The sequence below is a fragment of the Argentina silus genome, assembly GCF_951799395.1.
Source record: "Argentina silus genome assembly, chromosome: 17".
Classification (NCBI taxonomy): Eukaryota; Metazoa; Chordata; class Actinopteri; order Argentiniformes; family Argentinidae; genus Argentina; species Argentina silus.
In genome coordinates this window covers 6,857,670-6,963,494 of record NC_139671.1, presented here as the reverse complement: position 1 = coordinate 6,963,494, position 105,825 = coordinate 6,857,670, and the positions used below count along the sequence as shown (strand labels likewise).

The 105,825-nt window shown below is 44.4% G+C and overlaps 9 protein-coding genes across 9 annotated transcripts; 3 read left to right on the top strand and 6 right to left on the bottom strand.

Annotated features, from left to right (window-relative positions):
• Window positions 1–7,025: 7,025 nt before the first annotated feature.
• Window positions 7,026–23,507, bottom strand: LOC310818048 (apolipoprotein B-100-like; the record flags this gene model as incomplete). The annotated part of the gene is made up of 28 exons (XM_083688806.1): window positions 7,026–7,940; window positions 8,568–8,754; window positions 8,871–8,894; window positions 9,445–9,556; window positions 10,002–15,974; window positions 16,090–16,463; window positions 16,566–16,675; window positions 16,790–16,953; window positions 17,125–17,297; window positions 17,384–17,594; window positions 17,706–17,836; window positions 17,925–18,107; window positions 18,205–18,410; window positions 18,520–18,687; window positions 18,855–19,058; window positions 19,166–19,339; window positions 19,452–19,647; window positions 19,792–20,003; window positions 20,117–20,263; window positions 20,366–20,480; window positions 20,600–21,050; window positions 21,192–21,277; window positions 21,385–21,509; window positions 21,640–21,792; window positions 21,980–22,127; window positions 22,326–22,471; window positions 22,905–23,017; window positions 23,459–23,507. 28 exons carry the CDS (start codon window positions 23,505–23,507, stop codon window positions 7,026–7,028), a joined length of 11,250 nt encoding a protein of 3,749 aa, XP_083544932.1.
• An 11,617-nt stretch (window positions 23,508–35,124) lies between these two features.
• On the top strand, window positions 35,125–41,782 carry hpcal1 (hippocalcin-like 1). Its single transcript, XM_083689410.1, has 4 exons — window positions 35,125–35,323; window positions 39,878–40,334; window positions 40,841–40,946; window positions 41,086–41,782. Exons 2-4 carry the CDS (start codon window positions 39,957–39,959, stop codon window positions 41,175–41,177), a joined length of 576 nt encoding a protein of 191 aa, XP_083545536.1. The 5' UTR covers window positions 35,125–35,323; window positions 39,878–39,956; the 3' UTR covers window positions 41,178–41,782.
• Window positions 41,783–41,923: 141 nt separating this feature from the next.
• Window positions 41,924–46,429, bottom strand: pdia6 (protein disulfide isomerase family A, member 6). The gene is made up of 13 exons (XM_083689408.1): window positions 46,367–46,429; window positions 45,696–45,837; window positions 45,383–45,440; window positions 45,072–45,198; window positions 44,750–44,856; window positions 44,460–44,617; window positions 44,169–44,283; window positions 43,912–44,052; window positions 43,683–43,767; window positions 43,463–43,535; window positions 43,184–43,342; window positions 42,782–42,878; window positions 41,924–42,588 (listed from the first exon to the last, which is right to left on the bottom strand). The coding sequence occupies exons 1-13, from the start codon at window positions 46,425–46,427 to the stop codon at window positions 42,517–42,519; spliced, it is 1,395 nt and encodes a 464-aa protein (XP_083545534.1). The 5' UTR covers window positions 46,428–46,429; the 3' UTR covers window positions 41,924–42,516.
• A 2,188-nt stretch (window positions 46,430–48,617) lies between these two features.
• On the top strand, window positions 48,618–50,130 carry LOC310818500 (voltage-gated potassium channel regulatory subunit KCNF1-like; the record flags this gene model as incomplete). Its single annotated transcript, XM_083689468.1, has 1 exon — window positions 48,618–50,130. One exon carries the CDS (start codon window positions 48,618–48,620, stop codon window positions 50,106–50,108), a length of 1,491 nt encoding a protein of 496 aa, XP_083545594.1. The 3' UTR covers window positions 50,109–50,130.
• Window positions 50,131–58,824: 8,694 nt separating this feature from the next.
• LOC310818047 (uncharacterized protein) lies at window positions 58,825–59,988 on the bottom strand (the record flags this gene model as incomplete). Its single annotated transcript, XM_083688805.1, has 2 exons — window positions 58,825–59,814; window positions 59,980–59,988. The coding sequence occupies 2 exons, from the start codon at window positions 59,986–59,988 to the stop codon at window positions 58,825–58,827; spliced, it is 999 nt and encodes a 332-aa protein (XP_083544931.1).
• Window positions 59,989–60,019: 31 nt separating this feature from the next.
• LOC310818477 (uncharacterized protein) lies at window positions 60,020–61,018 on the bottom strand (the record flags this gene model as incomplete). Its single annotated transcript, XM_083689432.1, has 1 exon — window positions 60,020–61,018. One exon carries the CDS (start codon window positions 61,016–61,018, stop codon window positions 60,020–60,022), a length of 999 nt encoding a protein of 332 aa, XP_083545558.1.
• A 1,481-nt stretch (window positions 61,019–62,499) lies between these two features.
• On the top strand, window positions 62,500–66,516 carry LOC310818046 (solute carrier family 66 member 3-like; the record flags this gene model as incomplete). The annotated part of the gene is made up of 6 exons (XM_083688804.1): window positions 62,500–62,648; window positions 63,510–63,592; window positions 64,004–64,073; window positions 64,233–64,290; window positions 64,630–64,750; window positions 66,260–66,516. 6 exons carry the CDS (start codon window positions 62,500–62,502, stop codon window positions 66,397–66,399), a joined length of 621 nt encoding a protein of 206 aa, XP_083544930.1. The 3' UTR covers window positions 66,400–66,516.
• A 758-nt stretch (window positions 66,517–67,274) lies between these two features.
• LOC310818216 (rho-associated protein kinase 2-like) lies at window positions 67,275–90,700 on the bottom strand. The gene is made up of 32 exons (XM_083689060.1): window positions 90,097–90,700; window positions 87,049–87,130; window positions 86,361–86,461; window positions 85,623–85,760; window positions 85,108–85,368; window positions 84,614–84,758; window positions 84,239–84,377; window positions 82,514–82,605; window positions 80,368–80,527; window positions 79,642–79,738; window positions 79,264–79,352; window positions 79,086–79,134; window positions 78,693–78,828; window positions 78,221–78,312; window positions 77,692–77,938; window positions 77,074–77,180; window positions 76,062–76,221; window positions 75,675–75,835; window positions 75,352–75,536; window positions 75,021–75,090; window positions 74,749–74,852; window positions 74,169–74,355; window positions 73,729–73,822; window positions 73,506–73,600; window positions 73,215–73,400; window positions 72,741–72,909; window positions 71,711–71,778; window positions 71,469–71,557; window positions 70,836–70,914; window positions 70,458–70,725; window positions 69,970–70,243; window positions 67,275–68,145 (listed from the first exon to the last, which is right to left on the bottom strand). The coding sequence occupies exons 1-32, from the start codon at window positions 90,193–90,195 to the stop codon at window positions 68,142–68,144; spliced, it is 4,227 nt and encodes a 1,408-aa protein (XP_083545186.1). The 5' UTR covers window positions 90,196–90,700; the 3' UTR covers window positions 67,275–68,141.
• A 542-nt stretch (window positions 90,701–91,242) lies between these two features.
• Window positions 91,243–104,063, bottom strand: LOC310818304 (sine oculis-binding protein homolog). Its single transcript, XM_083689187.1, has 7 exons — window positions 103,837–104,063; window positions 101,003–101,138; window positions 100,587–100,781; window positions 100,082–100,233; window positions 98,599–98,694; window positions 96,312–98,319; window positions 91,243–93,662 (listed from the first exon to the last, which is right to left on the bottom strand). The coding sequence occupies exons 1-6, from the start codon at window positions 103,927–103,929 to the stop codon at window positions 96,325–96,327; spliced, it is 2,667 nt and encodes an 888-aa protein (XP_083545313.1). The 5' UTR covers window positions 103,930–104,063; the 3' UTR covers window positions 91,243–93,662; window positions 96,312–96,324.
• Window positions 104,064–105,825: the final 1,762 nt, after the last annotated feature.

The window sequence follows — 105,825 nt, the reverse complement described above, 5'->3', positions numbered from 1 at the left end:
TCGCAGTTCGCACAGACCGTGGTCACACGAGTTTTTATAATCAACAACTTTACTAGATAGTGTACATAAAATCGAATTCAAATCAAATCAAATCAAATTGTATTTGTCACATGTATCTCATACAGTTGTAATTGACACAGTGAAATGTTTTGGGATCGTGCCCCACCCTCATCAACAGCAGTCAGCAACAATCAACAATTCAATCATAAGTAATAAAAAGTGACACAAAGTGACAATAAAGTGACAAAGTCATTAGAAATTGCCAATGTAAAAAAAGTGAAATCGATCATAATAATATAACGACTATATTAGATAGTTGTTAATTGTTAATATTAATTAAACTGCTGTCTCTTGAAGTTAGGCAACCTAAAGTACATTTTGGAGACTATTTTCATGTGTCTTTCCCTATTCAATGTTCCCAACAGAGTGCCATCTCACTTTATACCACAAGATGGCAATAAATATACAACAACAGATAGCTCCATATGTCATACAGTAGGCTGCTGTACGGTTAAACATACTTTGTGCCAACGCTGTTACTAATAAGATAAGATAAACTTTATTGTCCCTGAGGAGGAATTTGTCTTGGACATGCAGTTCTGTTGTATAACATTACGTAACTGAATAACACATCTCACATACATACATCTCATACACTATTCATTTATCCTACACACTGTGTGCATATACTGTAATTTGTGCATTTAGGTCTAGTGTACAGCATTGTGCATGTAGGTCAAGTCTACAGACTATATTCTCATTGAAGACTACATTGAGCAGTTAATTTCCTGCATTGCTTCGGACATTTGCTCCTTCAGAAAATACATAAATAGATTTAGATAGAGGTTACTATTACAATAATTTCCTTCACTCACTCAACCTAGACCTTTATTGTATTTCTTAGTCTTTCTATACAGTTCATAATTGATTTATTTACTTTATTCATGTTATATATCTTGTCTGGCCTGTTGCCATGCCACCCTGCTGCACTAATCAGTTGTGCTCCACTAACCAGTTGAATGGATATAGCGTGACCACCATAACCCCAATATAATTTGTGATTTCTTGATTGTCAATTTGAGTGTGACTATCTGGGACCCTGCATAGTCCTGGTGAATTTATCAGTTCAGCAAAAATAGATAATTTGCATATTTAAATATATGTGGATACTTGTCTAAAACCATATCATATGGCATATGAGCACACTTGTCTCCCCAAGACTTTTGAACTGTGTCTGCCAAGTTCTCTTTATTACTCACCTGCCCCTGTATATGGACTTTCTTCCTGCGAACACATCATTCACAACGATAGACTTAAAGCCAGTGATACATATTGCACTCATATGATACAGATTTACATTGAATTAACTATTATTTAAGGCAAAATGTCTAACAAACTCAACATATGGAGGATCCACAATCCTTATGACACTGTTCTGATATCAATGACTTAAGATTATCTTAGTAGACATTCTCAGAATGTCATTTGCCCCAGTTTTATTGAAACTAATTTTATTGTTGAGACAGAAAAACTGAATTTACTTTTATACTGTCTTTGAGAAAACTATTCTAAATTCAGGCCAATGCACTACCCCACATCATCTTGGACCCCAGCCACAATCCCTATGACATGTTTCTGATATCAAAGACTTCAAATTCTGTTGGAAGACATTCTCTTGATGTGATTTGACCCCAGTTGTATTGAGACAGGACTGTTTAGCTGGACATAGTCTCTGTCCCTGTAAAAACAGTTGTCATTGTCTATGCATTAACCCATGCCTTATTTGACCCACAGACAGTGTACTTATTTTCTGATATCAAAGACTTCAGATTCTCTAAGTAGAGGGGAGTATACAGTAGAAATGGTGAGGGCAGGTTTCAATCCCTGTCAGTCCAGGGGCACAATGTGGTGAAAGGTGGTGGTGCTACTGCTCCACACTCTGGCACTCACTTGTATTGTTCAGACAGAAATACTTTTATACTGCATCTGAAAAACTATTCTCATTTTAGGCCAATGCACAATCCATTTGATGTTTTTCTGATATCAAACACTTCAGATTATGTTAGTAAACATTTTCAGGATGTGATTTAACCCCAGTTTTATTGAGACAACTTTTGCTGTTTACACAGGAAAGCTGGATTTAGTATGTTACTGTCTCTGAAAATCTGATTCCCATTATAGGCCGATGCACGACCTCCCAGTCAGCAGTAAATTATGGGCGAGATCTGGTCTTGTGGTGACACATATGGCTCAGTGCCGGAAACAGCAAGTAGTATATGGGCCAGACCTGGTCTGAATGTGGTGGGCCAGCCCTGGATGAAAGTTGGCAATTTGCTATGGGCCAGCTCTGCTATGAGCAAAGTGGTCCTGATATATTCCTGTAGTTACTGGGCCATCTTTGGTCTGAGTGTGGTTGACAAGTACTTGGTGACAGTTGGAACTTTGCTCATGGGCCAGCTCTGGTAGGAGGAATGTGGCCCTGATATGTTCCTGTAGTTACTGGGCCACCTTGGTTTACTAGTACTGGGTGAGAGTTGGCATTTTGCTCATTGGCCAGCTCTGAGATATGATGTCTTGCCCTGATATCTTCCTGTAGTTACTGGACCATCTTTGGTCTAAATGTGGGGTAACAGTTGGAACTTTGCTTATGGGCCTGCTCTGGTACTGTATGTGGTCTATGGTTCTCACAAATTACCATTGTTACTAGGCCAGTGTAAGTGTGAATGTAGGGGACTGTTACGACTCCAGATGACAACTCGTCTACGTCTAGGGGCGGTAGAGGAGTCGCAACAAAAAGGTCGTGCATCGGACTTATTGTAGGAATTAAACAGGCACAATCCACAATGTAAACTATATACAATTATTTATTTCCTCAGGGAAAACACAACACAAGACACACGCCAAGGAGAAAAGGGAACTATGAGCGGTGCCAAAGCAAAGAAATCATAAACAAAAGTGATGTCCTAAACTAGTGCAATAGTAAGCTATACTACCGGGGCTATGCTAAAGTGCTATGCTACACTAGGCTAGAACATACATGGGGCGGCACCCACTCCTAACCTGGTGAATTGTAACAGAGATGAGCCTACGTGTTGGAAATGTAAACCCATGGGTCTCTTACCTATTCACCTTACCCCTATGGCGTACATTTAACAGACAGACAAATATTGAGAAAAAAACTATACGTAAACAATGACGTAAGTATACCAAAATAAAACTAAATGTAAACAAGTACGTCGGAGGTTTGGAACAACTAAGCAACAGCGAATCGGCAGCAAACATAAGCTACGGTACAACTGGGTCGACTCCCCAGGGGAAGTCCAGCGGAGCTTTTAAATGACACGGACAGCCCTCTGATTGGTCAGGAATGGTGATGACTGATGGGGACGAATGGCCAATTGCTGACGGACACCTGAATGTAGAGTGACAGGTCAAGGGAAAAACAGAAGGAAACACAAAACACAACAAGGAAACGCACATGTAGGAGTGGGAACGTAACAGGGACCAGTACTGGGTGAGAACTGGCAGTTTGCTTGTTGACCAACTCTGGCTTGAGCTTTTTAGTCCAAAAAGTTACTGTAGTTGCTTGGCCACTTTTGGGATTTGCTAACAAATGCCCAAAAAATTAAGCGACACACAGTTGAGATCTTGTCAGTTGGGCTAAAAATTTAGAATTATGGAACCATAAAAACCGGCAAGCAGAAGCGACACAATCTGAGGTTCTTAACTGAAAGCTGCAGTTTGTCCGTTTTATGCAGATTTTAACAGTTTTAGAGCTTGCCACAGTCAGACTTATTAAAAGATGATGTCAAGATGAAAATAATAGATTTACATAAATGTTCTGTGCGTTTACAAATACACAGACCATTCTGGGAAATGTGGCACACTGACAGACTGTGGCACACTGACAGAATCATCAACCATTATCTGAAGAAATCTAGACTCATCAGTGTGGCCAGGTAAAAAACCCCAAAAACAAATCTGAAATAAACAAACAAAATCTAGTTTTCAGTTATGAATATTCTGTGTTTTTTTAAAGATTTTTTAAGACGTTAACAAATTACTGGACTGATACAACAAAATCTATACATATTTATTTATGAACAAACTAGTAGCACATCCTCCATTTATAGGAGACACCCAATTAGACTCAGTTGTGGCCAATTAAGACACAACACACCTGATGCCCTTCCACTCATTAAGGCAGTATGTAAGCTATGGCCTCAGTGTAATTTGGTGGGAGTTATTTGGTAGGAGGCTGAAGGCTAGGTTGCTTATGCATTTGTTTAGATTGTTGTGATGCTGGTATGCTGGGTAGAGAAGTGACTGCCTTCAAATAAACCCAAAGCTGTAAAAAACAATACTGATAATTAATCAAATAATTACTACACATTCTGGTAACTTTTCAGTCATACATTTGAATAATTGTCACCAGTTCACACAAGGAGGGGTGCTACATCATTTGTGGGGGACAACATTTTTACTGTACACTTACTGTACACTTTTAATTTGGAAATATTTGCGGAAACATAAACACTTAATTGAGCCAGCCAGCAGAGACATTCACATTCGCTAAACCCAAAGTTTCAAACAACTCCCCTCATTCCCCAAACAAAACTAAGACAAGGCTGTAATGTCAAGCAGGACGTTTACTAGGAAAAATCATCTGAATACATGTTGAAAACGCATCTGCACACAAAGGCTTCTGTTGCTTAGGTTGGCTTCCAGCACTGAGAAGAGATAGCAGTAGATAGCTAGACAATGAGTCATACGCCCACAGCAAGAAACTTCCCAAACGTTTTGGAAAAGTAAATTCAAGCAGAAGGGCAGGGTCTTGGTAGGTGCACACACTGTCACAGACTGCCAATGCATCATAAGTAATGATTCAGCAAGGTTATTTAATAACATTTTCAAGGGGAAAAAGCAACATATTGCAACTTTAAGTTAAATAAATACCCAGCACAGCCTGGATTTGACCTGAGTCTCTATATTTTGTGTGATGAGTGTTGTCCCTGGATTGTGTCACTACTGCCCCCCTAAGTGCTCTAACTGTTTGCCTTCCCTTTAATGATACATTTCTGATATTTTTTTTAAAATCTGTTTTTAGGGCATTTCTGCTTTATTGGGATAAAGATAGTAGAGATTGACAGGAAAGATGGGTGAGAGAGAGGAAGGATGACATGCAGGATATGTCAACGGCCGGAATCGAACCAGGGACCTAGCGATGCTATGGTATGCGCCTTAGTGTGCTACGCCACTGAGTGCCCCGCATTTCTGATATTTAATGTTATAATCAGATGGATCACTTATTTGGAAAGTAGTCTTTGGGCCAGGAATGCTGATATTTCCAACTTGGAAACTCGTTGTAGAAAGACAATACCCAAGTTTCACACTTGGAGAGTATCAGAACCAACCAACAGGAAGCTATACGCAAATAACTTTAATTTTACCTCAGAGGTGTCATAAATGCAGCATTATCCATTGGTTTGGATTTGTTTGAGCAAACTACTGCTAACAAATAATTGTAGCCTCCACTAACAAAGAAATGTTCTAGAGGCATTCAACCAAGTTTTAAATTGCACAACCAAATTGCATCAAACTACTTGGTTACATCAAATTAAATACTTAAATATAAATTTTTCGAATTTGTTGTGATTTGGCCACAAATTCTACATTTCCATTGCACATTTTTTGTTAGCAGTGGCTACAACATATGTACAACATTTCAACATATGTATTTTAATGGTAACATTTCTCCTGGCCCATAGATTACTTTCAGGGTAAGGAATTATCTAACTATGATAAAAAAAAAAGTCTAAAAAGTTAAGCTGCATGTAAGAGACCTTTAATGTTTTGGTAAACAGACATCTTCATGTTGTTTGTTGATTGGCAATTGCTTGAGATTAGTTGCATCCTGTGCTAATGGTCGCATTGCAAACATTTTATACAAATTGCACTGTATGGACTTAAAGCAGATATACTGTAGTCATTTATGCTTATGTCATGTTTATGCTTTGGACTTTTTTTACACTTTACATTAAAAGCTGCCGGGTAAATATCAAGGAAAATGTACACAATTAATGTTTTGCTTTGCCTTACAGATGTATTGACTGCTGAACAAAGTACCCAAAATGCATTTATTTTCGACACCTTCTGCATTACACCTTTGCTTTGCATCAGAGCCGGGTTTTGAATAACGCATTGATTTATGTGGATGCCCAACAACTCTTGAGGGTGTCCAACATAGACAATTTTTCAAATCAATGTGTTTGTAATGCGATGAATCTCAAGCAATTGCCAATTTACAGTATGGTAACACAGGCCCTGTAAAATGTGAGGGTAGACTTCTCAACTCCATTATGTAATCATAAATCAAATACATTATATGTAAAAACATATCAATACAATGTTGTAGTATGTAGAGTAATTAGATTGTTACAACACAAATATTAGAGGCAACTTAATTATTGGTGTGTTGTCAAATTGAGTGAATAAACTCACAAATAAACTACACATTTACACCCTCTTATCAGGGTGTTTTAGAAATTGCTATGGTCTTAATGTACCTTTCCATTACTCGTGATATGCTGCTGAATTCCCATTTAAAATGTAAATGTTTAAGTGCTTGTAAGTGTTTAAACAGTACATATATTGGCAATTTTGTTTATATTTTAACCCTCCTGTCTCCTCCAGTTATTAGTGTGTTGTGACATTTTGTGTCTTTAAATAAAATTATTTGATTTGATTTTAATTTCAAAAATTCATCAAACACTGTATGGTATAAATTGTCTTTATTGATACTCTTCACTCCTTAGATCTTGTGCAGTAAAGACAAAGGGAAGTAGGACTCAATAAAGGATTGCATTTTCAATGTTGGTATACAAGTAGTCATAAATACATGCTGAAACATTTACTGAACTGTGTTTACTGAACATTTACTGAAAAGTGTACATTTTTCCTCCCCTAATTGAGCATTTATTTTAACAGATGGTACTGTTTGCTAAACTAAATTTTGTGAGGGCATCTCACTGTTGGAAGGGGAAGGGAAGGTTGATTTCAAGAACTCCTCCACTAACTTTCACGTAAGCTTTGGCCTCCTCGGAAGCCTGCTGCAGAAGACCAGAGACATTGTTGTTCAGCTGGCTCACCACAGACATGACCCCGACCATGACATATTCAATGGCGCTGTTCAGCTGCTCCATGTTGAGAGTGCTAACCTGGTCAAGCACTGCCTTGATCATGATGACAAATTCACGATAGATGAGGTTGATGTTGTTGAAGATGCTATCTAGGACGTCAGACTTTAGGGAGTCTACAAACCACTGAACATTCTCAACAGTGGCCTTCAGGGTCTCACCAAGCTGCTCCAGGCACATGTCAAGGCTCTCCAGACCATTCACCAGATCCAAAACATTGGTAAGGAGATTTTTTAGGGTGTTCCCTAACTTTTCAACAACGACATTGGTGTAGGTCTCCAGGTAGTCAGAGATCATCTGGATGGCCTGCTCTAGCATACTGGCAATACTGCTGGTCAGCTTCTTAAGGACCTCAGGCAGAGTGGTCATCTCCTCAGAGCCAGGCATCTTGAACTGGGTCTCCCTAAGGAACTTGATGGCAGCATCCAAGAAGACCTGGACAGTGTTCTGGTACTGGACAATAACATTCCTGAAGAAGTTCGAGAGCTGGCTCAACTCAAAATCATAGTTGATGCCACTGTTGTAGACCTCTTCGAAGAGGTCGATGATGGAGCTCCTTAGCCTCTCCACATGTCCAGTGATCTGGTACTTGTCAGCAAAGCTGGTCAGGCTGGAGGTGATGGCAGGGAGTCTCTCCTTCAGACCAACGAGCATGTCGTTGGGGGCCTCCATGTTGTAGGAAACCTGCAGGTCCTTGGCAGCGGCTCTGACGATGAAGATGTCAACATCATTCTCAGGGGCAGACTGTTGGAGTAAGAAGAAACACAGTAAGAGCAGTGGTACATAATCCAGAGGACCCCCGCAAGAATGTAACTCAAGCCCCCCCCCACACACAAACAGACCTATTGAGATTTCTTGTGCGCCCACAACACAAAGAGGGATCTACACAACAACCCACCACAGTCTAAAAATCATTAATCAATACCTATAATCAAGAATAAAAAGGATATTAACATTACAGATTATTTTTAAAGCAGTTACACTTTTGTTGTTGTTGTGATGGCCGCAGAGCCTGTCGGCTTGTTGACAGGCTACAATGTTGCATAGGTAGACTGGGTTTGAAAATATGGCTTCTATTCAGGAAGACTGAGGGGGAAAAAAACTGCCACTAGACCTCTGTTTGCATACACTGTAGGTGATTGTCTGGTACTGGGTAGGGACCCTAAACACCCCCCCCCAAACCCCAGATCCCCGCACCCCCTGCCCCCCCCACCTCGCAGGGGCAGCGGGGGTCTCTGGGTCTCTGGGCCAGTGATTAAGACTAAGAAAACAAAAGGTAGAACCATTTCAATATACCTTTACAACTGAAACAGATCTATTGGAATTGTGCATGAGGACATAAAGGTAATTTAAGATTTGAGGGATACTCACAGCATAACGGCTGTAGAGTCTGGCGCTCAGCTGAGATGGGATCCTGCCCTGGAGCTGGAGACCCAAGAACCCAGTGGATGGAGTAGAGATGGAAGCACTGACTCCATCTCTGCGGGCAGCATAGCGGAAGTTCACATCAGTGAAGGTTGGGCTGGTGATGTCCACATTCAGGGTGTGGCGAGAGGCACTGAAAAGTAGAAAACAAACAGTATAAGCATGATTGATATCTTGGTAAAGGTGTGGTAAAGGTTTAGGTAGACAGATGCAGAAAAGGATTTTTTTGATAATTAATAGAATATTTACCTTCCCTCATCTTGGCGCTTCTTCCTGAAATAAAAAAAGTTAAAAATACATAAATATATATATATATATATATATATATAATATATTTATAGTAATACAAATGTAATAATAAATATTATAATAAAAAATAATATACGATATATACTGTATATTAGGGCTGTATAGCTTTATAGATTAATCGAAACAGATTAATCAACTAATGTCAACAAATCAACAAATGTAGTTGACATTTTTTTAATGACAATTAATCAGATTTCTATATATCAGGCCAAGGACAAGAAGTTAAAGATAGAGTGAATGACATGTAGCAAAGTAAACAAGAGTGTTGTACCAAGGAAGCTTAGTTCAAGCAATTAACGCCATCTTGTCTTCAGCTATGGGAATGGGAATGGGAATGGCAATGGCAATTTGCACCTTTGATTTTAATCGACTGAGAGCCCTAATATAATATATATATAGTCCTCATATCAAAAAATATATATTTGATGATCAACATTATAATAATAGGTCTAAATAATGTGTTCAAATAGGTATTATGCATTGCAATAGGGCCTGTACTGTAAAAAGGTGTTACCTCATAGCCTGGGTAAGAACATGCTGAACATCCATGGTCAGGTCAGCGTGGGTCAGGATAATCTTGTCAGTCAGGCTCAGGGCTCCATTCTCAATATTTGCGGTGATGGAAGCTTTTGAAGGAAATTATGATTATTTTAGATAGATTCAATAATAGTATTCCATCAAGTTGCCCCTATATCTGTTTAATAACCCAGAGTAGTTAAATAACTGTAGTTATTTTAGCAACAACATTATATGAACATGCTGTTACTTGGTACAGTAGCATTTCTTTCTAATTTTTTTTCAATAGGGTTGAGCAGTTGGTATAATTAAACAAGTGGACCAAGGACTGTCTGTAATAACACACATTGCTTAACTTCAAATACTATTACATAACAATTACCAAATTACTATGTAACAACATGTTAATTTAATATTGTTACTCAGGTAATTACAGCATTACCAAACAGAGCAACTTTATGCTGTGTTACCAACTATTCAGTTACAGAAAGGTTTTGGTGTTCAGTTTTCTCTTTATTGATAAATAATGTCAGTTTAGAGATTTAGATGACTCACCATCCATGTCATAATCCAGGAAGACAATGACAGATGTAGCAGAAGACTTGAGTGTGACTTTGAAGACAGGGGCTTCACCCTCCACCTCAGCTGCAAGGTTTGTGGTGTACACAGGGGAGGCAATCTTGGCAGTGGCAGAGATCTTCTGCTTGGGGGCTGTCAGCTCGACAACAGTCTTCTCAAAGATGGTAAGGTCACCCAAGCTGCTTGGCTGAGACATGTCGATCTCAACATCAGCAGTCAGCAATGACATTGGTGCAAAGTCAATGGTGGCCTGGGCTACGTGCTTTCCATTGGTGGTGAAGGTCAACAAGTTGGCCTCATTGTTGCTGGTGAATTTCAGCACTGCATACACACGGCTCAGGGATGCCTCTACAGCCAGGTTCTCATCCACATCCAACTCAAGGACCTTGGTCTCATCATTGCTGAGTTTGGCATTGGCAATGATCTTGGAGGTGGAGCGGAGGCCATCAGCATTCAGGTAAATGTTGGCCTCATTGTCCAGGGCTCCCAACACAGCATTAACTTCCAGGAATGTGCTGTCAATGTTTCCCTTGGTGGTTGACTCCACAGAGATGTACTCAAGGGTTCCCTCAAGCTTCAGGCTGTGGTCAGCCTCTGCCTTGCCAACAGCTTTGAATAGGGGCAGGTTGAAATCACCCTTTAGTTTAAAGGTAGAGTCAACATTTGCCTTGGTCTTGGTGTCTGCAATCAGTTGCTGGTTAATCTCCAGGTAGAGGATAGGCAGGTCAATCTTTGCAACGGTTGCCACAGATACAACAACTTCATCAATGTTAAGGCTGATGGTGCTGTCATGGGTTCCCTCAATGTGGGGGTTCTCCAGGGACAGAGCAGTGGCCAGTTTAAGCCCTCTCTTGGTTGTCAGGCTGGTGGTGCCAGCAAGCTTGGCCTGCAGCTCTTCAAACACAGAGACTGTGGTAGCTCCCAGGCGCAATACCAGGTCATCCTCACCATAGAGACCAGCATTAGCATTCAGATTGAAGATGGCAGACTTGAAGGAGAGCTCTGTGATCAGGTTACCCAAAGAGGGAATGCCTAGCAGACCCAGATTGGAGGCATAGTTGCTCTTCTGGTACAGGATCTTGGCATCCACATCAACAGACTGCTCAGTGGTGGTCAAGAGGTTTTTCAAGCCAGTGTGCTCATACAGGTTTATCTCGCTGATGGCAGGGGTGCGCAGGTTAATGAAGGGCAGATTGATTTCAGGGATGCTAATGAGTACATTCAGGAATTCAAGATCAGCATGACCGTCCACAGCAGCATAGATGCCGGCTTCCTTATCGTTGTTGTCAATGGTGAAGTTGTACTGGTATTTGTACTGGTTGAAGCGAGCAAGAGCCACAGTGTTGATATGTTGAGCATCAGGCTTGAAGGTAGCTGAATAGTCATTCTGGAGATCAATCTTGGCAATTACAGCGTCATTAAAGGAAAGTTTTGTGTTACCCTTATTCTGGAAGTCAAACACAACCTCAATGGGACGAATCACCAGATTGATGGAGTTGGACAGGACTCCACTGACAAACTCTGTGTCATGGGTTGCCTTCAGCTCAACCTTCAAATCACCCATGTCAGCTTTTCCAGATGCCACCACAAGGCTGTTCTTAATTGTTGGACCCTCAGCCTCAGAGCGGGCATCAAATTTGAAGTGGCTGAGGATGACACCATCAGCATTCATGCTCTGCTTTATCGTCAGAAAAGGAGAGTCTGTGTCACCGGAGAATGTCAGATCGGCAGTTTGAGGACTGATGGAGAACTGCATGTCGCTCTTGTGGATCCACTGATCAGTGTTTACCTTGCCTTCATTTCCAACGATCAGAGTGATTTTGGTGCCCTCCAGACGGGTAATAACCTTCTGGGTCAGAGAGGCTTCATTGCTGAGGCCTACAATGTCTATATTGTGGTTGTAGGTGGTGTCCATAGAGGCAGACATTCCTCCCTCCATTGCCAAGAAAGCAGTGTTCACAAGTTCAGCATTGTAGGGTGAAGTGGTGGCCTTGACTGTGGTCTTAGCTGAGGCCTGGGCTGAGATGCCATAGAGGGTCACTGATGCCTGGTGTTCAACTGCAAGTGCAGAGTGGGTGAACTTCAGGGTCTCTACAACAATCACACGTTTCATCTTTGGAATAGCAACACGAGCAGTGGAGTCTAGGTTGTAGTTGAGGATCTCAAAACTGGTGGATGTGCCCTGGGACGTCAGGAAAACAGTGAACTGAGGAATCATCTTCTTTTCTGTAGAGTTCTGGAGCTCAGCGGAGGTCCTATGGCTGTAGATGGGGGTGCTGACTTTGACCTCAGCATAGAGCTTGCCAAAGCTTGGGACCATGATCTCACTGGGGATGTTGGGCAGCGTGAACTCTGGAATCTGGAGGGTTGGGATCTCCAGGAGCTTTTCAACGGCAATCTTAGGGAGGGCTGGGAAGGAGATTTCTGGAAGGGTTATCTCGGGCAGGGTAATCTCAGGCAGGGTAGGTAGGTAGTTCATGGTAAGGTCTCCAAAGAAGACCTCCAGATCAATAATCTGAACCTCAAAGCCTATGGTAATGAAATCAATGATCTCTATAATTCTCTGCTTTAGATCTTCAAAAGAAATGGTGGTGGCTGGTACACTGTGGAAACCCAGGAGGGTGAACTCAGGGATATTCAGCTCTGTAGGGATTTCAATCTCCTGAAGCTTGTCCAGGCTGATCTTCATGGCTGGAATGACCACTTCAGTGAGAGGGATGGTGAATGAAGGGAAATCTAGTTCAGCTGTCTCCAGTCCATTAAGAACTCCCTGAATGATCTGCTTAATTTCCAGGAGAATTTGATGGTCGCAGAAATCCTCAACCAAGTTACTAATGAAGGTGATGGCTTTGGTGTAGTATTCGCTCACCTGCTGTAGGTAGGAAATTATTTCACCTCTGAGGTCCATATCAGTGATTCTCTGTTTCAGGTTCTCAGAGATTACCTTAAGGTCATTGAAGATGGCATGGTCAATGACGTCCTTAAGTGTTTTGATCATGTCAGCAACCTTGACTTCCCTCAGATGTTCAATAAAGTTAACTGCTGATGACACAACAAAGTTGACAAACTCTCTTGAAGCCTCCAGCTTCTGCGGGATCTCCAGTGCCTTGATCAGCTCGTTCACATAAACGGTGTATTCACTGATCATCTGGTTGGCCTCATCCACATAGGCATTATAATCAAATGACTTAACCTTCTGGACAACAGAATCAAGATATTCATTCAAATGAACAATCACATTTTTGATCTCAGTAGCTTTCAGGTAATTGATGGCTTCTTCTAGCATATGCATGAATTTGGCTGGAATATTGATGGGTTTCAGATTGTTAGCTACCACCTGAATGGTTTCATCAATTTTGAAGAGCTTAATGAGCTCCACGACCTTTTCCAGGACTGCTTCAATTTTCTTGTCTACCTCATACTTGACAATCAGCTCTCTCAGCTTTCCGTGGAGGGCATTCAACCTTCCAATGATGTCAAATTCCTGTATCACTTCCTTAACAGACTCAACAAGCTTGCTGACCATTTCAGTTGGAATCTGAGCCATCAGCTCCTCAATAAAGGCTTCCACGTTGATGGAGGAAATATAGCTCCTCAGATCCTGAACAAATTTGGTTCTGTCAAAGCTCTCAATGAACTGCTTCAATTCAGAAACTGCCTGCTCAAGTTTAGCCTTGATCTCATACTGGGCATCAATGTCGTTCAGGATTTCAATGCTACTGTCCTTCAGTTGCTGCAAGTCAAGCTGCTTGATGAGCTCTTCGATGGCATCAATGACAGCGACGAGCATAGAACTGATGTGAAATTTTTCATTAATGGCACTCAGCTTCTCAATTACAGTTTCAGACAGGGTGCCACTCACAATGATCTCCTTCATAATATCAACAATGTCCTGGATGCGGGATGCAATTTCTGTCACCAGTTTTTCCAAAGCAGCCCTAAGGTTCACCAGGCTGGCTTCCAGGTCTTCCACAGTGATAGCATACTCTTGGGTGAGGGCAATTAGGTCCTGCTTCAGCTGGACAGCCTTGCCTTCCAGATTCAGGCTGACAACAAAGTCACTCACTTCCTGGGGCAGAGCATCAAGCTTGGCCTTGATTTCTTCACTGTTAATGTAATTCTGCACTGACTCTGCCGTGCTAACAACAGCAATTTTTATATTTTCCAGGATGACAGGAAGGGTTTCAATCAATGGCAGCTGAATCATGTGACTATCAGTGTTTTTGTCATACTTCAGGAATGCAGAAACAGTGAATTCCTGGTTTTCATTGGCAACTGTGTTCAGGAGGTCAGTGAGGAGGGTACCAGACACCTCCAGTCCAAGCCTCTCGGCATTGTTGTATGCATTCACTTCCTGATTGTGGGCATGGTTGTTCACCTTGGACTTCATCCTAAGTGTGGCCTTCTGCTCCTGGGGAGTCACAAGTGTGTCTATCTTGTTGTCAACTGTGGTCTCTAATGAGAAGCCATTATCCAGCTTCTGGGCGATGGAGGCTCTGCATTCATGTGAGCTGGCGAAAGCCAGGGGCTGTGCTTTCAGGAGGAATTTTGTGTAGACCTGAGCACTTTGCTTTCCATAGAGATTCAAATCACCATCAGCATTGACGATGGCATCAAGATTGAAGTCAAATGGAATGACGCTGGCACGGATGGTGTGGTCAAAACGGAAAGGCTGGGAGTTGAAGCGGACATCATTTTGGATCCTGGCAGCAAGACCAACAACCTCAAGCTCAGTGTTGTGGCTCATGTGAGCTCCAAAGAGTTTTCCTGTGGTGCTACACTTAGCGTTAGCGGTTAGGTCAGCATAGTTGATCTCGTATGTGTGCTTGATCTCTTCTTCACCATAGCCGGCCTTAAGGCTGCCAGTCAGGTCGACCTTGTAGAGCTCTGCTTTCAGCTGAGCTTCATTGACAAGATTGATCGCCAGAAGTTTCAGGTCATTATTCACATTTGCAGAGGCAGAGTAGGGCTCCAGGTCAATGGTGATGTCATGAGTATATGTGGTGCTCTCGGTGACAATAGCCTCAGCCTTTGAATTGAAGGCAAGAGTATAGAGAGTGATGGTCAGAGAATTTGCATTCTCAACTTTCATGTCTTGGAATGCACTCTTGGTCTCGATGGACAGTGTAGCTTTGGAGGCATCAAGTCCAGCATTGAAGGTGTTCTCCACGGTCAGGGGGCCCTGCAGGGTGGTTTTTGCGCTTGTGGCCAGGCCATCCTTGTTCATTGTCAGGGTAGCCTTGTGTGCAGCTTCATTCTCAAGCAGCTTCACACTGGCATCACTGTTCACAGCTAGGCCATTGACATCCAAAGAGGCAGTGAGCAGAGAGTAAATGCGATTCTCAGATTGGTCAGCATTGGTCTCCATCTTGAGAGTGACTGCACCAGCACCAGCTGAGGCTTCAGCCTGGTTGTGGAACTTCATGCCAAGGGCAAGAGCATTGGTTTCACATTTCAGGGACAGCTGATTTTCTTTGAAGGCAAGTTCAGCAGCCTGGGTCAGGCGGTCATCGTATGCATTGGTGTTGGACACAACAGACAGCTCACCATTGGCAAAGGATGCAGCGATGGTATTCTGGCCCTCAAGAAGGGTTGATTCAATTTTCAGGGTAGAATCAATTTTTGCCTCAGACCTGACTGGGAAGATGGCGAAAGACTGGGTAGCGAAGGTGTTGCCATAGATAAGTCCAGTGGTGGCTTTTACCTCCAAGTAGCTATCACCAGAGATTTCTTCAGGGTGGACATCAACTTGGCCAGTGTGCTCCAGAGCTGCATTCAGGCCCAGAGGGCTTATTGCCTCGATCTTGCTGCTGGATTTTACATTGATCTTGTTGGTGATAGTTCCAACTTCCATGATGCTAATGCTGGCATCAATAAGCTTGTGGCTCACAGAGGTCTTCACATGGGCCTTGATGGAATCAGCAGGAGTGCTGGCAAGCAATCCAGAGCCTATTTACAAGTGAAGAGAAAAATAATTCATTTTAACATATCTGCATAAATACCAGATTATGAATTTTATATTAATTAAAATAAAAGAATGAGATGTTTGCATGTGAGGTTGTACCTTTAATCTTGATGGAAAGGATGTCCAGAGGAGAGGTGCCAACCACTTCAAACTTGGCTGAGTAGCTTGGTGTCTCAACAGCATCTTTGCCAGCAGACACTGAGGCCTCCAAGTTGTAGAGGTTGCTGTCCACCTTAGTGGAAATCTCAGCTTTTCCGAAGAGGGGCACAGACACAGCAAGGGTCTCAGGAACAAAAAGCTCAGGGATGGGGATCTGAATGGAGGCAATCTCCAGGCCAAGCAGGGGCACAACCAGGTGTGGGGTGGTCAGGGCAGCTGGGAAGTTCAGGTCCTCAGATGATTTTCCCCCAAGAGGAAGAGGGATGGCGATGAGGAGACGTTCATTGTTGAAGTAGTAAGCAGCTGCGGCCTCACTGTTCAGGAAAATTATATTTCCGGATTAATTAATTAGAAATGCTTCTCAAATAATTGGCAATGAGGGTAACGATAATTCTTTATTGATTAAGGTTACTTACGCATTCAGGAAGAGCTTCTCAGGAAGAGTAATGTCGGGCATCTCTGGGACTCTCAGGTTCTGCACATATGGAATATCAGCAGCGTATTGCTCGAGGTAGTTGTTGGTTACCTGAAGTAAAACCAATTATTGTCATAAATTCAGTAAAAAAAGAAACAAACCAGTAATTAATTGATTCAAGTTATACAATAATAGCAAACTGATTAAATTAAAGTTGCATATTACCTCCACAGACTTGGTGAGGATATGGCGGACTTTCATGTCAGTCTGGCCCAACTGCAGATCAAGAACATCGTTGATGATCTTTTCGATTGCCTCAGCATGAGGGAGGATGTTTTGGATCTCAGAGTTGATGTCAGACTTGATCTCAGCCTCAATTTTGCTGTCATCTAGAAAATCATAGAATTTAAAAAAATATGGTGAGAACTTGTATAAGACATCCATGGATAATTGACAAACACATCTTTAGAAATGCATAGTTAAACAGTGTTGCTAAATATAAGCCAAACAATGAATCTATCTTTGCACAAAAAGTGAGAGAACATCAAAAACATCCATACCATATTTCAGGGTGATCTTTTGCACTGAGGTGGTCTCTGGGAGCTTGATGTCACTCTCAAGTTCAAGTTCCAGTTCCTCACCACGCTTCAAGTTGGCTGTGACTGTGGCGTCAGCCTTGAGTGAAGGGACGAGCAGCTGGACCTGCAGCATAGCATCCCTCATGGCTGCAATCCTATTTAACCATGAGGAAGGGTGATAAGTGTGCAGTAGAAAACTATAAAGAATAAAGAAATATGAGGAATAGCAATTTCAACTTACTTAGCACGACCAACCAGGGACAGCTGAGGGATGTTCTTGTTGATGAGGTCAATGGAGATGGAGTGGGTTCCTTTGCCCTTAGTGTTGCCATCGACAACACCCAGTCTCAGTCCGGCCTCCAGGTCATAGTCAGGGATCTGGATGTCAGCGGTGATGGTGTGCTTCCTCCTGTTGTACTTCACGGATGCTGTGGCCTCAGTGGGTTCAGCACCTGTGTCCATGTTAAAAAGAAAAAGTTTAGTCACCAAGAAAAAAGGAGAAAAAAATGATGGTAAAATAATTGTAGCACTTTATAACATGAATTTACAAATTAAGTCTTTACCTTCAGCCTTCAGGACCAACATTACCATGTCAACCTTCTGGCGGCCTTCTTCGCCCTCCCTTAAGAGTTCGTAGCCGACGGTGGCAGTATATTCAGAGACCTCACCAGTGGGATGGAGTTCCACAGCAAGCCTAAAGAAATGTTTTGTTGTCATTAGTTTAAGTATAAAGATGATTTCTCTTTGAATTAGTATATGTGCTCAGTAGCTCTACCGCTTACTTGCTGTCTCCGGTGAAGGGGAAGTAGGGGGCATCATTATGGGAGCTAGCATCAGTGTACTGCAGGGTGGTGCAGTACTTCATGCCAGCAAAGACAGGGGTGCACTCAGACACATCAACTCGGTCCTCTACCAGTGGGGGGATGGTCTTCACTTCAGCAGAAGTCACTGCTACCAGGGAGTTGCTGTATTTCAGGTAGAAGAAAGAAACGTGAACGGCTGTGAAAGGTAAATGTTGATTATTATTTAGTATTATCTGCATTTATATTCTAAAATTCTTACGTGATGCTGATGAGCTTGGTAGGGCCTTGGGGAGCAGGGATGGTCAGCTTGACCTGGTTGTCAACCATGGCGACCTTAGCACTGAGTCCGCTCTCGTGGTACAGGCTGGTGTGCATCTCCAGTCCAGACAGGACGTACTCAGGGATGTGGGAGCCAACACGGGTCACAAACTCAATTCCAGCAGAGGGCATGAAGGAGACCTCGCTCTGTAGGAAAGAGATCAGGCACAATGAGTTATACATAGAATAACATTTGTTTTCATGTAAAAGAGTATGGTAAGTAAATTGATCTTTCTAAATGAATAGAATAGTTTACCATGTCAGGTGCAATGTGAAGTCCTCCCTTGATACCAGGGGTGAAGGTACCAGACAGGGCAATCTTCAGAGGAACACCAGTGGCAGTTGGCAGGAAGAATTCGTTGTCCATGAAGATGTAATGGGCGAATACTTCATTGTCAGCCTTCGTCATCAATCCTTTCATCAGCTGTAGAACATGAAGATTTCATAAAAAAAGCATTTTAAAAAGATGGAGATGTAACACATTTCTCTAATGCATATGATTTTTGCAATGTAAAGTAGCGTCATTATAAAATAATATAATTTACAACTGTGATGATATAGTGTTGAGTTTGTGTGTGTCCTTGTACATACATCAGTGGGGAACATCTTGAGCAAGTTGTCAATCATCAAAGCAGCAGAGTAGGCCATCTCCTCCATCTCCTTGGTCTTAAGGTATCCAAGCTCATTTCCCAGCAGTCTCAGGTAAACCATGGCCTCAGGGGACTCCTGGGCCTTCAGATCCCTCACCAGTTTGTTAAATTTGCGTCCAATTTCCCTCACAATGTCCTTGGAAACCTAGAGAAATATCAGTCCAAGGGGAAGTTAGTCATGTCTAATTCAACGTTTGCAATGATTGAATATTTGGTATGAAAACAGGAACAAGAGAGCATCATTTTGAATACCTGTCTCTTCTTTCTGTCATTATTCAGAGAAGGCGCTATGTTCTTCAGGATATCGATCCGGGGCATGTTGTCATAAACAAAGAACATGGTCTGTAACACTGTATCAGGGAAGAATCCATTAACTCCGAACAAGGCGTCAACAGTTGGCTCAAATCCTTTGCCCTCCATGCCAACCTTAAAAGTGAAAATAATTTACACGGTCAAATTTACAGAAAAGTACATTTTGAAATTTGAAATTTGAAAAAAAGTTGAAATGCGTGATTTCTTAAAAAATAAGATTTTTTACCTCCACTATGTCAACATCATAGCCGAAGGCCTTCAGGGTCATCTCCAACATGACTTCTTTGGGCAGGTAGCTGGCACCCTCAAAGATCATGTTTCCTTCTACAGATCCAATCTTGTAGTTGCGGGAGAACTTGGTGGGGTCCATGACGGTTCCAACCTCATTGCCCTGCAGGGCATCAAGAATCTTCTGTTTCAGCCTGTAAGAGGAGGAAGGATTAATGCAAATGTGATTTATATGATGATGAAGGGACAATTGAAAGAGGAATTCTATTTATGTTAGCTGAGGCATTGAAAAGTTGATGTATAATTACATCAACTTTTTACATTAATGTTATACATACTCGTTGGTCTTAGGATCAGTGGAGGCCAGGATGTTGGTCAAGTGGGAGATGACAAAGCTCTTGGCCTGCTGGTTTTCCTCGATAGGCAGGGCAGCGGCCAGCTGAGCCAGTTCACTTGGCTGGGGGTCCTTCATCAGCACCAGGTAGGCAGCAACACGCTTCTGCAGGGGGCTAGCACCGTCCAAAAGGACCTGCATGAGCACCTCTCTGCCCTGTGACAAATAAAACATATTAGCCTATTAAGTATTTACAATATAGTAAACGAAATGAAAAGATGTGGTTTTCCATTGTTGTTTTCAAGCTAATAGTTTATATTTTGGCTAACCTCCTCAGGGACAGGGGTCTGTCTGTAGGCCTGGATGGCAGCCTCCTGGACAGCCAGGGAGGTTTCAGGCTGGTTCACACACTGGATCACAGCAGACTTCAGGGCAGGGCTGGCGGCTCCCATGGCTGCGGCCATGTTACCAATAACCTGGAGAACAGAAAGCAGTAAATGTTATTGCCTCTGATTCAACTATTTTGAGTACTCAGAGTTCAGAGAGTAGTTGGTAGTTGGGATTGATGGTACACTCACCCTCAGGGTCATGAAGGTCTGTTCATTGTCTCCGGTGCAGTCACCCAGCTGGGCAGCCATGAACTCAGCAACAGCATGGATCTCAGGGGTCACTTTGCCCTTAGCCTTGTAGAACCTGATGAGAAACACAATGTAAAATATCTTAAACATTACAGACAATACATTCTAATCACAAAATGAATTATATTAGAGGTCCTTAAAGAAAATAAATGGTCACTATAAGTGCTCACTCACCTCTTGACAGCATTGCTCAGGGCATACATGATGGGCCTGCTCTGCTTGTACTGAGCCATAGCCAGGATGTCTTTGATCAGGAGAGCAGAGGGGTTGGGCAGCAGTCCCATGGCGAACACTGTAGCATCAACCTCAATGGCAGAGTTGTCGAAGGTCCTGAGGATCTGCATGATAGCGCTGCTGCACTCTGGGGTGCCGCACTGGGCCAGAACCTGGTAGGTCAGGGGTCCGGACACTTCCAGGGCCTCGGGGACAGCAGGGCTCAGGGTCTCAGCCTTCATTCCACGGACCATGCTCACAAGCTTCTGGAAAAGGTGGGCCCTCTTCTCACCATTGTTGGACTGAGACAGAGTGGCCAGTTCCCTCAGGACAGCCAGAGCAGCATCCTTGTCCTGAACAACACTCTTGTCCTCAGCAGCCTCCATGGGCAGACCCACAAGGTTGGCCTCATCTGGAAACAGACAATACGCAGGGTTTGAATAATGTATGGGTTGAAACTTCATACTGTACATTTAGAAGATGTGTAATATTTTCTGTTAATGTTCAATGACAATCATCCAAATAACTATGAGACAGTTGAGGTGATGCCTACTGAAGTCGAAGACTCTCTCGTTATAGGTGGAAACCTCCAGCAGAGTCAGAGACTGCATGCCAACATTGGTAACTCCATATTCTCCCCTGTGGAAAGTCAAATATATAGTGAAGATCTATTTCACATGTCTGATCGTACAGGCATAACATGGAACATGGATGATTGGAAAAGAGCATTATAATATTTCACTCACTTGTGAGAGAAAGGCACCAGGATGTGGGTCTCAGTGCAGGCACCAGAGGTCATGTGCATGTCCTGATTGTCAAACCTGTAGTTGCAGGTCTGGGAGCTCCTGATCAGCTGGGCAAGAGGGTAGTGCTGTAGGGGTAGAGTGGGGGGATAGTTATTGTGACGGTTTTTATAGTCGGTATTGAGTGGGTGTCATATATATGCAATGTTATATCACAAGATGCGTATTCCAATCTAAGCTGCACCCTGGAACTCTTACCATGCCAGAGATGAGGGCCAGGGGGCTGGTGTGGTCTCTCTGGGGGACGAAGTGGTCACATTTGGACAGGTCCCTGGTGAGGGTGACGTCAGTGGCGATGTCCTCCCTGTTGTTGACAGAGTAACCAGTCTTGCACATGCCGTGGATGGTGGGCTGAAGGGAGGTATCATAAGAGATGTAAACAATTGTTAGCATACTCTGACCAATGTTAAATGTCATAAAAGGGTGCTACTAATAGAACCAGTAGTGTTTGCATGTTAGATATTATTCAGTAAAATGCTTTAATGGAGGAAGATACTACAGGTTAATGTGAGTGGTGTTTTTTTGCAGATTGATGTACCATTTTCTTGTTCTTATGCTCGTCCACCAGAGGCACGGCAAGGGCGGAGACGATACCCCTCTTGATGTTCAGGATGGTCATGGTCTCATCCTCCTCAGGGTACAGTTTCACATCGTACACTCCCTCAACCACAACCTTCAGAGGATATCTGATCAAGGAGAGAGAGAGACCAGAGGTTTTTTTACCAGCTCATTTCATTAATGTATTTCTAAAAATATATTAGCATGTAGCTGTACAGTAGAAGAGAGAATTATGTACTGGTATGACTGAGGAGGCCCACAGAAAGGAGAGGGAGGTTTTAAACATACAGTATGGGATAATGGGACATTGTGACAGGGATACTTACTTCTCCATGGCAGCAGCAAAGGCATCAGAGCCAGGGGCAGGTCCAAACACAGGGTTTCCCTCTGTGTCCATATCGACCACCTCACTCAGGCTACAGCCTGTGGTGCGCAGGATGTAGCTGCAAGTCTGAGGGACTTCGATCTCGACCTGCAGGGAGAAGCACAGAGTTTAGAGGACTGTTTTTTGCAGCAATGGGTCACTTCAGTCAATATTGATTGACTGAGCTGAAGTATGACACCAGGGATGTGGTTGTACAATAATTAAGCAATAATGCCAGAGAGGCCATGATTTATCATCAATATTGTCACGGGTGGGGGGAGTTGTTAGGCACTACGCACAGCAGAGTCCGGCAAATCCCTACCAAATGACAATATTTATGGTAAATCATGACAAAAAAATATCGGCGAAGGAATATCATAATAGGCGATTTAACTGTGACATTATCGTCATTAAATTATGTCTCTGAAAGCGTCTCTGCCAATCACAATGCTTGTTTTCATCAATCCGTTGTATAAAACATAAACTCTGATCATAGTCCGGCACCACTAAAAATGACAACCGTAGTTCTAATGACACCCACCTTGCAAGAGGCCTTAGGCCCATTCTTGAGTTGGGAAGCTCCTTCTATGGCATTTAGGGACTCAGCGTCATACTGGTATTCATACTTATGCAGGGTCTTGTACCTCTTGGCCACTAAGGGTAGAACAAATATATCTTTGAAGGGCGTTGAAATGAAGTGAAATAATCAACTCATTATTTTGATTTGTTTACTACAATTAGGTGGGAAACAGAACTACTGATTGTGGGAACATTTACAAACACAGCTCACTTGGAATTAGGCTTTTTAAGGATCTACAGATGGCTATTCAAATTCAAATTGATGTTACAGCTAAAACAAATGGTTTATGTTATGTAACTTACACAAGCATGTTGGTTGTTCTTCTTGAGCATCTGTGAAGAAGTAATGCATAAAGTATTTCATTTTCTGTTCAAATGTGATTGACACGTTGTCTTCCGTGTCAAAATATCATGGTATCATAAAACATGACTTTTAATCTTTCTAAAAGGATACAATTAACCCTTTCTAAAGACAAATCAACTACTGCTACAGGGAACAGTCAGAGAGGTACTTACAGACCAAGGCAAGTGTACTCAAAAGCAGCAAAAGATAGAGCTCCCCCATGATGGGTTCGTTGAAGCTCTCTCCTTAGGTTTGCGAGTACTCAATCGAGACTGATTCCTCAACCACAGCACAGGGCATTTATACCTCTCAGCAGAGCCCATAGGAAGGGGAGGTTGGAGCTTCAGACAGTACTCTCCCAGCTCCAAAGTCCATCCCTCCCACCAGTGTGGAGGGACAAAGGCAAAAGGTTTAGTAAGGCTGCTTACCTCTAACCTCACAAAGAGGTGACCAGAGATGTTTTACAAAAAAAGGCCAGGGAAATGCTAGAGAACTTTGTTGAAGATATGGATGCAACCCCCAAAATGTCCCCCTCAGAATATGAAACATCTGAGGTGTGCAGATGTTTGTGGCATGTTGCATTCAATGCTGGACATTTAATTTTTTGTCTCAATTATGTCTACTCTCCATGTCATCAAATATATATATATATATTATATATATATATATATATATATATATATATATATATATATATATATATATATACACAGTATTTCACAACTTGTTCCAAATGAGAATCTTGCTCCAAAGCAATCATAAATCATGCTATAGGAATTCACAATTTATTTGCACTGTATACATTATATGCTTTATTTGATCCAGACAATATCTGTGCCCATATAGAATTTTACTCACAGTACATATAATGGTCAAGGCCCTGCGACAGACTAGGGTCCTGTCCAGGGGGTGTACATGTACACCAAGCTGCCTCACTTACACCACAGAACCAGGAAATAGGCTACTGCCTGTGAGCCATTCTGGCTTGTGCGACATGACTTGCACAAGACAGGGTTTACTTACATACTGTACTTACTTACACTAGTAGTTCATAAGAAAAATTGACTTATGTTACGCCTTCTGATATTCTCTTTCCTGAACGTCAGTATGTCATTCACCTTCTTATAAATCATCAAATAATGCGTTGTTCTATGTTGATTGGCCTTAGCGCCAGGACAGGTGCCAACATTTGGTATCTTTGCCAAACACTAGATCAGACAATGAACCCAGGGAGATAAAGTTAATACAATGTTTGATTCACTTGTAATATTTTGTAGTATGGGCAGGAGAGAATCTGATCATGTAAATGCAATAAACTAATACGTTTGTTCACCTTTGCTGTGATTCTATTTCTCCTTTTGGTGGGATTGCCATCTACATTTTGATGTAAAATTCTGAGATTAAGATTAATGAAAGGCAAGAAAAATCCCCAAATCCCCAATCCCCAAAATGTTAAGCAGAGAATGAGTGAGGGTGTAGTAGGATAAATGTATTGAAGGAGACAAATAGATTTTGCATAATCGTTGGTTTACAAAAATGGAATATTAGTATAGTGGCTCAGATTGCAGTTCAGAACAAATTCAACCATCACTCTTATTGAACATTGATACCAAACCCATTTCATGATGGTTGGTTGAAACACATACTGTAAACCTCATGAAATAGAAAAAATGGCCCGCTGTGATATGCTAGTCTTGCCTATAGTACAGTTGTATCAACACCTCTATTGTAAAACTACTGGGCACTACTGTATATTTATTTGATAGATCATCTAAGGCTGCAAATGAACTGCATCAGCGGCTTACAAAAAAATGGCCTGTCTGCTTAAAAGAAAAAAGTCTATCCTGTCTGTCTCTATTTGCGCTAAAGATAATAACAACTTATTTAAACTGAGCCAAGTTGTTCTTGACCAAGGTACAGAGGAGATCAATGCAGGCTCACAGAGAACGGTCATTGATCTTTGAGTGCCTGATGGAAGAGAGAAAACTTCATAATCAAGGGAGTCCAACAGTTGAGGTGGTGATTAACTTATTTGGGAAGGGTCCTAAAATGGATCCTTGAATACAAAGGGTCATCACATCAGCTACCTTTTGTTAGTACTTTGTCATCATGACACAAGTTAGTTTTAATCAGCAGTGAGGTGAGGATTGCGAATCCTGGCAGGCAGGCAGGCAGGCAGGCAGGCAGGCAGGCAGGCAGGCAGGCAGGCAGGCAGGCAGGCAGGCAGGCAGGCAGGCAGGCAGGCAGGCACACGCACAGGCACACACGCACAGGCACACCATGAAGGTTATATTTGTTAATGTATTGCAACATCTATCTAGTCTCTGCCAAGGATTTATTTGCATGGTATATTCGGATGAAGAAATGTACAGCTCACAGTCCTTTTAGGCTAATGGTACATTGTACATTCATATGACATATGTAGCACGCACATTTCCCAACCCATGCAAAGAGCGAACATGTTATAGAATCTAGAATCCAGTAAGTGATTTTCTATTTTATTTTATTTTTTATTTTCTCGATTTTCTAGTTTAGGAAGTGATTTTCAAGTTTTTTGCTAGTTGTTAGTTAGCCAGCTAACTGCTGAATTTAACCATGAAAATGAAAACATTTTTGAAAAGCAAATTAGAAGCCTGACATGTATTACAAGTGTATTATAACTGTACCGACAATCTGACATTAAAAAAAAATATTTACTGTATAAACAGTAAATGCACGACAGATTTTTTAACGGCTTGGTCTAAAGGTCATTATAAAAAGTTTCTAAAGTCCTTGTTATGAGTATCATTTCCAGCTGGACGACTTGACGTCAACAATTTTGGGTTTTAGTGGGCGTTGCATATTTTGGTGTTATGTAACTAGGTGGTCAACTGGATTTTCAATTCCAGCCGTTTCTAGTTGTAGGAAACTGCTTGGGGAGACAATTGCTGGGGAAAACTACCCAATGTGATGCTATCAGCTGCCACTGTGTAAAGTCCACTATGTTATCAGGTGTAATAAAGAGATTGCTAATGACATTATGTAAGCACTGCTCAGGTAAAAGGATAAGTTTCACTTCAGATTTCTTGGACAGTGTTCCTTTGATTCATATGAACAGAAGATCGAATTAAAGTCTGTTTCCTGAATTCATTGTCAAGTCAAAATGCAATTTCTGTTCTCTTACACTGAAATTTATGTTTTTGGGCTGAAGTTACCTATCAAATAACAATTATGTTATGTTTATGCCTCAAAATGTTGAAAGACCAATATCACACATATTAGTAAGCATGGTAATGTTGTGTATTGACAGTGTTACAACATTGTAACAACAGGTTACATACAGTAGTGCTATACATGTTATGTTGTGCAATATTCAACCACTTTCCCTCCCCTGAGGCTCCATCCCTAAACCTAACCCCAGGCCTAACCCTTACTCCAACCCTAACCTTAGCTCCTCCAAACCTAACCCTACTGTAGCACCAGCCCTAACTCTAAATCTAACCCGAACCCTAGCACCAGCCTTATCCCAAAATCTAACTCAAACCCTAACCCTAACTCCAGCTTTCTTCCTACATACTGTACTATAAATGATGAACAAAAAACATTTGATTACTATGGATGATAAATGATCAATCACAGTATCACAGTAGATGGGTAGATGATTAGGCTAGATACTTAGCCAGCACATTCACGCAGGGCATAGGACTTGTTCTCAGATTAGTGCCACTGCCCCAGACACAGCAGAGTCTGAAGTTTATGAGGTTATCTGAGACAGCCTTCAACCAGAGAAGAACTATGCTTGTGTGTACGGTAAGATAAGAAGACCTTATTGTCCATTACATTTTCATAAAATGAAAATTCTCCTTTGGCACAGTGGCAAAAGAAGGGTAAAAAAATAGGTCAAAACAGACATACAAAACATAACATATTGTACAAGATATATAAAATCTCCCATTTTAGAGAGTAAACTGTATGCTATCCAGTATCTTTGATAAACTGCATGTTCATTATTGAATTACTGTGTCAGGCAGTTCTGGTCCATAAAATATTATTTGATTTTGCTGTTTGTTAATAGTTTACCCTGGACCTATGCTTTAAACCACATACTTCTTTAATATTTAGTAGGCAGAGTGAGTACTATGGTTGTGACTGAAAGATCATACTGCCTACTGATTACTAAAAGTGCATACTGTATACTACTAACCATACTACATACTGTTTAGGCCATACTGTGTAAAAATGAAAAAAAATTTCAACAGACTGTGGATGGAAATGGATGTCAAGAGAACCCTCTGGCTCCTCCTGTCTCTGTGGTACTACTCAGACCCACTGAGGCCCCTGGAAGAGAAACATTGCATTCATAGTTCATTTGTTGAATTGATAAATGATTCCTGATCATGACAGTAAAATAGCAATTTTGATCTATGGTTGAAAAGCGTAGTAGTATTATTTTTTTTAAAGCTTTTGACTAGCCAATGAATGTGGGCCTTTAACAGTATAGACACGTGTTCAGTCTTTTGAATACCACCATCAGGGAAGATCATATTGTATTGAGGTCAATGAAAAGTATACCTTCATACCTTCACTAACAGATCCTAGCCAGTGTTAGTCAATCACAGACTGACTGGTTGGGTAAGAGTTCTCTGCAGCCATAAACCTCAGAGTCACTGCAAGGCAATGTGGCTCAAGCTCTCCTAGTCTCTTATCAACCAAAGAGTTGGCAATCAGGCCTGATAAACATTCCAACTGGTAAACACAGTGCTTCTGGCTGGGACACACAAACTCAATCACATATACTGCACAGTACATGCATGTACACACATGCTCATGGACACCTAAGCAAAGGGCACCAATAATCAGAGATACACAAAGATGTATGTGTGTGCACAAGCATCTGCAATACAGAGAAATACCGCTCTACAGAGAAAAAACCCCCAATGGATTTGATAAAGTCATAATCATCATCACCACCATTATTATCATACCAATGGTCATCATTATGATATTAATCATCATCATGATCATTTTCATCATCATCATCAACATCATCATTACACCCAAAAAACTCTCTCTCTCTCTCACGCACGCACACACGTATGTACGCACACACACACACACACACACACACACACACACACACACACACACACACACACACACACACACACACACACGCACAAACAAAACACAAACACACATACTCAGACACATACATGCCCTAGCTTATCTCCCACACACATGTTGTGACAGGACAGCACAACCTTTGCTCTACTGCTGACCTCATCCTGTATCTCGCAGGTTGGCCTGATGTGCAACTCCCATAGCTGGACACAGCCATGATATAGTGCACACACAGATGCATGATAACACAACAGTGTAATGGCTTAGGGAAATCTTGTCTCAGACAGCTAATCATTAGCTATTGAGACAGTAGCAGAGACCTATGCACAGTTGGCCTTCATGTATCCCCAGCTTCAGGAAAAAGGGAATGGAAATCTCTTATAGAGTTGGATGATGTTAATACAATCCCATAACATGATGATTTGCAATAGTATGATATAATTTAAACAATTACCCGGATCATCATGTAAATTAGAGCACATCAGAGGCTGAGGACGATCAGCTGGCAAAGGTGGTTTCGGCAAACAGGTTGGGAATTTAGCCTAGGCTATCAGGGTCTACCTAGACCAGAGGGAAGACTGCCCCCTACTGGTTCTGCAGAATCTTTTGGCCCCTCCACCCTCAAGATTAAGATTAAGATCACATTATTGTCCAATAACAGTACGCTCTTTGCATACCATTACGACTGTCTGCCCTCTATGGGCCATGAGTGACTGTTTTCTGTCCACAACACTAGCAGGGAGTAAATCTGAAACTGGAAATGTTGAGACATGTCAATTTATTGTCGCACAAATTCACGAATAGATGGCTCGATAGTTAAGCGGCAAGACTAACAATGTAATTCATGTCCCAACATGTTGAAAAAAATGAATACCTTCTGAGTAAAATTGCCTGTTCAGAAATTGGCAATTGAAGAGTAACAGTGATGTTCACCCCAATACACAGTCGACACTTTATAGTGAATGTAAAGCAAGTGCAATGACAGCATGTTGGCATTGAAGTTTCAATTGCTGTATGCAATTCTATCAGCCTCGTTATCACCCATTTTCATCAGTACCCCATTGATCTTTGTCTCTTTGAATTAGGTCACAAAAGTAAAGCACATGTTTCACGTGACGCACATTTAGTAGCCCTCAGCATTCTGGTGATATTGCAAAAGGGATGTCTGCACATGTGTCAAAGCCCACACACCGTACCATGCCACATAGTCAGTTATCACATGTGTCAAAGCCCACACACCGTACCATGCCACATAGTCAGTTATCACATGTGTCAAAGCCCACACACCGTACCATGCCACATAGTCAGTTATCACATGTGTTGACTGTACAAATACATATTTAACGTTGCTTTATCAGGTAATAGCCTAAACCATGCTAAAGTACATGGGCATCGTTGGGGTGTCCTCCTTTTTGCTGCAGCAAATCCAGCATGCTGGTTCCACATAGGCTGATAGAGATAGCATAGGACAACCCCACGGTGGGGTTGACTGGGTCCACACTCAACCCTTGTTGTCAGCAGTGTCTCATTACTAGTTTTTTTCATCTGCAGGTTTGGTTTGGTTTCAATCCCTACCTTTATACCATCAATATCTGGATCCCATAGAATTTATTCAGGTTACCTCAACACATTAAAGGGATAGTTCGTTCCAAATTACAAAATGTGTTCGATGGTTCCTAATCTTGAAAGTGACCCATGGGCCAGGAGAGACTGTAATCTGCTATTTTGATTTGTTTGAATAGACCAATTTGTGTAACTTCAGACCAAGTCATAGAGCAAATTTGAATTGATTAAAACAGACATGCAATTTTGAACTTGCCTTATTCACTCCTATTGTTTTTTTGTTAGCGGTGGCTGAAGTTATCTTAAGTTAAATATACCTGTCCAAACAAATTCAAACTGTAGACTACAGACTTTGGCGAAGACTGCACAGGTCAGAGTTCTTTTCTTATCATCTATTTGTGACCTAGATGAGTTTTTATCAGAAGCAAATGTAATATCATCATCTGTTTATAAGCAAATTCATAAGCTATACTATATTGCCCTGCAATCAGTAATATAACAGTTCAGTAACAGTATACCTGTTCCCAATTATTGTTAACTCTGTCTATGCAAGATGATTACAAATATACTTGTTTATTAGTACAACTACAGTATTTTGCATGCTGTCAATTCAGTAAGATGTCAAATACCAATAACGCATATACTAATCTTGCATCCCAGACTTCACAGCTACAGCAAAGAGTATATGCAATATTCAGATGCACACCGTCTGGTTCTGCAAGAATATTCCGACATGCAGTAACAGAGAAACATAGATTCAGCACGATGGCAACACAAAACCAATGGATGAGTCGAAAAGTCTACCGAAAATCAATAGTTTCAACCCTGGACACCACAGAGCTGTTTGCATATGCCCCAAAAAGGTCAAGAGACCAAAGAACTCAGTGTAATTTGTATTAGTACAGGGGGGTATACTGTCCCATAAGGGGGAGGGGGGTAGAAACCTGAAAGGTGGCATCATAATCACATGATGATTATTGGAACAGGTCCAAGGTTAATGCTAAACACACACACACACACACACACACACACACACACACACACACACACACACACACACACACACACACATACACATACACACACACATGCACATACAGATAGAGGCACATGCATACACACTAGATACTTGGAAGCACTCTGCAGTAACACCCCCAAAACGGTAGCATCACAGTCATCTGATTTCTGTGCCTCAGTTTATAAGATGATTCCAGTAATAGTCAAATCTATGCTGCAGAACATCAACATAATCTATATTCTTCTAGAAGGCATACTCTTGCTTCACTATCAATACAGGGCGATATGATTTGCAGTAATGCAGATATGCTCTGCCAGAGTTGGTAAGTTATAACATATATATAGTATGTATGTATGTATGTATGCAATATAGTATGGCTTATGAATTTGCTTATAAACAGATGATGATATTACATTTGCTTCTGATAAAAACTCATCTAGGTCACAATATAACATGTATCAGCATATCATCATGGCACATGGTAAATAAAGGCTGACGCTACATGCTATCTTAATAACTTGATTTAAGTGCGCACAATACTTTATAATATCAAAAGAGGCCCTTAGGGCATATCAGACATTGCCCCCTCTGTCTGAAGTACAGGAGTGCAGTCAATATTTGAGTAGTAGTACAGTACGTATTATCTTTATCTTTACACTTGCAACAACTGCATGTCAGATAGCACTGTCTGTACAGCACACTAAATGTACAGGTGTGTAGGACAGAGGTCGTAGATGGGTTCAAACAGGACAATATTTCATAAAATGACATCATATTTTTCACATCTAGTTTTCTGTTGTTAATTACTGAATATGATGGCAGTGATCAAGATGAGCCCCACTGTTTTCTGTGATATGATTTTTCACTGTACATTTCAGTTACTCATGAATAAATCCTAATTTACCTTCAACCTCCCCTCACAAAATACGCTATCACAGGTTAGACAGTTACTGTAGGTCAAGAGAAGCATTCAGGCTGAAGTTGTTGATGTTTTGGTGGTGGTACTGCAGATCAATGTCTCATTGATTACTGTCTCTCTGTCAAAAAAAACAAGTCTCTTGACCGAACATAGTACTCTTGATCCACAGAAAGAAAAGTCAACTCTGAACAACTTGGCTGCTTGCCATGTGTATGTCCTTTTCATTATAGAAAACTATAAACAACATGTGGAATTAGGCATGATTTCGAAATATTACATGTCAATGGTTTGTCTACTTCCCAGATGTGCTACTCTGAAGCTTGGCTAGTCTGTTTCATATTGATGTAACAGGTGAAGCAGCAGGCTTGTGGTGCCCTCTGGTGGACGGTAATTCCTGTAAAGTGCTAATTTTCCATTTTGTCATGTAACCCTTCAGAGCAGTCTGTTTCTTTAGTGTCAGCACCAGCACACTTGATTTAACTAAAGGCTTGGTGATTGATTGAGTGCTGGCTTAGAACTAAAATATTAATCCCTTTGTTTTCGCAAAAGTGTTTTCAGGTTGTTTGCTGATAATCACTATTGATCACTATTAATTTTTGGTATACCTATACCATAATAGGTGTACTCCTGAAAGGGCATCTTAGATGATGAGCGACATAGCCTTGTCTAGTAGTCTTTTGGTCCCAGTTCAGAGTCAGACCCTATTTTTTAATGGCTCCACTTTGAACTGACATAACTTGATGGGTAAAACAATAAAGGCTATGGGTAAACTCCACATTGCTTGTCAAACGAAAAGTTGCAGCTGTTAAAGGCACAATCCATAATTCGAAAAACAACAGAACGTCAAATACAAGGTCAACCCCGCCACATAAAACTGAGTGATGTGGTTGGAGAACTGTTATCACTCTAAAACTCAGGAGAAAAAAAGAATTGGATGTAGGGACTGACAGTCTGTGACATCAACGCCGGTTTTAAACATAGTGTGAAACTATACCGCCTTTGTTAACAATTCATGTTGTTTATAAACATTGGAATAAAAGAACCTTGGAGTAAAACAGTTGTATTAAGCTCATGAGACATGTATAACTAATATTCTTCAAGAATCAGTGGGGGTATATACATTTGTATATCCAAAAATTGCTTCACGAACTACAGATTGTGGCTTTAACATATTGCAAAACCTGATTTCATCTTCTCAGATCGACAAAAGGGCACAATTACATGTCCATTTGGTTCTCACGGACTGGACAAAATATCTGAAATGATCCAACAGTGCCTCTGCTGGTGAAGAGAAAAATGGGGTAAATGAATAATAAAAAGGGGGGGAAATGCCGTTCTTACAGTTTTTCTCGATCGCTTAAGCTATGACAATCATATGTAGTCAACTCGAGCGAGACATGATTCTGACACCTACGATTCTACCCTAACCCATAGATACAGCAGGAGCTCCTAAGATAGCAAGATAATATGATACTTAAATCCTAAGTGTCAGTTAAAACCTATATCATCATGATTGTGTCCCGTTCTTTGACAAAGGTAAACACGCCACGTGTACCAGGTGTCAGGCTGCAGACGGTGATACACACAACTGTGTTAATTATTTATCAAAGCTCCAGAGTGCGGACATGCACACCACCCTACCTGCGATGTCTCATCTCAAGTAGAATGGGAAGTAATTCTGACAATGATATTCTGTGTTTGACCAACACTGAAGTTCTACTGTATATGTACTTAACTCTGCCTGTGCTGAAAAGGTGAGAAAGCAAATCACCTTAGGAGAAGAATGACATACAGTAATACATTTATTCGGTTTCTAGTCTTGCTTATCTCTTTCTATATGCTTTTTTTGCAATATCAGCCTGCCTAATCAACTATGTTCTGTGGTAGATAACACAGTATAGTGAATTTGGTTGTTGTTATGCTTGATTTGTATATATATTTTTTATTATTATTATTTAAGACTAATGTGACTAATGTGATGACTATAATGTATTGCTATGTCAAATTGTAGTGTCATCATTTCACTTCATCATGTCATCATTTCACATTCACATCATTTCACATTCACATCATTTCACATTCACAAATTCATTCCATGCCTCTAGTGTCATTGTTTGTCTCTACTGTCATGTTTTAAAAGCTTTTAACTAAGCAGGGTGATCAAATAACATTGACAATATGAAACACTGCACTTAATTACTCTCTTCTCTGGTTATTCTGGAAAACAAGCCTCTTAAATGCTTATTTTGGATTTTATTTTGGATTTTACAGGTCATGAGAAATTTAGCAAACACAATGATGTCAAAACGTTGAAATCATATTAACATGAAATGAAAACTTAAAACAACTCCCACTCTGTTGTCTTTTCGAAGACACCTTCCCTACTTTCACAGCTAAAGACAATTATTTATACACTAGAATACTGTAGGTAGCCTAATTTATCTCCATGTCAGTACATGTCTCCTAGCAACACTCAGTAGATGTGTATGTGTCTTGATTGAAAAATAGAAACTGAAGTACAATTTGAATAGATGTCAAAAGTATGCCTATTGGTTATGAAATGTAATGGAAAAGGACCTCTTGGAACATTCTGAAACAACATCTAGGCTAGTTGAGAAATGTATACGATAGTGAATGAAATGTAACATACAAGGTATAATAATCTTGTATGTGTGATAGGCCATATTTCCAGACTATGCAAGACTAACAAAAGTCAAAACAAAGGTAGTGTTTATAAGCACGTAGGCCTACAACCCCTACCATAAGATAACATTTTCTGGATAATACATATGCGCCAATATTGTTCCCATTTCCTATTACTAGTCTTGCTACTGTATCATATGGAGATCCGTTCTCGTGGGAGCGAGTGTGGATCGTTCTATATCGAAGCAAGAGGGGCCAAACATATTTGCCGTCAAGTAATTCAATAAGTGTAACGCACATACAGAATGATAACTAAAACACTATATTGGTAGAAATAATCCATGCGTTATGATATATCAAATCAAAGTGGCACATAAAGAATTCTTTTCTTAATGCTTTTCATTTGAAAAAAGTAACCCCCCACGAGAGAATTGGACGAATCCCATGAAAACCGAGCAGCTCTCTGTGTGTGTGTGCCACATCTTATGCAAAATGATGAAACTGCGCTGCTTTACGGATGATGGAGTCTACGGTGATATCTGAGTACTTTTTAGAAGAAAACTTTCTTCAGAATTGATTTTAAGTTACCATTTTAAACTAAGATACAAACGTAAAGAGTTTAGGTTGTAAATTATTAACATCTTAAGGTCTTTGTAACCTTATACTTTCACTTATGAGTTGAGTTTATAGTGTCAGAAATATAGTTAACGGTATTTGAAAAGCCGCAACTTGTATCCAACTGGATCTGCCTTCAACAGAGAACACAACATCGAAGTCAAGGTCCGAATCTAACCTGTGAGTTTGTTGGCAATGCTTAATATTTTTAACTAGCGTACTTAACTAGCGCATTATTAACTCCATCGGATGCTTTTTGGCGACGGCTTATTTACATAGGCTACCCAATTACGCGCGTATCCTTTGGACTTTGTTTCGGCAAGTTTTTTTTGCAAGGGATGTCTTATTGTCATGTATAAATTACATTTTTCCACATTGGTTTTATTGTCTACACTGCCGGCTTAAACAGAGAGCCATATGATTTAGCCTACTGGTCGGATGAGTGAAGAGAATGTTTTCTTTGCGTAATGGGTAAGGTGTGGCCAGAGTCAAAAGTCACCGTTTTTGTAACAAAAAAATTCTATATATTAAAGCGACAAATCAAAAACTTAACAGGTTTTCAAATGACCACTCAGCTCTCTAGGCCTCCTCGCTGTATAATATTCTCCATAACATTGGGTTTATTATGAGCTCTCAACTAATGTATTTTTTCCTATGATTCTCACTCTCCATAATTTATTTGAAGATAACAGATCAAACACCAGGAACATAATAGCCTAATCAGGAGGGCATTATGTTCAGAATGAGATAGAGCTGTAGGCCAGTGCATTATGATAGACAATATTTCTTAAAATATGAATTGGAGAATTGTGTTTTTATTTGCATATCAATCTCTGAATAGTGTGCCATGCTGAACTCCAGATTGATAGTTACTGCCTCCTCCCTCGCATAAGCCATGTTGCTGTGGAGACGGGTGTGTCTGGGGAGAACTCCCGATACAGTTCATCTGACACTGCCTCTGGAAAACTGACACTCGGAAGGAAAGTGAGAATTAGTGGAAATCCCATTTCCTATTTGACCATAAACTGGGCCATCTCTTGTCCCTAGATTTCAACTGAAGTCTCATTAGTAAACATTGAAAGAGACATAAGTAGCCTATAACTAACAGACCATTGTAGCCCTATCAGCAGAGCAGCATCTCACAGAACAAGGTGTTCACTGTCAGAAGACTGTTTGCATTCACTCTCCAGCCCCAGCATATCAAACTGTCATTTGCATTATTTTCAAGAAGCTATTATACATACAGACAGTTTGAATAATATTTTCTCAGTCAAATTCAATTCTGGAGCCAGTGATGGGAAATGTTCATGGTGACCCCTTGACATCATTAAATGGAGCACCAATGCTATTCTGGGAGGTTACTGGGAATTCTCTAAATAGTTACCATGCTGTTTGTTTTCACTGTAATCATCTGGTTCAGTGGAGCTGGAGAAAGATGGTGCTTTGTGTTGGGTGTCTTTTGACACCAGTCAGGGTGTCACCATCATGTCACTTAGACCATAGGGGATATGAAGCTTAATGAGCACCACCACTGTGACAGTCAGCACGGTTGCTCATGTTTTATGCATGAAATATTGGGCATGGTTTGCCTTAACTGTAGAAATCAATGCATGTATACGTACCGTACGCCTGACTTTTGTGTGGGTGGAAGGGTCGGTCTGTGGGGGAGGATACACACACACATCCTTTTGAAATGAAAGGAGGTTTACTTGATATTTGTTCTGGATGCATTGATACATGAAGACTTATGTTTGCTTGTGTGATCCTATTGTTAGTGGTGTCAAGGTGGAAAAGCAGAGGGAAGTTTGTGAGGCGGCGGCTAGTGGAACTTGCCGGGTGAGAGGTGAAACAGGACTCCCAGTAGGTCTGGGGGGGAAACACATGTTGTGTTAGTATATGGAATCTGGAGCCTGTGTGAAATATTCTCATTAGCCGTTGAGCTCACTGGAAAAAGAGGAATGTGCAGTCATGGTTATTGGGGGTGGGGGCTTGGGGGGAGGCTGTTAAGTGGCAGAGCGACAAGAGAGAGACTGTTGCCTATGAAATAAGAGTTTCAAGGGGCTGCTGTGCTGTGACTATGATCAGGAATTAATCTGTGCTCATTAGGGGTATTTCACAACCTTAAAATCATGGTGGAAGTCAGTGGTGGCAAACCACAAAGGTCATTGGGTGAATTTTGTGTTACACAAACCTGTTTCTTTTCTCAAAGACCTCACAAAGTTCATTCTATCAAGAGTACAAAAACTCACAACAGATGAAATAGAAAAATAAAGCACTGACCTGGGGGCAAAATAACACCTTGTAAGAGTCTTGAATTCAGGACCAATGAGTTTCCACAATGTCCAACAATCTGCACAGGGATGCAGGGAAGCTCCACCAGTACAGCATCTCCATAAATTATGTTTTTCAAATCATACAAACTCTCTATACAATCTATTCACTTGATTATGAGAACAATTTCCAATTGAAGGAAAACAGTATTAAATGGGCTTATTGCTATTCAAACTGCTGTTCAGTGCAACAGCATTTAAGGTGAATACGTCATTCAAATTGCTAAAGGCCCCAGCTGTGAAAACACGAGTAAAATGTAATGCTTTGTGACTTGCCAAGCACAAGACCTAGTAGATGGCTATCACTGGTGCGCTATGCGCATGAAAGGCATATTACAGAACTTTTTTTTGTAGGCTACATGGTCAACAAAGCTTCCAGTTCATCCTCACGTAGGTCTTTCTGTGCTGACACACACCGACAACCTCTTGATCTGTCTGTATTACATGTTGAACTACCTTTTTGTTACTGATTGATAGAGAAAAATACAATGGATATTCAAACAGTTTGCACAGTTAGTGTTACAGTTACAGTATATGGAAATGTTTTGGACTGTACTCAGTGTCTTTTCTATGGAACTATAAAACATCAAGCTAGCATTATCAATCCCCCAGAATGGAATCTTCTGGATTTCTTGTGGGTTCGTGTGTAGGAAATAAATAGCAACGCCCATGTTTATGTCTGTCCCACCACTGGCAGCACAGCGAGCTGTCCTGGAAAAGTGTCCATGTGACCCAGTCCAGGGGCGGCTCTGCCTGAATCCTCGTCCGGATGGGGGTGTGGTCAGGAGCAGGATGGGTGTGTGTGTCTGGGGGGAGGGGAGGGGAGGGGGGACGGTGAAGATATTGTCTCATGTCTCATTTTTAGTCTTGTACAGCCATAACCCTGGCAAGCCAAGCAAGGAGGTGGTGTGTCAGTGTGAGGGTTCTCCCAATTCACCCTTACTCCCCAAGCTCTGATCTTACATCATATTGTGAATCAGACTCATGCAACTTGCAGGAATGTACGTGAAAGACTCTGGACACATGGAAAAAGAAGACTCTGGACACATGAATCTTTGGTGGGTGAAAGGCCTGTTAGAGGCACAGTCTCTAACCCAATTAGTGGCTGTCCTCCTTTGTCCTGTGCCTGGTGAAATCATTTCGGTGCCAATAATCTTGATGCAATGGGATTTTGAAAATTGAGGCAGGGAAAGAGAGAGGTTATGAGGGAGTCACATGACCATTTCTTTCTCTCTGGCCAATAAAAGCTTTATGGGTAAAGCAGAGGGAGTGGAGTTATATAACATGTCATTAAACCTAGACCATGTGCAAGCAGTCACCTCAGCTCCCGGGGGATATTCAGAAATGATTGCTTTCATTTCATATAGTTCGACTTTTTCCAGAGCAATCTCTTTCTCTTTCTCTCTCTCTCTCTTGCTCTCTCACTCTCTTTCGCACGCATACACTCTTACAATTCTACAATGCCCTAAAAATGGTTACTTCAGAGCCCTGTTTTTCTCATTTTTGTTTTTTTCTCTCCCGATTCTGTGTTATAGATGGAAGAGCAGGACCAATTTGTTCTTCTTCACAGTCAGCCCATTATTCTGACTGTCTTTTTTTTCTTTCTATCTTTATTTCTCTCTCCGTCTCTCTCATTCTCACAAATGCAGACACGTCATACAGCTGGAAACGCCTGTCTGTGTGAAAGACTCCTGGGTGGTTTCTGGCCTCTCTCCTTGGTAACACACTCATCATGGTTCATAGTTGCCTTGGTTATTGAATGGTTGCCTCGGTTCTGAGGTAACAACCGCCTGTGCTGCCCTGACCTTTGAGATAGAGTGACTTATTGAAGCCTAGAATGCCTCAGGACATCTCTCCCTCCGCCACATGGAGAAAGCTCAATCGATTCACACTGTGTTCGCTGATTAAAACGGTATCCACAGAGACTAGGTCTCTCCCACCTGAGAAGTGCTCAGAACATCTCCAAATTGTCATCTTATCTCTCTGCTTCAGCTTATGCTCAGTTCCTGTGCCATCATCATTTCCATACAAACCAACTTTGAGTTTGTAAGGAAATTTGATCAATGATAACGTTGTGAAATAAGTATGTCTAATCACCATATGGGAACAATGGGTCAGGGGCCTCAACCACACCTCTGAAATTGCTCTTGTATAAAATGTATGTCTCTCAAACATGTAGTTACAATTGAGCTGTCTTTCATTACCCAGTATACTCTGTGTACTATACCTATTTTGCTTGGACAACAAACATCTTATCTCACAAGGGTGAAATTCCTACAAATTGTTAGAAGTGGATCTAGCTCCAGTGTTATTGCAAAGCATCAAGACAGTGTGGTTTGATTAAACCAATGAAACTGGTGCATTTCACTCCATGTTTTTAATGAAAGCTCTCTATCTCCTGCAGGAACAGAGGAAGCAGACCTGTGTCGTGGAGATAAGGGCCAGACATCAGCAGGGCTTTCTGTCTATGAGAGCACTACATCATGGGAAAACAGAACAGCAAACTGCGGCCCGAGGTCCTGAACGACCTACGTGAGAACACCGAGTTCTCTGAACACGAGCTGCAGGAGTGGTACCGCGGCTTCCTGAAGGACTGTCCCACTGGACATCTCAGCGTTGAGGAGTTCAAGAAGATCTACGCCAACTTCTTCCCTTACGGGGACGCGTCGAAGTTCGCAGAGCACGTGTTCCGTACGTTTGACACTAACGGCGACGCTACCATAGACTTCCGGGAGTTCATCATTGCCCTGAGTGTGACATCGCGCGGCGGGCTGGAGCAGAAGCTACGTTGGGCCTTCAGCATGTACGACCTGGATGGGAACGGCTACATCAGCCGTGCAGAGATGCTGGAGATCGTACAGGTGAGTTACATTTGTCCCTGTGCCAATCAGATTGTACGGATGGGTCCACTATGATCCCCTTCAACTTGATATTTTTGTTTTCATTTTGGTGATATCAAATGAGTGATATTTTTCATTTTTCACCATCTGTGACCTTCTGTGATACCACAAGTCATGGACATTGGCTGCCCGTTCTATTTTTATTCTCCTTTATCAAACATGGCTATATTTACTCTTCCACCATCGTGACCTGAGCAGCCTGCCCCATATCAGTATTGGCTCAGTGCATTGTGTGTCGTAATACAAGCTAAACCTGAATAAACAAATTGCCTTGTTAAAGTGTCCCTAAGCCATATGTTCCTGTCAGAATGGTGATTGGCTCAAAGGCTTGGTTTTACTGAAGCCAGTGAACCACCGATGACCTTTCCGTGTGATAACCTAACATAGATATGCATAGATGAGTTAGAATAGCCCTAGTGAGGATACGATTGGGTGATTTGTTCATGATGTAAGTCATACATCCCCAGGCAATCTACAAGATGGTATCTTCCGTGATGAAGATGCCAGATGATGAGTCTACGCCAGAGAAACGGACGGATAAGATCTTCAGACAGATGGACATAGACAATGATGGTGAGCCTTAAATCTCTGTTAAATCTCAAAACAAATCAAAACATATCAAAACACAGTGACAGTAAACATGTTCACAGTGACTGTTTTCAGCTATTTCCAGTGACTATATTTATGTTCCTATTTCTATCTTGCAATTCAGGCAGACTCTCTTTAGAGGAGTTCATCAAAGGTGCCAAGAGTGACCCCTCCATCGTCAGGCTCCTGCAATCTGCCCAGGGAACCTCTCGTTAGTTCTGAAGACAAGCAAATGGATGGATGGACGCTGTATCACCCTACACTACACCCAACACACACCGTCACACACACACACACGTTTTCTAGGAGGCTTGGTCATCATCACAACCCCTTCCTCAGAAAGCCATTTCATGTCCTCTTACTCCATGTCTCATTGTTTACATTATCAAAGAATTTCCCATATCTCAGTGCAGTGATTTGAAAATTAATGTAACAGTAATGAACGTTCTGTCATGTCACATCCCTACACCTACACTACCACTGGTAGGCTCTTAATGTAGTCTATGTATATTATTCTCCTTGCAAATGCTTAATGTTCTCTTTTTACTTGCCTTACCGTAGTCAAAGTGAAGTGCCATATCTAATATTTGTACTTAATGTATTACTTGTAAGTATTATGACTTCCTCCCAATGTGTATTGGCTGTTAAATTACAGTGGAGAAGAAATCAATCAAAACCAACGTTTTGCACTTCAACCACGGCTGTCTCATTGTGACCCTGACTCTACATCAGATATCAGTTTCAGTGATGTAGGCCGACCTTTTAACATACGAAACGATTGCAACCGCTGATTGTGTTTTACCAGAGTACATGTCTAAAGTGGACCATCTCTATTCCCAATGGAAAAAAAACCCCATGAGGACCCTATGAGGTTCACCACTTGTCATGGCCTTGCAGGAGACGTATGTGCTTGTAGTTTCCCCAAACCATAACACAGTTTACATGATTCATGAGGCAGTGAATTTGTTTTTATTCTCTTTTTATTTTTGTAACAAAACTGTCATTTTGTTTTCACACAATCAAAATAAAGTCGTGTAAGAAAAATCTACACAAGAAGTCCCACGGTATCCCCTGTCCTGCACAGACACAATGTAAAACCTGCAACAGAAACAGTTTAAAAAAAACAACATCTAAATCAAAACAAAATATAGGTCACATCAGGCTTGGCTTGAAAGTGAAATTGGACACAATCAGGACTTTGATAGGCTGGGTGTTTGAGGGTGGCGGAAGAGGGAGGAGAAGATGGTGGCTAAAAAGACTGTTCAACAACAGCCATATTCAGAAACACCTCCCCCTCCAATAACATAATTGTGCAGGGACAAATGTTCAGCAGGTCTGTAAGACGGAGTCCACTGCAGGCCACGCCCCCACTCCTCTCTTAACAGACGGGGATGATGCGAGTGTCTCTGCATTTTTCTCTTCTGGAGTATTTCAGTAACAGCGGACAAGTCTCTCTTTCGTCCACAGGAGAGGAGAGACGGGTCACACCGAGCTAGACCAGACAAGACAGAATCAAAACCGAATCGGTCTAGATCAGGTACCCGTTATGCAGGACTCATAACTCGTCCTTTTCAAAGTCGTCATCAAAGTTCACGTCGCTGAGGTCGTAGTCATCCTCCACGGGAAGCTGGGGATGAGAAAGAAAAGAGCGACAATTGAGTTCAGCTCAGACAGCAAAACATTAAGTGAGGCACAAAGCATCTCTTCCCACTTTCAAAAGAGAAGCTGAAGTACCAAACATTGTATTTTTTCTTTATATTATACATTTCTTTACCATTTTCACTTGCATGTGGTAAAAGAATCTAGAACCAGCCACTCACCTCGCCATCTTTACCGTCCCATGCCTCCACGGTGTGGATCTTCGGCAAGGCCCCCCCGCCAACTGTAGCAGTGGAACCGCGACCCACAGACAGATCCCTGATGAGAGGATTAGAAAACATTACAACCTCAGAAAAACAGCAATTGATAGCAGTAGCCATGTTTTGAAAAGATTGCATATATAATATATGCCATTTTGCTGACGCTTTTATCCAAAGCGACTTACATTGCAGTTGCATACATTTGCATACGTTTCAGTATATATGGTCCCAGCGGGAATCAAACCCACAACCTAAGCCTTGTTGGCGCCATGCTCTACCAACTGAGCCACAGAGGACCACTGTGGTAAAAGTTGCATAATTTTGAGTCTGTATACAAGTAAATGAGTGAACAGCACCCCCTACCTGAGGAACTCATGAATGCCAGTCTCACTGAAGGAGCCCTTGAGCAGAGCAAATTTCATCTTGCGGGCGTTGATGGCTGCCATGGCGGGGTAACCGAACCCTCCGATACCCAGAGATGACTCAAGCTCCATCTGAGCACCAGCCTCAGTCCACACCCAGCTAGAGAGAGAGAGAGAGAGATTACTTATAGTGCTAATCAAACAAAACTAATCCATCCCTGGCCCAAGATCAACATCATTCATCATGAATCATGATGACAAGTCCCTGGATCATACGTACCCCCACATCTTCTTCTTGTATTTGTCAGCCATCTTCATCATCACCTCCAGATATCCATTCCTGCCTGCTGCACCTGTTATGAGGTAAGAACAAAAAAAAAGGAGTGGTTAGCCGTTATACATATTATTACGTTATTATCAGCAGAATATTGGACGTGTTATTTTGATAGGATTGAGGTGAGCATAGTTAACTGGTCAGAACCAGGAGATTGCCATCTCACCTGTGTCCAGGATGTGGGGCAGCACAGCGATGACACAGAGCTGATAATCATCACAGGTCTTCTTCAGGACACTTTCGTTAATGATCTGAGACAAACAAACACAGATCGATATCAAAATCTGCTCCATCTCCTTATGAAAAAGACACAGTGCATTCAGATTTGTTTAGTTATAAGAACCTACTACTGGTTCTACTACCCCCTGCCCCCCCCCCCCCACACACACACACACCTCCAGCAGCTCAGGAGGGGCAGCGTTGTCAGAGAACAGATCCAAAGCTCTGGCTATGATGTCTGAGCGGGTCCTTCCTCCCTGGTAGTCCTCAGGCTCCTCTCCCTTACGGAAGACCTTGATGGTGGGGAATCCACGGACCTACAGAGACAAAACACAACAAACATCAGGCCAGCTGTTGAGTGCACACACCAGTAGTGACCTTCATTGATATCGTCTGATGAGGTGACGGTTGGATGTTTGGCGTTCCTGCTCACCCCATAGCGACTGGCCAGACCCTGGTGAATTGTGGCGTCCACAGCTCCCAAACGAACTTTGTTCTTGGTCTGCTCCTTGACTGCAGAGGCTGCGGCTGCCCATTCAGGCTCCAGGCTAAGGACATACAGGGGTTGGTGAGTAGGAGACAATAAAGGTGTATCTGTATCGGTTTGTTTCACTTGCAGCCAATGAAGGTGATAGGAGAATATATTTCAGACCTTAAAACAGACATTTAATGCGAGTAGAAAACATGATTGGTTTTAATGAAAAAGGTCAGACAGTAGACTCACCTCTTGCAGTGCCCACACCAGGGGGCAAAGAACTCCACCAACCACACCGCATCACTGCCCAACACCATCTTGTCAAAGTTATCGTCGGTGAGCTCCACTACGTCCTGTTTACTGCCGCCACCTCCACCGCCACCTCCACCTCCACCTCCACCTCCACTCTGACAAAAGAGAATGATGACACATCACCTTGGTGTTCAGTTCACTATAACTTCAGAACGTTTCTTCTTTTAGTCTCTCAAAATGTCTTGACTTCATGTTCCGACAACATCTAGGAAATCAGCCCAAGCTACCTGTCTGCTGTAGTCAGAGCCTCCAGTCTTGCCACTCAGCCTGTCCTTCACCAGAGAGCGGAGAGAATTAAGGGCCCCATCCACGATAGCCTGACTACTGCGCCCACCTGAGGGAGGGAGGAGGAGATAGCAGAGGTTAGGAGCCTGTTACGGGACTATATCTAACATGGGCCAAACTTCCCAAGAGCAATGGGTTAGCAAACCCATAACAACATATTACAACGCCTGTCTACAATTACAATAACGGCAATTCATAATGCCACCCAGCCACTAGGTCTGTCTCTTTTCAGGGGTTAGTCAGGAAAAAGATTTTAATGTATACCTTGATAATCCTCTGGCTTGTTCTTATTGGCTCCAAAGACCTTGATGGTGGGGAAGCCTCGAACGCCATACTGACTGCCAAGGGACTTGTGCTGGTCTGCATCCACTGCACCAACCTTAACAATGCCCTGAGGGATGAGCAAATAGAGAGGTCATTGTCACCGTCTTCACCACTACCATCCGGCCAGCCACAAGTAACTATTGTGTCATTCATAAGCACAGCTAACTGGAATGCAACGCAGTTCCTGAAAGATATAGGTCTGTGTCTGTGAAAAAGTATATTGCAAAGCCGCAATAAAAGATCTAGTTTACCTTTAAGGCAGTGGCTGTTTTCTTCCAGTCAGAAGTCAAGCTCTGGCAGTGGCCACACCTGTGGAGATAAACCAGTAAGTCTCTTCCTGTTTGAGTTGACCTCAAAACCATGCAACAGGTTTGAAAAACTCATTGGCCTTGTATACAAATGTCATGCAAACACTATCAAAACAATCTAAGAGGAACAGTGAGCTAATACTGGTTTTGCATAGACCTGTTAAGAGTTGTTTTGGCTTACATTTTCAGAAACAAAAACTTCCCCTATGAGCAAGTTCTCAGTGTCCCATTGGGGACCAGAGTTTCATCCACTCACCAGGGAGCATAGAACTCAATAAGCCACAGGCTGTCACTCTGAATAACCTCACGGTTAAAGTTGGAGGGGTTGAGTTCAACCACATCATCACTAGCAGAGTAGAACCCCTGGACCGTCAGGAACAGGGAACACCCCAACACACCTGACGGGAGAGAGGAGAGAAGCATATGATGAGGCATTCTGCATAGCTACATGACACACGCTAACTCTCTGTGTGTGTGTGTGTGTGTGTGTGTGTGTGTGTGTGTGTGTGTGTGTGTGTTCAAACAACAACAACAAAAAAACACAGCAAATAGCTGTGGATGATATCTGCATTTCTCACCCACATTAAAATACAACATTAATACGAGCTCCGAAATGGGGCTACAGTTGGAGCTAGCTTGAATAAAATGGCAAGGACTTGCATTTTTGCCATGAATTGGGTTTTATGAAAGGGATTATCCAGCAAAAAAAGGAGATCTAACATAAGTTTCCTAGGCCACGGACACCGGTATGAACACAAATACAATCTGATTCAATAGCTGTCCAGCTAGCGAGCTACCAAACTAGCACATGCATCTAGCAAGCTATGCATTTCCTTTTTAAAGGGTGTAAAAAATTATAATAATAATAAAAAAAAATGATAGCCAGGCATCTACTGTGTTAAAGAAGGACTGTATGGAATGTCTTACCAAGTAAAAGCGGTCTCATGGCTTCTGTTGTTCTCTGTGCACCTCCCCAAGTCCTTTTCATAAGCTCTGTTAGCGACAGGAGCAGCAAGGAGTCACACAAAACGTGAACAGCAAAATCTTACCGTGGCCCACGCTGATTGGTGCCTTGAAGGCTGTGCTGTACAATGTCCAATCGGAGTTTGCCGTGTAGTTTCCCAGCCGGTAAAGGATGGCGTGTAAAAGAAACAGAGGAAGATATGGGCAGGGACGAGGATGAAGCCTCATCATACTGTAATACTGTCAATGTGGTGACTATGCTTGAGGGGGAATGAGCGCAGAAGTTTGTCTGGATGTGAGAGGCTACTTACATTGTTGCGATTTTCCAGACAATGGTTAAAGTTAAAATGGGATCTAAAAATGTCTTATGAAATGAATAACAGCCTACGATTCTTCAAATCACACACACACACACACACACACACACACACACACACACACACACACACACACACACACACACACACACACACACACACACACACACTAATAGCCTACGATTCTTCAAATCTCTCTCTCTCTCTCTCTCTCTCTCTCTATCTCTCTCACACACACACACACACACACACACACACACACACACACACACACACACACACACACACACACACACACACATTTGTGTGCGATCGAGACGGAAGAATTAGACCCCATAGCCTACAGGTATCTTATTGTGGTACCAAAAAATATTAGTCTTAAAAACTGCAATATGAATTTATTGTCGCTAGATGGAGACACTCGACTGGACTGTGTGCGCACAGGTCACCAAACAGTGTTCCATCAACTGCACAACAAATGGATTTGTTTTTTCACTTAAACAAATTAGTTTAGGCCTACTCGTTGACAAATACTTAATTGGCAACGACAACGTCCTGCAATATATTGGAGATTTTCAAAAACGACACACTTCTACATGCTTTTTGGAAGCCCCATACGATAGCTTGTGACTTATGATGGAAATAAACCACAACACGGCAGGGAGGTGCTTTATTGGTTGGATTGTGGCTTTTTTGTTGCTGATCATAAAACAACAATCATCGAAAATTGGAAATCAAACTCGGCCACACATTTCAAACTATGGAAAATGTGATGTTGTATTATTTGAAACTAGAAAAAAATATACATTTACTTTTACATTTATGGCATTTAGCAGACGCCTTTATCCAAAGCGACTTACAACAAATACATTTGTTTAAGTAAGTGAATCATCTATCCAACAGTCATCATAAGACAAAGTAATCAATGCTCACACCAGGGGCCATTGGCAGTCGTAATGCCAGAAGCCAATTTTTTTATTTTTTTTTATTAACAGGAGAGAACTTGTACAGGGGGGAAGTGGGGGTGAAGAGGTCACAAGGGTTGGGGTTGGGGTTAGGGTTAGTACAGGGGGGGGGGGGGGGTAGTGGGAGTGAAGAGGTCTTTAGGAGAGGTCTTTAGGAATATAGCAGACGAAAACAAAACTCTGCTCAGTTTAATTTAGTATGGGGGAAAGTTATGAAAAAACTACAAGAAGAGATGGAAAACTACAAGAAGAGAGTAAAGGGAGGTGTTAATGTGTGCATAGATGTGTGTGTGTGTGTGTGTGTGTGTGTGTGTGTGTGTGTGTGTGTGTGTGTGTGTGTGTGAGAGAGAGAGTTTTGTCTGTCACCGTCTAATTGGTGTATTCGTTTTGTCTGCTTGTGTGTTGTGACTTGTTATTGTCTCGTGTTTGTTGTTGTACACAAAAATATAAGTATGTAAAATAAAATAAAATAAAGCTGGACAAGTTATTTTGCATTTACCCTTTCCAATTGACCCTTTCCATGAATGCCAGTTTCTGGTATGTTTCTATTATATCATCTCTTTAGTCTACCATAAACATAATTTATTGCAACTCTCCTCCCACGTCCGCCTCCTCCACGCATCCTCTGCTCTCGACGCCCGTGTAAGTTACTTCACATTCATCACGCCGCATGGATTTATATTTGTTGTGACGCGCACTGATGCAGTCTTATCCAACTTTCCCAGCGAGCAAATAGGCTTTCTCCAGTGTTCTGCCAACGGACAGCTGAGGAGAAGACAAGTCTTCCACAGAAATGCTGCCACATTGACGCTGAGGATAGCCTCAACATTTTTTTCTGGTGTGAGTCTACATCTCACGTATCAAGACAGAGGCATAAGGAGTTTGACACACAGCTAATTAATCTTGGAATAAGTCAACAATACGCGGACAAGTATGTGGGGAATACCTAGGACGCGATATGCTGATTGCAATGGCTCGGAAGCAAGCGATGAGACAGAGCTTGTTGTGAACATTGGTGGGGTGAAACAGGTGTTGTATGGAGATGTCCTGAACCGCTACCCAGAGACCCGATTAGCGGAACTAGTAAACAGTTCCATGGAGACCTCGGATGACCTATCCTCACTTTGCGACGATTATGACACTGGGAATGGAGAATTTTATTTTGATAGGGACCCGGACGCGTTTAAATGCATAATTGAAGTGTATTACTACGGGGAGATACACATGAAACGGGGCATTTGTCCAATTTGTTTTATGAAAGAGATGGAGTTCTGGAAAATCGACCCAGATTTCCTGGATGAGTGCTGCAAAAGCAACCTGAACGAGGTTGAGGATGAGCTTGCAGAGATTGCAGAGAAAGTTCAAACCATTCTGGTCGACCGGGAAGGGGACCCGTCAGCCAAAGGCTGGCAGAGGTTCCAAATGTTCCTGTGGAAGTTTATGGAGAAGCCAGAGTCCTCGCTGCCAGCGCGCGTAATCGCCATTCTTTCTTTCCTCTTCATCCTCATTTCCTCCGTGGTGATGTGCGTGGGCACCATTCCTGACCTGCAAGTGGAGGATGTTGAAGGCAACCGCGTAGAGCACCCGACCTTGGAGGCCATCGAGACCGTTTGCATCGGCTGGTTCACCGTTGAGTACATCTTGCGCCTGATATCTTCCCCGAACAAGGTGAAATTCGTTCTGTCCTTCATGAACATCATAGACTTCATGGCAATCATGCCCTTTTTCGTGGTGCTTACTTTGACGTCCATGGGTACAGCAATGATGGAACTGGCCAATGTGCAGCAGGCGGTGCAGGCGCTGCGCATAATGCGCATTGCGCGCATCTTCAAGCTGGCGCGCCATTCCGCCGGACTGCAGACTCTTACCTCCGCCTTGAAGAGCAGTTTTAAAGAGCTGGGTTTGCTGCTTATGTACATGGGTGTGGGAGTCTTCCTGTTCTCGGCACTTGGCTACACAATGGAGCAGAGCCACCCGGACACCATGTTCACCAGCATCCCACAGTCCTTCTGGTGGGCCGTGATCACCATGACAACAGTGGGATATGGAGACATCTACCCCAAGACCACTTTGGGTCGGTGTAACGCAGCTGTGAGCTTTCTTTGCGGCGTTATTGCCATCGCGCTGCCAATACACCCCATCATCAACAACTTTGTCATATTCTACAATAAGCAGAGGGTCCTGGAGACCGCGGCCAAGCACGAGATCGAGCTTATGGCCCTGCGCTCGAGCGAGGGCGCAGAGAAGACCGCGTCCCGGAGAGTGCGCAAGTCTGTCGGCGCGACCGGGGTGTGGGACAACGCCATGCGCGCCTCACACAGTGACACCTACATACCCTTGCTGAATGACCCCTCACCCCGATCTAGAGCTGCAGGAACACAAACCCCCAGCCTGGACACAAGCTTTGACAGTTCATACAGCTGAATTAGGAACCCTCGAGGCCTATGTCACAACCGGTCACAACTCTACAGCTATTCATAGGATCCATTGCGAAGCATATACAAGATTATTTAGAATCACTATAAAGAGATACAAATGGTGCTTGCTGATTGCTTTTTTCAAATGTCTCAAAATGCGTAGAATCGAAATAATTCCACAGCCCATCACGGGTCACGTTTCAAGAACATTATAGCAAATAACTAACAAAAGGGACGAAAACAATTTTAACTAAACTAATTACTGTATATGTTCTAACAACATTGTTCCTCATAATATAGTCAGCCTGACTGAAGGACCATCACGTGTGAATTGTCTGATATGCCATATAACGGCCCTGTGTAGGACATAGGTGCTGATTGAACAGCACCATAGCACAGTGTTGATTCCCCCGCACACATAAAAGGTACTGGTGCATCCAGTTGTCTTATGTATAGAAAACATTTATTAAATGTGAGTGAATTATTATTGTCTCTATGTTGTATTTTTCTATATTGCAGCCTCAGCAAAATATGCTTCTCACACTGAAGAAATTGATAATTAATCTAGAAAAAAAATGAGACAACATTATAGGTTTGCATGTAAGCTATGGAAATCTGCGTTTTTATCTTAAATCAAATGTTCTAAATAATTGAAGAAATGCAGGTTAAATAGCCTCACACACACGTTAGTGTGTAGCCTATTTGTTTGCAAAGCTGTGAATTTAGAAATCCACAAATGGCACTATTCACTTCACTTGAGTGCCTCTCCAGTTCATTCTCCATGTTATGTTTTATTCAGTCTTAACTCTGGCAGTGACTTCCAGGCATACGCTCTATCAGAACTCAACTGGTGAGGTGGCTTGCCTGCCAAAGACCTTTCCTTGGCTGTAGGACATGTCAGTAATGGTCTTAAATTTTGCAGCAGCCCTTGCGGCATCCCTTGAGGGTGTGGCATACTTGACCGCTGGTGAGTGAGGAAAGAGAGGACACTGGAGGAGGGAGGGAGGGCTGGAGGCAGGTTAGCAACAGCTTGTCAGGTTGTCCACCCACACACACCTCCTCTTAGGGACCTATCTCCCCTGGCAGTGGCCAGCAGACGAACACATATCAGGTCCGGCAAGAGAGCCTTTTGTATTCCCTGACAGGTGCATGAGCTAGAATGTCAAAGGCTATGATTGTGCAGCAGAACAATGTCTCTCTGTCTCTCTCATACACACATAGTAAATACACATGCACACGCGCACACACACACACACACACACACACACACACACACACACACACACACACACACACACACACACACACACACACACACACACACACACACTCTCTCTCTCTCTCTCTCTCTCTCTCTATCTCTCCCTCCCTCCCTCTCTTTCTCTCTACACACATGACCTATATCGAATGCATCATCGACATAGGTTTACTGCAGTGGATGTTGATATCCTTTTGCCTTGAGCTGCTTTTCTGAAATGTCATGATTTTTGCCTACTCCAGATCTGTATGTTATTGAGACAACTCCATGACATTAGTCACAGAACTTGGCTAAAGGAGCACATAAAGATCTAACATGCTTGATTTTTGCCCCACTGATATAGATCAAGATATGCAATGTTTCGCAAAATACATACTCTCTATAATGAATCCGTTTTGCAAAAAACCTCTGAGACAGCAGGTGTCTTGCATACAGAGATGGAATCCATGAGTCACATGCAGCTGACTCACTGGGCCGAGATGTTTCCTTTTGACTCAATTACATGGATCAGTGTTGAATTACACATCAGCCATTGTGATGACAGGATAGGCAGTCAGAAACCCCTTCCCCCCCGTTCCCCCTCTCAATTTAGGATTTGGATTGTGTACTAATGACCCTGCCTAAAAATAGGGAAATCCTCTCGTCTCCGGGTGTCCTGCATACAAATAATTCTAGGAAGCAACAACTGAAGAAAAAACAACTGAAGTATATCTTTAATCTACACACTAAGAGATGGAAACCCGAACCAATTTCAGATTTTACATTGAACTGATGACTTATCTGGAAATCATTTTTGCCGTTCCGGAACCGACTGAATCATAACAATTCAAACATACTTAAAGCAAAAACAAATAACAAGTGAAATAGCGCATGGTTGAAACAGACCACATTTAAGCCAGTCTCTTTATAACAGTGCTCTGCTATGCTATCCATGACAGCTGCTGTCTTCATTATGCCTTGCCCACATTTCATAATTTATCTGTGCCCTTATCTAGCTGAGGCAAAGCTGTCTATCTAAAGCCATAGGCTACTGAATGAGGTATGCAGGCTATGTAAGAGACGTGTGGGCGATCGACTCTTACATTAGACAGTTAGTCAGTTGCATTCATTTGAAAAGGAACGCTGGGGCATAATGTTAAGACTTAAACAGATATATCACCCTTACCCCTGTCTCGCTGGGAAAGATATTTTCAGAGGCAGGAATAGGAAAGGTTATCTTCTGCCTCATAACAGATTCAGAAGTAGTGAACACTTCCTAGCCATTATTATTTTATGAACAGAAAAGTTTAAAAGCACGTAGGTTGCACTCTGGAGAAGATTGACTCAGCCAGAGGGCTGAAGAACATTTAGAACAATAATGGTAACGATTAAATCTGACATTTTTTCAAAGCGGGAGAATGAGAAAAATATATAGCTTGTAAAAAACACCGGCACTCCATTATTTCACATAATTCCCATCCATTTTCTCCGTCTAATTCCTCTTCATTATGAGAAAAACGTTTTAAGGGACCCCATGGGCTTCTGGGGGCCAAGGTTAAAACACAGCCTACAGATGACAATATATGAAACAGGCACAGTATAATTCCAATCAAGAAGAAGAGTGAATCATCCCTGAACCTAGGCCAATACATTATTTCCATCAACATACTGAGGATGCAGAAATTAGACATTTTAATCAGATAAATCAATGCAATTAGGCATTAAACAATAATGACCACCCTATCCAATCAACATAAACAGTAAAGAAAGAATAAACCATCAAGTTGATGAGTCTCTTGCCCACCTTTGACATTGTTATTGGATCTAAATCTTAAATCTATTGATTGCTTACGCCTTCCCTGTGCACATAATACCATTTTCATGTTTTAATCAAGCGTGTGAAAAGAGTGCGTCTGAGAATCAATTTGTATATAAATGACTTGTTACTGTTGAGCTAAATCACTTTTATTAACAGTGGAGAGGGACTAATGGGAAGATGGCTTGATGCCAAGCCTTTGCCCGGGGAAAAGAGGCATGTGTCCCTGTCGAGAACTGTCTGAGCTGAGAGAGAACAGAGGTTGGTGTGAAGGAGAATATCAGCAATGAAGGTCTGAGAGGGAGATTTAGCTGCATAGCATTCAGTCAGAGCTCTCAGCAACCAAACAGTTGCAATTTTTCAATATATTTTATAAGGTAAGATGCCAACGACTTTTATGTTGCTAAATTAGCACCTGAAGGAGGTTGAGAACTGTTAATAGTAGAAGACTCCCTGTCGCGTCAACTCCAAAACAACGGCATCAGTAGGCCTAAAACAACAAAGAAATAGGATTCGGGTAATTATACGGCATGACTCAACACCCACACACAACGAGAAAAGTTCACTTGTGTGTATTCATGCATATCAAATCCTACACCCAAGCTTCTCATTATCCTGTCCATAGTGCACGTTCCTTTATGTCGTTCACAGTCAGCTCAGTTGGTGCCCTTCCCTGACAGACGGGCCCCGGTTCGAAAATGGTTTACAGAGAGCATATTTCGCCACGGCAGCCATGTGATGCTCGCACTGTCTCCATGATTAATATATGGACTTATTATCTAATTAAAGAAAATTGGCATGAAAGACCAGCCAACAGAGATTGATATGTCCTCCGCACATAGCTGATTATCTCATAGCAAGACAATGATGCTTTATGGACTGGAACATCTCTGTTCTAAAGTGGGCTGCTGCAATAATCACAAATTATTTGTGGGTGGGAGGTCATAAAAGCAGTACTGAGTGAGGGTTTCATTAAGCATATTCATCCTTTGGGATTGATTTCTCTCTCAGATTTACTCAGACATGCATTTACCATAAGTCATTGAATGACAGCTATGTCTGCATAATGGCAATGAACAACCCCGGACTAATGTACAGTGATGTAACAACCCACTTGTGGAAAAGCGATGGAAATACTGTAAAAACGATAACAATAAAACAAAGAGACAGACATACAGTAGCATCTTCATAAAACCCACCAGTTTCTATACATAAAACCAACCACTAATTAGCCAAGTGCTTCAACACAAGCACATGAAAAGCATGAATCTGTTTGTTGCGAGTGATTGTTTCAGCTCATGGTAAATTCTCAGTCAAATTCCTGTCCGGCAGAGAGCCTCAGTATGGCATGAGCTCCAAACAAGAGGAGTGAACACAGTTCCCAGGCGTCCTCAACAAATATACCGCTCAGAAACTGTCACATTGCCTTTCTTCCCTGGACCTATGTGTCATGTGTCTCTGTACTTAAAAACAGTGTTTAAAAGCGGCAGGCAAGTCAGGGGCCCCAAACCACCCACTCTAAAGCCACATCGACAACAGCTGAGAGGTCCGTTATAGACAAGGGGATAAATCCCACCAGGATAAATGGAGCCAGGAAAACCAGGGATTGACATTTCAGAGGTGGACTTTAGGACTGATCCCAGATCTGTGTGAGCTTTATCCCAAACATGACAATGACAGTCAAATGAGGTGGCGTCAGCTCATTCAGTACAGATCTGGGACCAGGTTAACTATAAGGACACCGCAAGTCAATGAGTAGATTTAGACCCCAGTCAGTGATGAAGCTGTTCCTGCAGCAGTGTCCTTGCTGTGCTATTCTGTGGTGATAATTAAAATGCCTCAGCTTTGTCCTCCCCTCCGTGTTTTTTTTTAACTCAGTGATTACAGATGGCCACCAACGTGGAAATCAATCTGCTTCTAACATCCCTGTGGAGGGAGTATAAAAAAAGTATTGATGTTCCCATTAAGGGGAAATGGGAGTTGGATACAAGCCAGAACATTGGTCACAGGAATATCTTTTAATCAGAAACTTGACTAAGATCGGTAATAGTATTCTATTGTACATGTACTCTATTTCACCTTATTTCATCAAAAGGGAGATAATAATTTGTATTTTTCTTCAGTGTTTCTTTTAGCTTGAGACTTGCCAAGTTACAGTGTAAGAAACCTATTTAGTTATATGGTATTTTAGGTAACAGGACAAAGATATGCAAACAAAATATCTAACTGGTTTAGATGGGGTTAGGGAAGAGGAAAGGGTTAGCCAGTAATTACTATTCCACTCTTTAGAGTGCCAAGGGGATAGAGAGAGCGAGGAGGACATCTGTTTTGTGTGGGTCAAAAATGTGAGACTGGATTGACTATACAGTCTTCCTCACTAGCCAAATCACGTCCCTGCCTGATAGATGCTGGCATCAAATCCTAGTTTGTCATCTCATGTCTCATCAGGTGATTGTCTTGGCTGTGTTTAGTCCTACAAGGTCAGGCTGACAGTGCCAAATGCTTGGGTGAAATAGCAGTTGAGAGATGTCGAAACAACAGAGTACTGAAAGTGATTTGCCCTACACTCAATATCCGCCTTTTATGATTTGCGTGAGCAATAGAGTTTGGATGACAGAGGGTAGATAGATAAAGATATATACATACACACATGCATACATACATACTGTACATACATGCAAGTAAACATGCAAGTACCTGTATTAGTCTTTCTCAGCAATTGTATAGATACCTGGGATGTCCTCAAGTGTAATGGTGTCCTCTCCAGACGGTACATGTCTGTCGGCCTGTGGTATTTAGAAGCCTTCCATTAAACCCTTTATTCCTGCTCTAAAACAGCCCAGATTAGTGGCACGCTGTGAAACACAGCGTACATAAAGGGACAGACTCCTAATAGTTCATTTCCCAGGGAAGCAGTGAGGCAATTTAAAGCAGGCACTACAGGGGGCTGAGCCTTAGGCCTCATCTCAACTGTCTGAATCGTACATTAATACAGTACCACACATTAACAAGACAGCAACCACACGTGAAAAATTAAACGTGACGAGGAACCACATGAAAAATTAATGTGCGACAAGCTGTAATTGTCTGCCATCAAAATATGCCGTGACTGACCACCCTTAAACCTTCACCATACTGTACAGTTAAGAATTATCATTTTAATAAACTGCAGATGAACAGGAAATGCGAGATAACATGGATTTTGTGGACTGACTGTCAAGACGCATGCAGCAATGAAAGCACAAGGCGAGGTTGGAGATATAAAAAGCACCGCCTAATGTGTCATTCTGCTCTGGAAGCACAGGAGGAGGACTGGGAGTCTGCTCAGTGTGGGAGAGTGCTGTAGTAGCCTACTGTTGTTATCTCCTTGCATGGTAATGCCCAAAAGCTCCTGGAGGCAGCTGTGACTCCTCTCACCCGGCTGCAACTCCTCTCACCCAGCTGCAGGTAGGTTTTTAATGAGCCTGACCTTCTCTCCACTCACCTTTCATTGAGCCTTTGAACATCCTCCATACAGAAAATGGCCATGAACTATATGGTTTCAAGGTCCATGGCATGACATGTAGTGTTTTTGTGCTTTTTACTGCAGTGCAGATAGAGAAGTAAAACTGCTGCGGGTTTTTTTTTTTTTTACAGTGCATTGTGGAGGACACGTGCGGGAAACAAATTGACCCTGAACTCACCTTTGACATTTTTGCAGGTGTGTTTAGTAGATGTGTATCATGATCATTTGTTTTGCACAATGGCACTACGTTATCAAAAGGGTACCGAGTATCACACAACAAGACTCAAAGGAGCACAAATTTATGTCAAACTCTATAAGGAAAATCAGTGATGGAGAGATCAAAGATCCGACAATCAATAAACCACAAGGTGTGCAGTATGCTTTTTAATGCTATAAATCATACAGCATTAGCACTGAGCCACATATGCATAGCCAACATTTTCTTGAGAAGTCACCCTATCTAGTTGATCTTGGCTGAAATGTTGAGGTGAGCAACATGTTTCCTTATTATTATATTATTGGGTAATCTGATTGAGCATTTATTCGAGTAGGTGTAAGGCCCCCCACACCAAGTGTCACATCACACACAGGACTCCGTTGTGGAGATTGATAGCAGTTTAACTAGTCTCCTGATAATGAACCATCACTGTTATTACAGCACAAAGTCAAGATGGTCAAAATAGATTTTCAAGCGCATTATAAACCTGCCAACAACCTTTTTTATCACTGTCAGTCAGTTATTACCGTGTGGCGCACTGCCACGATCCACACGCCGTTCTGTCCATGCTGATCAGAGAGAAAGGTCACTGCTGGCTGAGTGAGGCAAGGTAGGGTGCTGGACGATGGGCCGTTCCTCCTCTCCCTTCTCAGGCGTCCATTTTCCCTTCCACTCTTCAGAGAGCATTTGTGGTCACGGTTTAATTATAATAAGTAACCACCTTCAGACACAGCTCTGCTTTACAAGGGCCATCAATTACTGCCCCTCTAACTCACTGTGATCAGGGCCTCCTGAGGACAGAGAGGTTTGCGTGCATGTAGAGGACAAACACACGCGCACGTGCACGCGCACGCACACACACACACACACACACTGCCCACAACTCCCCCCCACACACAGAATTGATTCTGCCATAATTGAAATAAAGGAGAGCAAGACAGGAAGACTGCAACACATTTCTAAATGAGAGCAACAATTTAATTAGTATTGACAATACCAGAGCCAAATAGCAATCATGCAGATTATCTTCTAACATACTAGCCAGCACAATTGTGTCTATTTTTCACACACACATACACTCACTGAGAACTTTATTAGGAACACTATACTAATACTGGGTAGGGCCTCCCTTTGCTCTCAAAACAGCCTCAATTCTTTGTGGCATTGATTCCACAAGATGTTGGAAACATTCCTTTGAGATTCTGGTCCATGATGACATGATTGCATCACACAATTCCTGCAGATTTTTCAGGCCACTGAAGAACACTGAACTCATTGTCATGTTCATGAAACCAGTTTGAGATGACTTTTGCTTTGTGACATGGTGCATTATCATGCTGGAAGTAGTAGTAAATTGTGGCCATGAAGGGATGCACATGGTCAGCAACAATACTCAAATAGACTGTGGCATTCAAGCGATGATTGATTGGTATTAACAGGCCCAAAGTGTGCCAAGAAGACATTTCCCACACCATTACACCACCTCCACCATGAGAAGGTGTACAGGTGTTCCTAATAAAGTTCTCGGTGAGTGTAGATCAATGCTCTTATGACAGATTCTGTCTTTTCAATGGGCTATAGGATTTGTCCTGCAAAAACGATTCAGCATCTAATGCCATCTAGTGGGCAATATAAGAACATCTCTGGTCTTGGGAGGAGAGTTTTCTCTAAACAACAGTATACCGCTAAGAGAACCTTCCACAAACTGTAGTCATTGCTAGCTTGCTGGCAAAATGCCTGAAAGTCTGGATATGATGCCAGACAAAGGGTATATAGGTGGAAAGAGTAGCTGGCAAGAAATACAGTTGTGAGTTGTGAGTTGATTTAATTTACAGTACAATTTGCAGTACAGTGGGAACTAGTGAAGAAATTAGCAGTGCCAGGAAATGAGGGGAGAGAAGGGTAAACTGTATCCCTACCAGAGTGAGTGAGTGTATACAACTGTGCCTTAGTTGGCAAGGCCCAGCTCTCCCTCAGTCAGAGACACAATCACTCGATCCTTAAGGGATTCAGGGCTGGCACACTTCACGTCCTCAAGAAAGAACACTTTCCTCTGATTCTTAATGAGCCACCTCCACAAGTGTGCTACCTTCCCATCACACACCCAGGGGTTCTCTCCTAGGACCACCTCAAGCTGGCTGCTCATCTCCAGGGAGGACAGCTGGTCCAGCAGGCCAGAGGGGAGGTGGCTCAGCTGGTTGTGGTTGAGAAGTAAGAGTTGAAGGTGATGGAGCCCCTGGAGGAGAGCTGAAGGAAGCTTCTCCAGTTGGTTCTCCTGCAGAAACAGGTGCGTCAGGTTGCGGGTGTTTGTGAAAGTAGAGGGGTCCAGGGTGCTTAGTTTATTGCCTTCTAGGTTAAATCTCTCTAGGCTAGTTAGAGGGTCCAGTGCACTTGGCAACAGTTCCTCCAATCGATTATGGGCAAGGTCTAGATTGACTAGATGGCGTAGCCTCTGGAACAGGGCTGTGGGGACAGCTGCCAATCGGTTCCCTGATAGGTCCAGCGAGGTGAGGTTACTGTTGTGAGGAAACCACTCAGTGTCCACACTACTGATAAGGTTTGTCTTGATCACTAGATTACGCAGCCCAGCATGTCTGAAGACATTTGGAGGCAGGTTGTCCAAGTTGTTACCTGTGAGATCCAACATGCTGAGGTGAGGTACGCCCCTGAGGAGATCTGAAGGAAGGCTGCTGAGGTTCGTATGGTACAGCCGAAGCTCTTTCAGAAGGGGCACTACACTTAAGTGACTGGCTGTGATGGTGCTGAGGTTGGTCAATTGGATGGACAGAGAGGTGGTGTTGCCAGGTAGACCATTTGTGGGGAATTGTGAGAGGGAAGCTCCGCTGCAGACCACTGTAGTTTCACTGGTAGAGAAGTCACATGTACACAAGTCTGGACAGGAGAGAGCGCCATTGCTATGAGAGCAATCGCTGGTCAGCTGATAGACATGGTGTTGGATAAAGAGAACATCAAATTTGAATTATTCTTCACAGAACTTTTATTTGGAATAGACTCTCATTGGGTTATCAAAAAACAACATGCAAAAACATGGTTTTGAGAAGAAAAAGTGTATCATAGACCAAAATGTGAGACTATAGATTACAATAATCATAATCTTAAAAAGGGTAAATGATTCAGAGTGGTTAACTCACAAGGCCCAGTTCACTCTCAGTCAGTGATATAACTGACCGCTCCTTAAAAGCCTCAGGGCTGGCACACTGGATGTTCTCTGCTAGAAACACTTTCTTCTTGTTCTTCTGCATCCATCTCCAAAGGTACTCCACCTTTCCATCGCACACCAAGGGGTTCCCAGTAAGGTCTAGCCCAAGCTCGTCAATAGAGAGGAGATTGTCCAGTAGGCCAGGAGGAATGTGGCGCAGCAGGTTGTCATCAAGACTCAGGTGTTGGAGGTTAGATAGCCCATGGAAGAGGGTTGGGGGAAGCTTGTCCAGTTTGTTCTTCAGAAGGAACAGATGTGTCAGGTTATTAGTGTTTTTGAAGGTAGAAGAGTCTAGGATACTCAGTTTGTTTCCCTCCAGGGTAAGCCTCTCAAGTTTGTGCAGAGTTTCAAGTGCATTTGGGGGGAACTTCTCCAGCCGGTTGTGGGAGAGGTCTAGGTTCTCCAGTTGGCGTAGCCTCTGTAACATGGCTGTAGGGACAGCTGTCAGTTGGTTCCTTGACAGGTCCAGCCAGGTGAGGTTACTGTTGTCAGGGAACCACTCAGCATCAACACTACTGATTAGGTTGTCCTTGATCACCATACTACGCAGCTGGGCGTGGCTGAATACATTTGGAGGCAGGTGACCTAGTTTGTTACCAGTGAGATCCACTGTGTGCAGAAGAGGTACACCCCTGAATAGATCTGAAGGCAGGCTGCTAATGTTGTTGCAGTACAGATGTAGCTCTTGTAGAAGGGGTGTGGCATTGAGGTTCTGTTCAGAGATGGAAGTGATGTTGGTTAGCTGGATGGTCAGGATGGCTGTATTGTTTGGGAGATCGTCTGAGGGGAACTCTGTCAGGGGCACTTCGTTACAGACCACTTCCGCTCTCTTTGAGTAGCATTTGCAAAGGGCTGGACAAGAGAAGGTGTCATGGTAGCAGCATGCCAGGAACAGGAGAGCAAGGAGGAACCAGGTGTTCATTGCTAGGACACTTAAAGAAAGAGGGGAAAAACACCTCTGTCATCTCTGAGTTTTAACCAAGGATTTCTCCTTTCTTTAACTGTCATCTATTACCACTAGAAAAAGAAATGGTGAGGTAAACGTGAAATTACTGTCTTTCCTTCTACATTTCAGTTAAATAGTGTTGAAATGTAAACCTGTGGGCATTCAAACTAATTCTAGCAACGTACAATATATGGCATAAATTACAACATTGTGCCTGTTCTACTCCAAATAATAAGCATTGTTAATAAAATGTAGTAAGCATTTATTAAGAAAACTTACCAGTAGTATCCAGGCTTTATTAGACTGAGGTGACTCCAAAGTTATGCAAAACATAGACACTGTTGTGCAGTTGCTCCTTATATTGGGTAAAATCGTCATCAGTTGCATAATTCTGTTCAGTAAAAGAGGAAGTTCTGGAAGATAGGACTAGTTCAGTTTGGGAATGGATAGCAAATACAATGATTAGTCATTGAGTAAATATTGACCAGTACCACACAGTCACTTGGCAGGACAAGCAGTTCCGCAGGAGACTACAGTAAAGCTAGACCAAAAGTTGCAAAAGCAAACCTGTGAAAAAAATCTCTGGTTTATCTTAGATTATAGCAACTGGTAATCTTCCTTTTTGTGGTTATATGAAAAGCACTAGATTAGCTCTTGCATGCCCTGGGTTAAAACAAATAAATAATAACACACAAATGAGTCTACCTCAGGCACCTGTGTTGAAATGTAGGCTGCTTTCATTTTTGAAATATTGGAGTGACCCATTTTGGAACAACCCAATCATCCATGTGAATAATTGATTATGTATGGCAAGTGAGCTGTACTTTGTGTCTGAGGAACATGATGAGCCTGTGTGTGCACATGTGTGGATGAGAACAGGACACAAGAGAAAAGCTTTCATCATTAAACAGCTTTTATTTTGATTAGTTAATCATTAGAATGAAAATGCAATAGATCTTCATTTAGAGAAAGAAAGAAACAAGCCCACTAATTAGTTGGACTTGCTGAAGCAACTTATATGTACGACGGAACTATAGTTGGCTTGCTAGTTACTTAGCTAACTATATTTCTAGATTAGATTGAAGGGTGGCATTTTATTTTAATCTATTTGTAAAAAAAACAAAAAAAAACAGAGATATAGCTAGACACATAGCTAGCATGCTAATTTTCAAGTTTCGTTTTAAACACAATGTTAAAACTAATCAGAGTGTTTGAAGTTACAAAAAGTTGAACAGATTAAAAAATATAACAAGTATCAGAATTATTTTTAGTTGAATCATTTCGAGTTTTCTACACATTTTACAGTTGGATTGGTGTGAATAGCTTGAAAAAGCGTAGTTAATTTTATAAATACACAGTTCAATTCTCTGACGATTATGCATTCCATAGGGTCCGCAGTCAAATCGGCAACTGACACGGTGGTTTGAAGTCTGCGGGCAAGTCAGTATTTGTAGACAATGGAAGGACCTAGCTTTCTGTTAAACGTAGCTACTTACAGCAATTTTTTGCTGTGCTTGATTTTAAAACTACCGCAGATTCTCCTCCTAACAAGAGCGAAATCATCCAAGGGGGTGAGCCTGAGGGGCTTGTTGCTTGAGTTGACTGGGTAAGGGACCTCCTCGCCGGCAATCATGAATGTTCTCAGTCAGATTGCGATAGGATTATTGACAGCACAGCTCAGAAGTTTGTGTGGGATGTTGGCAAATACGTTTATGTAAAGGGGGATATGACATCCTCTCACTTTGGGGATGTTTTAGTTGATTGTTTCTGAATTAAGCTCTAATACAGCTAGCTGCTGTTATGCAATGTTGTTTTTGGTGTTTATATCAGGGAATGACTTTAGGGCCCCAAACACATATAGAATGCACCTGCATACCTATGTTGTGTATGACAAGCAACAAGCAAGAGTTTGAGTGATTCTTCCTCCAAGGGGGCATGAGTGTGATATTCCATTTTACTTTAACTCAGGTTTCTTCAACTGCATCTGAAGCATGAAAAAGTGAAAAGTGCTTCATATTATGTATTCTACTGTATTGCCACCACTTGGTACATCCAGTCTTATCTCACTTCTGGAGTTCCACCTTTGGAGTTGTTTTCTTCCTCAGTGTACATAAACCGAGAGGAGACGTGATAGGAGAGCTATGTACTGTAGGAGGGGGTAAACTATGCATTCTATAATGCTCTCAGTATAGCTCTGCAGCTGTGGAGTCCTGTAACTCTGTCACTCCCCAACACTGATAAAGGTCAACTGGAATTTGATGGAGTGGTGAGGAGGAGAAAGAGGAGGAGGGGCGAAGGGAGGCAAGATCACGGATAACATACTGTCCGGCAGACGTCTAACTCCATAATCCGGGAGAGCCTTGTGATTGCATGCGTTGGCATACAGTGCAGGCAGCCACATGTGCCATGTGTGTCTTGTCTGCTGGCACTGGTAGTCAAAGAGCTCTCTGTGTTCCTTTCATTCCAGATATATTGTGTTTGTCACCTACCAGCTGCATCATGACTACCCTCCCTCCACATACCTGGAGTACCCAATACTGATTGTGCAAGGTGCTGGTGCCTCTCTCTGGGTCGTGAGACAATAGGCCTTTCTGTTTGTGTGTGTTCTGTAAGATACTGTAGATAGATAGCCAAAGATAGAGGGTTGGGATGTGTGTTCAAGTGTCAGAGGGGATTAATGTTGGACTTGGGTGTGTGTGTGTGTGTGTGTGTGTGTGTGTGTGTGTGTGTGTCTGTCTGTCTGCCTGTCTGTCTGTCTGTCTGTCTGTCTGTCTGTCTGTGTGAGAAAGTTGGATAAGATGAACTAAGGGCCGATTTCATTCCATATATCTTGTTTCTCAAGTAACCTAATATCGGGGATTGATCGAACGTTGCCGCATGTGGGTAAACATGTTTTGATTGAGTGATTTGCTGCAATGAAATAATGGGGTGACATTGAGGCGTAATGTGTTATTGTTTCAGATACCTTCCTGCTGCTCCTCATCCTTCACTACAATGGGAACTTGAGGCAGAGCCTCATCTACTGCGTGCTGTATCCTCTTCTCTTGTCTCTTGTCTTATGTCTAACAAAAAACAAACAAATGCAAGTGTAAAAATAGTGAATCATCCCTTTAACACACTGTAATCCATTACAACAAGTGGGTCTCCTTTTCTGGTCATTATTCAGTGTAGTCTTTAACACTCAATCCAGATTTGTAGGAGGGTGGCAACTGCTAACACTGCAGGGATGGATCATTGATCTGGCTATGGTGAGTGTTGGGTGCTGCATATTTGAGTGTGTTCAAACAAGGTTTCATCTAACAAGGTCTAGTCGGAATGTTATCAGTTATTGTACTGCCCAAAAACAAATATTTCTTGTTTAGCTGCTGTCTACTTTGACTTTAAAAAAAGAAAAAAAGAAAATTGTGGTTAGGAACACCTTATACAATTGAAGGAAAGCTAACCCTTATCACCAAATGATTCCAATGGAATAACCCCACACACTACTGTATGTTAAGTGCCTTGAGACAATGCAATCAATTTAATACGCCCGCCTGTCAGGGCTAATTCATTGTTTCTGGGGTCTTGGTCTTGTTTCTCTCTCTCAGAGCCTCTCTACTATTATCAGTGCCAGCAGTAAGTTTTCACAGCTCCAGTGCCTGTGGCAGTCTCAGGACTCTGCCCAGGTTAGTGCCCTCTCCTGGAGTATGTCCACCTACACCTGCCTGGGTGAGTATGGGGCCTGGGGAGAAGGTCTGGCGCCCACCTAGAGCCCCTCTCTTATTTGTCTGTCTGTCTGTCTGTCTGTCTGTCTGTGTGTGTGTGTGTGTGTGTGTGTGTGTGTGTGTGTGTGTGTGTGTGTGTGTGTGTGTGTGTGTGTGTGTGTGTGTGTGTGTGTGTGTGTGTGTGTGTGTGTGTGTGTGTGTGTGTGTGTGTGTGTGTGTGTGTGTGTGTGTGTGTGTGTGTGTGTAAAATCTAAAACAACCAGAAGAGGCCAAAACAGACCAAAACAATGGGGTTGACATGCTTAGTGGAGGAGAAGAGTGAAAGAGAGAGAATATGTAAATAAATCTATACATGTTCACATTAATACAAGCAGGAGTGAGTGGACTCAAACACAGATACACTCTAAAGCAGAACAATTGCAACTGCATTTTTCCACAGAACAGTCAGATATGGTTCTCATTTCCTACTGATGCAGGTTCCTACAGTGTTTGGCAGCTGATGTAGCACAGTGTTACTTCCTGTCTACTGAACCTAACATAATCATACATTGTGTAGCCTTCCATCCTGGCCCGGCCCAGCCTTCTGCTGTTCTGTTGGCTGATGCACATCTCAATGACGTGTGTGTGTGTGTGTGTGTGTGTGTGTGTGTGCGAGAGAGAGAGTGAGGTACAACCAAGTGGAAAGAGGGGGTGCTAGGGTATTTTGAAGTCCAAGGGATGGACTTAATGAAATTAATGAAATTCCTTTTTATTTGCTGTGATTAGTTGGGGTTTGGTGTAATATCGAGCCCTCTGATTGGCTGTTAAAATTTTGGCGAGTTGTCCCAATTCCGCCACCCCACAGCGCGCTCACAAAGCAGAGCGTTTAACACTTTATTATTAATAAAGTGTTAATTACATTAACACTTACTCCCACTCTGCTCCAGTAGAGACTAAGAGGAATAATACAACGAGTCATAGAGTATGGGTTAGCTTTAATCAGGAGTGGGCCGCTCGATCTGTCGGTCGACCCCTCTTTTTGTGAGCATGGTTTTAATAGAAATAACACCATGCTCACAAAAACACTTATAAAAATCGTCCTGCCTAATCTTGAACGTCACTTACCGTCCCCCATAATATTCATATTCCATTCACCACTACGTTATTCTCCTGTCAAAAGTCACCAGAATTGCTTGTTTAACATGTGATATGCAACCCCCCCTTCACCCCCTTGCAACATTTTAGGCTGTAGCCCCCTCACATAAATTCATCAGATATCCAATACAGGCAAAATTGAAGATAAAGTCAAACTACTGTGTACAAGCTAGATCAACCTTTTTAGCCTACCGAGGCTATGACAAAGAGAATGGTTTGCCTTATCAGATAGGTTGGCAAAATCAAGTTTATTATAGCAGCTCATGAATTGCAGAGATGAAGAGTGGAAATGGTTTAAATATCAGGTTATTTTAACGAGGACCAAGCAATGGGACCAACTCCTGTATGTGTTTTTACACACAATTTGTCTTTGTTTCAGCGAGGATGTTCACTACAGTGATGACAACAGGAGACATGCAGGGTCAGTATCTACTGGAGTGTAGAACCCTGGTGATGATGACCAACCATCATCAATACATGTCAGGCACAGATAACTTTCCTAAACAGAAGGTTGTGTGATTTTGTACAGTAGGATGCGGGTGACTGCTCAGTTTGTGACTGTTAACTCTTGGTTCTTTGGTTCCTCCAGTTCTTGTACGGTTCGCTGTCTTGTCAACGCTCAATGGATGGGTCCTTGCTACAATACTCCACTACAGACGAGGTGGCAAAAAGCAGGACTAAGGGACTGTGGTCTGGGCCCAATATGAAAACCAGCAAACAAGCACCAAAGTCTTACTAGTCTCAAGTAGGGATGACACCATTCATCGAATAACTAGTAACTAGAGTAATTCAATTACAAAGAATCCTTGTTTTTATACAGTGCTGAAAATGCCACGTTAAAACATTTTTCTGGTTCTAAGCATAGGCATACTGTATGTCAATGGTTCTAAACTGCTATAGCCAACCTGACGTATTTTTTTAATTTTTTATCTTCAGAATACTTGAATACCAAAATACTTTATAGTAGCCCTACAGTAGTCTTAAGCATGTTTTGGTCTCTCCTCAGCCAAATTAAACTGTGTCTAACATCACAGAAGGAGTGAACATCAATCACATGTGACAAACACATTCTGTCCATGCTGCAGTTGTTCTGAACTTGTTGAACTCTGCTACTTTACAATCAGTGGATTTACTGTATATTACCGCCTACCTCAATCAAGAGACTGTGCTCAGGTATTTTCCAATATCTACAGACCTTGGAGAAGATCTATAGTCCCCTCGGGGCTCATTTTCAGTGCAGACATTATTCATGATCAAATATAATCCGAAGTGACAATGCATGTCATCAGAAAAATTGATTTGAGACCTAGATAGTATTCGTCCAAGCCAAGGGGGAACAACTTGACAGTGATCAGCTATCAAAGTATGTAAATGCACAATGAAGAAACCATCTCTGTTGTTGTCGAATAGGTTATTGTATTTATTCAGATTTGTTGTGGACAGGCGGTCATACATATGAAATATGTTTCCATTGTTCTGTCTGTAAACACAGCATACTAAAGCCAGTCACCTAACAGCCAGAATCTGGGGCAGAATATGCTCAACTAATATTGTCAAACAGTTAATTCTGATAATGTAACATTTTCTTGATTTGAATGTATGTGATGTAAGTTACAGTACATGTGTCTGTCTTGCATATACTGACTGTGACTTCATACAGACATGACTGTTAAAAATGTTGTATTTTCCTACACTTCTTGAACTAACAGGGCAATGATATGTGTGCAGTGAAATATTTTGTCTTCATAAAAATAAAACTATCACTTTGAGAAGATAAACCTTAGAAATCTCTTTGTGTTGAACCATTGACAGAACATTCACTCATTCATATATACAAACCCTCACTCATATGCCTAATACTTACAAAACCATTGTAACATTTGATGAGACACAGGTAGATAACATAGCCGGGTCTGGAACATGACATTTATAAAATAAGGCATTTTTTTTTGTGACCTGCTGTAAATACTGTAGTGTTTCATTTTCTCTATTCCCACATAACAATTACCTGCTATAACATGCATATACTGTAAGGCAAAAATAATGAACCAATTTGGGTTACAGAGAGACTAATGTTATCAGACTGCAATGCTTATGCGATAGCAAAGTTAACCTGACTATAACCCACTTCCCCTGAAATAACTGTACATGCTTGGCATTTTGCAGTCTTTGTCTCTGAACAGTCTACTGTAGTGTATATCATATACGTTGTGTCTCTTCCACATGAGAAAAGAAGCATCATACCTTGGGAGTTACCAAGGTTAGCTGTGGATAGAGAAAGAGAGAAAAAAAGGTCAGAATTTATATTTACAGACTTGGAGAAATACATGTGCACACCCACACACAGCAAATATCAAACAACTAATACCAACACCAAAACCACAAAGCGTGCAACTAAAGACAAAAAAAAAACCCACAGCAAATATGTTTACATCTCGTCTGAGTTAACGCAGATAATATTGCATAGTGTTTATTATCTTTAATCGGAGCTGTAACCGGTGTCAAGGTGAGTGACAAACCATTACTCACACTCAATACTGTCCACCCCTCCTTATCACACTCCCACAGTCAAACGTGCATGCATCTAGCTGAATGTTCTCCAGGAAACTGCATACACACACACACACACACACACACACACACACACACATTTCCCAGCAGGCACGGCTGCAGTTACCCTCGGTCCCCCTTTTTCCCCTTCCTCAGAAGTCAAACACATCATCATCATCGATATCATCCAACGACCAATTCCAGTCCTTCAGGCCAAAGTCAAGCAATCTGAAACAGTAGAGTGTTTCACTCTGGGGTCAAGCCCGCAGTCCATAGGGGACAGCAGAGCTGCATGTGCAGTCCATGCAAAGTCCACGAGGTGGCAGCACTGAGATGTCACGTTTAAATCAGCCATGACGGTAGCATAGTGAGTCGGCAGGATAGGTTTAGCCTTAAAGGGAGTTATGTTAGATGTATGTGATGAGGCAGGGTGGAGGGGATGAGATGGGTGGGAGGTTAGTGGTGTCAGTGCAGCAGACAAGACAGACAGACAGACAGACAGACAGACAGACAGACAGACAGACAGACAGGCAGGCAGGCAGGCAGGCAGACAGACAAGACAGACAGACTAAGGTCTGCTACTTACAGTCTGCCAGCATGAGAAACACAATAATGGAAGGGGTCAGAGGTGAAGAGGTCAGGGGTCAGTGCAGGATGATTCTGAGCATGGGGCCAGAGCTACAGGAGGTTGGTAGTGGAAGAGAGGGAGTTAAGTTCTGGCTGAAGCATGGGGAACAGTGTGTACAGTGAAGGCACCACAGAGTGGAAGCAGAACTAATCAAAGGATGGGCTCCTTTGAGGTACAGTTCTTCCCAACGCTTTCCTTCCTTCCCTGTTTAGTCCCCCCCCCCCCCCCCCCCCTTGACATTTGATTGACTGATCAACACTGACAAGCTAAAGCTTGCTCTGCAGGTGTGGTACAGTGAGCATGAAAGCATATCCCCTCGGGCTATTTAGGCCCTGTTGGAGATCATTATTGTCAAGCATCACCCTAAAGCACGATGCCAAGATTGCAGATCAGCCTCTGGTTAAATAAGATGGCATTGATAGCTCTGGGTCTAAAGAGACGAGAGTCAAAAGCCTGTGGAGCACAGCGGAGAGGATCTGCCCTTCATACACTACGCTGCGTGAGAGGACGTGCTGCAAAAACACTTGCATTCCTCCTACACACACATTTCAAATAGACTGAGCTAAACGTGACCCAGTGAGCACGGCGTGACACAAGAGGAGATGCTGAGTGAAACAGCGGGGGCAGTCGATACAACAGGCAACCATTGGCGTTATTATTTCTTTAATTTGGAGGTGGAACCAATGATCTCTCTCTCTCTATATATATATATATATAGAGAGAGAGATCAGTGGGTGGAACACTCAATACAATGTATTAGATCATCTCAAAACCCTGATTTATGCACATAGCAGTCAATCTAGTCTAGTCTAGTCTTTTATCTAACCTCGATTACACAGTCTGAGCATAAATCTATCCTCTACATAAATCTATCCTCCCCCCCCCATCCTATCCCCTGACCCTATGCTCACCTGGGCTTCCCTGCAGGCTGTTGTGATCGGCTGGGCTGCGCTTTTATGGCTCCGCGGTGGGGGGAGAGGAGTGGGGAGCTCCTGGGGGAGGAGCGCGGGGAGATCCGGGGGGAGGAGCGGGGGAGAGGCTCCGGGGCTTGGGCGGCCGGGGCGGGGCCACCGGCAGGGTGCTTCTTGGGGATCCGTTTGATTAGCCGGCTGACCCACCGCTGCTGCTCCTCCTGAGAGCCGGCCAATAGAAGCAGGTCTTTGGCCGTGGACATGTCGTAGTTCACTGAGGAGGGAAAGGGGGGGGGATTTAGGTGAGAGGGAGGGATTCAGGTGAGAGATCATACATTTAAACACAGGTTATCTAGAAACCCTCTAGCACTCCTATAAATAGCTAGTCATTCATCAAGGTCCAGGTGAGCTCTTGAACAACCCTTCCATATTTCCCCCCCGTAAAAATTCCAGTATGGTGACCCCTTGTGTGCCCCCCCCATACTAACCCCTGCAGGGGGCGATGACCTCCTCCTTCTTGTCCAGGTGGTCTTTGTGGCACTTGGTGTGGCAGCGGCGGCACTCAAGGGCGGGCGGGGGCTTGAACACGTTCCACAAGGGCCGGGTGCACGCCTCACAACTGGAGGGGAAGTGGTACAGCGTGGGGATGAACTCGTGACCTTTGTGTCCGATGTAGGAGGGCCGTTCGCCCACGGCCAGCGGCTCCACCGTAAACTCCTGGTCCCTCTTGCTCTCCCCTTCGTTGGCATACAGGATCTGTAGGGAGGGAGAGAGAGAGAGAGAGAGAGGACAGGGATGGGGTTCACTTGATGGGTCACATCTCAAGACCGCTGTCGTGAAATAACAGAATTTGTTTTTTTTTGTACCTGGAAAATCCTTGGGATTTCTTTGGCATCTGCACGGTATACATCTGTCTGAGTGACTGGTCTGACATGGAACAGCTTACTGTATAGAGAGAGAGGGGGGGGTGGATCAAAAAGAAAGATGAGAAGTGTGCAACCACAGAACATTATCATAATGTGTGTATGCACAACCACAGAACGTTAAGATGATGTGTGTGTGCAACCACAAAAGGTTACATGATGATGTGTGTGTGCGCAACCACAGAACGTTATGATGATATCTGTGTGTGCAACCACAAAAGGTTACATGATGATGTGTGTGTGTGCAACCACAGAACGTCATGATGATGTGTGTGTGTGTGTGTGCAACCACAGAACGTTATGATGATATCTGTGTGTGCAACCACAAAAGGTTACATGATGATGTGTGTGTGTGCAACCACAGAACGTCATGATGATGTGTGTGTGTGTGTGTGCAACCACAGAACGTTATGATGATATCTGTGTGTGCAACCACAAAAGGTTACATGATGATGTGTGTGTGTGCAACCACAGAACGTTATGATGATGTATATCCATATTTCACCAGCTGAGGTAAAAGCACAGATGGTAACAAGGCAAAGCTATGGGTGGAGGAGGGTTCTGATGATGACTCACGCGATGTCTAGGATCATGTAGGGGTTAGACTGCTCTCGGTCCGACTCACTGTTGTAGAACAGGATCTTCTTACTGCTCACCACAACATACTGCAGGGAGAGCAACGCCAGGGCCGACAATCACACAGTGAGACTTGTTTACATCAGGGGAAAAGTCAATAATCAGACGTTTCTAAAGTTTCTAAAGTTCTAAAGTTTATTATATAACACTGTAAGGTGAGAGCCAAAAAGAAGGGCAATTACCTTTCTATCCCATCCAAACCTCTTGGTGTTCTTAGCAGGAAGTGACAACCAGCCCTCCAGCCTGGTATCTGGTTTACAAAACAGGAAACAGTACATTCATAAAGAAGAGAAGCTTTGTTTCATGCTTGCAGAGAGAGAGAGAGCGCTTGTGTTAGTGGCCACTCGCAAAAACACACGATATTTTTCCCAATTCCAAACACTTATCATCCATCAATGATGATGAAAACAGCACAAGCCAGAAGCCCTTCACTGGGTCCAAGCTGACAGGGAGTGTATGCTTTGGCAGTCGACATAATGTGAGTGGACTCAAAAGTGAACAAGGGTACACAATGGTCAGGCTGTGAGTGTTCGCACAGTGCTGTCAAAACCACCAACAGTTTTATTAGTATTACAAACAAAAGTGTTAGTGCCACTGCAGAGAAAGAGACAGAGCCAAGAGGGGTGAAGAGGTGGGGAGGTGGTGCGTATTTTTGGGGCGTCTGATTTGCGTTTGAACCACCATGCTTGTCTGGGTCACCTGCGCTGTCAGGCTCTGGGGGCTGGTCATTGGTGAGGGCCAAGGGACGACGGCCGTGTTGTAACCGCCCATCCCCGCCATACCCTTCCTCCTCCTCCTCCTCCTCAGAGTCGGAGTCAAAAAGAGGGCGGGCCGGTCGGAGGGAGGGCCGGGTGTCGATGCAGACAGATTTGTGGGTGCGCTGATAGGTGAAGGACATGGACTCGGCGGTGTGGGAGTGAGTGATGCGCACTGCGTCGCCACCACAGAGACAGGGAGCGAGGGGAGGGAAAAGTGAAGGGAGAAGAGGGGAAAAGGGTGGGAAGGGAGGAATAAAAAGGTGTATTTGAAGCAGAGATTTTAGAAAATGCAAAACAAGGAGTGGGAATGATCTGAAGAACGTTTAAAGGGAAGTGTGTTGAGACACAAGGATAGTGAGGGATATAGGAAGTGACAGAGAGGAAAGAGGAAGTAAACGATGATCTGGTAAGTGTGGGTATGTGGGTGTGTGTGTGTGTGTGTGTGCGGTGTTACCTGGGTAGCCATCATCCATGTCCAGGTCATTGCCACTGCTGATGCTGGTGGAGTCCATAGAGTGGACACTCAGGGAGGTCAGCTGACAACGCAGCTGCTCTATGTCACTGTCCTTACTGTCCAGGGCCATCTGCAGCTCCAGACGCACCTGGCTGTCCTCTGATATCAGCTGGTGGCATACAACACAACACACACACACACACACAAACACACAACACACAACACACGTTTAAGAAAGGGGCTTCAGAGATAGCAGGAGTTTCTACAATACACTGTGTAAGATCATATGGAAAAGATGACGTTTTGAAGTGACGGGATTTCCAGAACTGCAATCTAATGCCTCATTTTGATGAGTTGTTCTGCATCTAGCCCACCTTCTTAGGGCACATGTTCTACAACAGGCTCTGAGACGACAGGAGATGATGTCAGAGTAAATGATGCTAGCTCGGCGGCGGGCTAGCTAGACCTACTGACCGCCGACATGTCGTTCATCTCTCTCTGGTACTTGATGATGGTGCTGTTGAGCTTCTCCTTCTCTGACCGCAGCTCCAGCTGGAGCTTCCTGTTCTCCTTCTCCTTCCTGCGCACGTCCATGTCGTTGATGCGGTGACTGCTGTGCACCTCCTTGCGGTTCATGATCTCTGCCAGTTTGTTGATCGCCTGATGGATACATAGACACACACACACACACACACACATAGTTATGATAAATGGACAACACATCCCTATGTATTCTCTGCAATACGTTCACAAACACACACTCACTTGAATTTTGAGCGTTCTCTCCGACTGCAGCTGCCTCTCAAAGGAGATCTTCACAGAGTTCATCTGTCTCTCCTCCTCCTTTGACTTCTGGACCTCTGTAAGAGCAGAAGGAACAACACACCCACATCACCACGATCAGCATTCCTGGAACATTCAAGCACTGTGATCTGGCCGAGTGTGAGGAGACAGGCGGCTGTGATATCAAAGGTGAGGGGACACTCACTTTGCTGGAACTCCTTCAGCTGGTTGTTCAGCTCCTCTTTCTCATTGGCCAGGTTGGCCACGTCCACTGTCATGGTGCGGTTGGACTCCTCCAGCTGTAGGGGGCAGCGCAGGACAGGTGAGCGTGGGAGAGACCCAGGTATGCTTGTGTACAGTCACTTAAGTCCTTCAGGCTAGCACTGACATTTAGTATAGGGAGAGTCTATTACCCTGCTCTCCAAAGCCAGCATTAAACCCATGTCTCCAACATCCCTCTGTCTCACTGAGATGCAGGGTGACATCATTTGGGAATCACTATTCCCTCTCCATCTCTCTCTCTCTCTGTCTGTCTGTCTGTCTGTCTGTCTGTGTCTGTCTGTCTGTCTGTCTGTCTGATCTCCATTTCCCCTCTCTCTCAATCTCTTTCCATCTCTTTTCTCTCTCTCTCTCCCTGTGTCTCACCGAGCCGATGGTGGCCTCCTTGTCGCTCAGCTCCTGTCTGTGTCGGGCCATCATGTCTTTGATCTCCAGCTCCTTCATGATCTTCTCCTTCTCCAGGTCCGAGTACTGCTCCTCGGCAATGGAGCGCGCCAGCTGCTCCGAGTCCGCCTTCGTGAGGCTCACCTCCAGCTGGGCTGCCAGGGAATCCCTATGGAAGACGGGACAACCAGGATCAATATCTGGGAATGTGACCCTTTGTGTACCGTACATCTGGAAAAGGTGGAGCTGACGAGACCGACTCTGGAGCCTTATTAAAATCAGGATGGCCACTCTAAGGTATCAGCGAGCTCCATATCCTCTTAAAAAACGTAGCGAGTTTATCCCACAGTCGTCAAGTCTGGCCGTGATGTGACGTGACATTGCGCCCCTCATGCCGTTAATGCCGCTAATCTCAATAGCTTGTTCGAGGTTCTTAAGAGGTCAAACTGTGGAGATGGTCAGTGCAAGCAGTCTACTCCAGCCATTCCCGCCCCGCTTGTAGTGATGGGGTCTAATTGTGATGTGTGGCAGGGCAGAATTTACTCCTATAAAAGGACAGTACCTCTCTTCCTGGAAGTCCTCCAGCCTCTGCTGGGCATCCCTGTACAGCTTATTTCTCTCATCACACTCCTCCTTCAGCTCACGGATCTGGGTCTTATACAGGGTCTGGGGACAGGGAAATAACAGAAGCTTCGATGTCAATACATGTTCAGCAGACAAAACTACCCACCCCCCCCCCCCCCATCACACACTCCAGATGGCAGGATAGACATGTCAACTGGACTTCCTACGCATTGGAGTAATGAAGGGTTGGAACAGATAGATAAAATGTACCGTGAAATACTGCTCTGCCTCCAGCTGGTCCTTCAGCTCCTTCAGCTGGCCATCAGCCTCCTGTCTCTCCCTGTGAGAAGACAAAACCCACCGTCAATCACAGCCATGAACCAAGTGTGACACAGAACAATAAAACACAATTTGAAACCCCAAAATTCCTCAGAATTACATGCAAGTCACGTCAAATTATCATCACACAACCCTCACACACACACACCCACACACACACAGCCTTCTCAGACAGCCCGTCCTCTCCTGTGTGTGAGTATGTGAGTGTGTGTGTGTGTGTGTGTGTGTGTGTGTGTGTGCGTCTATGAGTCAGCCCTCTCACCTGCGTAGCTCCTGGTTCTGTTTCTCCAGGCTGTGCTTCATGTCCAGCAGGTGGTTGAGCTCCTGCTTCAGCTGTTTCTCCGAGGAGCGCAGGGCCGTCACCTGCTGGCGCTGGGCCTTCAGGTCGTTCTGACTCAGGCTGCGCTTCTGCACCTCCTGCTCCATGCGCAGGGTCACGTTCTTCACCTGGGGAGGAGACGGGGTCAGGGAGGAGGCATCAATGGAAGGCAGACAAGCACTTACACAAGAAACACAGATTAAGACACAAAAACACATGTGTACAGACACACACACAGACACAGACACAGACACACACACACACACCTCCTCTGTGAGTTTGTCCTTGCTTGCACGCAGCTCCTCCAGTCTGTGCTGAGCCTGTTTGTAGTCACAGTCCAGCATGGAGTGGTCCTTCTCCAGCTGCAGCAGCCTGCCCTCCACCTGCAGCTTGGAGCCTCGCTCCTCCTGCAGCGTCCGCTCCAGCTCTGAGGAAAGGGCAGCACAGCAGACAACGAATGACGACACAATAACAACAAAACATCTTTATCTGCGTCAGTCTTCATGCTTTCACTCTCTACCCATATTCACTCCTTCAACTGAATCATGACTGTATCCCCCTCTGTCACCCTCTCTCTCTCTCTCTCTCTCTCTCTCCTCTTTTTCATAATTTCCACCTCCCTCCCTCCTTTCCTCCGTCCCTCTGTCTCGCACCTTTCAGGGCCTCAGACTTGGCTCCCTCGATGGACTCGTAGATCTTGTTCTTGTCGGCGAGGCCTGCCTTGGTGTTCTTGTGCTCGGCCTCCTCCTGCTCGAGGTTCTGCTGTAGGGATTTCAGCTTGAACGTCAGGTCGATCTCCTGGTTACTCTTCTCCTGTGGACCGACACAGGGAGGGGGGGGTCAAAGGTCAAAAATAAGCTCAGTCAGAAGGTTTATACAGACCTAATTATCTGTCTCACGTCACGACCGGAGACAGATCGGTGCAGACGGAGTTGCACTCTCTCTCTCACAAATGGTCATGGGATAGATTGTAAAAAAAGTAGCCCACCTAAATCGTCATATCATTACGATTAAGTTCCAAGTTTATTTCAAGGTTATTTCGTTTTAAAGTGCATTTTCACATTTCACATGAAACGAAACGGGTGCTTTACCCGCAGCTCTGCAAACTTAACAGTGCATATAAATGATTCTAAAAGTGACTTCAAACAACAATAACGATGTATATCGAGTTTTCATGGTTTTTGGAACATAAGTTGCAGTCCCACAGAAAGCAATGGGAGGTTGCATGAATCTCACAAATTAGGATCTGTGTTATCACGGATGCTTTCTAATCTTCAGATCTGGGCCCAGTAATTCCAAACTTTTAATTTGCATCAGAATGATCTGGATTATTTTTTGCTATCTATCTGGTAAATTTTGAGTAGTAAAGGGGAAATCAGCCAACTCGATCTGATCCTGGATAGCTGAAAATAATCCGGATCATTCTGATCCAGATTAAACGTTTTGAAATACTGGGCCCTGGAGATTGGTTCCACGTCCTACAAGACAGGTCGGTCAAGGCTCTGAGTGTGGTGTAGGAACTTGTCGTAACAGAATGATCCCAACCCCTCTTTAAAGGAAGCCAAACAAATAAATAAACTCAGTCTCCTGGTTAAATCTATCAGTAGGCAGCCGTAGGTTGAAGGAGGTATTAAGCTGAGGTGAAAGGTCCACCAGGGGTCTTACCTTCTCCAGGTCAGTTTGACGCTGCTGCAGTTGCCTCTTCTCTGTCTGAGTCTTGGAGAGAGACACCTTCAGCTGCTTCACCTCCTCCTCCAGGCCCGAGATACGCCCTAAGAGAAACGAGGGAGAGAGAAAGTGAGAGAAATGGAGAGAGAGAGAGAGAAAAAGCTTAGGATCACTCAGAGGAGACGTTACGTCATACACCTACATTCAAACCTCCCTCTAATGTGTCAAAATAACACACTTTAATGTTTATTTTCCCTGCCACTGACTTCACCCAAGTGGCTACTTTTTTCAAGTGCAAACAAGCAAAGTGCTTGTTTGATTCCAGTGGACAGCCAACCTTGTATGGACCCGATGCTCGATGTCCAAAAGTTTCCAAAACACACTCCCTCTTTCTCTCCATGACAAAGCTTTTCCACAGTGCTAGTCCAAATCTCAATTCTGATCCAAACCTCCAATCCACGGCGAAACCCAAGTCCTAATCTTACACCATAAAGCCTAAACCCCACACCCAGTCTAAACATCAATCCCTGTCTAAACCCCAGTCCCTGTCTAAACCCCAGTCACAGCCTAAACCCCCTGTTCAGATCCTAAACCCTAGCCCTCTCCCCAACTTACCCTGCATGTCAGAGATGGTCTCTGATCCGAGGCTACGGTCTCTCCTCTCTGCCTCCAGGGCTGCCTGCAGGCCCATCAGCTCCTTCTCCAGTTCCATCTTGCCGTTCTCCAGCAGGCTGCACTTGTCCTGCTGCTCCCTGAGGCTAAGCTCCAGCCCCTGGGCCTGCTTCTGGGCCTCCGTCTGGCTCTTCCTCAGACGCCCAGCCGCCTCCTGCTCCTCCTGAAGAACAGCCGTGGCCTCCTCCAACTAGAGACAGAGAGTGAGAAGGAGAGATAGATAGACAGAGAGAGATATAGAGATATATATAGATAGAACAGACAGAGAGAGAGAGAGAGAGAGAGAGAGAGAATGAGAGAGATAGATAGGAGAGAGAGAGAGAGAGGGTGGATCAGTGACTGATCAGGTATCACACTCACATGTAATACAATAGAGACATACATGCACTGACTGGTAGCAGCCCCCTGAGAAGGACAGTTAACACTGAAACACTTGAGCCACAGCAGCGTGCATCAGGCTGCTCTCCCCCACCTGTCTCTCCAGGTGGATGTTCTTCTCGTTGGAGATCTGAGAGCTCTGGTTCCTCCTCTTCAGCTCCTCCAGCTGGTCCCGCAGGCTGTTGACTGGACAAGCACATTCAGGTGGACAGGTGAGACCACAGTGTTTAGGTGTGCAGGAGTGTGCGAAAGCATACAGGCAAAGGCGAAATCCCAATTTAGTTAGATATATGCCATTATAGCTGACTTTCATCCAAAGTGACTTACATGGCAGTGAGTGCATACATTTTTTTTGTATATATGGTCCCAGTGGGAATCGAACCCCCAATCTTAAGCCTTGTTAGCGCCATGCTCTACCAACTGAGCCAAAGAGGACCACGACAGTTAAGTTGAATGTGTGTAACATTCTTTTGATCAATTTAACATTTGTGCAAAAGCACTGCTGTGTGTGGATCTCGAGGTGGGTTTGGTTCCTCAGATGAACGAGGGCATGGGTGTGTGCTCACCCTCGTTCTCCAGGGTGCGTTTCCTGTCCGACTCCAACTCCACCTTGCGGAGGTTCTCAGCACTCTGGTGCTGCAGCAGGGCCCTCTCTCTCTCCAGCTGCCGGAGAGAAGACTCCACTCTCTGTCTGCTACTCATCTGGAGGGGGGGGGGTGGGGGTTACTGTCAAAGCAGCACTAAGCAAGAAGCCATTTTGTTCAAAAGGCATCCATCCACCCATCCACCCATCCATCCACCCATCCATCCACCCATCCATCCACCCATCCATCCACCCATCCATCCACCCATCCATTCATTCATCCATTCATCCATCCACCCATCCATCCACCCATCCACCCATCCATCCACCCATCCATTCATTCATCCATTCATTCATCCATCCATTCATCCCTTACTTCGTCGTCGAGTTCTTTGACCAGCTTCTCTAGACGACTGGTGGCATTTCTGGGGAGAAAGAGCATGTTAAATAAACCTTTAGTAAGGGGTGTGTGTGTGTGTGTGTGTGTGTGTGTGTCTATATGTGTGTGCGTGTGCGTGTGCGCGTGTGCGTGTATTCTGTGAGTCGAGCCATACTTGCACTTGTGCTCCAGGTCTTCTTTGGCCTGCATCTCATGGTTGAGCTGTTCCTCCAGACGATGGAGCCTTTTGTCTGTCTGATCTGACTGAGGAACAGAGGGTGACAGTTAGTCAGAGTACGATAGATCGGTTCCATCGGCCTGTTTGTCCGTCTGGAAGAGCTCTGAGAGTTCTGTCTGCCTTCTGAGAGTTCTATTCTGTCTGTCCATCTGAGAATTCCATCTGTCTGTACAAAAGTTCTATTCTGTCTGTCCATCTGAGAATTCCATCTGTCCATTTCAGTCCTATTCTAACAGTTTGTCTGAGAATTCTGTCTGTGTATCTGGATGTTCTGTTGCATTGGATTGTCTTCTGCAGCTAATCCAACACACACACCTCTCTTTTGTTGTTTGTGCAATACTCGTTTTCCTCAGAGATATCCACACAGTCCTCAGTGTCCTCCACAGAGCTTCCTTTATTCACCCTCAGCAGTCTGAGAGAGAGAGAAAAGAGAGAGGGGAGAGAGAGAGAGAGAGAGAGAGGGTCTTTAAACTGGGTTTAACTGAGGTTCCCTGCCAGTGCCAGCTATGCCAACCTCCCTCACCCCCTGAGAGTTGTTACCATCCCACAACACATCCCACCCAACCCAGGTCTACAATGCCCATTCAGTGATCTTGATCAGAACACATGAGCAGACTTAGCCATGAGCCTGGAGGATTGAGGAAAAGGGCTGTCTGAACAAGGTGGCAGTGTAGAGCTGGGACAGGCTTTCACTGTCTGACTGGCTTAAAACAGTATCAGAGAGTGCAGAGAGTGTGAAACACAGAACAAACTCTACCTCCCTCCCTCCCTCCCTCGCTCTCTCTACCAGCAGGCACAAGGCTGACCGTAAGCACATTTCCTGCATGGTACAGAGAACCTTACAAACTCACATGAATTAAGATATACACCCATACACTACTATGCACACTCTCTCTCTTTTGAAAGTAGACTTAGAATCCCCCCCCAAAAGATTCACAGAAATACATGACAGGTTTTCTGAGATCCAAATATACAGCACAATAACATTTGCAACACATACACAAGTTCACGATGACTGAGGTTGAAAGCAGAGATTCTTACTGGTCTTCCTTGAAGTAAGTGAAGCCCACGAATGGCAGCTGGTTGCCCACAAAGGCCCTGGGTGGAGGAAAGGTCTCCACATCTCCTTTATCATCCTCTATCTCATCAAAGTTACTGGTGTCTATGTCACTGCTCAGCTCTGGCACGACTGGAGCCACAGCTGAGAGAGAGAGATGGAGGGAAGGAGGGAGAGGGAGGGCGCAGGAAGGGACGGAAAAAGCAAAGGTTCAGAGAAGGGAAGAGAGAGAGAGAGAGAGAGAGAGAGAGAGAGAGACGCTGGTCATAAAGAGGTCTTAGATCAACCAACCACACACAACAGCTAAAATTGGTATCAATTAAGACAATAACACTGAACCAACCATCCGCTCCTCTAGTTCTCAATCCATGTGTGACTACTTTTACAGTATTGTAGTCTGTGTGAGGGTACGTTTTTCTGTGTGTGTGTGTGTGTGTGTGTGTGTGATGGCTGAGCCAACCTGGGCACAGGGAGGTAGGCGCTAGCTGTTGCGGGGCTGACGCCACTCCTCTCTCTCCCCTCACAGTACCAGCTTTGTGCCCCACACACACAGGGCCTTTCACACACGCAGCCTAAACACACTCTTCTCCCTGCTCTGAGGAGCAGGCTCTCTTTAAAGGCCCCTGTGCAGCACGTGGGCAGCAATGTGTCAATGGGCCGGGGAGAGAAAACTGAACAGAGCTGCTCAATAACCCATAAAGAAATCAATTGCAGGCAAGAAACTAGCAGCCATGTTGGATCCTATTTCACAAACAGGATCCATTCTGGCTCCAAGCAAAGTGGATAGAGAATAATAGACCACTTTGACCAAGTGGCGACAGAACCCACGGTATAAGAGATGTAACAGGTGATGGTGGGGGGGCGAACAGGAGAGAAGAGAGGGAGCAATGGATAGAGAAGAGGAACGGCAGAGAGACCAGTCTAGAAAGAGGAAAAGGAAACAAAAAAAGAGAAATGCACAGCGTGTGGTGAGACAGAGAGAGACAGATGCCGCTCTGTGGAGGCCCTTGCGGCTCCGCTTCCCAGCATGCTCTCTGATATGGGCAGGCTAATGACAGGCAGCTGTTGCCACAGTGAGAGTGTAGAGAGAGGGAGCAGGCCTCAATCTGGGGCCTGGCTGGCTCGGGCCGGGGCGCCCCTCTCATTAGGCCAATCCACACGGGCCGCACACCCAGCCCCGCCTGCCCCTAGGGGGGTTCCCCCCCCAGCCACCCACCTCCGCCTCCTGCCATCGCAGGCCAAGGCAGGGTGCCGTCTCCCCGTCTCCCACATCCGAGGGCTTTATTTCAGGAAACAGCCAAGAATGGGCCTGGTTTAACGTCTGGTGAATGAGCGGACAGATTTAGGAGCCATCTCAGTGACGAGAGAGTTTTAGTAGGCTCCAAGAGGACAACAATGAGAAGTGTGCAGTGGGGTTTAGTGCTCTAAGGATGAGTTCAGTTAGTTTCACACACACACACACACACACACACACACACACACACACACACAACACACACAACACACACAACACACACAACACACACACAACACACACACAACACACACACACACAACACACACACACGCACATGCACACACGCACATGCACACACACACGCACATGCACACGCGGGGAGGGGGGCAGTAGCTCTCTGGTTTAGTGTTACAGACTGCCTGGGCTCTGATCAGAGGAGTTATGGCTCAGTCCTAATCAAACCCAGGTGAAACAGAGAGAGAGAAGCAAAGCAACAAAAAAAAACAAGACCAAAACCTGCATACGCAGTGCAGTGGTGGTGTTATGAATGAATAGTCATAACACATCAGCCACAGTCCTCTGTTTGAGAGGCGATTGTGCGGTGTTGTGCTGCGATGATAAGCCATATGCCCGTACTGCTGCTCGACACAGGATCATAGGGCCGTGCTGTGGAGCATATGGTACGCATAAGCACACTATTAGCATATCTGTTCTTAAAATGAACGTGAGAGATAGAGGACGATGGATAGACAGGCTTATGAGCTGGCACAGGTCATCAGAGAGTTACAGAAATGCACAGACAAAAAGATACACGCACGCACGCACACGCACACACACACAGAGAGACACACACACACTCTCTCTCTCTCTCTCACACACACACACACACTTACTCTCTCTGATCGTGTCGAAGGTCCACTGGTCGTTCCTGAAGAAGGGGTGTCGTTTGATTTCCTCCACACCGTTCCGTCCCAGACGCACCTCCCTGTACATAGCAGTGGGGATGGAGCGGTCAGAACGGTCCGAGCCCAACGTGACCGCAGCCTGAACACAAAACACCACTTTCCCCACAGCTGGAATGACCGCTACGCACTGACCACAGACCCCTCACTGACCGGGCTGGAGAGCCACATGACCGCTGCGGGATGAGTGGTGGTCAGCAGGAGCCAGTCAGTGGGCGTAGGGTTACTGAGACAATATAGATCCAGGGTGATATGGAGAGAGTAGTCACAGACAGAGCAGTAGGGCCAGACTGGACAACATCAACAACACTGACACACTTCTGCAGTTCCTCCCTCCCCCTACATCTCTCTCTCTCTCTCTCTCTCTCTCTCTCTCTCTCTCTCTCTCTCTCTCTCTCTCTCTCTCTCTCTCTCTCTCTCTCTCTCTCTCTCTCTCTCTCTCTCTCTCTCTCTCTCTCTCTCTCTCTCTCTCTCTCTCTCTCTCTCTCTCTCTCTCTCTCTCTCTCTCTCTCTCTCTCTCTCTCTCTCTCTCTCTCTCTCTCTCTCTCTCTCTCTCTCTCTCTCTCTCTCTCTCTCTCTCTCTCTGTGTGTGTGTGTGGGGTACAGAGCTGAAGGGGTGCGGCAGTTTGGGTTGCCACGTGTGGGACATTCCAGCCTCAGCCAAGAGGAAGGGAGGGCAGGGGAAGTGGAGGGGAGGGGAGGGGATGGGCGTGTTACTCAGCCCACTAGAAAACATATGAGAGACTGTGCCAGACACACAGAGCCTGTCCCAAAGCCCAGAATACTGTGGTAGGGAGGGAGAGAAAGAAAGAAAGGGGAGGGGGTGGGTAGAGAGAGAGAGAGAGAGAGAGAGAGAGAGAGAGAGAGAGAGAGAAAAAATGAGAGAAGGCGCCCTGGATGAGAATGAAAGAATGGAAAATAGAAATAGAGGACAAATCAGGAACATGGGAGTGGGTGGAATGGAGGCCTCAATGACAGAGAGAGGAGAAAGGGAAGGACTGACACAAGAGTTGTAGTAGGGAGTAGACTACAGAACTGAGGGAGGGTGTTGGTGAGTCAGTCAACAACAGTGACAGTGTGGGAGGGAGAGAGTGCGAGAGTGTGTGTGTAAATGGGTGAATGAGTGTGCATGTCTGTGTGTGTGTGTGTGTGTGGTGAGTGACAAGGGAGTGAGGGAGATAGTAAATAAACGGAGGGAAGGTGAGTAAAAGGCAGGCTTGTGCTGCAGCAGAAAGCCTGCCTGCCTGTCCCCCCCCCCCCCCCCCCCCCCCCGCCCCCTAGGGCAGGGCTAGTAATATAAACAGGAAGTGGTCTTCATCTAGGGGCTTGGGCTCCAAACCCCACCAACACCGCTCCTAGGGCCCTCTACCTTTCATTAATCTCTTCTACAAATACCACTACTACTAGTACTACTACTAGTACTACTAATAGTACTACTAATAGTGCTGTAATAAAACTGTCCCTCATTCATCTTGCCTGACTGACTTCTCCTCAACCTCTCAAACACATACCTCGCACTGTAGACCCCCCCACACACACACACACAACCTCTCTTTCAAAGTGGCCTCAACAGGAAGATGTGAATACAGAGAGGTCACCCCTTGAAGGAAGCGGAGAGGTCACAGGGGGTCAGAACGCAGTTCCTTAGTCACATACCTGTCAGACAGGAAGGCACAGATGAGGTCTTTGGCATTCTGAGACATCTGCACATCGTCAGGGAAGTTGAGGGCGTTCTTGTGATCCATGATCTTCCCATAGGTTCCCACCAGGGATTCAGCATAGAATGGGGTGTCACCTGAAGTGAAATTTCAGGATTACAGTGATGGGTTAACGGACGGAGAGTGAAGCTTCAGGAGACCTCGATAACAACTTGGCAGTACATTGAAAAACAACAACAACAACAACAATAACAAAAAGCAAATCAGATGACAACAGAGTAAGCAAATAAACTTTAGTAGGCCAATGATCACGACAGACCATTACGTCCATGCTTTCTTCAAGATGACTGATAGGGGAAGCAACCTCACTCACCAACAAGCATCTCAAAGATGAAGACCCCCACGGACCACCAGTCACACTCGCGCCCATAGTAGCCGTCGCCCCCCTGGGACTTGAGGACTTCGGGGGAGATGTAGTCAGGGGTCCCCACCGCCGTATCACAGTGGACCATGCCTGACTGCAAAACCACACACACACAAGACAGAACACACTTCAGAGTTTCAGAAGCAAACCTTTATCAGTGATCACATGATCATCTACAGTACAGGAATTCAAGCTGCCAACGCCAACACCTGTTTCCTCTCATTTCAGTGTGAGTCACTTGACATTAACCTGATGTAATTTCCCTGAGGAAGATTACACAAAAATGAGTTCAAAAACTGAACAGAGGGTGGTGCACTGGAGTAGCAGGATTCTCTTAGGAGTGAGACTTTGGTCCTGAAGGGTTTATTGCCTTAAAGAGACCTTAGTAACAGTGGGGTTTCACGGACTCTGGCCCAACCCAGTTCCACATCATCAGAACTCACCGAGTCCATTTTCATGCAGGTGCCGAAGTCAGCCAGTTTGAGGTGGCCATTTTGATCCAGCAGCATGTTGTCTGGTTTCACGTCACGGTGAATAAAGCCCATAGAGTGGATGGCATCCAGTGCCAGGACCACCTCTGCTGTGTAGAACCGAGCCCACTTTTCAGGCATGTCATAGTTCATGGTCAGGGTGACCAGGTCCCCGCCAGGCATAAACTCCATGACCATATACAGGTGCCGGTCGTCTTGGAAAGCACAGCACAGCTACAGAAATATACAAACCATACCATCACAACAATGCTAGGTCATACTTTTAAGAACAAACAAAACGGTGCTGGTGTGTGTGCAAGTATGTGTGTTTGTTATTGTCTGTTTGTGTGTGTGTGTGTGTGTGTGTGTGTGTGTGTGTTTGTGTTTGTTTATTATGTGTGTGTGTGTGTTGATTTATTAGTGTGTGTGTGTGTGTGTGTGTGTGTGTGTGTGTGTGGGTGTGGGTGTTTCGTGAGTGTGTATTTTACCTGGACGACCCAGGGGCTGTTAGAGAAGGCCATGATGTCTCGCTCCTCCCAGAAGAAGGCGGAGTCAGAGCGTTTGATCATCTCAAACTTGTTGAGCTTTTTCATGGCGTATACTTTGTGAGACGCTTTGTGGCGAACCTGGGGGAGGAGAGAACAACATGATTAAGGTATTCACACCATGATGAACACAACAGAGGACCACAGAGATCCACCACACATACCGTCAAAAGTATGATACATAGTGCATACCGTGACACAAACACACGCCCAAACACAGATGAGGTGAATGACTTAATAATAGTCCCACACCCACACCCACAGAGGGACATGTCCAAACACGGGTGGAACACAGACAGAGCCCCCAGCCCCCTCTACTTCAAACAAGACTTTAAACCGACAATAAATATCTCTCTCTCCCACACTCTGGGCCTGTCTAAACTCGCTTCCATAACAAGGAAAACAGGGAGGGAAAAACATGGGAGGAAAACCAGATGCACACAGCTTCACACACACACACACACACACACACACACACACAGCTTCACACACACACACACACACACACACACACACACACACACACACACACACACAGCTGCACATACACACACACAGCTTCACACACACACACACACACAGCTGCACATACATGTAGACAGACAGGCACCTGGTAGTCAAACGTCATTCCCCTGCTGCATAAACCTTGTTTAAAAGGACGTTTAAAACAAGAACTCTCACCAGCTGCACTTCTCCATAGGCTCCCCTGCCGATCACCTTCACTCTGTCAAAGTCCGCCAGCTTCACCTGCAGATCCCGCAGTCCACCCATAGCCTTCTCATCTGTGGGGCGGACACACAGGGTCAAGCATAGATCAAAACCCCCATCATTAAGTTCAAAGAAGCAGCTCATTAACAGATACGATCATACAGAGGTCAGTTCTTTCAAGTAGATGTTAGATACATATAGAGGTCAAAGGTCAGACCGAAGGGGATGTTTCATTTCACACTAGTAGGCAGAAGTGTATATTGCAATGCAAAGGTTTGATACAGATAAGAATGACAACAGAAGCGTTATACATACTTTATACAGCTATTACACCCTATTACAGACCTAGAACTGAGGTTGAATAGGGGTCAGATACTGAACATACAGTATAACTCAGAATGAAGCGATCCAGTGTAAACCGGATGAGGATAGACTAAATCAGTGCAGCTCACTCGTCCTAATTTAGATGCAACCTCTTAATTTACCCAAAAAAGGGCATGTTTTTCGCTAGGCGGACACCTTCGCGACAGTATGCGTTTATCAGGAGCTGACTGTATGTACTCCAGGTACATTTCTGCCTTCGATATCGAGGTAGTTATGGCTAGGCATGAACATCTAATCAAGGTCTGCTTAACAACAATTCTATCAAGAAATGTCTTACATCTGTTTAGAAAGGCATCTATGTTTTTGTTTTTCCGGAGCGCTGGGTAGTCCAAATCCAGGGCCAAGGCATTCATGGAATCCTAAAAAAGAAAAAAAAGAAAAGAAAAAGAAAGAAAGGAAATTCAAACAAATGAGGTTGTTACAACTCTGTCTGGAATGCATTTAATGCCACTGCATATGTACTGTAGATTGGCCAAACTCACTTCACCTACTGAAATTAGGTCGTTATTGGAATCCCTGTAGACAACGCTCTATCTGCTAAATGATCTTCATCTAACGATCAATGACACATATTATAACGGACATTCATAGAAGGTCATGGCCTAAATGTCTGTCAATCACCCCCTTCTGCCCTCCGTAGCAGTGCTTTCCCAAATGCAACACAGCCGGTAGAGAAGATGAGTCTGCTAATACACAGCATAACAAGCAAATGACACAATGACTGTGGAGAGATGGACTCTGGGGCCTCAAATCAAGTCACATTGACACAACGCAGACCTCTGTCCAAGCCCAGTTCACACCCAGCAGTATAGGAGGAGGACTATAAATATCCCTCGTATAGACACACACAGACACACACACTTCCAACAGTGTCTAGTCTTCAGTGTATTACAGCAAAGCAGAGAGGTTTCACAATCAGGGAGCCCAACACAGAAATCTGAATCAAGCTCTGAAGGGGAGGGAGCACTGTCTGTCTATGTCCTCCAAAACAGGGGTCAAGTGGAGTCAACTAGGGTAGTGTCCTGTCACTGCAGTGTCTGGCCCGTAGCTCTGGCCATGTGAGCAGACTGGCTCTCCCTGACATGTGGAAGCGTGGAACAATTCCAGACCTTTAAATAGAGAGTGGCAGCGGTGGTAGAGGGCCCGAGAGAGAGAGGGGTCCCTTGGTGCAGTCGGGTGGAAATAGACCTGAGGCTCACAATCTATAATGGGACAAATGGATTATCTGACAGAGTACAGACTTCACTGAGCATTCTAGGAGCTGAGGGGTTGGGGGGGGGGGTCCTTTCAGGGTCTGTGTGTGTGTGTGTGTGTGTGCATTTAGGTCAGAATCTCAACTCAAACTGTTGCAAAAATCTCCCATTGGCATCAGTGGATGAATTAAGAAAAACTGTTTCCCTCAACATTGGCCTTCCTGTACAACAATATCCCACCCACACATTCTAACTATTCAGGGGACAGGCAGACCTGTGGTAATTGTGGACACAATGTCTCACAAAAATATGAATCCTTAGTTTTCCAGAAAATTGTGTCAGTGAGTAGACAAGCAACAAGCGTAAACAAACAGGAAATAGTACTGTGAGGTCATCGTGGGTTATCTCTATGCTCAATTCCAGGATGTGATTTCAGCTTCCTGCCGGGTGGTTCCCTGCATGGATGGAACCAGTTGTGAAGCATGTTCATTGTTAGTCCCTCTACAAAGCTGTTTTGGTACAAACCAGGTCTTTCATATCACAGAGTTTACCTGACTGACACTATATTGCAGCTTTGGAGATCGAACTGAGATGGGTGGATATTGATAGATTGATCGACGTATGATTGGATAGAAATGGATCGTCATATGGAAAGAACTAGCATCTATTCATTTTGCTACGGTTAAGTAAGACTGGATTAGCATTTCAGGGATAGCAGTTCTACTGTAAAGTGCATTGCCCAGAGCAGGACTACAACATTAAAGCTCTCTGCTAAGTTCAGACTTTGATCTACTCTGAATATTTCTATGGGCCTTTCTCATTCAGTGACTCATGACAAACCAAAATAACGCTGAGAGGTATTTTTGGAGGAAGAGTCGTCTTCACAAAGGATCAGTATGCGTGAAATGCCATCTCAACCAACCACTAAAAGGTCCTCCTCTAGTAGGTCAAATATGAGTCAGATGATCTCTGTCTATGGAGTTAGCAAATCTGTTGTTTTTCCAAATCCTATAAGAAACTAATCTGACAGACAATCTGCCTAAAAAAACAAAACCTGTCAAATCCGCTCATGGGCGTTAGGGACAGATTGAGCAAGCTGAAGAGTGTCCAGATTTGACTTGAACCCAAGCCTCGTGGGACACATCCTACAACCTTTCCTCAAGAGAAAACATATCTGAACTGAAATAGACAGTGAGTGGGTACATACTGTACAGTACAGTTTGTGACGATCTAGAAAAACATGTTTATCCAGTCTAGATATCTTTTAAGTAAATTCAGGATAAGGTGTTATCGGACTTCACACTTATCACACTTCCATACTACTATATGTGCCACGAACATGGCAGACTGTAATTACAGAGACATGGTCTGTAGGCCGTAGAAATGCTTTGTGATCAAAAACAGTGCTAAATACCTCAAACTCTAGAGATAAAGGCCACTGCCTCAAGGTAGGGGAGTGGCCTGAGATTCTGTCATATGAATGCAGATAACAAGCAATGACAAAAGACAAATGCCTCCATATCACTCAGTACATCAACCAGAACCAGCCATGTTTGTTACACTGTGCATTGTTGGAGAGCTCACAACCTAAAATGGAAAACAGCCAGTTAGTCACAAGGGGTTTGTCTTTGGCCAAAAGAGAGAAATGCCAGCGAAATCAACATAAATGAATAACGTACAGTGACGTAGCCACCTCCGAATACAATACAAGTCTTGGGGGGGGTCACACCTGCTTTGCTGTGCTTCAGTCAGTGCTGGTTGAAACTTTCACTTTCTCTTAATGCAAATGATTGTCTCTTGACAACTGGTGGGGCTTTGGTCACAACTCCCCCTGATATATGTGTTAGCCAATAACAATATTAAGTGTTACCCAATAAGAGGCTGTTGCATTATTTAGTTGCTAGACCGATCAGTTCTTCAGTCATCAGGATGGATGAATGGTGAGCTAAGTCTACATCCCTGACCAGGGCTACATATTTGCATCATTTAACGAGAGGAAATAAATTCACACTGCGGCTGTGGGGAAATGATTAGAATTTAATAAACAGGACCAATGGACTCGTTTACATTATTCTCTGATAGGTAGTGTCCATCAATTCCGCTGTCCTGTTACTTACTGTATACAAACTTACCAGTAAGCTTTCCAAGTTTAACGCCGACTTTGGGTCCCTGATCATGGACTCCAGTTTTTTCAGCCGGCTTTCCAGCCTCCTCTCCGCTCCAGATGACATAATTATAATCTAATGAATCCAGGTCCGACGATGGCATGTGATGGCAACCCAAAATGTTTCGAAAACCAACCTGTCAATAAATGTCGTGGCCCTTTAAGTCGGGTGGCCTGCAGCAGCGCTCGCCACTACCGACTCGCTATTTGAGTGCGGTTGAATGAGCAATAAAACGACAACTCCGCACAACACGACTTGTTTTGACTGGATAGGTCGGATAATGATTTAGCAGTTGCCAGTGAGTTAATGTTTTCTGTGTTATGCGTAGTTTTCCGACTGTCCTCTGGGATCCCAAAAGTACAATATGCTCGCTTCCAGGTGCGCGCTGTTTAGGTATTCCAAAACATGTTCCTGGTCAAACCACGACGCCTCGAAGGTGAACTGGCCTCAATATTGCTTTGATTTTCGTAATGAAGAGTTTATCCTCTGAACCAGCTCTCTTCTTGGCAGTTTTAGTCGGTATCTCCTTCAGTCTCCCACCTTACTCCTCTGAACAACCCCATACATCGCTACCCACAAGCCCTCGCTGAAACAGGAATTCCTCTCCTCTTATCTCATTGATCTCTTTTACCGTCAGCACGCCGCAACTTTCAGTATTTTTGGAACGCTGATACATCGCCCAGTAAACTAGCCTGTAATGATCTCTCGGAATATAAATAGACGATTACATATTGGAGCAAAACAGCCTCCTTACCTAGCATATCTTATTCTCATTTTTCAATTGAGCTCATTTTAGATGGGGGATCATTTGAGTTTGATCATTCCGCAGTAGTGTCTGTGTGTGCCTGCGTGTGTGTTAAAATGGTTAGATTGTAACAACACAACTAGCCTACATAAAAAGGCGCATAATCTGCATGTTGGTATAATGTTTAATTAAATAGTTTGCTACTTGGACGTTTTCACATTGCACATATACATCAGAAAACATTTTTCATTATTGATTCCAAAATGATTGTGTTCAGTCGCCTGTGTGTAGTGTGTAGGGACACTTGTAGACTCCACTTTGCTGGGGAAAGCAAACAATATTAGACAAGAAAAACATAGTGTGTTTGCTCTCAGAATAGCTTTAATTCACTTTACAAATGGGTCTTCAACAAACAGTCCCCAGTTTACAGGTTCATTTGCATACAGACAATTATACAGTAGGCTAAATGTTCAACAAATGTCCTCAGAGGCTGCAAACTATGGGTTTCCAGGCAGCATACTGGAGCAATAATTTTGTATGACCAAGTATACTTACCAAAGCAAAACAGGCTTATGGCCAGAGAATTGCAATACACTAATTATGGCAGTTTTTCTTCACTTTTTGGCCACCAGGATAAAGTTAGAGGAACCTCCGGATGTCAATGGCATTTGTATGGAGAAACGTCATCGCTGAGTCATAGTTGTTGACACAGTCCCTTGCTCCAGACTAGGATGACAATGACACTATGGCATGACCTAAGGTGAGCATGGTGACTGGAATGAGTTGGGATAGTGAAATGTGTTGTTGCAGTGGCTACACACACACTGATTGGTGTGTGCTTTTGGAATGCGCTTCTGATATGGCAGGGGTGGGTATGGGCCAGGGTGCTATTCTAGGTCATGATTGCAGATACATGGAGACCAATGTGGAAGTAAGGAGATCCTTTCTAATGGCTGACTTTGAATTTTAGGCAATGTTGTGACAATGTTATGTTTTGGTTATGGCAATAGGTGGTGTTTTATGGCTGGATGAAGAAGGCATTGAACAAGTTATTGTCAAAGTGGCATGGAAAACAGACTTGTGTTGGCACTAAATGCAGTGTTGTTAACTGTATGTGTATCTGTAGACTGTATATCTAGGTGTTTGAGACAGCTCGTCAAAAAACAGGCAGTTGCTATGTACCAAAGGCAAACACTGCTCCCTAGTGGACATATTCTAACCAAACATTTGGACAATGGTGCAGTAAGAGTTTCGGCACTCATAAAATATAATCATCACATAAAAATCAATAAAGCACTTTTTTTTGAAGATCTACAGAGGCATCAATCATAACTTAATATAAAGTCAACGTAGTATCTATGTATACATAGCAAAACTAAAAGTAAAATCTCACAATCTGAATCTGAGTGTTGGCAATGCCTACAGATGCTGACGCTAGGTAAAATCTTATAGTTTATCCCCAGGCTAGGGGAAACTGTAATACTGATAGCTGCAAATTGCAACCTTTGATAGATCAAAAATAATACCATGATTGGTAACATGACTACCCTGTTGTCCCAAGCCCGCTGAACTGAGCTTACTGCACATATTATGTAAAGTTTGGCGACTGAATGGTGAGGTGACTCAGACCTCTACCTTGTTTCATGGTTGGGTCAGTCAGTGTCATATTCCCTCACCATCTCATCTATTCATCTATATAAGTATCTGGGGAGGAGGGAGGGGGGGGGGGCGGGGGGGGGTCAGGCCTTGCATCCTCACTCTTCAGTTATCCTATTACACTGTTACAGTTCATCATTTCCCCCCCCTTTCATTGAGATTCGAAGATATTCCTTTCAAACGGTTCAGTAACTACCCAAGGATGAAGTTTTAATCTCAGTATGATTACCCTCATCCCTTGAGGGGTGAGAGGAGGGAGAGAAGGAGGAAGTCATATGCATTCGGTTGTCAGGAGTCATACTTCACTTCTGGGCTGGAGTGTGTGTACTGTATACTGTATTAGGGTAGGAGGGGATGTGGATTGGATGTGGAGAGGAGGAGGAGGAGGAGGAGGAGAGGAGGGGTACATATATTCCTGGCCCTCGGTCAAAAAAATAAAAAAAAGAGCTCCTGAAGCTTGAGCACCCGTCGGCCAGGTAACCCAAAACCCCGAGTGGGGAGTCAGCGTGGGATATGGAGGAGAGGAACAATGTGGCTCTTTGTGTGAGCCGGGTAGAGAAAACAAACCGTTTCCCCTGGAAAGAGATCATGTTCAGGCTCCATCTGAGAAGACCACACAAGGCTGATCAGAGCCCCTGTCTACTGCACTGCACTGTGGGACAGGAGAGGAGCGCATCTGGGGCAGTCAGCTCTTTGGGACTAGTTCCACACGTGGAGTGAATCTGGCAGAGATCAAGACACTCATTGAACATACACACACACACACACACACACACACACACACACACACACACACACACACACACACACACACACACACACACACACACACACACACACACCACATTCCCACACACACACTAGACAACATGCACTTTGGTCCAAGACATGGCATGTGTGACTGATTGTGTTGTGCTGTGATTGTATTGGATGTCCACACTGGATGGTCTCCGATGATATGACCAATTAAATACTGCTTCCTTGATTGGCACTCTTGTTGTCAGAAGGAAGGCGGTGCTGAACTCTCTGGTGGCTGACTGGCTGAGTAATGGGTCGGTGGGCGTTGGTGCTGGTGTCCACAAGAGGGCGTGGCACTGGATCTGGCACCGTTATACAGTGTGAAACAGTGAGACTGTTCATCAGATGTTGAAAGAAGGGGAGAAACAGGGAGGAAGAGAGAGAGAGAGAGAGAGAGAGGGGGGGGGATAAATAAGAAATCATGTATTAGTATTACATTCCCATCCTATAGACTTTGCATCTCTACCATATCTGACCCTTCTTTCCACCCTTCCTTAATCCTCCTACTCAACATAAACACTCTTGAGAATGAGGCTTTTAGACATTTCAACACCCAGATAACTGTCGGACAGGGCACAATCAAACCAAGAACATCTGTGCTTCTCTCTCTCTCTCTCTCTCTCTCTCTCTCTCTCTCTCTTTCTCTCTCTCTCTCTCTCTCTCTCTCTCTCACACACACACACACACACACACACACACACACACACACTTACACACAGGCACACACACGCATGTAAGGGCCAAGCCGTGGTTCTGTATTCCCTCTGTCCCTCTGCGTTTTAGTTTCAAACGCTCAGCGAATACCCATGTGGAGGGATCGGGTTACACGTGGCTATAAAATATCCCAAATAAAGGCAGGGAAAACTGAGACGAAAGCGGGCTATTTCCTGAGGTGAAATCCTCCAGTTGGCCGCTGGTTCTGTCAGACCCAGAGACTTTTAGCAGCGAACACAATGGTACAGGACAGCCATATTCACCTCAGAGCAGAGAGGTGCTAAACTAAAGTCACTCAAGTATGAAAGACGGCTCCTATTACACAGAACAAGGCCATAAATCCGCCTGCACAACGCTGGCAACACACTGCGATTTCATATGTATTGGTTACTAGGGGGACGCATGAAACCACAACAAATGACAAAGGGTGAAGTGGGAGCTCGCTCAGTGTAAGAGGATCGTTTAATGCTTTGGCACGTAACGTTTGCAGTATAAGATAACAGGTTAATATGTTGCGCTCTGCCAACAGCCATCGTTCTCAAACACCATTATTGAGATGACCCCTGACCTTTAGAGGATATGGAAAGGAGGGGAGAAAAGGAGGGAAATATCAGCGACTGAAAAAAATCCAAACCTACTCTGTCAGTACCAGTACATTTACGCCGCCTAGGATATACAACTGAAACACAACCTCGTTATCGCAGACACCTTAGGTTGGCGAACGGACACTTTGAATGAACAAACGAGGCCAGGAAAACGAGGACCTGTCTGTGATTGGTCAAAATGTAAGGAGGGTTGTTATGTCTTGCAGCAACATCTGGTTGGCAGGAAGCAGCAGCAGCAGCATTGAGTGAAGGGAACCGGAGAGAGGCGAGCGCTAAACTCATACATGGGGAGTGAGACGGGGCTAGGCCAGTATAGCGTGTCATTATGACACACGTAACCGGATCGCTCCCGTTCTGCCGCTCTGTTTTCTAATGAAGCCCCAGAGCTCTATCACTGAGGGCTGGCTCTCATATTCGTAGCGCCGCAGAGTCTGTAGCCCGATTGCCTCCGTCTCCACGGCAACGCCAGAAAGAGGACTTTTCTGCTGCTGCTGCTGCTGCTGCTTCACCATTCACAGGAGGAGAAAATAATACATTTTACAATTTACACTTTTACACGTTACACGTTACACGTTTCACTCACGACTTTGGGCACCAACCTTGATCAATCGACCTCTCTCGAGAACACACAGACACACACACACACACACACACACACACTCGCGTGCCCTGACAAACCCCATGAAACAGGCCGCCATCCAAACAAAGCGTTGTCACTTTCAGGCTCGGGTGAGGTGATCTCTTTTCAAAGTCACTCTTACTGTCTCTGCCCTCCTCCTTCCTCTGCTGTAACTCTAGAGCTGTGAGGAGTGCAAGGTTACTTGGATTCTCTCTCTTTGGCGCCATTCTGTTTAGTGGCCGTGTGTGTGTGTGTGTGTGTGTGTGTGTGTGTGTGTGTGTGTGTGTGTGTGTGAGAGAGAGAGAGAGAGAGAGAGTGTTTGAGGGATAGAGAATGTGTTGATTGTAACCAATTATTGTTAGCATATCTAATCTCATGGAAATCCCTTCTACTATTCTTCATCTAAGTCTGAAGTCAATGGCAATATTTTCATCATTAAAAACTCTGTGTTTTCCATCATCACCTTCCCATCCTGGTCACCACCTCTTCCATAGACTTTTGCCATCCGGCAAAAGAGCAATCAAGACCAAAACCTCGTGCCACCTGAACAGTTTCTTCCCCATGGCAGTGGGGCTCACAAACAAGCTCCCTGCCTCTCACTGACTCTGGGACCTTCACCGCACCCCCCCCCCCACCCTGTCACACACACACACACACACACACACACACACACACACACACACACACACAATGCTCTGACAGTGTAATTTATAATTGTTTAAAATTATTCTAATTTATAGTGTACATGCCCCACACCCATTTCACAGCCTCTAGCCTCATTGCCACTTAGCCTCACACAGCCTACAAAATGTATTGTTTTGCTGTTCTTTTTTGTAAATTTGTAAATTTGTTATTGCTATTTTGTTAATATTTTTCTATTTTTTTTTATTACATTTCTGTCAATATTTGCTATTGTTCTCTATGTCCGAATGCACCAACCTCACCAAGTCAATTTCCTGTATGTGCAAATATACTTGACCAAATAAAAGAATTCTGATTCTGATTCTGATTCTGATAAAAACCTCTGTAACAAAGTGTCACTCACCTGCCACCTCCCTCTACTTGTTTTGATCTCGGATGCGTAGGCACCGTCTCTTTAGGGCAGGCTCCATGTCTCCGTCCTCGACATTGGCCATGCTAGGCGGACTCCGCAGGGCGCCCTTGTCCCTGAGTTTGGGCAGGAGCAGCGTGGTGGTGGTGGTGGTGGTGGTGGTGGTGGTGGTGCTGTTGGTGGTGGTGGTGGTGGTGGTGGCGTTGGTAGCGCTGCCTGTCCTGGGCGGGGTGGGCAGGGCATAGGCATGGTCCTCATCAGGGACATGGGGGTCCTCTCCCTCCCCTCCGGCCAAAGGCTCCTCTGATAGGCCGTCGGGACCGTCGCCCCGCCCCTGGTCTGTGGAGCAACTGTTCTCTTTGACAGCCTCCAGCTCGCCAAGGGCAGGGTCAGGGGGCGTGGCAGCTCTCTGTAGCTGGGAGGAGTCAGGGCTTGGAGGTTCAGGGGATGAGGTCGTTCGCTTAGGGCTGTCTGGGGATGTTGGGGTGGAGATGGCATCACAGGGAGGGGTGTGTCCCCTGGGTGTGTGTGAGGGTGGGGTGTGTGAGGGTGGCGTGTGAGTGCTCTCAGGGTAGACTGAGTGCTCTGAGGGAGACTGTGTCGGAGGGGTGTGTCTGATACTGTCATGGGGCCCTGTCCTGGTGCCCTGCCCTGCTCCTAGCTCCCCCGGCCCCGATAGATCCACCACTCCGTGGGGATTAGGCTCCAGCTTCACCTGGGTCCTCTGGAGCACTCTCTGGATGAGCTGTCTCTCCGGCTGCTGTTGCTGTCCCGGCTTAAAGTCTGATGCAACCTCATTTACTGGGGCTGAACAGGGAGATCCATTATAGATTATTCTTGGAGAGCACTCTCTGCTGGGGAGGGTTGATACAGGTGACAGGGGCTGCCGCTCTGACTTCACCCAATCTGTGTCCCTCCTGGAGGGTTCACATGGGGAGGGAAGTCTCGGGGTGAAGGGCCTGTCCACTCTGTTGGGCACCTGTCTGGATTCCATGCTCTCTCCTACAGGGCTCCCAGGAGAAGGCTGTCTGACCCCCCTGGACCTGCCCCTCTCTGCCCCCTCTGGTACAGGCTGGATCACCCCGCTGTGGACATGGGGCTGTGGGGAAGCCTTAGGGGGGATGAGGATGGGGATAGGGATGGGGATAGGGACAGGGATGGGGACGATGATGGGGTAAGGCACCAGCACAGTGGGCTGGGGGAAGAGGGGGCCGAAAGAGGGCATGCCAAAGTTCATCATAGAGGCCATGGGCATAGGGCCTCGGGGCATCATGTTGATGGGAGGGGAGTGCAGGCCGGGGAAGTAGGCTCCTGGGTAGGGGTGCATCAGTCCTGGGGGGTAATTGGAGGAAACAGGGGGGGGGTGGAGGTGGGGTGAGTGAGGGGGCCGGTGGATGGGGCTAGAAGTGGGGCCGGGATGCCTGGAGGGGTGAGTGAGGGGGCTTTTCAGGCCCTGTGCGTGAAGGGGGGGTCGGATGAAGGGCATGGGGATCTGGGGCATATGCTGGTGGTGCTCCATGGGGGGGCGAGGAGGGGGGGCAGGGTGATGTGTCGCTACCTCCACGGGTGGTGGTGGCGGGGGCTGGATGGGCCTCTCAAAATGCCTGAGCCCTGAGACAGGAACCTGGGATGAGGAGGAAGAGGCCTCTGAGGGGGACACAGAGGTGGACGCCCCTGCTCCATGGATCGGCGTGGGCCCTTTTGGGGATAGTGTTCTCTGACGCACGTCCCCCGCGCTGCTGTTCCAGGATTCAGGGGTGAGGAGTTTCTGGGCCCCTCCACTGCCCTCCGTCCTCCCCTCCTGGGTGGGTCGGCCTGGGCTGGGGCTGGAGCTGGTGAGGGTCGCCCTGGCCTCCCTGTAGAACACGTCCATCTTGTACTGGTTCAGACACTTGGTGCTGCAGAACTGGAGCCTCTCCTCGCCGGCGCCGAAGTCCAGGTACTCTTTGGTGTGGCGGACATGTTTGCACCAGTCGCACACCTGCGGTACAGGGGAGAGAGACTGTGGGGAGTTACTACAAATATATCAATAAGGAAAACCAAATCATTGTTAAGTAAATATATAGAGGGCAACTGTTCTACTCAGAAGCTTAATTTCTGCTATTATTGATAGAGGTGGCTGTGTTTTACTCACTGTGCACCTGAAAGAGGCTATCCAGTGTTAGTCTTTGAGCTAAGCTGTTATAGTGTGAAAGGCGGGATATACAGTATGTGTGTCATGTACATCATGCATTGGCGCATTATTGTGAGAGAGATGTAGTGGATTGCTGTCTGTCCTTACTCTGGGGTTGCTGTTCATCTTCAGCACCAGTCTGGGTGAGTCTTCAGTATGAGTGCGTTGAGGAGACCTTTTCCCGTGGAGATCTTCATCTCTGGCCTGGCGGAGTGGAGAGAGACACCTTATTATACAGTTAATACCAAACTACCTAGCGCTGTAGACAGAGCTAAAGCTTTCAATGACAAAGCCTAGATTCAGACTATAATCACAGTGGCTTTAATCATCAACTGTTGGAGCAGTTGCTTTAAATCATCATGGCCTCTGTGGTCAATTGAGGCAACGTTAGGCCTGACATAAGCAAGGTAAAAATAACTTTGTGTGCGCCTTGCCTTGACGTTGGATTTAAAAGTATAGTCGCAACATCGACCCGCAGTTTTTGAGGTCACTGAAACAAAGAGGAACGTTTGGTATTGTATCATAAGATAAAGGTTTGTTTGTAACCGAGCTCGATGATAACGTTGATGATGAAGGTTGATATTGTTAATGGTCCTGACCTGTATTCATATAGGAAATTCTTCCAGATTCATGTAAGCTGATCCTCTGTGGATCTGTAAGGGCCATCCCCCCCCCCCCTCCTTCTCTGTGACCCATTGAGTCGTGTTGAGTTACGAAACATGAGGCAGCTGCAGGTAAGGTATGCACTGAAAGTGGACACCTCGCCCCAGGCCCCCTGCCCTTCCTCTTAGACAAGCAGGGACAAGCCGATGGCAACTTTTTCATCCCCACCTCCGAAAAACTAGAGGATTTGTTGCAGGGAGGCAGACTCTTCCCCCCCCCCTCCCCTCCTTCTATCGTCTCTGTTGTCGTGTGAATAAACCTAGCGCAGCATAAACAACAGGCCCGGTGTAAAGCGATCTCCCTGCCTGTCACCCCGCGCCTCTAAGAGGGGTATCCATGTCGTAATGGAAGGTGAAAAATGGTGGTTAATGTGTATCAGAGAGTCGTCCTGTATAGGCCCTGCTTCCCTATCCTCCGGACCAAAGCTACTTGATGACTGGTCCTTCCTCCATTAACACGAAACTGATACTAAGTGTCCTCAGTGAACTTTGACCCTCCCCCCCTCCACCCACCCACCCACTCTCTCAACACTGGCCCTTCCATTATAGTACAGCATGTGTGCTTGGAAACTTTGTAAATCCTTGCTTTTGGAAATTAATACATACTTCATGACCTCACTAAGGGAACTGGGGTATTCCCTTTCTGAGGGTCTGTTTACCTGCCAGAAATCTCCTCTCACCTTCTAAGTGAGCGCTTGTGAGCATGCGTAGTGAGTACTGAGAACAAACTAATCCTCTGTGTGTCTGTCTGCCTTCCTGTGTGCCTTCCTGCCTTCCTGCCTTCCTGTCTGTCTGTCTGTCTGTCCGTCTGTCTTGTCTGTCTTGTCTGTCTGTCTGTCTGTCTGATTGTCTGTCTGATTGTCTGTCTTGTCTGTCTTGTCTGTCTTGTCTGGTCTCTCCATCTGAATTCCATCTGAACCGTCTCTCACCTTATTGCGTTTGAAGTAGGCCCGTCGGCAGGCTGCGAAGCACTTCTCACTGCAGAAGCTCTTCAACTCAGCACCCATACAGAGAGAGTAGCGCTTCACCCCCTCCTTCTGACACCACACACACACTATCTGAACGTTCTGCACATCCTCCACTGCAGAAAGAGACGGGAGAGGTAGGGATCAGAAAAGAATCAGTGTCAAAATGTGAAGCGCGTTGCGCTCGAGTGTGGGTGCGTGGCATAAAGACGTGAGGTAGATTGTGACGATGAGTGTGTGAGTGAAAGGTAGGTGTGAAGGGCAGGTGAGTGGAGAATATGTGGAGAAGAAAGGGTTTTCTTTCTCTTTCTCTTAGAAAAAAGGGCTCTTCAAAGGGTTCTCGCACAGGGAACAGTGTGTCTTACATCACCTTCATCTGCTGTATGATTTGCATACTGTATGCAAAGTAGATGTGTGTACATTATGAGTGTCGGTACACATGTGAGACACAAGAACATGCCAGTCCCACCTGCTGATGGCTTTATGAGAGGAACGATGACGGGCGCGCTCTGGTGCTCCTTGGGGCTGGTCAGGGAAGAGCTGGGGGAGGAAGAGGAGGAGGAGGAAGAGGGGACGCCGGATGATTCTCTCTCTCCACTCCTCATGGCGAGAGCTGAGGGACTGGCTTTGCTGTCCAGGCTCTGGGGTTTCGGCACAGAATTTTCTAGAGGACATAGAGAATGAGGAAATGAGGCACAAAAAAAAAAAAAAGTGGTAGGAGGACTGTACTGACAGTTGCTGAAACGTGAGGAGGGATATCTTTAGCAATATCTGACAGTGTCTAGATTGGGCAACCCGTACGGTCTGTTATTGAGTTACCTCTGTATTCTGTATGACCTCTGCTAGCTATGTTACCTGTCCTGCTGTACAGATACTTGCCCTCACCTTTTAGGACGGAGACGTGCTGGCGCCTCTCTCTGTTGGGGTAGTTACGCATCTCCGTGGCCTCGGAGTCTCTGAGCTCCACCTTGTCATAGCCGTACCAGCCTAGTAGCTCATTCATGGTGCTCTCTGCAAAAGTCTGTAGGGGAGAAATGGAAAGAAAGAAAGAATAAATCACGGATTATATATGTAACAGGGACAGGCCATCCGTACCACCCCTATGCACAATGTGAAATTGTGACCTAACATCTACGGTTTGTTAGTGGAACGTCTTATCCCCACTCTTAAATATAATCATCAGACCTTTCCTACTCGGAATCAATGTAGCGGATTCTTTTTAAGGCTCCAGCCCTTCCTGAGAAATGAATACGAGCACAGTGTAGTACAGTGTGACTCTTTTTTCCATGATGTATTCAAGTTGTTTACTCTATGCTAAATCTGAGATGGAAAAGTTGGAAAACTTAATACCAGTGTGAAATCTATGAATCATCCTTTGTTTATCTCTTTTAATTGGGAAAAAAAAATTTGATGGAGAAAAGAAAAACTGTTCTCAGCAGATGGGTTGTGAAGTCCTTTTTTTATTACGACCAGATGAAAAAAAAAAAAAAAAAAAAAAAAACAAAGGTCTCTCTCTTCATCCACCCACCTCTCTCTCTCTCTCTCTCTCTCTCTCTCTCTCTCGTCTCTCTCTCTGTGGCTTTGGGAGAGCGGGATTGGAGGAGAAATACGATCTGGAATGGGCAGAAATCAGAGCGGGACACCCTACACCGCTGCTAGGTCCCACGGTTCTCGGAAATGCCCCGCTTCTCTCCCCTCTTCTCCCGAGCGTCCAGCACTCTCTAGTCCTCTCTGTCCTCCCCTCCCCTCCCTTCCCCTCCCTCGCTCTGCCTCCCCCATCCCCCTCCCCTCCCCTCCCTCCCCTCCCCTGGCCCCCCTCCGCCCCGGCACCTTCCAGCCCTGATACCCGACACTGTTCTCCCTCTCAGGTTTCAGCCTTTTCCAGCACAGCCAGTCTGCTGTGGTGGTGTTGTAGTGCTGTAGTACCGACTGCACATTCTTTCCCCTGCTTTCCTCACTCCGACCTCTGCTCCGCACCAGGGCCTCAGAGAAATGGAGCTCTGTGTGTGTGTGTGTGTGTGTGTGGGTGTGGGTGTGTGTGTGAGAGTGTGTGAGTGTGTGTGTGTGCGCGCAGAGGTATCATATCCAGCTAAATATGCCTAACGATGATTAAAGTCAAGTATCTGGTGTCTCTGCTGTGCTACGGTCTGGCGTAGAGGGAGTGGGTCCGACTGTGGTGTTGAGACAGATCCATTACTGAGACAACACTGGGCCGCAGCGCCGCAGCACCAGAAATCACAGTGTTTGTCTGTCTGTCTCTCTGTCTGACTGACTGACTGTGTGTCTGTCTTTCTCTCTCCCTCTCTGTCATAACCTGACACTTACCCTGATCTTCAGGCACACAGCCTCAGTTCATTACTGCTGTAACCCAAGTGTTGTTTCGTAGAGCCACGTGCCTTCCAGATCATGTCTACAAATCACAAAGTAGTAGTGTGTGCTGCTGTACTGTGTGACTACATCGGCGATTACATCAGGGCAACCCTCCTATATTACATTCGATTCAGTGTAATTTTTGTCTCACTATTTTCTCATTTGGGGAAAGACGGGCGTTTTTTCTCCCTTCGCTTCCCACAATGTTGTTTTTGTTTCTTCTTGGCAGTTCAGACAAACATCTGCTTTGTGAGAGTGACAAGCCATATCCCAAACCACAGAGAGAGTCCCAGCCAAAGGCAACAAACCAGGGCCGACCCCAGATCCAGCCCAGGCAGACTTACATCAAGCACGGATAGCATTTCGCATGTTTTGATTAAAATTAGTTAAGTTGTAACTCTACACCCCCCCCCCCCCTATACAATCCAAACCACTTATACAAACCCACACTGTCTTTATATTGTGAGGGGGGGGGGCTCTGGATACCCCTTCATTCCCTTACCTTTTATTCAGACTCAAATAGCTGTCAAAACCAATGCAAGTGTCAGCAACCTAACCACATAGGCTACTTGCACTATAACTTGTGCTGTGGCCCCGTCAGATAGCATCATATTGTATGTCGTTATTTATGAGAAACACGAAATTAAACGGCAGACATAGTTTCCATTAGAGGGACAGATTCTCTGGTGAGGCCTTAAGGACACGCGCACCGAGGTTAGCTGAGATAGAGAAAGGGACCCATTCTACCCCTAGATCAACTGACCAGTGTAGGCTACTCAGTACGTTGTCTTGAAATACGTTCTATTCGTATACTTAACCATGGAAACCTGAAGCCTACAACAAGTGCGCATAGCCGAAGCGGGGAAGAAGTGATGTGATCTAGTCGTGTGGTGACGCACATCTGGAACACCGCTGGACAACTGCGCGGCCAAAGCTGGACTGACATGGCGGAGAGGGCTATCGTTCAGTGGACGCGACAAAATATTTCCACTAACAATGAAATATGACCATTTGAAATCACTTACACTCTTAAATGTATTTTGTCCCGGAACAGTTTGTTTGTTATGTTATGGCCAAAAGGAGAGGTATGTTACAAAGTATTGAATCCATTTTTATGTCGCCAAAAGCAGTAGGCCAATATAAAGGACTCATTCATTGCCTTATACACCAGGAAGAGGTGCGTTAATCGCCCTCAATGAAACAAATCCAAGTTTGTGTCTCGTCTCTCCAACTGTGATTTGTGCGCGCAGAGCTCTTTCTCTTACTCGCTGTCATAGTTGCTGACTCCCCTTTGTGCTCCTCTCAAATTAAACACTACACCAAAGAAGCACAACCAAATGATCTCTCACCTTCATCTCTTGGTTGATCTCCCTTTTGACGGGGTGCGCGGGTTTCCTGCTGCGTTTATTTTCCGGAGGTCTCCCTTTCTCCATCTCTGGCATAGTTCTGACTGGCTCCGTCTCACTGTTTGGCGGGCGAGTGAGCGCGTCACTCGGGGCTAGTCGTGGAGCAGAGAGCGAAAGCTGTCACTCTCGGTGACAGCGGCTGTCATTCCCAGACGTCTGCGTCCGTCATCTGGGGCTCCTTCCATTAACTCCACTGAACATGCGTGCGCTGTGGGCTGGTGCCGTTGCCGAACAATCCCTCTCTGAGTCCACAGAGCAGGGAGGGGCCTCAAATGTAACCCAACACCTGGCGCCCACCCCTCCCAAATCTCAACAGATACATTTCATGAGGAATGCGAGGACTGTGTTTTATCCGAGGGGACACAGTACCAACACTGTTATATTCTAGTCTTTAAATAAATAGATGAAAAGCCTTGTGAGTAATGGATACCATGGTAGAATGTTTGGGGTTTCTCAAATGACATCTGTTTGATCAAAGAGAGACAGAGGACAAATAGCAGCCTTGGCTTGACCATAAGTGTGACCGACTGAGGATGGCAGCATCCAAACACACACACACACACACACACACACACACACACACACACACACACACACACACACACACACACACACACACACAAATACAAATACAAATACAATTCATCGAGAACAGTCTTCACACCTGCAGTCCTCCAGTCCCCCTCAGAGCAAGCCTTGTTTGCCTGAGGAAAATAACTACAAGCCTGAGGGCAGGATTTGTCTTGGCAGACATGGAGGACGATGTGTGCTCCTGTGTTTGTGCATATGTCTGAGGGAGAGAGTGGACATACAGCATTTGCTTCAGAACTCTGTGTTGCTTTGACTTTGAACCTACTGATACTATAGTGGAACTGGACATACAAACCTGTTTTGATGCTGACGTAAAGGGCATGTCATAAGAACATGATATGTCTCCAAACACTGTCTCTGATCACCGATCACTCTCTCCTTTGCATCCCTCTCTCTTTCCCCTTTTCTCTCTCTCTCTCTGATCTCTGTCTGTCTGTCTGTCTGTCTGTCTGTCTGTCTGTCTGTCTGTCTGTCTGTCTGTCTGTCTGTCTGTCTGTCTCTCGCTGTCTGACTATGGAGAACCCTCAGTCCATCTCCAAACCTTAGACAGACAGAGAGATGCACAGACAGGAAGGACATAGGAGCGTTTCACAAGCCTTCTTTTCCCTCTGCCTGTTCTGTTTTGAGGAATCCAGGGACTACGCTCGTGTAAACAGAAACCTGATCTGGTGCGCTGGGCTTGGGTTTCGCCCCCTCGTAGACCCACTGGTGATACATGATCCGGCCTGGCTTTGGGAACAGGGCTTATCTGATGCTTTACAAAAGGCCCCACTCTCTCCCTCTCAATAACAGAGCACATCTGGTGCCCCTGTAGGGAGCACTGTCCCCTTGGGTTCCTCTGGGGGGGGGGGTTGTCTCAGTATTCCCCAAGAAATCCACTTACCCAAATAGCGGGGGACTAGAGACGGTATTTATGGATCTAAAGTTACAATCCCCAACATCTGGATCTCATAATAAAAAAGGGCCATTTTGTGAACCCTAATGTATCATTATTTGCATTACTGTCCAAAGACAGATGATACTAGTGTCATACACCCTGCCAATTTAGAAAATGATTGAAAACGTGGGGACAAACAGGTTTCCCTCATTAGCAATGGTTGGATTGAAGGTGAGCTCTCTATTTGAGTTTGCGTTACCCTGATTCGCCATCAGAGGGCGATATCGATCTATTTGCTGTATAGGGTACCTCACCTGTTGCACCTGTTTGCCCCACCTCTGTAGTTACCTACAGCATGACACCTTTGCAATTTATTTCTGTTGGAATGCTGTAGGGATTGGACAGCAGTTATACCTCTCTGGGTCCAAATAACTCTATATAATGGTATGAACTGCCCAAAGACT

Bases quoted from the DNA above. Each gene is read 5' to 3' on its own strand.
- LOC310818304 (XM_083689187.1), bottom strand. From the start codon at position 103,929: ATGCCAGAGATGGAGAAAGGGAGACCTCCGGAAAATAAACGCAGCAGG. The intron at 98,695-100,081 runs GTGAGAGACGGT...CCACTCCGCCAG, and splicing joins CCTACTTCAAACGCAATAAG to GCCAGAGATGAAGATCTCCA. The intron at 98,320-98,598 runs GTAAGGACAGAC...AACTCCCCACAG, and splicing joins AGATGAACAGCAACCCCAGA to TCTCTCTCCCCTGTACCGCA.
- LOC310818216 (XM_083689060.1), bottom strand. From the start codon at position 90,195: ATGTCATCTGGAGCGGAGAGGAGGCTGGAAAGCCGGCTGAAAAAACTG. The intron at 82,606-84,238 runs GTATGTGACTAA...TGCTATGTACAG, and splicing joins TGTGCCTTCCTGTCTGACAG to GGAGGTGCGTCTGGGACGGA. The intron at 76,222-77,073 runs GTAAGACCCCTG...GTCGGTCCACAG, and splicing joins GTCAAACTGACCTGGAGAAG to GAGAAGAGTAACCAGGAGAT.
- pdia6 (XM_083689408.1), bottom strand. From the start codon at position 46,427: ATGAAAAGGACTTGGGGAGGTGCACAGAGAACAACAGAAGCCATGAGA. The intron at 44,618-44,749 runs GTAGCTTGGGCT...CTCTTTTGTCAG, and splicing joins GCTCTGACTACAGCAGACAG to AGTGGAGGTGGAGGTGGAGG. The intron at 42,879-43,183 runs GTAGGGGGTGCT...TCCTCTCATCAG, and splicing joins GGCATTCATGAGTTCCTCAG to GGATCTGTCTGTGGGTCGCG.
- hpcal1 (XM_083689410.1), top strand. From the start codon at position 39,957: ATGGGAAAACAGAACAGCAAACTGCGGCCCGAGGTCCTGAACGACCTA. The intron at 40,335-40,840 runs GTGAGTTACATT...ATACATCCCCAG, and splicing joins AGATGCTGGAGATCGTACAG to GCAATCTACAAGATGGTATC. The intron at 40,947-41,085 runs GTGAGCCTTAAA...CTTGCAATTCAG, and splicing joins GATGGACATAGACAATGATG to GCAGACTCTCTTTAGAGGAG.